The 144,179-nt window shown below is 33.3% G+C and overlaps 2 protein-coding genes across 2 annotated transcripts; both read left to right on the top strand.

Moving 5' to 3' along the window:
- Positions 1 to 15,462: 15,462 nt before the first annotated feature.
- On the top strand, positions 15,463 to 17,887 carry LOC145333393 (uncharacterized). The gene is made up of 3 exons (XM_080178513.1): positions 15,463 to 15,851; positions 16,346 to 17,390; positions 17,779 to 17,887. Exon 2 carries the CDS (start codon positions 16,365 to 16,367, stop codon positions 17,358 to 17,360), a length of 996 nt encoding a protein of 331 aa, XP_080034639.1. The 5' UTR covers positions 15,463 to 15,851; positions 16,346 to 16,364; the 3' UTR covers positions 17,361 to 17,390; positions 17,779 to 17,887.
- Positions 17,888 to 25,348: 7,461 nt separating this feature from the next.
- On the top strand, positions 25,349 to 86,860 carry LOC145333551 (zwei Ig domain protein zig-8-like). Its single transcript, XM_080178718.1, has 10 exons — positions 25,349 to 25,431; positions 39,729 to 39,769; positions 50,570 to 50,613; positions 52,896 to 52,968; positions 65,587 to 65,724; positions 68,686 to 68,766; positions 69,509 to 69,619; positions 81,942 to 82,030; positions 82,451 to 82,539; positions 85,576 to 86,860. The coding sequence occupies exons 1-10, from the start codon at positions 25,356 to 25,358 to the stop codon at positions 85,677 to 85,679; spliced, it is 846 nt and encodes a 281-aa protein (XP_080034844.1). The 5' UTR covers positions 25,349 to 25,355; the 3' UTR covers positions 85,680 to 86,860.
- The last annotated feature ends 57,319 nt before the right edge of the window (positions 86,861 to 144,179 follow it).

Below are 144,179 nucleotides of genomic sequence, written 5' to 3'. Positions count from 1 at the left end.
TTTACAGTTAAGTGTCACAGAGGGAGGGGACATTGGGCTGTTTATTACACCCCAGTCCCCAAAGTTTTATCAAAACGTGTCCTTATTAGTTGGATTAACAACTTTGGGGTATTTGGGGTTGAGTGTCAAAACGTTTCAAACACTAATTGTAATCTATACAGAAGGTGTAATTTTGTGTATCAGAATTGGAAATGTACATCAATTTATCGGCCATTGTCTTATCCCTTTAGATCCCTGCAATTGTGTATTTTCATGGAATTAACAAATTTAAAGAAAATTTGCTAAAGCTATTAACTTTTTACTATATTGCAAAAGTTTTAGATGTTTAGATTTCATGAATAGGATAATTATATCATACCATTTTTTCTTCAAAATAATTAATAAATGGACGTACGGACTTTCAGGTTAAGATTAACTTTTTAAATTGTACCTAACTGTTACAGGAATCATCATGCAAAGTTTCGAAAATTAATGTTCTGCTTATTGAGTTATGACACTCTACAAGAGATAGTGTTTGTTTGTTCCTTCTTCTGATTTTAAAGCTTCGCTTCTATGGATGTTGTCATTCTTGTATTTTCTTTTACTGCTGCTCATTTGCAATTACAGCTCAGACAATTAAATATGGCTGCTATTGATATTCCCTGCCAATTTCCCCAGGGATTTAAAGAGATAAGACAATGGCTAATAAATCAATGAACATCCCCAATGATGAAACATAAAACTAGCATTTCTGTAGATAACAATTAGTGGTTAAAATGTTTGGACACTTAATTTAAAAAAAAAATAATCAAAATTCATTACAAGCCCCTAAAGTTGTTAATCCAACAAATAAGAAAACATTATTATAAAGCTTTGGGGACTTGTGTAATAAACAGCCCAATGTCCTATTCCCTGCAATTTGCCTATCCCTAAATTATATAAAATTTGCATTCATTACTGTAATGTATATTTAACATTTACAGTGTGTGTGTGTATGTGTGTGCGTGTGTGTGTATATTTAACGTTACAGTAAAAAGGAAGTATAATTTTTATAGTTTACTATGTGCAAAAATCCAGGCTAATATCAAAAGTAGAAAAATAAATCAAAATATCATAAGAAAATTAAAAATGTTACTTATACGGGGCTTAACTTTATATAATTTTAAAAATCAGCTTGAAGTCTAAGCCTGACCTAAATATGGCAATCCCTCTTTTGTAAAATGTTTTTTAAGCTTTCGAAAATTAAATATCCTAAAAGATGTACCGACTATTTCACTGTGAAAACTTTACTATTATTTTTCATAATAGTTATTTATCACATTTTTTAAAGACAGCTTTCTGCGAATATTTAAATGGAAATTATATTTTATTAATTTAATGATTTGTATTTTGATAATGTCTTTTGTACAATGCTATGCTTGATTTTTTAGTATGGTTGAGAACTGGTTCTAATCCTGCGGATAGAAAACGGTTTCAAAGCAAACTGGAAAAAAATACTAAGTATTTATTGTTACCCTATTTATGAATATAATTAATTGTACTTAAATGTTAAATGAAAGCATAGTTTCTGAAAATACAAATTTTGCAAACCATTTAACATTGAACAAAAATGAAAACAAATCCACCCCAAAGACATAGTTTATCAGGAATCTAAAGGGATAAGACAATGACTGATAAATTGATGTACATCCCTAAAGATAATACACAAAAATACCCCTTCTGAAGATTGCAATTTGGACACTCAACTTAAAAGTTCAAAGAATCAAAATTAAAAAAAACGTTCCCAAAGTTGTTAAGCATACACATAAGAAATATATGTTTGGGGACTAGTGTAATAAACATCCCAATGTCCCCTCCCTCCGTGCACAGTTTCTCTTTTATTTAGAATTCTCAATTTAAACACAAAATGTAAATCGGGGTTTCGGCCACTGATTTTTTGCATTGCAAATGTATTCAATTTTGAAAATATATTTTTCCAAAAATTGCATATTGAAATAATATCTGATTATGTTATGCAAAATTTTTGCACAATTTCTAATTATGTATTTTGCAGAGATGACAAATTAATGATCGTACTAATGTACCTGGCCAATGGATTTATCATTACCTGGATCTTACATCAGATTATCATGCACTCTTATAAAGTGAAACTTGTAGCTGGCTAAAATAACGATCCACCCACTTTACCACATACCCTCCACTTATACTGGAAGAACGAACTGACCAATAAATGATGTCAATGTTAACTATTTAAATTGGCGTCATTTTTCCCTTGTCATAATATTCACGTATATTCTACATCCATTACCTAGGCTTCACACACAAAAATATTCTTAAATAAATCTAAATAGATTTTATACTAAAACAATGTTTGCTAAAATTGGTGTAAATTAATATTTTAACTGAAATAAACTATCCTTTAAGGAATTTTTAATAATAAGAACAATTAACTCTCTCTCTCTTCCTTTCTCCCCAAATTATGATAAACATAATTATACCTTGATTAGGATTTTTAAAAAAAATTTAGCTTTTAGCTTGGACAAACCAAGAATTAATTTTAACTACTGAAATATTTTGGACACTTAATAGCAAAAAAAGTTTATAAACTTTGAAGAAGTTTTTTTTAGACAACCAATCCTTTGATTGCATTCTTTTGTCTGAAAGTCCTAACTGTGCATGGTAATAAGTTGCATCTATTCCTGCAAAAGCCTTGATATTTTGTCATTACATAATTAACAAGGATTACCCTAAAAAGCCTAGTCTATAATTAATGATATCTAGTAAATATCCAAAACAAGGGCATTGCTAAAATTTTGATTAATGAAGAGATAAAGCTAATAATAGGGTGGGGAGGCAGGGATCTAAAGGGATAAGACAATGGCCGATGAAATGGTGTACATCCCCAATGATGATATATGAGATTACCCCTTCTTTAGATTACTATATGTGGTTAGAACATAATAAACAAACCAATAAAAATTTTTAAATCCCCAAACTTGTTAAGCCAACGAATAAGAAACCGTTATAATGAACCTTTGGGGACCACTGTAATCAACAGCACATTGTCCCCTCCCTTCCTGGATGGTAAAGGTGGGATAGTTGGGGGGAGGAGGAGGTGGGTTGCTGCATATCCCAATTCTTTTCTGACCCAAATCTGCTAAAATTCCTTTCAAGTATTTTCTCATTCAGTGTATTTGTGTGTGTGTGTGTTTGCGAGTGTGTGAGTGTGTGTTTGTATGTGAGTGTGAGTGTGTGTGTGTGTGTGTTTGTGTGTGTGTGTGTTTAATCAAAAGAATTTTATACAACAGAGTGGGACAAAAGTGTGGACAATGGTTTAATAGTGTACTCAACTCTTTACTTCAATCAAAAAATTAGCAAACCTAAACGGTGTGCCAAAAAATGTGAATCATGCGGCTTTTGTAAATGGTAGAAAAATACCACATATACTATAAGAACAGTGCTCTAGTTTTTGGAAGTATCAATACCATTTTCATGCTGTTAGTACATGAATAGCTTTTTATCATATACTTGCAAGTTGCTTTTTCCAAACATCCTCACATTTTTCAGTATAGCTATGAAAATAATAAGAGCACAAATATGATATTTATATTTAAAAAACCTAGAGCTAAAAACGGTTTTAAAGGTATGCATAATAGTTGTCAACCATTAACACAAGCCTTACAATTTGGTTTTAAACATGGATGACAACATTCATAAAAGCAAAGCTCTGAAATGGTAGAACAAGTTAACATTAACTCTTGATACTGATTATTTTAAGTTGCTACGCTTTCTAAGTCGTACATTACTGTTATGTAAATCATCATACAAAGTTTGAAATTAATAGGACAATTCTAACAAGTCTAAACTAAAGAAAAGAGCCAACCGTTATCGACGTACGGACCAACCCTTATTATAGAAAAGATTTAATATTTGCATTTTTCTTACACCCTTTACATATGTATATATCCTGGTTAATTGGATTCAACAATGTTTTGTTTTCAAACATTTGCTGATAGTTCACTCAAAAATAACAAAATTAAAGGAAAAAAGTTTAATTTTCTAATTCTACTAATTCTTATTTTCCTCAATTACATTATTTATATCTAGGACGAAGAATTTTTAATTTAAAAACAGTAACTTGACGTTTGTAATCTATAATACAGAGTAGAATGATGTCTATCCGTCCGTCTGTCTGTCCATCTGTCTGTCCGTCTGTCCATCTGTCTGTCCGTCTGTCTGTCCCTTAAGATCTCGGTAACCACTAAACCGATCGGATTCTACTATTCAGGGAATATACCTACTAGTCCTGTGGTAGTTTTAGACCATTTTCTGGGGGGGGGGGGGGACACCCCCAACCTACCCAAAAATGTAAATCCCCCCCCCCAAAAAAAAAAACATTCTTGGGAAACTACTTCACATAAATAAAGGGCGCAGCACCAATTATCTCATTGGGCAAAGCCCCTAGAGGCTAGCAGCGAAGCCGCTAGTGTTCATATAAATGAGTAGGGCCAGACTAAATGACAAGAAATTTTGGTAAATTTAGAAATCAATAGGGATAAGGGTTGGCGTTACAGAAAATTAATTATCCTAAAAAAGGTTTTTCTCAGTAATAAAGCAAATTATATGAATTATAATTAAACAAATAAAAAAAAACATCCATAGAATTATAGACATTAAACACCATCAATTAGTTGCTTTTGAATGTTTTAGATGAACGTAAAGGTGGATAGACTATCCTTACCTGAAGAAAAGATCTGCTTTGAACAATGCCAAATAATATTTATAAAATATACTTTTTTATTTGCCAGAATGTCTAGGATTTGTATACTAAAGCATAAATAAAATTAGATTTAAAAAAGAGTCATAAAGTATGCTTGTTTTTTAGTAGCGAAGCTACTATATAATTATTTTTGTCTGCCCGTCAGTCATGGCTATGGGGAAAATAGGATTTATTCAGCTTCTATATGAGTCTTAAAGATATAATTTTTAGTGAAGATTCCTAAGACATTTGAGCATCTAGTCTGATTTGTCTGTCATACTTCAAAAGACACAATCCTATTTTTTTTAAGGTTTTGTGATTTTCTTTGAGTTTTTTTAATTTTTTCTCTCTCTCTAACTTTTCTTTGTTATCACTTTGTCCTTTTAACCAGTGTTTCGGAGCCGTGTGTGATGATGGCGGCTCCGGCTCCGACCTAAAATCAAGAAAAAACTCGACATATTATTTTCCCACGTCTATTTTTGACTTTGAAGGTTTTAAAAGTTAAATTTTTGAAAAAAAGGACTTGAAAAACTTATTAGGGGCATTTGCACATAACAAAACAGAGTTACCAAATTATAATTTATAAAAAAAACTCTTTATTTATATAGTCCGGAGCCGGAGCCGTTTTTTTAACGAAAATTACGGCTCCGGCTCCACGGCTCCAGGCTCCAAAACACTGCTTTTAACTATTCCATGATTTTTTTGTGCTGTGCTACTTTTTTATCTCAATATCTATCTATTCCAAATGTTAAATTGTTTGTTAATAGAGACAGAGATGCATATATATCAGGGTTGGAGGATGACAATAGGCTAGTCCCCAATGTTTAAAAATAACGTTTTCTTATTCGTTGGCTTAACAACTTTGGGGACATTTGTTTGAATTTTGATTAGTTGGTTCGTTAAGTTGTCTTACCAAATGTTTCAACTACTAATTGTAATCTATTTTTTGTATTATCATAGTGGATGTACATCAATTTATCGGCCATTGTCTTATCTCTTTAGATCCCTGTAAATTTATACAATTTCAGAGTGAAATATAATACTATGTAATACTAGTAACACAGATAATGAGGGTTTAATTGCTCAACTTTGCAACGGTACATGGAGTAATGAAGTAAGAGTAGGAAATTTATACAAAATGTTTGTAAATCCTATAATATAAAGTAGTAGAGGTTTTTTGTAAGAAGCTTAAGATCTTAATAACTACTGAGCCAATTGGGTTCTCTTTTTTATACAAGCCTAGCATAGGAACTCATTGTCTCAAATATTTATTGACCAATATGTAGGACTTTGTGATTATTTTGAGGCTCATATATTTACATTGTGTTTAGTTCTGTCATCAAAACTGTATTTGATCCATATTAAGCGCTTTCCCTCAAAATACTTCTTGAAATCCCCTCCCCTTTTTTCAATAATTAAATATAAGGGTGGAGGTTTTTTTAAATAGTTGTTAAAAGCGAAGCTTTTCTATAATTAGGGTCGGTCCGTCCGTACGTCCGTCCGTAACTGATAGCTTTTTTCGTTAATTTTGGCATGTTAGAATTGTTCTATTGATTTCAAACTTTGCATGGTGATTCCTGAAGTAGTTAGGTACGATTTAGAAAGCGCAACTTTGTAATCATTACCAGAATGTCCGCATGTCCATTTTAAACATGTAGAATTTTTTTTACTTTTTAAAAAACAAATTTTCATGTGATCTAATCATCTGACTGATCTATTTTTTGGTATATTAATTCCTTGGACAACAAAGTATAATGTTATAAGCGAAGCAACTCTATAATCAAGTTCTAAAAATGTAAGTATGTCCATAAACATTATCCTGAATCAAGCAGTTTTTCACCAAATTTACTTTGACACATATACATTCATATTATGATTATTCAGTTCTGACACTATACAAGTGTTAATGTCCGTTTGTCCTACCGTTTCAGTGCTTCGCTTTTATGGATGTTGTCATCCTTGTTTTAAATAGTTGTTTATTACATTAGGTTATGTTAGGTAAGGTTATACACGGTTATTGTTAGCAATGCAGGGTTTGGGGTTTCAATTTGTTTCACAAAGGAAGATCAGAGGGGGGGGGGTTCAGAGGTCAACTGGTACTTTTATGGGAAATCACCAAATGATTATTATAATTGTTGCTCAAGGAAGCCACTTTACAAGTAAATGCAAACAACATGGACTAAAAATTAATGGGTTAACATTATAATTATTGGTTTAAAAAAACATACCATTAAATTTTTATTGATTTTAGCTAATGATTTAATGCTTGAACTTAGAAACTATAGAAAACAAGGATGACAACATCCATAAAGGCGATTCGGAAGGTGCTATATAAAAACAAGGATGATAACATCCATGAAAGCGAAGCCTAAATATTCAGACGGTCAGGCAAATGGACATGATTAAATATGGATTAACATGGTCTAAAAATTAATGTGGCAAAATTATAATTTTGGTTAAAAGAAACATACCATTCAATTTTATTGATTTTACCAAATGATTTAATGCTTGAACTTTAGAAATATAAAAAAACAAGGATGACAACATCCACGAAAGCGAAGCTTAAATATTCAGACAATCAGAAAAACGAACATTATTAAATATGGATTAACATGGTCTAAAAATTAATAGGTTAACATTATAATTATTGGTTACTAAAACATTCCATTAATTTTCTATTGATTTTAGCTAATGATTTAATGCTTGAACTTGGAAACTATAAAAAAAAACAAGGATGACAACATCCATAAAGGCGATTCAGAAGGTGCTACACATAGACTTTATTTTGAAGACTTGCGTTTAGAGATGCTTCGCTAATCACATAGAAATAGTTATTTCTCGCATCGTATTATAAACGGCTTTCCGCGGATATAGAATGTACAATTATAAGATTAAAACTAGTTTTTTAGCCCCGTGGGGCCGAAGGCACCGGCTAAAAAACTAGTTTTAATCTTATGATTGTACATTTTTATATTCGTAGAAAGCTGGATATAATACGATGCTAGACATGGTTTTTTCGTATGGATGAGAACCGGTTCCTATCCACCGGATTCGAATGAATACGAGAAAAATCATTATTACAAAACTTAAAAAAGCTTTACCTTTAAATGTTTTAGTAATCAATATAATTAAATTATACGATGACAGCAAAAAATATTTCTTATACCTTAAAATTACATAAGTAATGTGCATGATTATTTTGAACTTTTTGACACAAAAGCTTTTATTTTTAACAAACAATTCCTATTGTTGTGACATAAATAAACAAGAACTCTTATGTATTTTAATGCACTATAAAGCTTACAATGTTTTTAAAAAGAATTTTGTTTCTAGTATGACTTCGAAACCGATCAATATCCGCTGGATTAGAACCGGTTTTCACCCATACTAAAAATCATGCATGCCATCGCAGCTTATACCAATCAAAAATCACGAAACCTGTGTTTTTCAGCTGTCGTTGGGGTGGGGGCAAAACTTATAAAAGTTGACGACATTTCATCTGTCCCCAAAATGTTATTTTAGATTTATTTCGCTTGTTGGTTATACCTTATACCTGATGGCATAGTATTTTAGACAGCTTGTCACGGATATTAAAATTACGAGAATTTACCATGGTCGGACCGACAAATGGACAGCCACCATTTATGCAGAAATTGTGCTTCTTAAAGTGCAAAAGTTAAAACGTTAAAAATGTAAATGTACTGAAAATATTTAAAGCTATTTTCCACAGGGATTTAAAGGGATAAGACAATGGCCGATAAATATCCCTCATGTTGATATACAAAATTACCCCTTCTGTAGATTACAATTAGGGGTTGAAACGTTTAGACACTCAACTTGATCAATCAACAAATCAAAATTTATTAAAAGTTCCCAAAGTTATAAAGCAAACGAATAAGAAAAGTTATAATAAAACTTTGGGGACTAGTGTAATAAACAGATAAATGTTCCCTCCCTCCTGTACTTTTCCCCTTAAATAAATTGTATGCATAAAATTTGCTTGGAACACTTTATATATTTTATTTTTGTGATTATTTGATTTACGAAAATAGTATATAAAATAACCTAAATTCCCCTTTTCGACTTAAAGCACGAAACGTTTATGTATTTAAGGGGTGTGGGACCGTTTCTACTTCCATTATTTTTTTTAGGATTTTATTTTTATCATATCTCATGCTTTCCGCGGATATTAAAATGAAAAATAATATTATTAGCCCCGAGAGGGATCAAAAGCCCGGACTGACAAAATCACATTATTTTTAATTTTAGTATTCGCTGAAAATTTCCAGAATACAAAGTTATACATGGTTTTTCAGTATGCCTTTTAAAATTGACAGCAGTTGCGATTGTTTTAAAGCCACGGCTCATCATAGCTGATGTATTAAAAAATGAGTGTCTGTACATAAATTTTATTATATTTACTTTCAATAGCTATTAAATTCATTCATTTTTATGGTTTGGATTGTTAAACACTTTGCTTAAATCAAACCTACATTTCTGTAACGTATGTGTTCGTTTAAAAAATATTACAACATCCAAAAAAGCGAAGCTCTAAAATCAGAGAGTAGGAAAAACGAGAGACTCGACAAAGTGTTCGAAAAAACGAGCCGTGTGATGTCATAAAAGGGAGAGAGGAGAAAAAAAGTTGGAGAGGAAACACCTTAAAAAGAAATAGATCTATTGATGTCACACGGCTCAATTTTCCGGAAACTTTGTAGAGTAAAAGGACATAATTTCATATTTAGGATTCTATTCTACTGATACTTCGCTTATTGTTTATTGTTGTCCTAGGAATCATTATTTAAAAATCAGATGAATAGGAAAATTATAGCATAAAAAAGTCAAAAAGTTAGAAGTTATATGTTAAAATGTTCCTATGGACTTTCTGGTAACGATTATAGAGTTGCTACGTTTCCTAAAATGTACCCAACTTTGAAAGGTATCATCATATATCATTTAATATTTGTAAAACTGCAGTACATAACATTATAGGTTAAAAGCTTTGCAAAAAGTAAATATTTTTAAAAGATCTATATGAAACTTTTTACAATAATTTGAAGATTATGTTAGTAATATGGATCCTTCATGCTACATACACATACACATCATAACAAGGATGACAACATCCAAAAAAGCAAAGCTCTAAAACGGTATGACAAACTAACATTAATTCTTGTAAAGTGTCAGAATTGAATAATCAGAATATAAATGTATAAAAGTCAAAATTGAAAATAATTCGTTGAAAAACTGCTTAAATACAGGATAATGTTTAAGTTCAAACAAACACTTGTAGGACTTGATTATAGCATTGTGCTTTGTTGTCCTAGAAATCAGTATTCCATAAATCTGATTTTAAAAAGTTAACAATCAACTTGTTTAAAATGGACCTACGGACATTCTGGTAACGATTATAGAGTTTGGTTAGCTTTCTAAATCTTACCCAACTTTTACAGGAATTACAATGTAAAGTTTGAAATTGATAGGATAATTCTAATCTGTTTAAGTTAAAGAAAAGAGCTAACCGGTACGGACGTACAGATGGACGTACGGACCGACCCTAATTATAGAAAAGCTTCGCTTTTAAAAAGATTTCTTGTGAAAAATATTTGTTTACTTGGGATGGGAGGTTGGTAAACATTCTTTTTATGCTTTTCAATATTAACAATATAAGTGGATAGATTTATTTTATGGAATTTGACCACTACATAGCTATTTATCATAGTTATGAATTTATGTTTGTTATTTATAATGTTATTATAATAATATAATTTATCTGTCAATTTCACAAGTCCCCAAAATTTTATAATAGTTGTTGGCTTAACAACTTTGAGGACTTTAATCGAATTTTGATTGGTTGTTTCATTAAGTAAAGTGTCCAAACATTTCAACCACTGATAGTAATATATAGAAGGGTTTAATTTATGTATCATCATTGGTATGTACATCAAATTATCAGCCATTGTCTCATCCCTTTAGATCCCTGTTATTACATTTAGGTTAAGTAATGCAATAAATAAATTATTTCTTTATAAGACGCAGCAATAAAAAGTCAACAATAAATTTGATTTAATAATATATTTTATAGAAAGAACAGAACATATAATCTAGAAATAATACTTTATAATTAGAAAACCTTTTCACAATTAAGAAAAAAATTAGGCAATTTTGTTCAAGAATAGTATCAATTTTAAATAAAGATTTAAAAGTTTGATATATGCAGGCCTACCTATTATAACGATCAATTCTACAACAATCACGAAACCTTTGGAAGTAAGGTTGGGGTATATCTTGTTTTTTTTATGTAACTGAAGATGGTTGGGTAAGAAGGGGAAGGAAAAGGGGAAGGGGGTTGTGGGGAATTTTTCCTTTAGAAATGTTTGTCAGAATATCATTCCTTTTTCCCTGGATATGTGATTAAAATATGTTATGTCTACTCTTTAGCCGATTTAGCAATTTTTTGTCAAGAAATTTTCTTGACAGTAGTGGTTCCCTGCTTCATATTGGTGGCTTATATGCAACTGCCGAGCCCTGATAAATTGTATTTGAAAGCGTAGAAACAAAGTTAAATAATAATGCTAAAGTGTGTAAATTAGAATGTTAAATTACATGAGGATAAATTGCAGGGCGGGAGGGGACAATGGACTGCTTATTACACTAGTCCCCAAAGTTTTATATTGATGATTTCTGTGCGTAATAACTTTGGGGACTTTTGATTGGTTGGTTAATAAAGTTGAGTATTTAAACGTTTCAAACACTGTAATTTACATATGGGAAAAAATTGTATATTATCACTAGGGATGTAAATCAATTTATCAGCCATTGTCTTATCCCTTTAGATCCCTGTAAATTACATGAGGATACATTGTGACAGCACTGTGTTTAATTGTACACCCGAGTATGTTAACTAAACTACAATACACACTGCGACAAAATTCAAAATAAGTTGAACCTAATTATGTTGAACTAAACTGTTCACACTGACACAAAAATGAAAATAAGTTGAAGTTATGGTTCTCATAGAAAGGAGAGCCTTATGTTGATTAGAAGCATTGGTGGAAACGTTTGAACACTTTGTACAAACCTATAAAAACCATTACAAAGCCCAAAAGTACTTAAGTAACCCAATGACAAAACTTTTTTTGGGTCAGTTGTATTTGGGTTAGCTTTTCCATAAATATGGTCGGATAGCTCTTATCGTTAATTTAAGCATGTTAGAATAGCCCTATCGATCTAAAAATTGGTATTTTGATTCCTGTAGTAGTTAGGTATGATTTGGAACCCTTTATAGAACAATTCGGTATGTGATATAATTGTCTTATTCATCTAATTTGTAAAGTACTGATTCCTATTACAACAAGGTTTTATGTTATAAGTGAAGGACATATATAATCAAGTCCTAGAATGTAAGTATGTCCTTAAATAGTATTCGGTATTTAAGCAGTTAAGCAACAAATTTACTTACAATTATGTTTAAGCTAAGACTTTTTTTTTACTTCTAGCACAGTGTGAATGATGAAAAGTAACAAATGTTATTAACTAACTTTTAAACAAGGAAACAATGGTGCATAATTTAAATGTGACATATTTATGCATTTTCAAGTTATAACATGGAAATTAGTTTGGTGAACAAATAGTTCATTATGAAGTTATCATCCTTATAATAAAGTAACAGGATGTTTGTCTGTGTGTTTGTACCGAAGGATCTCGCTAACCGCTGAACCGATCAGGTTCTCCTTAACAGGGTAGATTCTCATATGTCCCGGGAAGGTTTATAACTATTTTGGGGGAGGGTACCACCACCCTCCCTAGAGAAATTAAATTTTTTAAAAATTTCTAAATTTTAGAAAGAGAGTTCAACGAAAAATAAGCGTCAAACGTAAATAAAATCTAAAATAAGAAATTGAATTATCAAATTCGACTCTCTTCTCCCCAAGTGCCCCTAGAGGCCTCTAGGGGCGTAGCCGCTAGTTTTACATAAAGTAGTAAAGATTTTGTATGATGCTTACAATTTCAATAACTACCGAACTGCTAATACTGAATTTTTCTTTTTTAGGAAAGCTACATATAGGTTCCAGGATGGTTTTAGGCTTTTTTTCTGCCCACCCTTACTTTTTTGAAATAGAACCCCTAGATGCTAGGGGCACCGTCGCATGTGTTTTATTATAAAGTAGTAGGTTTTTTTTGTGAGAAGCTTAAGATTTTGATAACTTCTGAAGTGATGGAGTTTACATTTTAGGGAAGTTTCACGTAGATTGGGTGATGGTTTTAGGCTATTTATTTTAAGATTTAAGTCTTTAGGTGTTTTTGGCTATTTTTCTGCCCTTCCCCACCCCAACCTATATAGAGCACTCAAATGCAGTTAACAATATAACCTACTCACACCAAAAAATAAATATTCTGCTACTACTTGTTGTAATATAAACTGTAACACATAAATTATTTAGGAAACAATACTAAATAAAATTGTCGCTGAATTTAAAATTTTTTCCTGGTTAGAAAAAGTAAACATTACATAAAAACCTTCTCAGGACATTAACAAAGATACATTGAAATAGAGAACCATATCGGTTTAGCGGTTATTTCACTGACACAAAAATAAAATATTCTCCTATATACTTGTTGTAATAGAAACAGAAATGGTAACACACAAAATATTTACAAAACAATACCAAATAAAATTGTCTCTGAATTTTAAATTTATCCTGGTTAGAAAAAGTAAACATTACATAAAAACCTTCTCAGGACATATACAAAGATACATTGTAATAGAGAACCATATCGATTAAGCGGTTTATTCACTGACACAGAAATGAAATATTCTGCTACTACTTGTTGTAATAGAAAATTAAAAGGTATAACACATAAAATATTTAGGAAACATTACCAAATAAAATTGTCTCTGAATTTTAAATTTATCCTGGTTAGAAAAAGTAAACATTACATAAAAACCTTCCCTGGACATATGAAAAGATACATTTTAATAGAGAACCATATTGGTTCAGTGGTTAATTCACTGACACAGAAATGAAATATTCTTATACTACTTGTTGTAATATAAACTGTAACACATAAAATATTTAGGAAACAATACCAAATCAAATTGTCGCTGAATTTTAGATTTATCCTGGTTAGAAAAAGTAAACATTACATATAAACCTTCTCAGGACATATGAAAAGATACATTGTAATAGAGAACCTTATTGGTTCAGCGGTTAATTCAATGACACAAAAATGAAATATTCTGCTACTACTTGTTGTAATAGAAACTGAAATGGTGTAACACATAAAATATTTACAAAACAATACCAAATAAAATTGTCTCTGAATTTTAAATTTTCCTGGTTAGAAAAAGTATACATTACATAAAATCTTCTCAGGACATATGAAAAGATACATTTTAATAGAGAACCATATCGGTTCAGTGGTTAATTCACTAACACAGAAATGAAATATTCTGCTACTACTTGTTGTAATAGAAAACGAAATGGTAACACATAAAACATTTACAAAACAATACCAAATAAAATTGTCTCTGAATTTTAAATTTTCCTGGTTTAGAAAAAGTAAACAATACGGAAAAAACCCTCTCAGTTCAAATGAAAAGATACATTGTAATTGAGAACCATATCGATTAAGCGGTTAATTCACTGACACAAAAATAAAATATTCTAATACAACTTGTTGTAATAGAAACTGAAATGGTATAACACATAAAATATTTATAAAACAATACCAAATAAAATTGTCTTTAAATCTTAAATTTTCCTGGTGTGAAAAAGTAAACAATAGTGAAAAAACCTTTCCTGGACATATGAAAAGATACATTGTAATTGAGAACCATATCAGTTCAGCAGTTAATTTACTGACACAGAAATGAAATATTCTAATACAACTTGTTGTAATAGAAAATGAAATGGTAACACATTAAATATTTACAAAACAATACCAAATAAAATTGTCTCTGAATTTTAAATTTATCCTGGTTAGAAAAAATAAACAATAGGGAAAACACACCTAGAATAGTTATTATTCGCATCGTATTATAGACTGCTTTCCGCAGATATTAAAATAAAAAAAATTGAAATTTAAACCAGTTTTGTAATCCCCGTTGGATCAAAGGACCGGTCTAACAAAACTGGTATTAATTATGAGATTTTTATTTTAATATTCGTAGATGGCTGTCTTTAATACGATGCTACACATGATTTTTCAGTATAGCTGAGAACCGGTTTTAATCCAAAATATTAATCGGTTTGGTGCGATACTGGAATATTTAATAGCAAATAACAATAAAATTTTAGTAAAAAATTTTCTCGTATTCATTCGAATCCGGTGGATAGGAACCGGGTCTCATCCATACGAAAAAACTATGTCTAGCATCGTATGATATCTAGCTTTCTACAAATATAAAAATGTACAATCATAAGATTAAAACCAGTTTTTTAGCCGGTGCCTTCGGCACCTCGGGGCTAAAAAAATGGTTTTAATCTTATAATTGTACAGTTCAGAGAGTCGGGCTGAGCACACGCATTTAGCAAGCTCTCCCCCGCCCTACCCCATGTGTTAAGCTCAGTTCTACCTTCCCCCTCTCTCTCAACTAGTTCCCCTCTCCCCACTGCCCGTGGTCACTCCGCAGTTGGAGGAAAGGGAAGACACTGTAGCCAGAGGGCACCTCGTATTTAGGCCTGGCAATGTGTATGTGTTAACGTATCGGTCAATTGTTAACACAAAAAAAGTGAAAATAAAACATTAATGAATTAAAAGTTTTTTTTTAACTTATGTGTAACCTAATCGCTTTAACTTAATGAACAATTTTTGGTGAAAACACTCTCAAATTTTTTTTTGATAATTTTATGATAATTTATCGGTCTGGCAACATTTTTACCGGCGCAAAGTACTCCCGACAAATAAGCTCTCCCATTGGCTAACATTTTTTCGCGTCCCACCATTGGTCAGCTGACCCACACTCACTCAGCACCCTCGGTTCCGCCATCTTCACTTCATCATGGCCTGTAGTACGTGTGACAACCCAGAATATTGGTCAAAGTTTAAAACAAATTTGGACGCTGCTTTGGATGTTAAGTTTAAAGAATACGATGCGAATATAGCTAAGGTAAGGGATGAGCTTATTCATAGTACTTTTGCCAGTCATAAAACCGAAATAAACGATATTAAATTGAGAGTCTCAGATTTAAATGTTAAAATTCAATCTATCGAAGGTATAGAAAATTTCGTAGATGCTAAATCTGTTGCAAGTGAACAAAAAGCGATTAGGACCACGATTACACAACAAAAAGACTATTTAAACTCTATTGAATCGTCGAGAGAAAATTTCGTCAAATTTCAACTTCTACAAAACTCGATAAGAGAGCAAAGGTGCCGCGATTGGAGTTGTAGAATAGTGAATTTTCAGCAGCCGTGGAGCCGTGAAAATATTACAGAGTTTATCATATTTAGAAACATTATAAGGCCCACCCTTGAAGCCGCTCTTAAACGTGGAGAATTAGAATATATTCCCTCACATTTTTGTGATATCGTCGAGCGTGCCCATATGCTCCCATATACAAAGGGCCAGATCCCCGTTTTTATTTTTCGTTTTATGTCTAGATCCTACCTCGACGCGTGGATGAACAATAAGAAGGCTGTGCTTGACCGTTACAACGCCGAGATCAAGAGGTTCAATCCCAGGAACAACGCGTCACCGGTCCCGTTCTTCCCCAATAGGTTAGTCCAGGCGAAGCAAGATATGTCCGACCTCAACAGGAAGACCATGACCTTTGTGTATGCCACAAACCAGATTTCGAGGGCCAAAGTCGCTGGCCAACATGTCCAATTTCAGCTCAAGAACGGCAGCCGCTGGATACGCTGCCTTAACCCGTTTGGCAAAGACCTGAAGGAAATGGCCCAACCCATACCTGGAAGCGAGGATTTTTTTCTGTCAGAGGCACCGCCTATCCTTTGTTTCAACAAGCTAGCGCCTGAGGAAAGGAAAACATTCTTCTCTAATCAGGCTGACTTAACAGAGGATGACTTCCCAAGACAGTTTAGTACGATCACAGCCCACCCTTCCAGCACGATTCAACATAATTTAACGTCTGCCCCTGCCCCAGCTCTTGGGGACCTAGCTGTGTTCCCTCCCATAGACTCTGCCGCAACCGTCGCAACCGCCGCACATACAGCCGTTGCACCAGCCGCACAGCCCACACAGTCAGTACCTGCCGCCGTCGCATCCGCAGCCGCCGCTACAGCTGATTTCACTGCCGCACCTGCCGCCGCGCTCACCGCCGCACCTGCCGCCGTGACCGCCGCCGCATCTGCCGCCACGTCTGCCGCACTTGCCGCCGTGTCTGTCGCCGTACCTGCGGCATCTATTGCCGTACCTACCGCCACACACACCGCCGCACTTGCCGCCACGTCTGCCGCATCTGCCGCATCTACACCTGTCGTTGACTCAGCACCTTCCGTACCTGTTGCCCCTGTCGTTGACTCAGCACCTTCTGTACCTGTTGCCCCTGTCGTTGACTCAGCACCTTCTGATCCTGTGGCCACGAGGGCCAAAGCTAGAGACACCGCCAACAAAGCTAAGCAAAGCAAAGCTACAAAGGCGGTAATCACATCATGAGGTTAAGTATCTTATACGTCGGAAAAAAAGGTACTTAACAAAATTATTATCATCATTTTTAAATTCATTTACAAAGTGATTTATTTCGAAAAACTTAATGTTTATATCCACGTAAACTCTATATTATTATAATATTAATATTAAATATTACCCAACTTGTTAGAACGCCAACATAGCATATTAATTTCAATCTATTTTTCTTATTTTTCTGCTGATTAGCATATAAAATACTTGGAACTTGTATGAAAATGAGTAGGGGGAACTAAACTAGCTTGAAATGTGTTGCCACCCCCAACACACACATAAACTAAACGCTATCGGAATAACCATAGTAAATATGGTAATTTTTTTCGCTTTAACGATAATATATTGTATATTACCTATTTTTATTTGTCCACTAATATCTACTGTGTTTCAGATGTCCATACTTGATGTTAAGACGATTCCTCCTGCGGTGCTCCTGGACCAGCTCTGCTATGACAAACCTCCCTAATGATCAGATTAACCAGGATTACGGTAACTTAAACGATAACATTGGTCTAAATCTTATGAATCCGATTTACGGCGACTACTTTAACGATTTTGAGAACGAATTCGGAATAAATTGCGTTTTTTCAAGTGAACAAGGTATCGTACAGAAACTGAAAACATTCAATGAAAACCTTCTCAATATTTTTAGTATTAATTGTCAGTCATTACATTCTAAATACAATGATATTGTCTCCACTGTAGACTTCTTTAGACAACATGATATCCACTTAAATGTTCTGTGTTTTCAAGAATTATGGCTGAATAAGGATGTAAATATGGATTGCTATGGAATTAATAATTACGATTGGCATGTTAAACTCCGCACAAAAAGTAGGGGGGGAGGGGTGGGTATTCTAGTAAGCAAATATTATAAAGTAGATAAACTATTTGATAAATTTTCATTTAAAGAAAATATTCTTGAATCTATTTGCTTAAAAATTTCCCACAATGGACTAAAGTTTTGCTTACTAAACTGTTATCGGCCACCCAATCAGAGTAGTGCTGAAATAGAAGAATTTTTTGAACTTTTTTTGGACCTGATTGATAGAATAGCAGCTTTAAGCATACCATACTTCATTGTAGGAGATTTCAATTTTGATCTTTTCAAAATAAATAATATAAATAGCAACTCCATGAGAATTATTGAGTCTTTTTCCTTTAACGGTATCATAAATACCGTTACCAGAGCTACTAGAGTAACTAGAACCACTGCAACCCTTCTTGATTTATTCGGGGTAGGTAACTTTATTCAAAACCTAATGTCTTCCTTTGTCTTAACTTCAAAAATCTCCGATCACTTGCCAATTATTAATTCATTCCGAATAGACAGAGTAAATAAACCCAAACCTCCAGATTTCTTTGAAAAAAGAGAATTGAATGATGAAAACTTTGATGCCTTAAACTATGCACTCTACCACACTAACTGGAATCACGTTTTAAACCAAGACAACACAAACATTGCTTATGATAACTTTATTTCAACCTTTTTGAGACTTTATAATGAAAAGTGTCCAGTTAGAAAAAAACGAAAAAACAAACGTACCCAGCCTCAGCAGCCTTTCATGTCAGACTTTTTATTGCGTTGTAGATTGCATAGAGATATTTTGTACAGCAACTTTTTAAAAGACAAAACAATTGAAAATGAAAGTATTTACAATGCCTATAGGAATAATTACAATAGGCAAGTGAGAAGAGCAAAGATTGAATATTACAGACAACAAATAAGAGATGCAAACGGGGATGGGAAAAAACTCTGGAAAACCCTAAAGGAAGTCATTGGGTTTAGTAAATCTTCCCCTGAGTGCACATACCTTCAAGTAGGCCCAAACAAAATTGAAAATGACCAAGAAATAGCTAATGAATTTAATCGTTATTTTAGTCAGATTGGGTCTTCCCTAAGGCCTGAAATTCCTTCCACCCCCAAAAATTTCTTTGAATATTTACCACCCCCATGTCAAGATTCCCTCTTCTTTGAGCCATTGTACCCCTTCAAGGTTATTAATATCATTCGTAGTATTAAACCTAAGCGTTCCACAGACATAAATGATGTCTCGATGTATGTTCTGTCTCGCTGTGCTGATACCATTGCCACTCCCTTAACACATGTTTATAATTTATCACTTCAAAATGGCACTTTTCCTGAAAAAATGAAAACTTCCAAAATAGTTGTCCTTCACAAATCAGGTTCACTCAGCGAGGCAGATAATCATCGAGGAATTTCACTCATTGACAACTTTTCCAAGCCCATTGAAAAATATGTCTGTGAAACGCTGGTTAAGTTCTTGGAAGATCGGTCTTTTTTTAGCAACCGCCAGTTTGGCTTCATGAAAGGAATCTCAACCTTTCACAATGTATTGAACTTAAGCACATTGATCACCCAAGCACTCAGTCGAGACACTTCCTGTATGGCCATATTTTTGGACATAAGGAAGTGTTTCGACATGATAAATAGGGACATCCTTTTTAGCAAACTGGAGAATTCAGGGATAAGGGGGGTTGCACTTGATTGGTTCCGTAGTTATTATGCAAATAGGAAACAGCGTGTATATTTTAAGGGCCTTTTCTCCTCCACAATTGAATTCATTATCATTGGCGTACTTCAGGGGTCAGTCCTGGGACCAATTCTTTTTTTGATTTTTATCAATGACCTTGTTTCATGCAGTGAAGAGATCCTAATCAATCTCTTTGCTGATGACGCAGTGGGCTTCATTGAAAAGCAGAATATTATACAATTGATCAACCTTGCAAAGGAGCTTGTCCCCAGACTGACCCAATGGTACAATGCCAATAAACTTCTTATTCACCCCCGCAAGACCAAATGTATGGTCTTTTCCTCCCCCCGTGAGATACTCACCCCCGCTGAGCTCGCCGCTAAGACCAACTTTGAAGTCTATGTAAACATGAATAATCATAACGAAAATGATGAGTCAAAAATCACTAAGTTGGATCTTGTGAGCGGTACCAATGAGGGTAGTATCAAACACTTGGGAATTCAATTGGACGAGAAAATGAAGTTTTCTTATCATCTTGAAAAAGTCTATAGCAAAGTCTCTAAAATAATTTATAGTATGAAAGTAATGCGTCATTTGTTGGACAAGAAACACTTAAAGCTACTCTATTCTTCTTATATTAAGTCGAATATCGAATATTGTTGTCTCCTGTTCACTGCCTGTCCTATGTATCTGTTAGCACCAATCATTAAGTTGCAGAAGCAAGCCATTAGAATAATCGAAAATTTACCTAGCAGAGCTCACACAGCTGAATTCTTTAAATCTAATGGCATACTTCCATTTAACCTGTTAATTGAATTCAATGTTTGTAAATTTATGCACGCCTATAAATTAGGCAATTTTCCCAAAATTTTCGAAAACACCTGGAATTTTGTTCAAGACAGACATACGTATGGCACTAGGAACAGGAACAACTTTGCTTACGAACCGGGCACCAATAGAAACTTTCTCCTGCACGCCCCTCTTAACTCTTTCCCAACTATATTCAACAACCTTCCACTTGAAATTAAACTAATTGATAATAAAAATATTTTTAAGAAAAAATGTTTTACTTATTACCTAAACAAGATTGAGTTTTAAAAAAGCAAATATTTTAAAAAAGCAAATATTTTATTTTTGAAATTAAACTGATTGATAATAAAATTATTCTCAAGAAAGATATTTTACTTACTTATTACTTACTTTCTTAAAAAAAAAGCAAATACTTTATTTTTTCTCTTCCTCTATTTAACAATTTTTTGTTCTAACTAAGTTTCTATTCGTATCTTTAGCCCTCGACTTTTTGTAAGCACTTAATTTCTATACCAAAAAATAATAAAACAGCATTTCTTTAACCTCAAATCTCAACGAGTAGGTTCCGTAGGAACCGACATACATACCTATGTATAGAGTAGCTTTAGCATAGTTTGTTTCTTATCCACTTTATTCATTTTACATTTTATATTTTGACTTTGACTTCTTCTATTATATTATATATTTTTTATCAAGCAACTAACGAATCGCGCAGATCAGGCACTGCCGCGAGGTTCAGCAGCTGCTGGACGCCGTGCACGGGTGCAGGATCATCGATTTCATCGCTTGAGTTCAACATGGCGATGAGCTCCTGCACCTGGTCTTGGAGGGGAACATCTTCTTCTCCTCCAGCCTCCTCCGGAACTTCCGGCGCCCCATCCGGTAAAGCACCTTGGCCTTGTCCAACTTCCTCTTCTTGATCTGACATTTCTGAGACAATTGAACTTTGACCCTACCCACCCCCATATTTATACCCCCCTTGTGTCTTAATACCATACATTATTCAATCTTAATTTAACTTATTAATTAATAAATAACTTTCCCTACTTCCGATTTCCCGCGTATTCCCCCTATGCTTTACAACCAATTGTCTCCCCCCCGCCCCCTCTTTTGCTTTATTCTTTTGCTTTATTCTGCCGTGCTTTACCGGAAAACCACTCTTCCCCCCTCCCCCTATTTTTCTCCCCCCCAGTATATACCAAACGATAGGCGCCGCTCCGTCTGTCTAGCTGGAAGTCACGGCCGCGCACAAACCACCCACCACTCCCCTTCTAGTTTTTTCCCCCCCTCCTCCCCCTAACCTGTTGAATTCCCTGACCCATCTCCCTTATTTTAACCAGTTTCTCACTTCACTTTTTTTTATGCTAATGAAAATTAATCCATAGCGAAATATTAACAGACATCCTATTACTCTATACATCCTTCATAAAAAATAAAAGTTCATAGCAAGATATCTAGGATTTATTAAACAAATCAATGAATTTATGATAATTTATGATATTTTAATACTTTTACTTTTTTGGATAAAACTAAACTGTATTATTCTTCAAAAACAATTTTATATTTCAATAGCCATATCAGTAACTTTTTGCAGTTTTTTTCTGTTGATTCATTGTTGATTTTTGTTGATTTTTGTGAACATCATGTGGACATTTCCGCGGGTGTTTTTGCGGATATTTTTGCGGATATCTTGTATATAAAGTCGTAGAGAACTTGACCGTAACTGGTTCAAACCGGAAATGGCCAACTTCTGGAACTATAGCTGGAGACAGGCCCCCTCTTGAGCAGTTATCCGCTCAGCAATTTCACCCAATTTAGCTTCATGAAACTCCATGTCCTTGTTTGGGTTGTATAGTGTGAGGGCCAACTCGGTTTCTAAATAACCCTGTTGGTATAGAAGACGGGCTACCTCACGACGTACTTCGTCACTGACATTGTCACCATTAACTATATTGAGAAGTCGTTCATATGTTATTGTCAATCTATTGCGTAGCGGCTGCCACATTTGTTGGTATTCTTCCTCTCCGAACATTTCGTGTCTAAACAATAGTAAGATTTAAACCTCACTAAAGCAAAGCTATAACCAAATTACGCGCGCAATAGCACGCCACAGTCTTTTTTAACATGACCCACTTTCACCCTTTTACCTTCAAAAAGGGGTGGAATCAATGGATTAATGATACGTTTTCGCCTTCCCTTAAAACCCCCTCCCCCCCCCCCTCTTCCTCTCCCATTTTGTTGCCCCATTCACAGCCATGCTGTGACCAGTTCTCAAAACACAAAAATCAGATTCCGGAGGAATCGAACCATACATATTTAGGGACACACTCCCATTATCAAAATACCAAAATCAGATTCCGTAGGAATCGCATATGACCTATTCTTAGGATTTTTTATATCCATTCTCAAAAATAAAAATCAGATTCCGTAGGAATCGAAACCAACCATTACACCTTGTTCACTTAAGTACACGATATGATTATTATTAGGGTATTCTTGTCCTTTTTTGGACTTTTCTTTGGTTTTTTTTTGGATTTTTTGGATTGGACCAAGTGTTATCGCGAAATTTGCCGTTATCCTGTAATTATTGGTGTGGAGATGTCCTTAAAACCCGGACAAAACTCCACTCTATAATGAAAATAATTTGATATAAAGGAAACTGTCTATTTGGAGCTGAAAAGGGATCTCAACGGGAATAGCGACTCCTTATGGAGGTTTTGGTTCCTTAATTGTTCCGAATTCACGCTTGGAGAAGTTGCAACTGATAGTAGGAGGATGTCTGAAATACACAGCAAGATATTGTTTCATTGTTAAGATTATTATTTATTTGCACATATAACATTGTATCGGCTTGGCAAGCGTCAAAGTACACCAGTGGCTCCACAACCCTTAAAGGGTTATGCCAACTATCTGGTACAATGTTGCATGGAATTTTTATTGTAAAATATTGTCTCCATTCAATTTAAACTGGCCTGGTAACTAGGTGGAGATGAAGTTCGGCCAATTCCATGCTAGGTACTTAATAATTGTTATTATGTATATTATTATCTAACCTGCACCAAACACAACAAACCAGATGAATCAAACAAATCAAGCATAGTAACATAATTTATAATATATATCTAATAAAATATGTTGTACCTTTGAGGAAAATAAATCTTATCTTATCTTATCTTATATCCGCGGAAAGCTGTTTATAATACGATGTGAGAAATAACTATTCTGTTGATTTTATGTTTATGAATAGATGGTATTTTCTGTGCTGTTATTTGAAATAGACGTGTCAATTTCCTTTTCAACGAATATCTACTCTTTTGTAAGGGTTGCCGGTATGTCCGTTCCTAATTCTTTAAAGGACTTGGGAATCGATTATTAATATAACCTTAACCTCACAACGTCTGCTTGACTGTTGGGCTGTTTTTCTAAATATTTATCCAATAAGAGTTCTTAATATCAGCTGGATTAAAACCGGTTGTGGGTTTATACTGAAAAATCATGTAATAACAAAATAAAAATGATAATATTAATACAGGTCAGAATCAGTAATTATATTTTAGAATCCTAATGACTTTCATTCATTAAAAGTATTTTAAAAAAACTGGTTGTAATCCTCTATTTTTTTATTTAAATATTTGCGGAAAGCTGTCTATAACACGTTTAATTACTATTACAATATTCAGTATTCATGGATTTTATCTTTTCTGTTATTTTTTACAAAAAAAGTTTCTATCATTCAAATTTAAAATCCTCAAAAATGTGTTTTATATATCTTTTATCTGATATTTGACTTATCAGTTTTTTTTTTCTTGGAATGTTTAAAGATATTCTGAAAACTTTTAAAGAATAAAAGTTATTAGGAGTTTTTAAAATAAACTTTTTTTTCAAAATATTTAAGAATTTTTTTTATATTGCCTAAAAAAATGATGTAATACTGGCCTACAATTGGTCAATTTAAATGTATATACATTTGCCTCCCATTGGTAATTTAGTCTGTTTATTGGCCTTTCTTTGGTCATGGTTTTCATGCTAAAGAAAACAAAAATAATTATTATCAAACCGTGTTATAGACAGTTTTCCGTGGTTTTTCAAAATGAAATCCAGTTTTGTTAGGTCAGAGAGGCCGAAGGCCCTGAGTTACAAAAGTGGCTTTAATTTGTGATCTTATTTTAATATGCTTGAAAAATTGTCTGTAATATAATGCTATACATGATTTTTCAGTATAGCTGAGAACCGTTTCTAATCCAGCGGATATTAATCGGTTTCAAAACCATAGTCCCTGTATATCTGTAATATCTATCTCTGTAAAGCTTTGCATAATCCTTGAAATATTACCATCCATAAATTCATATTTCAGTATGGCTGAGAACCGGTTCTGATCCAGCGGATATTAGGCGGTCTCGAAGCCTAACTGAAAGAATTATCAAAAGGAGCCACACTCCCTTTATATCTGTAATATCTATCTCTGTAAAACTTTGCATAATACTTGAAATATTACCATCCATAAATTCATATTTCAGTATGGCTGAGAACTGGTTCTGATCCAGAGGATATTAATCGGTTTCAAAGTCATAGTCTCTTGTATATCTGTAATATCTATCTGTAAAACTTTGCATAATCTTTGAAATATTACCATCCATAAATTCATATTTCAGACCATATAAGAATGAGAGAAATGACATGTATAAAATTGTTAATGTTTTGTCTAATTCTATTTGAAGCCTCCCTCTACCCGGGCCAAGGTGAGTCAATGTAAATTTTTGGTAGTAGTGAAGCTACTCTATAATTCACTTTGTCTGTCCGTCCTTTAGTCTGTAAAGCTATGGAGAAAATGTGATTTTCTCAACTGCTATTTATGATAGGTGGCTGATTTTTCGTATAGATTTCGTATACAAATGGTCAACTAGTAGTAAATTTACTTTGTCCGTAATGATTTAAAATATAAATATTAGAAATAAAAAAAACATGTGAGAAAGTTATTCACACCCATGATTTTTTTGTGCTTCGATATTTATGGATGTTGTCATCCTTGTTAGAATCTTAAATCGAATATTTGGTAGCTACCAACTTTTAGTACTTGTAGCTGTTTTATAAAGGCGACTATTCTATGGCTGTTGACAATTGGTAGCGACTGCAGCTGTTTTTAACATTAATGCGACTTTTTCTTATATTGAAAATGTCCCAAAAATTGGACAACTGCGGCTGCTGCTTTAGAATGTACGCGGTTGCGTATATCGAGCCCCGTTTTTATGTAGCTGTTTAACCCTTAACGGTCGGGGGGGGGGGGGGGGGGGGCGTTGAACGCGTGAAAGATAAAGAGCCCAAACTGCGTGACTTTTTAAGTATGGGTATGACAAATAACTGAGAGTTTGAATTTTTTGAATATCTCCATCCTGGCGGGCACAGGATGCCAGCAAACCTGGCAGGGTCATCCAGGTAAAGAACAAATATATTTATTTTGACTTAAACAAAGCATTTTATCTTACCAAAATACTAAAATATCCTCTAGTAGTACATCCTTATATAAAATACAGGTGTTCAAGTCAATTTCAGGTTCCAGGTATGATCCTGCAGGATCTGATCCTGCAGGTCTCCAGAAATCTTTAAAAGGCTCCTGTGGCCGCAATTTCTGACTTAGAGACTTCAAATTTTAAACTTAGGCTTTTTTTACATGTCTACATAATGTAATAGAATTTCATCCGCCGCCGTTTTCCCACCGACCGCCGACTGCGTTAAACGCCCCCCTCTGGACCGATTAAGGTGCGGCAAGGAGCCCGACTGTTAAGGGTTAAATATACTGAAAAAAATTAACTATATGAATATGCATTGGGCTTAGTCATATGAAGGGGAAAGTGCAGAATTATAATTAAGACGATGACATTTACCGCAGAACCTACAGACCAATCTAAATGCCGTAAGTGTGTAAAAAATTTATAACAGTTTGACTTTAGTATCGGGTTAGATTAATAAAATAACATTTCTTTGTGTTCTAAATATTTCAACGTTACGATTTTTGATAGTAACAACAACAAATTTTTATTTTATTTATTTTCTTAAAAATATAGAAGTTATAGTATCTTATAAATGTTTTCTTTAAAGGCAGTTACACTAGTGCCAACAGTTTTATAATCCTTTGGTTTGAAACTTTGGAGACTTCTATTTAAATTTGATATTAATTTTGTGTATCATCATTGGGGATGTACATCAACTTATCGGCCTTTGTCTTATCCCTTTAGATCCCTATTAGCTACAAATCTTTAGTAACGCATTTCAGGGATCTAAAGGTATAAGACAGTGACCAATAAATTGATGTACGTCCCAAAATTAACCTACTGTAGATTACAAATAAGTTTGGACACTCAACATAAAGTCACCAAAGCTGTTAAGGAATCGAATAAGAAAACTCAAAACATCATCATAAAACTTTGGGGACCAGTGTAATATGCAGCAAAATGTCCCCTCCCACCCTGAACGCATTTCATTTAAGTTTAATTTGCATTCACATTTATCATCATATTTGGCATTTGATGGTCTTTGCCAAGGCAATAACAGCTCTATCATCCAGAGATCCACAGGGATAAGACAATGACCGATAAATTGAGGTACATCCCCAATGATGATACACAAAATTACTTTAGTAGATTACAATTAGTGGTATATTCGTTTGGACACTCAACATAATGATCCAAACTATCAAAATTCTTTAAACTCCCCGAGGTTGTTAAGCCGAAGAATAAGAAACCGTTATCATAAAACATTTGGGACTAGTGTAATAAAAACCCATTGTCCCCTCCCTCTCTGTCTATATACTACTTCAAGGTTAAGGGCGTACGGTGCTATTATTATTTGATTGTCTTGCCAAGCAATAACTGAGAGGGAGGGGACATTGGAATGTTTTTTTTTTGATACAAAGTATATTTTGATAATGATTATTTGTTGGCTTTATAACGTTGGAGACTTTAGAATTTTGATGGGTTGGTTCATTGTAATATACAGAAGGAGTAATATTGTGTATCATAATTGGGGGTGTACATCAATTCATGGCAATTATCATATCCCTTTAGTTTCCTGCAAAAGACTCATATTAGGAAGATAACACTTCATTGTTTAGGTTCATATACAATATAGTTTGTTATAACAAGGATTGTCAAGTTTATAACTAGAGTAGCATTAACAAGATTGTTCGGAGAGAAAACAAACACGAAAAATGCAAGAAATTTTCAAGCTCTTTAATGAATAATTTAATATTGATGACTGAAAGGACATCATCCTCAAAATCAAGATTTGAAATGTTTTTTTTTAACACATTAAAAAGCATTTTTGTATACTTTTCAGGGTAATTTTTATCTTTAACATGTATTAAGCTACATCCATTAAACTGGAGGTCAGCAGCTGACCTCTAAAGTGATAGGTATTGAATTTCTTTTTTTCTAATATTTCTTATTTAAAAAAAACATTAATTTCTACCGTATACTACATTTCATAATAATTAATGCATAAATCCCTTAAAAAATTGTTAATTTATCAGAATCAATCTTTAAAACAAAAGAAAAGTGCAAAAAAATTTGTTTTTTCATTAATTTGTTTTGGATTTGCATATCTTTTTGGTTCACCAGTTTTTACCCAAAATGCTGTTTTTGAGATCTTGTGCTACATTGGTGCTGATTAATAAAAAATCAACGGTGGAAACTTGTAACAAAAAGATGCATCTACATATTAAATTTACGGTAAATTCGTCCCAAATGAATAATGAAGCTGCCATTCTGAAAATTTGGATTTGCCTATTTTTTTGGTTCGCAGTTTAGTTTCAAGTAATAAATAGAAAATAAAAATTACATTTTTTAAATCCAGGATGTTGTTTCTTAATATTTTATGTCTGATTCATAGAATAATTTTCCCAAATATTTATAACCTTCCAGGACCTATAAGAAGCTAATTTGTAAAGGAGAACCATATCGGTTCAGTGGTAAGCGAGAACCTACAGTACAGACAGATATAGTGTTACATTTATATAAGGACTTAGATTTTTTTCTATTTGGGGGTAATGCATGCTCTTAATGTAATTAGTCTAATTAATCCGGATGCAAATATAACTACATTATATTAGGTGGTAAGTACATTGGATACCTAAGAAATGAAGTGCTAATTTGGAAGTTATTTTTTCCAGGAGCGATTCACTCGGGAAGGATTGGTACCCTCCCCAAAATAATAATTAACAATCCCAGGACCTAGCCTATGAGAAGCTAAATTTTAATGGAGAACCATATTGGTTCAGCGGTTAGCAAGATCATATGGTACAGATAGACAAAGATCATGTTACTTTTATGTAAAGATTAATTATATCGAAAGCAGTAATATAAATTTAGACGAAGCCCAATCTGTCCCACTTTGAGCAAGACGATTCTTATATGACGTCATATAAAGGGAAAAGAAAAAGGGAAGGGAGGGGGGGGGAAATCTCTTCAAAAGAGATGGGAGAAAAGGGAATCGTCTTGCTCAAAAATGGGACAAATTGGGCTTCGTCTAAATTTACATTCAAATTTTTTAACTCATCCAAAGTGACTAGACGGACATCTATAATACAAAGTAGAACGATGTCTGTCTGTCTGTCTGTCCGTCTGTCCCTTAAGATCTCGGTAACCACTGAACCAATCGGATTCTACTCTTCAGGATATATACCTATTGGTCCTGTGGTGGTTTTAAGCTATTTTCTTTGGTGGTTAGACACCCCTAACCCCCCTAAAAATGACAAAATCCCCTTCAATTTTTTTTTATTATTTAAAATTAGTAGTGGAGTGGGGGCTTCTCACAAGATACTTAATTTTTTTCTTCTCATTAATTACCTCTTGCGGCAAAGTCCCTAGAGGCTAGGGGCGAGGCCGCTAGTACTCTAATAATATAGTAGTAGCTGCAAACCTACATACAAAAGAAAAAAAATGTAAAAGATTAGCCACAATTTCTTTAATATCTTCTAAGGGATCTTAAAGGATAAGACAATGGGCGAGAAGTTTATGAACATCCCTAATGATAATGAATAAAATTACATCTTCTGTGGATTAAAATTAGTTGTGAAAACATTCACACACTTAACGTAATGAACCAACCAATCAAAATTCAATAAAACTCCCCAAAGTTATTAAGCCAACGAATAAGAAAACGTTATTATAAAACTTTGGGGACAAGTGTTATAAACAGTCCAATGTCCCCTTCCTCCCTGATATCTTGTACATATTTTTTCCCATTGTATATTATATCCTCATACTTAGCTAATCAAGTGTAAGAAAGGCACTTCAAATATGACATGTAAAAGAGTTGGTTTTACAGAGAGCAAAAAAACAATACGTAGCGATGCACTAAAAAATCATGGATATGAACACGGACAAGGAGATTTAAAGAGCATTAGTTAAAATAAAAACTGTTGGTTATTGGAGCAAAAATCAAGAAACCTTTCCAATATATTTCTTATTGTAAAACAATTATTTAATGTGGGGGTGGAGGGGTAGACTTCTTCCTTTCCCCCACCTCAAGGGCCCCTAGAGGCCTCTAGGCGCTTAGCCACTGGTTGACAACATGTTGGTAATTGTTTTAAGTTTACTTCTATAAAATGCTTTGACTCACTCTATTCTACCTCTAATAAAACTGTATATTGTTTTATATACTCTTACATAAACATGTTTCTACTCACTCTATTCTACCTCTAATAAAACTGTATATTGTTTTATATACTCTTACATAAACATGTTTCTACTCACTCTATTCTACCTCTAATATAACTGTATATTGTTTTAAATACTCTTATATAAATGTATTTAGTCACTCTATTTTATCTCTAATATAATGTATATTGTTTTACATACTCTTACATAAATATGTTTATACTTACTCTACTCTACCTCTAATATAACTTTATATTGTTTTACATACTTTTACATCAATATGTTTGTTCTCACTATTTTACCTCTAATGTAACTGTATATTGTTTTACATACTCTTACATAAATGTATGTAGTCACTCTATTTTATCTCTAATATAAATGTATATTGTTTTACATACTCTTACATAAATGTATGTAGTCACTCTATTCTATCTCTAATATAACTGTATTTTGTTTTACATACTCTTACATAAATATGTCTGTACTCACTCTATTCTATCTCTAATATAACTGTATTTTGTTTTACATACTCTTACATAAATATGTTTCTACTCACTCTATTAAACCTCTAATATAACTGTATATTGTTTTACCTACTATTACATAAATATGTCTGTACTCACTCTATTCTAACTCTAATATAACTGTATTTTGTTTTACATACTCTTACATAAATATGTTTCTACTCACTCTATTCTACCTCTAATATAACTGTATATTGTTTTACCTAATATTACATAAATATGTTTACTCACTCTATTTACCTCTAATATAACTGTATATTGTTTTACCTACTATTACATAAATATGTTTCTACTCACTCTATTTTACTTCTAATACAACTGAATATTGTTTTACATACTTTTACATAAATGACATTCTCAGAAATACTTAATATATTAAATAAATGTTTTACATAGTACTATATTCACTTCTTTTCCTTATTCATTTTGTTTGGGGAGGGGGTTGGGGGTGGGTCAAACACTCCCCAATTTTGAATTAAAAAGTTTTTTGAGGGGGTTACTTTGTTCTAGTGGAGAAATTATATTAAAAGGGTTGTGGTAGCCCCCCCAAAATAGTTTAAAGCTTTCTATGACCTATGTATATTAAGCTACATTGCAAAGGAGAACCATTTCGGTTCAGCGGTTAGCGAGATCCTTCGCTTCAGACAGACACATTTTTTATAAGGACTGGCAAATACGCCCCTGAAATCATCTTTCGATTTTGATTTTAAAAAGTAAAACCACCTTAATTTTGATAACTAATTCTGTTGTCCAGGCATTTTTTACAGGGTATGACGTATAAGCTTTGGGTTACTATAGCTCAGCAACTTATTTTCCAAAAACTATAGACTCCAGCAAGACAACAAATAAAATATAATTACAACTTAAATATACATGATTAAACATTGGGTACTTTTTGAGCTCTAGCCTTGCAAACCTTTCTGAAAATGTTCACCACCCACTTTAGGTACATGATTAAATATTAAATGGGGTATTCCAGTCCAGTTTTTTGTTTAGGAATGAATATTTCTTACCCAAGGGAATAAATGATGGACCGATAGGTCATCATTTATTCACGAGGGTAAGAAATATTCATTCCTAAACAAAAAACTGAACAGGAATATCATTCTCATTTAAACAAAAAACTCATTTTTTTTATGCTAAAATGTGGTTTAATTTTGGTTTTTAATTTTCATTTATTTCCCGGCTATGATCATTTTTATCCCTGATATCAAGTTTCTTTTAATAATTAACCCTTTACAGTCGGGCCCCTTGCCGCACCTTAATCGGTCGGGGGGGGGGGGGGGGGCGTTCAACGCCCCCCCTAATATTCTCAGTTCCTATTAGAGCTAGAGGGCTAATTTTTTTTGTGCAAGTCCCCTGTTTGATAATGAATTTCCGACCTTTAATAAGTCTAAGTCAATTTTTGCTTCCTTCACCCTTTTATTTAACAACCTTTGTTTTTAGGTCTTTTTTTATTTAAAAATTTCAAACGGCTGTAATTTTCTTATTTTTGAAGCTAGAAGAAAAATTTTTTCCCAGAAAATGTTTATTTTTATGTAAATTTTACATTAGAAATATCAAAATATAAATTTCAGCGGACGCAGCTGTACTTGGCAGCTGCCAGCCGCCGCAGCCGGCGGTCGGCGGGTAAACGGCGGCGGATCTTCATGAAATTTTAATACGTTATGTAGACATGTAAGAAAAGCTTAAGTTTTAAATTTGAAGTCTCTAAGTCAAAAATTGCGGCCACAGGAGCCTTTTAAAGATTTCTGGAGACCTGGAGGATCAGGACCTGCAGGATCATACCTGGAACCTGAAAGTGACTTGAACACCTGTATTTCATATAAGGATGTACTACTAGAGGATTTTTTAGTATTTTGGTATGATAAAATGCTTTGTTTTAGTCAAAAAAATATTTTTGCTCTTTACCTGGATGACCCTGCCAGGTTTGCTGGCATCCTGTGCCCGCCAGGATGGAGATATTAAAAAAATTCTAACTCTCAGTTATGTGTCATACCCATACTTAAAAAGTCAAGCAGTCTGGGCTCTTTATCTTTCACACACAGAAAATGAGATAGAAAAAACCGGATGGGGGGGCGTTCAACGCCCCCCCCCCCCCCGACCGTTAAGGGTTAATAAAAATTCAAAAATCTTCCAAAAAAATTTGAAAATCTTCTAAAAATGACTACCTCGGGGAAATAAATGGTTACCTCCGGGAAATAAATGAATATTTACATCCACTATTTAAGGGGTTGTTTATATGGGAATGACTATTTTCCTATAAAATTAAATGTTCAAAACCTTAATATGCGATGCTGTAAAATGCATTAGTATCAAGAAAACTTATCTTGATGATTCTAAGATTACAATTTGTAAACTTTACCCTGGAATATTCTCACAGAAACATACATCGTAAAGGAAAGGGACATTAGGCTGTTTATTAGTATTAGTATTCCCCACAGTTTTAAAACGTTTTCTTATTAGTTGTGGAGACTTTTATTGAATGTTTTTGGTTAGTTTAATAAGTTTAGTATAAAAACGTTTCAACCATTAATTGTTTTCTACAGAAGGGGTAATTTTTATATATCATGTTGATTCATCGGCCATTGTCTTATCCCTTTACATCCATGAACAGACATTCAGACACACACATACACATGAATCCTACTCAAACCCTCACAGACAAAAACCTACACATAGGGATTAAAAGTTCATTACTTTGATCTTCTCTCTTACAAATATACACAGGGCGACATTTTCCACAACACAATGTTCGTCTTCAACTTTTTATACCCTTTTTTTTCAAACATTTAAGTTTGCACAAATTTAAAAAGAATAAAGATAAGGGGGCATTGGGCTGTTAATTACACTAGTCCCCAAAGTTTTATAATAGCGTTTGTTATTCGTTGAACTTTTACTATATTTGATTGGTTGGTTCTTATAGATGCATGTCCAAACGTTTCACCTAACAAATATAATCTACAGAAGGGTCAATTGTCTTTTCCATTTAGATCCCTGAAGAAATTTAAATTTAAAAATAAACATTATTTTAGATTTTTCGGGAAGGGGGTGGCGTTGGGTGTTACTTAACAAACAATAGGATATTACTCGCCGTTTGTTTATTTGTTGTTTTATTCTTGGTGGTGTATTTTGAACTGCTCTAGAAAAAGTATTTTCCTTATATTTTAAAAAAATTAATTTGTATTTTTGGGGTAGTCTTTAGTCGTTTTTTGGAATGGTTCATACTCATATAATTAGTAGCGAAACTATGTCTGCCCGTCCTTCATTTAGTATGTCAGTCAGTCCGTAACGCAGTAGAGGATAATTGATTTTCTCGTCTGCTGTTTGAGATAGAAGGCTAAAGATTTCCATCATTATGGAGCATTATTTAACTGCATTTTGACAGGATTTCGGATATTTTTTATATTGTTCACATTTTTTCCCAAACTTTATTTTAGAATATGATTTTTTTGAATTTTGAAAAACTAACCTACTGTGTTGCTAAAAAGGATTTACATCTGTAAATTAAAAAGTGTTGTCTGCAACATGTCTGTTGTTTATCTTTCATTAGAATAGAAAAAGCTGATGGGTTAAGAAGAAAAACTAAAATAAGTCACTAGAGTTGAGGAACAACATTGAGAGCAAAACTGCAAATAAAAATATGAAATGTAATATACGAGAAGTAGATTTTTTTCAGTTTTGACTACAAAAAAGGTGAAAATCATTGATATACGGAATGGAGGGGACATTGTGCTATCTATTACACTAGTTCCAAATGTTTAATAATAACGTTTACTTGTTCGTTGGCTTAACAACTTTTGTGACATTAAAATTTAATTTTGACTAGTTGGTTCACTAAGATGAATTTTCAAACGTTTCAACACCTAATTGTAACTTACAGAATGGGTGATTTTGTGCATCTTCATTGGGGATGTTTATCAATTTAATGGCTATTGTCTTATACTTGAGATCCCTGCCTTCCATATCAAGTCGTTCAAAGAGTTTCCTTTTATTTTTTTTACGTTTAAAGCCAATCATCCCACTTTAAAAAGTCTGAATCTTTGTTGATGAAATAAACAAGAAGGCCTAAAAATTATATTTGTTTTTATTACAGGGATTCATATCTTCTGAAAAAATAAACTGCAGTAAGAATGATTTATAAGAAAATCTTTGTTTACCTAATGGATGTAGAATAAACGTGGATAATATGCCAGAGGAAAAATTAGGTTGCTATTGGTTAGTTCGTTCATCCAATAGAAGAGAATGGGGTAAAGGGGTTGGATGTGGGGGATCGTTATTTTAGCCAGCTACAAGTTTCACTTTATCCAAGCATAAATATATCTGTTGTTTACTTTTTACAACAAAAAGTATTTTTAAATTCCATAATTCAAATCTCTATGCAACAGAAAAGTAAACATACTCAGACAGATTTACTGCTAAAATCCTAAAATATTTTCTGCACTTCAAGTTGGTATGTATTTCTGTAATGCTCATGTAGTTTTCTATATTGGTTTTTAGTTTGCTCCACCTCTCTCTTTCAGCAGATGCATATGTATCTTCGGCAAATGGAAATAACGGGTAAAAAATATTGGGAACGATGTCATTATTGATTTTACCGAATCACTCACGTCATCATCATCATAAGGCCAGGGATCTATTGGGATTAGGCATTGTTCTAGAACTTGACATGTATCCTCAATGATGATATATAAAGTTACCACTTCTGAAGGTTAAAATTTGTGGACATTAGTTTGTACACTCCCTGAGGTTGTTGAGCCAACGAATAAGAAAATGTTAATAAACAGCCCAATGTCCCCTTCCCTTTCTGCATCATTAGGCAGTTATAGATAACAACTGAATGATTCAAAGATAATTTAGTGGTCAAATTGAAGTAAAGGATTGCAATCAGTTGTTTTAGAGGAGTTTCGTTAGGTTAAATGTAACGAAAGTTTGATAAAAACAATTTACCCAATTTATAATCGTGGTTTACTTTTTTCTGTATGTTATACCTTACACCTAAACATAAGGTTCAACCAACACTATTAATTCTGCTTATGGGAAAAATTGAAAACTTTGGAGACTAGTGTAATAAACAGCCCAATGTCCCCTCCCTCCCTGACATATGGTACAACCAACACTATTAATTCTGCTTATGGGAGAAATTGAAAACTTTGGGGACTAGTGTAAAATGTTCAAATGTCCCCTCCCTCCCTGAACACAAGGTACAACCCACACTATTAATTCTGCTTATGGGAGAAATTGAAAAAGTTTTTACACATCATTTTTCAAATGTAATATCGAAAAAAAATATTCTTGTATAACCATATTTTTAAAACTTTTAAATTTAATAATACCTTGCAATGAATAGTACGATACATTCCCTTAGTATGGCTTAGATTCCGTTTTTTGCCATACAGAAAACTCATGTATAGCATCATATGACAAACAATTTTCCATGAATATGATAATAAAAATCATAATATTAAATTTTGTGAGCCGTGGCCTTCAGACTCTCGGGGCTAACAAAACTAGTTTTATTCTTTCCTGATTTCTTTTTATTAATTATATTCGCAGTAAAGCTTTATATATTATAATGTGATAAATAACTATATTTAAAGTACAGAATCTGCGCTAGTAATTAAACCCGGGATCAAAAGATTTTAGCCGATAATTGTACATCCCCATTGATGATATACAAAATTACCTCTACTGTAGAATACAGTTAGTGGTTAAAACGTTTAGACACTCAACTAAAGGGACCAACCAATTAAACAATCAATAAAAGTCACCAAGGTGTTAAGCCAACTAATATGAAAACATTATTGTAAATATTTGGGGACTAACATAAACAGGCAAATGTGACCTTCTTCACTGAATTTAACTTTATTTTGGTTCTAATTGGCCTAGTCATCAAATATTTTTTGTTTGTCATGTTTGTTGTTATGAATGAGTGTAATCTACATAAAGGGTAATTTTGTGTATCATCATTGGGGATGTACATCAATTTATTGACCATTGTCTTATCCCTATTGACTTTGTTACCCAATATATTTTGTGTTTTGTCATGTTAGTTGTTTTGAGAATGGGTTATTTTGTGTATCATCATTGGGGATGAACATAAATTTATCTGCCATTGTCTTATCCCTAATGACCTTGTCATCCAATATTATTTTGTGTTTTGTCATGTTAGTTGTTATGAGAATGAGTTTTGGTGTTTGCAAAAATATAATTAGCAACCTAACACTTCAAACTTTAAAAGCTAAAAAAACTGCCCATGAAGAGAGAACTATTTTAGGATATATTTACTAGTTTTCTTCATACCTTCATTTTTAGGAATTGATAAAAAGATGCCTCGCTTATAGTTTTATACCTTGTTGTTCTAGGAATCATTATTAAAAATCTAATTAACAACTTAACACTTCAAACTTTATAAGCTAAAGAAAGCTGACCCAACAAGAGGGATATATTTTACGATATCTTTACTATTTTTCTTACATACTTATAAAGCTCATTCTTTTATTTTAATAAGAGTAGAAATAATTGTAAGTTTTTTCTTTTTAAAACAACTTTTTTTATGATACGATTATCCTATTCATCTGTTTATTTTTTTAATGATTCCTAGGACAACAAGGTATAAAATTATAAGCGGGGCATCTCTATAATCGAATCATAAAAATGTAAGTATGTCGTTTTACTGTATCTTGAATTAAAGCAATTTTTCAACACATTTTGTACAGTTTTGTTTAAATTAATGTTTTGTTTATCAAGTTCTGACACTCCTTACTTTTAATTTTGAAGCTACACAGTATGGATGTTGTCATCCTTGTTATGTGTTGAAATAGTCATGCTTATGTATAAAACATATCCTTATCCTTGAGCGACTAAACCATTTTCTGTGAAGTATTTTGTTACAAAGATTGTCTCAACTAATGTGCATTCGTCTTCTAGAAATAGACGCAGGGATCTAAAGGGATAAGACAATGGCCGATAAATTGACATACATCTCCAATGATTACCACTTCTGAAGAATACAATTAGTGGTTGAAACGTTTGGAAACTCAACTTAATAAACCAACCAATGAAAAGTTGTTAAGAAAACGAATAAGAAAACGTTATTTTAAATCTTTGGGGACTTTGTAATAAACAAACCATTGTCCACTCCCTTCCTGAGAAGGACACCAGACATTAAGAATTAGACCCAAGAAAACTAACGCCAGACATTAAGAATTAGACTCAAGAGAACTAATTAAGTTAGAAATATAAAACTGATAGAAATTTAAATGAAAGGCCATAAGAATGGATATATTATTACTTGGATCCTACACCAGATTTTCATGTTCTCTAATAAAGTGAAACTTGTAGCGTGCTAAAATAACGATACTATATTTCAATCTCCTTTACCCCATTTCTTTACCTCCCCTTCTACTGGATGAATGAACTGAACAATAAACGAGTTCCAAGTTAAAAAGCTATTTTTGACGATAATTTTTACCATTTTAAGTTATGAACCGCAAGGCAAACCAACTCATAAGCCATTAATATATTGTAAATAAAAATATTTTTTTTTAAATGTCATCAATGGATGTAGAATATAGGTTGATATTATGACAGGATAAAAATTGTAGTCAATTTATGTTGTTAGATCCCTTGTCATTTATTCATCATTTGGTTCATCCAATAGTAGAGTTAGGGATGATGTAAATGGGGGGGGGGGGGGGGATGGGGAGGATCGTTATTCTAGCCCGCTACAACTTCATTAGGGTTCATGATAGTCTGGTGTAAGATCCAAGTAATAATAAATCTATTATGACAACACAAAATATTCGCGACATGCCTACTTCTTAACCCATTAGTAACTAAAGATGCAATAATCAGACAGTAAACTCCTTAATTTCAGAGATCTAAAGGGATAAGACAATGGTCGATAAATTTATGTACATCCTTAATGATGATACACAAAATTACCCCTTCTTTAGGGTACAATTACAATTAGTTGTTGAAACTTTTGTTCCAAAACTTAATGCACCAACCAATCAAAATTCAATAAAAGTCCCCAAAAGTTGTTAAGCAATTGAATAAGAAAACATTATCATAAAAGTTTTGGGACTAATGTAATAAATTTACCCTCCCTCCCTGACTTAATTTGCATTAAATTTGTCTCACAGACTACTTTGCAAAAATAAACCTTTTAAAATATAAAAACCTGCAATTTTTTTGCCAAGTTTGTTTTGATTTAGATTTTCTTTAAACAAGGATATCATCATCTTGAAGTAATGGATATAGGATATACGTGGATATATTGACAGTGTAAAATTTGTCCGAAATTTATGTTGCTATTATGGACCTCATTTATTGTTCAGTTTATCCATTCAGTAAGAAGGGAGGGGTTTTAGTAAATGGGATTTATGGGGGGTATTGCTATCTTAGCAAGTCACAAATGAATTATTTGGTAATAGTCAGAGGGCTTGACAGCAGCACATTTATCTTCGGCTCTGTTTTGGCTGAATATGGCTGCAGTTTAATTACAAACTGCGGCTGTAAGGGGTTTCGGCAGTGTTATTGACATTTTGGTAGCTGAGCTACGACCCTAGAGGCCTCTAAGTCGGAGTAGTCGACTCCAATATTCAACTTTATTTTTAAAAGAAAAGTATAAGGTATATGTTTTGGGATATTTTTTTCTATGAGCGATTATTCTTAGCAGGATGGTGTGTACCCTTCCCAAAAATAATTATAAACCAGGACCTATAAGAAGATACATTGTAACGAAGAAGCATGTTGTTCTGCGGTTAGCGAGATCCTTTAGTACAAACAGGCAGACAGACAATATGATACTTTTATATAAAGATAATTTGCAGCTAACTCTAGTATTTATTTTAGGTGACAACAAGGTTGCACTTCCAGCTGATCTTGATTATCAGGTAAATAATTGCATCGTATTATTAACAGCTTTCCGCGGTTATCAAAATGAAATATGAAAGATTTAAACTAGATTTGTTAGCCCTGTTGATCTTGATTATCGGGTAGAGTTCATTTCCAGTATGGCTTCCAAACCGATTAATGTCTTAATATGACAATTTTTGTGCATTCAGCTGATTTATTCTATGTTTAATTTCTGATTTTCGATTTAAACTTGTCATTATAGCATAACAAATTACCAGAGATAGATAAAAAGTTTGGCAAGTTCTTTAATTAAAAAGTATACAGATAGTGCAATGACAAACTTTTTTTTTCGACAATATAGCGAGCTCTGTAGAGGGTTAATTGTATGACAATATATAGGAAGTTATGCATGAAGGAAAGGGATATTGGGCTGTTTATTACACTGGCCCATAAAAAAATAAGATCACGCGTTTCAATATTTATTGACTTTTGGAACTTTTATTGAATTTTGATTGGTTGGTTCATTAAGTTGAAGCAATTTTTGTACATCAATTTATCTTATCCCTTTAGTTCTCTGAAGATTTGTAAATCATAGCCTAATAATAATCGCAAAGCCCTAGAATTTTCTCGAAAAAAGGAATAAAATTGGTCTATTATAAAACTAGACTATTCAAATATCTTATGGGAAAGTAGGGTTTACCCCCTTCAAACCTTTAAAAACTTTTAATCCCCCCCCCCCTTAAAGTCAAAAAGCTTGGACATCTTTGGTTTCTTATTAATTTGTATGTTCTTTAATTCTTCTACTACATGTGAGTACTAAAAGGACTGTACATTAAAAAATTATCTTTCATATGATATCCTAATTTTTCTCAACTCTCCTAGAAGCCTCTCGGGGCACTAAAGTTGGGAGGGAAAAGGCGAATTCCAACCCCCACCCATTTTAAAAAGAAACAGTAAAAAAAATAGGTAAAAACCTTCTCTGGACCTTTGAGAAGCTTCACTCTAAAGGAGAACCATATCTGTTCAGCAGTTAGCGAGATCCCTCGCTACATGCAGACAAAAAAAGTTTACTACTTTATATATTAGGATAAGTCTACACTACTATATGAGAGTGCAAGGACTATATATTGAAAAATGAGCTTTCATATGATATCCACCAATTTTTCACAACTCTTTTTATCACATTTATTCTTATGAAGATAAATTATGATACCTCAACCCAGCCCACTAGCTAACAGGGAAGGAGGGAACATTCGGCTGTTTATTGCACTAGTCCCCAAAGTTTTATAGTAGCATTTTCTTTTTTTAGGCTTAACAACTTTTGGACATTGCAGAATTTTGATTGGTTGGTTCATTAAATTAAGGTTCCAAACCTTTCAACCAATAATTTTAATCTATAAAAGGGTTAATTTTGTGTATCATTATTGGAGATGTACAACAATTTAGCGGCCATTGTCGTATCTCTTTAACCCTGATTAGCTATAATATTATATAAACAAACCTTAACAGGGTTTAAAGGGATAAGGCATTGATGTACATCACCAATGATGATACACTAATTTACTTCTACTAAAGATTATAATTAGTGGTATAAATGACACCCAACTTAATGAATCAAGTCCTAAAAATTGTTGAGCCAACGAATAAGAAAACGTTATTATAAAACTTTGGGAACTAGTGTAACAAATAGCCCATTGCCCTAAGAATCTTAAGGGATAAGACAATGGCTGATAAATTTATATAAATCCAAAAAACTACCCCAGCTGTAGATTACAATTATTGGTTGAAACGTTTTGTCACTCAACCTAATGAATCAATCAACCAATCAAATTTCAATAAAAATCCCCAAAGCTGTTAGGACAATGAATAAGAAGACATTATTATAAAACTTTGGGGACTAGTATAATAAACAGCCCAATGTCCCCTCCCTCCCTGAGCTTTATATGTACTTTTCCAGTACAAAACAGATATTCATAACACACACATACACACACACATACACATACACACACATACACACACACACACACACACACACACACACACATACACACATACACACAAACACACACATATAATGCAAAACTTTTAGTTTTATTCATTTTTATTTAATAAAATCTTATTACAACAAAAAAAAAACAAGTTTTCAACAAAGTTTTAAAAAAAATTGTTTAAAAGAAAGCTTTTCTTACTTACGTCCTTTCGTCCGTCCATAACGGTTAGCTCTTTTCGTTAGTTTATACATTATTATAGGTATTAATTTTAAACTTGGCATGGCCATGATGATTCCTTTAACAATTGGGTACGATTTAGGAAGTATAGAAACATAAAAATCATTACCAGAAAGTCCATTTAAAACTTGCTGATTTCTAACAAATAATTTTATGTATTATGAAATTATCCTATTTATCTGATTCCTAGGACAACAAGGTACACTAGTATAAGTCATGTTAGTACAATCTCATTGATATTAAAAGCACCTAACAGTATTTTAGGTGTATTATTGTCCTATTACAAAGAGTTTTGAAATGGTGATTCATAAGTGAAGTATCGAATGGAATTCAACTCATAAACTTCACATATCATACATTTTATTTATCGAAGTATCTTCATCAAATTTTCCCTAAGACTTTGAAATAATAATTTTTCTTTTATATATTTACTAAAAGTTAAGTTTCTCTATGTGTTTAATGATATGTTTGTCCTCGTTTTTAGTAGCGAAGCTACTCTATAAATCACAATGTCCGTCCGTCTGTCCGTCTGTCCGTCCGTCCGTAATTATTGAATTGGGGGAAACGTGATTTTCTCGGCTCCTATAAAAGATAGAGAGCTGAAATTTTTTGACAACATTCCCATCATTAGGGAGCACAATTAACTATAAAACATCAATGGCGGTCGGACTGCTTTTTAGCAGGTTTTAGGCAATTTTTTATATTTTCCAAATTTTCCCCATATCTTTGGTGTTTATGGTCCGATTTTCAAAATTTTTCAGTTAAAGATATCAAAATTAAATTTCCCGTCATTTGAAGAAAACAACAATGACGGTCAGACTGCCTTTTTGCAAGTTTTTGGCTATTTTTATATTTTTCACATTTTCCCCCATATCTTTGGTGTTTATGGTCCGATTTTCGAAATTTTTTCAGTTAAAGATATCAAAATTAAATTTCCTGTCGTTTGAAGAAAACAACAATGACTGTCAGACTGCCTTTTTGCAGGTTTTTGGCTATTTTTGTATTTATCACATTTTTACCCATATCTTTTGTGTTTATAGTCCAATTTTCAAACATTTTTCAGTTAAAGATATTAACATTAAATTTCTGGTGTTTTAAGAAAAGAAACAATGGCGGCCAAACTGCCTTTTAGCAGGTTTTTGGCTATTTTTATATGTTTGACATACTTCCCCATATCTTTGGTATTTTTGGTCCAATTTTAAAACTTTTTTGCATTGACAGTTTCAAATTTTTTTCCCCCATTGTTATGTGCATCTAGTATGTAATTTACTTTAACCGTCTTCATCATACAAAATAAAACAAGGTTTCGTGTTTATTTTCTCTAATAAATCTATTCTTGATTTTAATAAATACACTTTAAATCAACTTCTACGTATTCCCATCCACAATTTTTTGTGCTTCGCTACTTATGGATGTTGTCATCCTTGTTGTTCTTGTATTTCATAATTTTTCTTACTTTTATTCAATTTATCCTATGAATTTATTTGGTAGTACGTGCTATACAGGAATAAGGTATAACCAACAAGCGAGATAAATATTTGGGGGGCAAATGAAGAGGTCGTCAATTTTACGATGTGTTGCCCCCCAACGACAACTGAAAAACACGTATAGGTTTCGTGATTTATTTCCGATTTAATTTTGTTATTGGTAGAAGCTGCGTGCTATAGCAGTGTTTAATATTTTTTTAAGTGAAGCTTTTCTATAATAAGGGTCCGTGCGTCCGGGACAGATAGCTTATTTTCGTTAACCCTTACAGATCGGGCCCCAATTCCCACCTTAATAGATCGGGGGGGGGGGGGGGGCTCCTGGTACAGATAAAGACTTAAAATTTTTTTTCTGGTGGTTCATGGGTATTTTTAGAGAAAATTACTTTTTCTAGTCATAGCAGTCAGACCGCTCCTTAGCCGCTTTTTAGCGGCCAGCCGCTAAATTTTAAAACAGCTGTAGAGCGGCCAATTTTGCAGCTAGGATGACAAAATTTTAGGACGAACTTTTATTTTTCATAACAAAAAAATTACTATTTCTGATCATCGCCGAAAAACGGCAAATAACGGAAACCGCCATTTTCGGCGGTTACGGCGGTAAAACGGCGGTTGGCGGCGCAAATTAATAGTTTTATCTGTTTATTATTGCTCAAGGATTTACCAAAAAAAATTATAGGTCTCTAGCTGTGATAGAATCCACGATATTCATGATTTATATCTGTAGTAAAAGCCGGACAAAAATCGGTCATAAAGTCGGTCAGGGAGCGGTCAAACGGTCATAACACCACTTTTCTCAGAAGGTCATTGATATCTAAGTATTCACTAAAAAAATTTTAGGTTTCTACCTTATACACAAAAGTCATAATGTAGAAATTAAGATTTATTTAGAATTTTTTCTAATTTTTTTTGCTACCAAACCGACTTTGACCGGACACCACGACCGACACAGACCAGATATCCTAATAAAATCAACTCTTGCCGACGTATAATTACTAAACTTAAAAAGTCATGAAGTTACAGCTCTCCATCTTACCTACACAAAAAATGAGATTAAAAAAACTAGAGGGGGGGGGGCTCTTTGAGCCCCCCCCCCCTCCGATCTGTAAGGGTTAATTTAGGCATGTTAGAATTGTCCTAACGATTTTAAACTTTGTATTGTGATTCATGTATTAGTAAATAGGAATTTATAATCAATACCAGAATGTCCGTCCGTCTATTTTAAACATGTTGATTTTTTACAATATATTTTTATGTGATCTAATTATCCGATTGTACTGATTTTTGGTATACTGATTCCTGGGACAACAAAGAACAATACTACAAGCAAAGCAACTCTATAACCAAGTCCTAAAAATGTAAGTATGTTCATAAACATTATCCTGTATCAAGAAGTTTTTCAACTAATTTAGTCACAATTTTGCTTAGACTCTTATTCATTTATATTCTGATTTTTCAGTTCAGACACTATACAAGTGTTAATGTCCGTTTATCCTACCAATTCAGAGCTTCGCTTTTATGGATGTTGTCATCCTTGTTTCTCCAATAATCTTCATCTAATGAAGGGAAAACTTTGTTTGTCATACTTAAAGGTTTTCATTGATTTATACATCTATCTTCCATTGTATTTTACCTAAAAGGATCTAAAGGGATAAAACAATGGCAGATAAATTGTGTACATCCCCAATGATGAATGATGATCCACAAAATTACCCCTTTTTGTAGAGTACAATTAGTAGTGGAAACGTTTGGACACTTAAATTTATGAACTAACCGATCCAAATTTAAGACAAGTCGCAAAAGATTTATAATAAACAGCCCAATGTCCCCTCCCTCATTTGATTAATAGCTATGGAGGGGTGGAGGGGGGGGGAGGTGTGTATCAATTACCTTATGTGGGATTTTGTTGGCATCTTTGATAAACATGTATTTCTATTTTGAATATTCTTAAAAATCTCAAGGTTGGATAGGTATTACACTAGTCCCCAAAGTTTTATAATAATGTTTTCTTATTCGATAGCTTAACAACTTTGGGAACTTCAGTGAATTTTAATTGGTTGGTTTATTAAGTTGAATGTTTTAACGTTTCAACTACTATGCTTAATCTACAGAAGGGGTAATTTTTGGTGCTGTACCTCAGTTTTTTGGCCATTGTCTTATCCCTTTAGATCCCTGATTTTGAATCCTCTTAAGATCTCAAGGTTTCAAGTTTGGTCTGGTAACATGTTTTAAATAATATGCATTCTGGTCGCGGCAATATCTCTCTCATATATAAAATGCCATTAACTAAAGGAAAGAGGGGGGGGGGGCACCCCTCATAAAATGCCATCAACTAAAGGTTACTTTGATCCATTTTATCCTTTGAACATTATTCATCAGCTTACAGATACTCTAAAAAATATTTTTTTTTTATTTAGGTAATATTTAGATTCTGACATAAGGAAAAAGGATAAGAGGATGAATACTCACCCCTTTTTCATGGTAAAATACTACTTCCCCATCCCTAAATTTAGAAGCAGACGAAAATCAAAAGCCGCCCAGGGCTTTTTGTAAGTCAATCATAAATAATAATGTGAATAAAAAGAAAAGCGATATTTAGCAAACAGCCGTGGGCGGTCAGAATCAGCTGAATGTTCATTATGAAAAAAATTTCCCCCTTTTTAGAAATAGAAGGATTCATCTTTCATGAACAAATTTTTTTAAATAAAAATAAAATTCTATGTAATTTTTAATTAAAACATTAAAACGAAAATATCAAATCTAATATTCTTGCCCTAAATATGGAAATAGTAAAAAGTAAAAAAATATTTTTTAAAATAATTTTTAATCCTCCCATTTGAAAAGTAGTGGAATAGCAATAAATTTTAGCGCAGCAACAGCGCTGAGTAGGCCTCTAGGCCCACTGCCTATTTTCGTCTTCTAGTTGCTTCAATTCCTCTCTTTTATTTTTTTCTCTATGGATTCTGAGGAGTTGAAACGTTTAGACATTGCTAATTGTTGAAAAGTTTAGGCACTACTAATGGTAAATCCACAAATTTATATTTAATGAAAGTACCCAAAAGTTGTTGATCCACAAATTTATAAAACTTTGGGTACCCCTAACTTTAGATTTATTATAGAGTTAGTAAAATAGTTTTTTTCCGTATTGCTTCGAAACCGATTAACATCCGGTGGTAAAGAACCGGTTCTCAGCCATACTGAAAAATTATGTCTAGCATCATATGATATCCAATTTTTCACGAATATATACCAGAGTAAAAATCATAAAATTAGCGCTGGGGCTAATAAAATAGGGTTTAATTTTTTTTTTCTAAATTCAATATCTGAGGATAGCTGTCTATAATATGATGCGAAAAATAATTATTATTCTTTATTTGTGTAAAAAAATGAATACTTGAAAGAAATTGATTTATTTTTTTACAGTGTGTATAAAGTTTTAAGGATATATGTTCTTCCGTTGTGGAAAGTTAAGTAATTGTAGACAGAGGCATCTAAAGGGATAAGACAATGGCCGATAAATTGATGTACATCCCCAATGATGATACATAAAATTACTCCTCATGTAGATTACAATTAGTTGTTAACAAGTTTAAACACTCAACTTAATGAACCAACAAATAAAATATTTTTAATAGTCCCCAAAGTTGTTGTGCCAACGAACAAGAAATTGTTATAAAAATCACCATACAAAGTCAGAAATCTATAGGACAATTCTAAAACGTATAAATTAATTTTAAAAACAGCTAACCATTTCAAATGGTAGGACGGATCGACCGACCCTAATTATAGTAAAGCTTTGTTTTTGATGATATATAATCAACCAGTAAACAAATTAAAGAGAAAAATAACCAAGACATTTCTGTACTTGTCTGTCAATTATATCGATATATCACTTGGATGTTGCGCCAGATTTTCATGTACTCTTATAAAGTGATACTAGCCGCTGGCTAAACTAATGATACCCCAAATCCACTCTATCCCTACCCCTCCTATTTGATGAAAGGACATACCAATAAATGATGTCCATGTTAGCAACCTAAATAGACGACAAATTTTTGCCTGTCATAATATCCACGTATGTCCTATATCCATTGTTAATTAAAGGTACTCTCAGACAGAGGGAGGCAATTAATTGTATTATTTTTAATACATTACCGTTTCTGCAAAATTAGTTTTATAACAGTAATTACGTCTTTCGTTTTTCTGATCAAGTCTTTCTCGTTAATGGATATATTGACAGGGGAAAATTTGTCGGCATTTAGGTTGCTAACATGGACCTCATTTATTAGTCAGTTCATTTATCCAGTAGTCGGGAAGTGGATGATGTAAAGGGGGTGGATGGGAGGTACCATTATTTTGGCCAGATTTGAGTATCTTTTTATTATAGTACATGAAAATCTGGTGCAACATCCAAGTTAAAATATATCGATTATATGGTGTATATGAGCATTAATTGATAAAATAATTAACTAGGAGAATTTCTTCAGAAAACCTTCCAGTTAGTCGATCTATTTGCCATTTTCAAGTTTTTAATTTACCAGTTGATGTGCGCTTAGCACCCAGTCGATCTGTATTCAAAAAGATGGGTAAGGAAAGAAAAGTAGCCATAATCCATAATCAAGTTAAATAAAATGGTTAAACACCATTCTGTGGCCTATATAAAGCTTTCCTAAAATCAAGAACTCATTTAATTAAAAAAGTTATTAAGCTAGAGACAAAAAAACCTTACTACTTTATATAATATGAGGATGAGGATAACAGAACATTGATTGGAACATCTAAATGCATGGTACAGAAATCAGTGTTGCGGAGCCGGAGCTGGGAGCCGTGGAGCCGCCATATTTTGCTGGAGCCGGAGCCGTAATTTTTGTTAAAAAACGGCTCCGGCTCCGGACTAGATAAACAAAGAGATTTTTTATAAATTATAATTTGGTAACTCTGTTTTGTCATGTGCAAATGCCCCTTTTAAGTTTTCAAGTCCATTTTTATTAAAAATTGAACTTTTAAAACCTTCAAAAGTAAAAAATAGACGTGGGGAAAAAAATATGTCGAGTTTTTCTTGATTTTAGGTCGGAGCCGGAGCTGGAGACGGAGCCACCATCATCACAGACAGCTCCGGGGAGCCGGAGCCGGAACCGGAGCCGCACCAAAATCAAACGGCTCCGCAACGCTGATGTCAGAAATATAGAATGACTTTGTCTTTTTTTTTAATGCACAGCCACAATAGAAATAAACTTCTGCCCAGTAGGGTGCACAAGGTTTTGACACTCCCCTGCAATGCAAAATCTCTACCCCCTGATTCTACCGTTATGAAGCTGTATAACTCGAATGTTAAACTTCAATAGATTTGTTAAATATGAACTTCATAAAAATTTGCATTAAAATGTATTTAAGAATAACATTAACCCTGAATATATTTAGAAGAGAGAGAAAGAGAGAGAGAGTGAAAGAGATAGTGTGAATTGATAAATCCATCCTTTGACATCATTTAATATTTCATGTGGGTGTCAAAACTAATCATTTTCTCGTCTCACGTGTGAAAATGGATATACTATTATTTGGATGTTGCACCAGATTTTCATGCACTCTGATCAAGTAATATTCCCAATTGGCTATAATAACTATAACCACCCTATCACCTACCCTTCTGCTGGATTTACGATCTGACGAATAATTGAGATTTATGTAAGCAACCTAAATTGAAGACAATGTTCCCCCTGTCAGTATATCCACGTATATTCTATATCCATTCGTGTGAATAATAAAAGAATTAATTTTCAAGTTCACAATGTACTTAAATCTGCATTAGTATAAGATAGTATATTAGGAGCAGACAGCAGAACCATTGATCTAAAGGGATAAAACAATGGCCGATAAAATGATGTACATACCCAATGCTGATACACAAACTTACATCTTCTGTAGATTGAAATTATTGGTTCAAACGTTTGGACACTCAACATAATGAATCAACAAATATAAATTTATAAAGTCCCCAATGTTGTTCAGCGAAATTATAAAACTTTTGGGTATGCGTGTTAATAATAAAAGAAGAAATAAAAAAAAATAAAAAAATGTTCAAAATGTGCTTAAATTTCCATTAGTATATCAATATACAATAATCTTTCATTATATAACGAGCAGAAAAATTAAGGTATCATATTTCCATTATGGCTTCGAAACCGATTAATATCTGCTGGATTAGAACCGAATCTCAGCCATACAGACAAATAATGTTTTGTATTACAGGCAATTTTTCACTAATAATAAAATAGAATCTCCTCAAGGCTAACAAAATTGGTTTCAAATCTTATAATTTTTCATTTTGATATCCGCGGAAAGCTGTGTATTTACTTTTTCCTTTTATATATGATTATGATACAACAAAACTGTACTATGTAGGGCTTTTATCTGAATAAAGTTCTCTTTATACTCTGGAACTAAAGAACCTTTTATATTTATAACAATAGTCTTTTATTATTTAGGTTATTTAGATACAGAATATTTTCTTTACTTTGACTTATCCCTTTAGGTCCCTGACTATGTAGGGCTTTTATCTAAATAAAGTTCTCTTTATACTCTAACTAAAGAACCTTTTATTTGTTATAACAATGGACTTTTATTATATAGGTTATTTAGATACAGAATCTTTTCTATACTTTGTTTATTATTTGAATGCACATTGTATAACTGATAGTCCAACTGACTCCATTTTCGTCAAGGATAAAAAAAGGAAATTTTTACAGACAGAAACTTTTGTTTACATTTTGTTATTCACTAGATACGGGCTACAAAATTTGAGACGAATTTATTCGACGATATAATTTGAAGAAAGCTAACTGTATTAAAAGAATTTCGTAACTAACTTAATAATGTTTGTCTTATGCTTTACATTACACAAGGGTAGACTTTTTTACACGATTTAGTTTACCCTGGAAAATTTTTATCCTAAAAAATGCGACAATTCATAGCTGACTCATAATACAAACAAAATTTAAAAATTCTGCCCTTACGTAACAAATGTGTACGCATTTTCAACCAATGAGATCTTTTGTATGTTCCTTTAGTAATCTCCTATTGGCGGAATGAGACAATATGTCTCTTGAGTAACTCTATTATTATTCAGGTTATTGATACAGAATCTCCTCCATACTTTGTGAATACAAGCAGGTAAACCATGGAGTTTTTTGCCAGGGCACGGCAGCCAAGCGTTGGCCGCGACTAAGCCTCAAATTCAAACCACTTTGATTGCTTTGAAATTTTTATTGAATAGATAGATTGTCATATTTGGGTCAGGTTTAGACTTACAGCTGATTTTCAAAATTGTAAAAGATTGATTTCCCTGAGTCTTACAGGTGGCAGACGTGCCTCTGCTGAGTCCTGGTTTTTGTGTTCAAAGCTACTCTAGAAGTATATTTGTTTGTGTGCATTTAATTTAGAAACTATCTTTGCGGTAATTATTTTTTACATTGGAATAGAAACATTAACATTAAAATTACTCAGTAAAATTGAATTGTTAAAAGTTTTAGAAAAAAATGTTAAACAAAATAAAATCTTAAAAAACTTTTAAAAGAATTGCTCAAAATCCAGGAAGTTTAAAAATATTATTTGCTCTGAAAGATCAGATTGTCATGTTACACTTTTTATTTCTCCATGTAAGAATGATTAAGAAGAATAATCGATAAATTGTTAAGTAATTTTCTTTTGTTGCGATGGGGAGATACAGTTATTTAACCCTTTCTCCCTCTAGTATTTTACTCTAATGTTATTGAGATCTTAAGCTTCAGACAAATAAACCTTACTCCTTTATATAATAGGATTGACATTGCTGCTTTCATTTTAGTATATTGTTGTATGAATTTATTTATAAGTTTGAAACCTTTGGCATCAAATTGAATTGTTGATGTTCTGGTATTTGACTTTAAATATAATAAACTTTTCTCACCTTAGTAAGAATGGATACAGATTTATTTTTTTAGCAACGAAAGGCTTTTATTTTTAAGATCCGACTACATGCTATTAACACTAAACGCTGCACCCCTATCATATCAATTAGGGACTCTGTATTAGAAGAGGTTAGAAAAATAGCCTAAATCTTTCCCTGGGTCTATGTAAAGCTTTCTTAAAATAAAGACCTCAATCGGTTCAGTGGTTATTGAAATCTTAAGCTTAAGAAAAAAAAAACCTTACTACTTTATATAATATGTTACTAGTAGTTGGAAGTTTCTTCATCTGGTTAAAAAAGTCGATAACAACATGGTTTTTCTTTGAGTATTCTAGCCCTTTATTTTTTTTTTATTAGCGGTTACGTCCCTAGATTCTAAAGGAAGTAGGGTCGTAAAAAGCCTTGAACAATCCAAAGACCTATTAATTGAGAACCTAATGATAGGATTTTGATGTAGCAAAGTTTATGTTATGCCATTTCCAAATGTTTTGTCCATAGATCTTTTATCCAATATGTAGTTTAAAATTGTTGTCACTGCAAAATGTCAACACAAAATTCTTCAAATTTTCACAAACTTTGTTTTTCCAACTATTATCAAAAAGATTCAATGGAAAATATTTGTTTATATTTTGGTAAATAAAATAAATTTATCTTATATTTCTGTTTGATAAAAATGTTCCTATTTAATTTACTATATATTATCCTATTATTGCTTTAAAGGATTCAAAATGCAAAGACATACATTTTTCAACTCTTATTTTATACATCTTAAATGGAACTGATGATCTATTTAGTAGTGAATTAATTGTGTTCCATCAATTAAATATTAAAAAAATAACTTGTGTATATATGTATATAATCCTAAAATCGCTAACCGCTGAACCGATATGATTCTCCTTTAGAATGAACCTTCTTATAGATCCCGGGATGGTTTTAAGCTGTTTTTATATATAAAAATAGTCGTATGGTTTTAAGCTATTTTTCTGCCTAAAAATTTTCCATCGAATAACTCTAGATACTAGGGACGCAGTCGCTAGTTAATATGTAAAGTAGTAAGGTAAAAAAGTATTATAATAGTTACTGAACCGATTGTCTACTCCATTTTAGGGAAGCTTAACGTAGGATAGTTTTAGGCTATCATTTTTTAAGATTTAAGTATTGTTAGGGCTTTAGGCTATTTGTCCCGATTTTGTATTGGTACTTTGAAATCAACTCTAGCTTTGGATAAACACAGCCAAGTCCCTACAAAAGAACAGAAAGTAATTTCATTGTAGACGAAAAGGGTCTCCGCCACTTGGGCCAGGTAGTTGTCTGGATTACACATCTACACTGAACTACGTAAGTGTATCAAGAGTCGGTCATGTGACGTCATGAAAATGAGAGATTATCCATCTCTTTTTTAGGGGTTTTATTTCCCCCTTCTTCTCTCAGCTCTCTCATTTTTATGACGTCACCTGGCTGATTATTGAGACGCTTGTCCAATTACCTGAACTATATTTATTTTTAGAACGATTGTTTATACCACTGTGGGCTCAACAGTAACGCTAATATGCAGAGTTAGAAATCTTGGCGATAGATCAGTAAGTTTTTTTTTTCAAAAGTGATGTTTTCTATAATTAGGGTATTTCCGTTCGTCCATTACTGTTCACGGTTGGACCCTCAGATGTAAAAACTTTATTTTTAGTGTTTGGCCAAAATGAATTAGCAATTGTATCTGTAAGTACGTCTAATAACACCCTTTGCTATTTTTAAAATCCTAGAAATTTTTTTTTGCAAGAAAATTGCATAAATTCCCAACCTTTTTTAGAACCACTACATAACTCGAGTTTTAAAACTTTTTATATAAAATCCTTTTTACAAAAAATATCAATAATTACTGAAAATTAAACCTGAAAGAAAAAAAATCTCATTACACGTGTTAATTTGCATGTTTTAGGTCTTTTTTTTGAGAAAAGTATAACTTCCACATTTTTGACAATATTTTTTTTTTTACATTTCAAAGTAAAATATAATAAAACTTAAACGATTTTTCTTGAATTATCAGTTGAAAATTTCATTAAACATGCAATTTAAGTGATGAAAATTTAATAAAACCATTTTTTGAATGTTTAGAATTACCAATTTTCTATATTTAAAACAAAATGTTAACAAAATTTAAAAGCATTTTAACATATAACTTCAAAAATCAATAACATTTTATAAAAAAATGTTTCAAAAAATAAATCATTAAAAGGTATTAAAATGCATTTGAAATTACTTAAAATTAAAAAGAGAACATCTTTTTACACTGTATTCTGTGTAATAGAGTTTAAATGACATGATTAGTGAATGAAATATTTCCTAAACTCATTAAGCCTTTTTTTGACTGTATTAAAAATAATTTATTTTGTTTTATATTGTTTTTTTATTCAAATATTTGACAAAATTTTCCCTACGTCAATAAAATAAAGTCAGTTTTTTACTGTTTCCAGGTTTTTCTTTATAATTATAACAATTAAATATAATATAAATCTTTATTATCTTTTATTTGAATTATCATACACATTAAAATGTAAAGTATAAGCTAGAATAGTGTGGTATCCGCCGAGGATAAATGGCAGACACCGGAGTTCAATTAGATTACGGCAGTGTGACAGACGTGGACACCTTACTATAGAGAAGCTACGCTTCTCTAGCATTCACTAAATAATAATCAACATCTATTTCAGTTGTCACTTTATTGAAGGTCTAAGAGTTACTAAAGTTGTACAACATAATATAAATACATATGGATTAGGAATAAAGATAGTTAAAGATAAATCATACAAGTAAAACATAGATAATTGCAATGGTTAGGTAGATAGCTAGATAGCCCATGGAACAGCACAATAGGTAGATAAGCATAGAGGGGTTGAGTGGTAGGTCTGGGTACTAAAGAGGGAAGGTTTGATGATTACTGTGACAACAACAGTCTGTGTGGGGGGTGATTCTATCAGGTGAGGGAAGGCTTAGATCCTTTATCCTCAGGGTTGAGGTGGTGCTGATAACTTGGTGGTTGAAGGGGAAGGTTCCGGTGCTTAAGATGGGAGAGGGAGGGGTAACACCCCTCCCTCCATTTGCAGGACAACTGAGAGATGAAATCAATACCGTTATCTGACATATTTTCAGGTGGCTTTACAATTGTAGAATAACAGGATTTAGCTGGGTGCGTAGCATCACTATAATGTCTTGGTTTCTGCATGGTCCAGAGTTGCCGCATACCACAACTCTCCCCTCGGAAGGCTGGGAGGGGTTGTCTGCACCGCCAGACTTCCGACAGTGGTTGCGGCCTTCAGTTTGTTGTCCTTGTGGAATGGGTCCGCCAGGATACCAGCTGCTGAACGGTGGTGGACTCCAGCCCTCCCCAGGTCGAACGGAATCTGCTATATCTGCTGGAGTAGCTGGTCCTGTTGGATGTTCTGGCCGTTGGATGTGTACCTCTGAGGCCACCCTGGCAACCTCCAGGGGTGGCACAGCACATGAGGGGGCTTGGACCAACAGCCGCCTGGTATACACCTCTTCAGGTTTCTCTACTGGGCTGGTGGTCTCCATCGTGTTGGTCACCTTGCTGCTGGCAGGCTGGCTACTGGATGCAGGCGCAGCTTCTTCGCCCTCGGGGCTGGTCAGGTTCATTCGGCTTCCAGGGTCTCTGTCAACGCGGGCAGGTGGTGGTTGCCATACTGTAGGAGCGTTGCCTCCCTCAGGCTCATCCTGGACATTGGCAGGGTGGTGCATGGCAGTCAGACCTGCGGGGTAGGGGAAGGTAACAGTCCATCCCTTATGCCGGAGGCTGTCTTGGATCTGCAAGGGTGGCTCCGCTCTAGTTGGCTGGGAGACAGGCCCATCCACGGCCACTGCTACTGGTGGACTGGAGGCACAAGGCTCCGGATTTCCTCCCCTAGCCTGAAGGGGTCCAGGCACATCGTCTCCATCTTGGGCAGACATAATTGTTGGGGATCCTCTACTTCTATGGTTAGGCTCGGCACTTGGCGCATCTAGCTGAGTTACTCCCCAGGCAGCGGTCAAAGCTTCTTCAGTTTGGCTGGTAATGGCTGATATCCTGGTTCCTGGGGCAGATGCAGGGGGCGTAGGCAAGTTTGACCCAGCCCAAACTTCCTGGTACACCGGTGCAATACAATTACCCTGGCTTGGTTGAGGGAGGTAGACAGCTGGATGCAGTTGAGGGTGAGGGACAGCTGGACTCTCCCTGCTGGCTGGGGGCTCTGGCTGGCTGGGGGTGACGGGTGTCACCCCTTCCTCTAGGGCTGCGGGCTCAATCCGGGGTCCAGGTATCTCGGTGGCGGCGACGGTTGTCGCCCCAGGCACCAGCGTGGGGGCGCTGGATAGCACCCCCCAGTCTTCACAGGGGTCCAGGTCTCTCGGTGGCGGCGACGGTTGTCGCCCCAGGCACCAGCGTGGGGCGCTGGATAGCACCCCCCAGTCTTCACAGGTGGCGGCGACGGTTGTCGCCCCAGACATCAGCTTGGTGGTGCAGGGAAGCACCTCTCGTTCCTTCCAGGTGGCGACGCCGGTTGGCGTCCCATACATCGACTCAGACTCGCTGGCTAGCGCCTCTTGCCTCTCCCACTCGGCGGCCGCCAGGGCCTCCCCGTGCACCGTCCCGGTGGCGCTGGGTAGCGCCCCTCGGCTCTTGCTGGGGGTGACAGGGGTTACGGACACCGGTCCCCCGTGGTTGAGGCTGAGGTCCAGGCCAACCCGGTTGGGTTCAGCCGCTCCTCCCAGCACGTTGATCCTGGCCACTATGGTCCCAATCTGAGACACAGACTCCTGGGTAGCCGCGGCCCCAGCGGCGGCAGCTGGTTGGAGTGACGGCTGGGCATCTCCCTCCAGGTGGACCTGGGTGTCAGACTGGTTGCAGGCAGGTTGTTGGGCGGCCTGGTGTTTCTTCATTGCCTGGTCCCAACCGGTTCTACACTTGGCGGCTGTGTGGCCGTTGAAGCGGCAGCGCCCCTTCGTCCAGCTGGGTCCCTTTAGGCCGGCTTCCCCAGGGTGTATCAACCTGCCAGGTCTCTCCTCCTCCAGTTGGGGCACCAGCTGACCAACAGGGTCTCCCCTACTAGGGGTCAGGCGGTGCTGGGCTGCTTGTGGTGGCTCCTTGGTTACATTCAGCCTCCTCCCCATACACACAGGTCCCTTCCATCCAACAGCGGCTCTCCTCTCCTGGGTGGCGAGGCCAGCCTTGGCCTTAGCTTCTGCAGGTGCTTCTCCACATGAGGGATCCTGCCTCTGGGTACGCCAGGTAGTTGGTAGCAAAGGCCGTTGATGGTGCCAGTCGGAAGGGGGGCTATGATCTCTGGGGGGTTCCTGTGGCCAGTGTGTGGACAGGTACCCACAGTTGAACCAGCAAGGCCCAGAAGATGCCATACTGATGGTAGCCTGAACTGTATTCTGGACTGCCAGCAGGCTGTTGGTAGCCACCTGAGTTGGGCCAGAGTTGCCAGCTGGTATTGCGTCCCTGCCAGGCTCCGTCAGCTGCTGGTGGGGAGCCCCTGCGGTGGTTCTGGTTTTGGCAGGGGGTGGCCTTCTTATTGACTTCCCTAGTTGGAGCTCTGCATCCTGGTGGGCCTCCATCTTCAGCAGCATGGGGGGACTTGGCTGGGACATGTGCGGTGGTTCAACAGAGTAGAGGCATCTGGTCTTGGAGTGTGGGGGAACAGCCTCACTGCTGCTGGTCAACCCTGCTCCCTTCGTGCTGGGTAAAGCCTTCCACTGCAGCAGGTCACCATTCCCCATCCTTAGGCCGGTCCCCAGTCGTTCCATGCCTGGGGGCTCCCAGGGAGGCTTGGGTGGCGGCTCCCCCACCCCCAGGTACGCGTCGGGCATCTGGGTGAAGAGCCTATTCCCCTGGGACAGCTCCCCATCCTCCAGCTTGGTGAGGCCAGCGCCAGGGAGGACCTTTCCACCCCAGAAACAGGTGGTACTGGCCCTAGGGCTGGGCCCCTTTGGAGTCTCGGTTCTGGTGGTAGTGTCCATCTTGGGGCTGGCCACTAAGTCTCTGAAGCTTGTCACCTTCTCATTAGGCTCAGTTGCATCGTTCAACACCCCCAGGAGGACACCTACAGGTTCAACAATCCCCAGTCCAGTATCGCCATTTCTCGTGCGTTGAGCACCAACTGAACAGGAGCTGTGCAGCGGACATTCAGTCACCCTTCCAGACAAGGGCATCTCAGGGACCAGGGGTCTGTGACCTGGCATGTGTTTGATGTTCACTGTACTCAACACAGTAGGCCAAAGTAATAACAGAAGCAGTATCTTGTATGAAGAAGCAGAGAGTGGTGGGGTACAGATGTTGGTGGTTCTGGTCCAAATGAAGACTTCTGTCCACCACAGTGCCAGCAGCAGGCCTAGGCACACAGTTAATGCCCAATCAGGAATGTCTTCTATTGCCGCACGTCGGGCTAGGGGCTGACAATTTCTTATCTTGTAGATATAGGGGCAGAGTAGAGTAGCCGCGCCGCAAGGAGGTTCGAGCCGGCTCACCCCTAGTATAAATACTATAGCTGTGTAATTAGGGTGGTAGTCCACGTAGCCGTAGGCTCGGTCCTCCTGGCTCAAGAGTTTCTGTGGCTGGCGCGTCCCCATGATAAGTAGCAGGGGGTTGGTCTGTTGGTGCCAGCGTCTTGTTTAACTGTTGAGCCTGAGTTGTTCTCCTTTCCAGTATAGCTCTTGATTTCTGTGATAACCAGCGGATCTTAGCTTAAAGATAAAAGGGAATATGTTAGGTATCCCTAGATGTCTCTAGGAGCGTATCCGCTAGTAGATATATGGATAGGTAGGCTATCTATATATATATATGGCTACACTCCCATATATATATATATACGTGTATAGGAATATCCCCAGAGCTAGCTAGCTTTCCTCCTTGCTCCAAAAAAATCACGCTTCTCTGTGTATAGTTCACAACTATGAGGGTCGATGGTCCAGGTACACACCACCACTGCCCAGTGTGGGGCATCAAGTCAGGCTATGTCCACAGGGTGGGCGTACTTTCGTTCAGTTACCATATCAGTTTCCAGTGTTGTATGGTGAGGTTAGTATTCACTTACTTGCATGATACAAAAAAACAACACTATTTATCACTTGGGTATTTATATATACATATATTTGTTTCACTAACCACTCAGCTTTGAAGTAGGGTTGGCAGGGCTAGGAAGATGTTGAGGGTCTGAGCGGGTTTAAGGAACTGGTTTAGTTTTCCTTATCACACTGTGGATAGGGAGGGAGGAGCTTGCAAGTTTTTCTCCTAAAAAATATCTCTGTTGTACGCTATAGAGTGGCCCCTCTCCTGTGTGTGTGTGTGTGTGTGTGTGTGTGTGAAATCTCCTTTCCTTGCAGCGCGCTTACGCACCGTCAATCCGCGCACACAGGTAAAACGCGCACTTATCCCTCAACTCGCTCTCTCGTTGGTCCGCTTTGTCCGTTGAATTTTATGATATTTCCGCACTCCGTTGCGTTACCCGTAGATGGCGCTCTGTGTTCCCGGTCACTAGCTCCACACCATGGGCGGACTTAGTCAAGTGTGGGTAGGAGGGGGGAAGCGCGTGAGGGGACGGGGTAAATCCGTCCGTTCCCCCTGTGAGGAAGGGGGGAGTGCTGTGGGTTTGAGGTAACTGTGTGATGAAGTAATGGTGCCTTTTCTCCTTAATCCTAGGCTTATCTGTGATGTCACCTTGATTGTATTTCCTTCAGTGGAGAGTGGGCCCCTCCCTTTCCTCTGAGATAAGGGGTGTATTGTTGTTGTGCTGTAGGCTTGAGGTGATTAGATTGTGTATCAGGGCATTTGTTATATTACATCTAGCTTCTATTTTTGTCCTTATCACAATTACATAACAGATTTGTTTACCAACCCTGTTCTATTTTTAGTTGTTATCACAATACACAATAAATCCAAGCCTGTTCTATTTTTAGTTTTATCACAACACAACAAATTGTTTGCCAATCTTTGCTCATAAATCTATTGTTTAGCCATCACACCAGGGTGGTAATCCCTGCAATGTGATATAATATCTGTTTTTCTAGATGGGTGGCTGCGTTGTAGCCTCTCAGGATACTTGGAGTTGACGTAGTTTTCTCTGCTTTGGTGCACTACACTCGTATGTTGGCTCGCAGCTCGCAGCTATGTGGTGTGTTTCAGCCTATCGGCGGCAGGGAATGTCCCGTCCTGCAGCGCCGTATATCCGAATCCGACTGTTGGCGGCAGGGAATGTCCCGTCCTGCTAGCGCCGCTGGTTCGAATCCTTGGCTTGTTTCAGTCTATCGGCGGCAGGGAATGTCCCGTCCTGCTAGCGCCGCTGATCCAAATCCGGCTGATGGCGGCAGGGAATGTCCCGTCCTGCTAGCGCCGCTGGTTCGGATCCTGCTATCTCTTGCAGTAAGGTTGGCCTATTTTCAGCCGTTTGCACTTATTTGGCTTGTTTCAGCCAGTCCCCAGGCCTGTTTCAGCCCTTTGAGCGCTCAATTCTCCGTTAGATGTCGGCGCTTCTCGCGGTTCTCCGTCAAGTTTCGCTGTTTCACTTCCACAACTGCCGGATGCAGAGTTAGACCTTGCTATCCAGGGTGGGTAATTCAGGTTGCTTGTGTCAGTTTTTCCAGTTTTGCTTCCACAACTGCCGGATACAGAGTTAGACCTTGCTATCCAGGGTGGGTAATTCAGGTTGCTTGTGTCAGTTTTGCCAGTTTCACTGCTGGGAGTACCTTAGCCTCAGCTGCGCGTCTGCTCTACACTTGTGGTTTGCCGTAATCTCACACAGCTGTCACCAAAAGTTGTGGTATCCGCCGAGGATAAATGGCAGACACCGGAGTTCAATTAGATTACGGCAGTGTGACAGACGTGGACACCTTACTATAGAGAAGCTACGCTTCTCTAGCATTCACTAAATAATAATCAACATCTATTTCAGTTGTCACTTTATTGAAGGTCTAAGAGTTACTAAAGTTGTACAACATAATATAAATACATATGGATTAGGAATAAAGATAGTTAAAGATAAATCATACAAGTAAAACATAGATAATTGCAATGGTTAGGTAGATAGCTAGATAGCCCATGGAACAGCACAATAGGTAGATAAGCATAGAGGGGTTGAGTGGTAGGTCTGGGTACTAAAGAGGGAAGGTTTGATGATTACTGTGACAACAACAGTCTGTGTGGGGGGTGATTCTATCAGGTGAGGGAAGGCTTAGATCCTTTATCCTCAGGGTTGAGGTGGTGCTGATAACTTGGTGGTTGAAGGGGAAGGTTCCGGTGCTTAAGATGGGAGAGGGAGGGGTAACACCCCTCCCTCCATTTGCAGGACAACTGAGAGATGAAATCAATACCGTTATCTGACATATTTTCAGGTGGCTTTACAATTGTAGAATAACAGGATTTAGCTGGGTGCGTAGCATCACTATAATGTCTTGGTTTCTGCATGGTCCAGAGTTGCCGCATACCACAATAGCACTTTTTTCAACGAATATTTTAATGACATTATATCAAAATAATTCCTCTTAAATATCACACAACATATGATTGGGAAGTATAGCCATTTCTTGGAGGTATAATATTTACAAAAATACCATTTATTCTGTTTTTATCAGAAGTTAAAAAAATTGAACAATTCTAAAACAATGGTTGGCTGTCTAGATATTGAGTACACTAAGACTTCGGCTCTGTTCTATTAAAATAACGTTGCAAAAAGAGGGGTTCTGAAAGTAACTTACCTAATTTTTTTTAAAGAACCAACAAGTACTGTCAGTATCTTTTTTCTTGTAATCTAGCAGACAATCAAATCATAACACAATTTTCATGATAAAATATTCAGGTTTCTACTTCACATTTTAAAAAATATACTGATCAATAAAATGTTCAAAATTTTACTTTGTACTAATTGAAAAAATATGTTGTAATTCTTATTTTAAAGTTACATTTTTATCCCTGACAAAATCATAGACGACTTTTAAAGGCATCTTATCTAAACTTTTTGAAGAAAAACTTAAAAACGTTAATTAAGTATAAAAACTATTTTCTTCGATTTTTCTGAAGTTATTATCGCATTCTATGGGTTTTTTATTATCATTTACTTATATCGAAAGTGCCAAACATTGTACCCTAACTTATTCATTTAATAAAAAACCAACCGTGTGTTAGCTCTTTTCGTTCATTTAGACATGTTATAATTGCCCTATTGATTTCAAACTTTGCATGTTGATTCCTATAACAGTAAGGTACGATTTTGAAAGCGTAGCAATTCTATAATGATTATCACGGAAATACCGTATGTCCATTAAAAGCATGTACAGTTTAACATTTATGACATTTTTATGTGATTTTATTACAATTTTGTTTCGGCCTATACATCTATATTTTGCTTATTCAGTTATGACACTTTACAAGTGTTATTTGTTGTTTGTTTTGCCGTTTCAAAGCTTTGCTTTTATGGATGGTGTCATCCTTGTTTTATTTAAAAATCTGTATTTAATAAATTTACCAATCTAACTACATTTCTGTATCAATATACATAACAAATATATTTTCAAACATTTATTCAACATTTCAATATTAGAAAATTTGTATAATATTTGATTTGAATAATATATATTACATGCTGGGAGGGAGGGGACATTGGGCTATTTATTACACTAGTCCCCAAAGATTTATAATAACCGTTTCCTATTGGTTGGCTTAAGAACTTAGGGGACTTTTATTCAATTTTGATTCGTTGGTTCATCAAGTTGTAATCTACAGAAAGGGTTATTTGTATATCGTCATTGGGGATGTACAACAGTTTAACGGCCATTGTCTTATTCCGTTAGGTCCCTGCAATACATATCATACATATAAATATAAGATAGGCGACAGAAATAATCGATCTATATTTAATTGGATGTTGAACCATATTTTCGCCTACTCTAATTAAATGGTCTTTCCAGCTTGCTAATAAATCAATACCCTCCTTACCCATACCCTTTACCTCTCCTACTGGAGAAAAGAATAAATTAGGACTTAATTAGCAACCTAAATTGACTACATAATTTTCCCTGTTCTAATATCCACGTATATATTATATCCATTACAAAAATACAAAAGATTTTCCCGTCATAAATTATATATTTCTTTCCGTGTGTATGAATGATTTCTGTATTGTTTCCTTGTGAATATATCATTGGAATTTTATCAGAGGATCTCTAGCCGATATTTGCTTTGCATGATCTGATTCCTATATCAGTTAGGTATGATTTAGGAAGCTAAGCACTTCTATAACCATTATTAGAAAATATCGTTCAAACCTGCTGATTTATGACTTTTTGATAACAACTTTTTGTATGATAAAATCATCCTATTCATCTGAATTTTGGAGTAATGATTCCTAGGACAACAAGGTCAAATATTATAAGCGAAGAAACTCTAAAATTAAATTCGTGTATAGTTCTTTCGTAACATCGCACCTTATGGGGCGATTCTTCGTATTTTTCTCAGTAGCTTTTCTCCTATTTCTAGCCCCTGCGGGGGTGGGCTCTAACCCTGCGGGGCCAATTACCTAACCCTGTAGGGCAATCATCTAACCCAATATAACCTAACTTAACCTAAAAAAGCCATTTTAAAAATACAACGAATCGCCCCCCCATGGGGGTTTGTTACAAAAGGGACAATTTCCTTTTATTTAAATTTACAAATTAGTGTCCTGCTTGCTAGGTTCTGACATTTTGTTTAAGATATTGTTTGTTGGCTTTCTTCTGATTTTTTGAGGTTCTCTTTTATGGACGTTGTCATCCTTTTTTTATTATGAAAATTATGCGGATTAATTTTGTAAGATTTTAAGAGCTTTTGATTTTTAAAAGATCCAATATTGAATAAGATCTAACCTTAAGCCTCCAATTTAATTCCAGTTGAATATTTCTCATTTCAAAAAGAGAACATATCCCAACATAAAAAAAGTAAATAGAAGAAAATAGTTAAACTATTAGTCAGTTATTAAATTTAAATTGAATTCCCCGAGTTGAAAAATTGTGAAATAAAATTTGCTCGAAACTTGATTCAATACTGCTCCGTTCGTTTGAAATTTTTATTGAAAATTTTTCCTGTAAATGCATTTTTAAAAGCGAAGCTTTTCTATTGATTGATTGATTGATTAGCCATAGTTTATTAGGGTTTGGGCCTAAGTAGTCATGGAGTAGGCTGAGACACTTTTGTCTAGCCACTAGGGCTATCAAGCTCCACGTTCAAGCACATTATGACTTGACCCGCTATCTCATGAGAGCTACTCATTATTACCTCACCCTCGCCGAGTATGGCAGGTGTCCCAATTTAAGTCACCGTAATGAATGACGCTCTCCTCAGAGGAGCTTGGGATAAGGGTAGTACTGATATTATGTACGTGACTATTGAGTATCCAAACTTACCCAATAATCCCCTTCTAACACAACCAGGGGAAGTTGCGTGATTATTATTGCGAATGAGAAATTCGAGTCAACACACGGAGAATTGAACTCGAACTCTCACCACCGTAGTTCAGTGTGTTACCACTGAGCCACGGCGCCCCTTAAGCTTTTCTATAATTAGGGTCGGTCCGTCCGTACGTCCGTCCGTCCGTACGTCCGTCCGTCCGTCCGAGATAGATAGCTTTTATTCGTTAATTTAGGCATGTTAGAAATTTTAGGGTTGGGCCGGATACTTTTTTGGCCGGATACCGGATACCGGATATCCGGCTGATTTCAAACGCCGGATATCCGGTAACCGACCGGATATCCGGCGTAAGCAAATATCCGGTTATCCGGCCAAATTACCGGATATCCGGCCGGATAACCGGCCAAATTACCAGATACTAAAGTAGCAAAAAAAAATTTCTTCAGAAATCTAATATAAATTTACATAAAGTTAAACTTGTTCAGAAAAAATGTTCTTCTAGCTTCAATAATAAGAAAATTATAGCCATTTAAAATTTAAAAAAACAGAGATTTTTGGTGTAAAGTATAAAAAATTATAGAGCCGGATATCCGGCCGGATAGTTTCAATATCCGGTATCCGGCCGGATATTGAAAATGGCCGGATATCCGGCCGGATATCCGGCCACACCGGATATCCGGCCACACCGGATATCCGGCCCAACCATAGACTTAGAATTGTCCTATCGATTTCAAACTTTGCATGATGATTCCTGTAGTAGTTAGGTACGATTTAGAAAGCGTAGCAACTCTTTAATCATTACCAGAATGTCCGTACGTCCATTTTAAACATGTTGATTTTTCTACTTTTTTAAAAGCAAATTTTTATATGAACTAATTATCCGTTTGATCTGATTTTTGGTATATTGATTCCTGTGACAACAAAGAACAATATTATAAGCGAAGCAACTCTATAATCAAGTCCTAAAAATGTAAGTATGTCCATAAACATTATCCTGTATCAAGCAGTTTTTCAACAAATTTACATACAATTTTGCGTTGACTCTTATACTTTTATATTCTGATTATTCAGTTCAGACACTATACAAGTGTTAATGTCCGTTTGTCCTACCGTTTCAGTGCTTCGCTTTTATGGATGTTGTCATCCTTGTTAATACAAAAAGATGATGTAACGTTCAATTTTTATTTTTTAGAAGCGCAAATAATCCTGACACTTAGGTTTTTTCGTATGTCTGTCAATCATTGTAAATTTCTATATCTGCTATTGATGAGTTATTTGTGGCAATATTCAATAAAAACTTTTCAAAACTAATAATAAATTGATAAACTTAAATTGAATTAAATGTACTGTACGTTTCAAAAGAAAAAAATAGTTTTATATGAGAATGCAATTTTTATTACTTGTATCTTAGATCAGATTAGCATGTACTAAAGTGAATTCAACACATGTATAAATCTTCCCTTAAAATCACAACAATTATCCCTACTTTTAGGATAAATAAACCTGGGCTAAGTTTGTATGAGCAAAATTCAAGATCTGATGATCATTTTAGGTGTCTTGGATACGTAAAACTGACCTGCACATCCTAACAGTGGGGCTGGCATCCAACACGAATGGGCACAAGTCCCTGCCCCTCCATCCTGATGGATGTAACATCCTTGTAATAATATATCCACTATTTTAGATATCCTGGATACGTAATACAGACCAGCACATCCTGTTTCTACCCCTCCACCCTGACAATATATCCACATATTCTATATCCATTATTTAGGTGTCTTGGATACGTAAAACAGACCTGCACATCCTAACAGTGGGGCTGGCATCCTACACGAATGAGCACAAGTTCCTGCCCCTTCATCCGGACGGGTCTGATGAATGGAACCTTAGAATATCAAATCCTGTCATACAGGTAAGCCGAGGGATCTATAGGGGGGATAAGACAATGGCCGATAAGTTTCTCCCCCACCACCAAGAGTTGATAAGTTCCTGCCCCTTCATCCTGATGGATCAGATGAATGGAACCTCAGAATATCAAATCCGGTCATCCAGGTAAGGCCAGTGATCTATAGGGGTAAGACAATGGCCGATAAGTTCCTCCCCCTCCATACGGACGGTTCTGATTAATGGATATCAAACTGGTCATACAGGTTAGCCGATAGTTTAATACAATGGACAATGGATATATTTTTACTTGGATTGTGCACCATATTTGCGTATACCTTCATAAAATTACACTAGGAGCTGGCTAAAATAAAGATACCCCCTATCCAAAACCATTTACCCCATGTCTTCCTCTTTTGCTGCATGAACGAACTGGCCAATAATTCAGGACCATTTTAGCAACCTATATTGATGATAAATTTTCCCCTGTCAATATGTCAACGATTTTTATATCCATTAAACCGATCATATCCATCTTCAGGGGCGTCCAAGCTTTTTATTTTGGGGGGGGGGGGAAATGGCGCGCGAAGCTCGCCGAAAATTTTTTTTACCCCCCCAAAATTTTTACCCCGGGGGTAAAATTTGCTTGGGGGGGGGGGTAATTACCCCCCCTGAAATCTGTTGGCAGGGGTAAATTTAGTTTACCCCCCCAAAAATTTAACCCTTGGGTAAAATTTTGGGGGGGGTAATTTAAATTTTATTAATTATATTGTATTAAAAATGCGCGCGAAGCGCCCATAAATTTTTTTTATTAGAGATTTTTTATTTTGGGGGGGGGTATTTACCCCCCAAAAATTGTTTGGGGGGGTAAATACCCCCTCCTAAATGGTTGGGGGTGCCTACGGCACCCCCAGGGTAGGGGTAAATTTTAAATGGGGGGGGGGGGCATCGCCCCATTACCCCCCCTTGGACGTCTATGTCCATCTTTATTTAAAAGTTGTTTGATGTTAGTCTGTACCGAAAGATCTCGCTGATCGAAATGGTACTCCGAACGAGGCTTATCTCCAATGTAGTTTTTCTTGCATCAATTACAACATTTTCATTTAAATTTCACCGTCAATAAAATGAAATTTGAAAGATCAGAATACAATATTATGAAACCTCTCAACTTGAGATATGTAAAATATGGGGAAAATTTGACAAAAACAATTTCCTATTCTTTTTCTTATAGTCGCTTGTATTATTTTTATTTTTTGTATATTTTGTTTAGTGTATTTTTAACTAATGACCTATAGAGCAAAAAAAATATAATTCATTTTTTTATCCTCTTAAAGTAGTTTTATTTTGTCGAATTCTTAATATCTCATTAACTACTGAAATAGTGTTGGTTTTAGGATATTTCATCTTTATATTTAAATCTTGTGATGGGTTTAAGCTATGTTTATAGCCTCTTTGAAAAGAGAGCCCCTAACGTGTTAAAATAGCTAACAAAAATGTAATGATTTCTTTGTCGTCATATAAAATCATTACTAGGGTTTAAAATGAAAAGGGTAATTTTAACATGCATATAAATATAGGCTAAAATCTATCCGAACATGTTGTACATATCACGGAATTGTGGTTATATCCGCTATCACTTATCTATAAAGTTTGAATATTTGCTAAACCAATTTTAAAATAAAAGAAATTTTGAAAGGCTGTTAGAATTTTCAATACTGTATTAACAAGGTTGACAGCAGTCATAAAAAAATATTTTCTTTTTATTTGCGAAGATACTTTATAATAATTAATTAGCCTATTGTGTTAGTCACTCTGCTTCGCTTCGGGGATATGTGGTTTTCTCGGCTGCTATTCAAGACCGTTCTATAACAAATATTTCAAACAATGAGAATCCTGTTTATAATTTGTTTTTTTTCCGTTAGACTGTCAGTAATGCCTCAAACCTTTGTTTGTATTTCAATAAATGATTTTTGTGCTTTTTTTACTGATGGATGTTGTCATCCTTGTTTTTTTTAACTACTATTACATTGGGGCATTATATTCAAATTATTTGACGAATATAGCAGGTATAAGGTACTAGAGTTGGCTCGATATAACTATCTCCCTATTGGCTAGTTTTCTATATATATATATTTCTCAATAAATCTATTTTCCTCACCCGGCATTACTATTTAAACGGAAGTAAATATTTAATAATTTAAATGATCCTAAAAAGATCTTTTAAATTATATTTTTTTCTTTACATTACCATCACCAAAGGGTTTATTATATGATTACAATTTTAGTTCAATATTTGAACACACAAAGTGTCGCCACAATCGAATTCTTTTAAAACAGAGTTTTCTTAAATCTATTATATCATAAATTTAAATTTTCTTTTTTATGATTAGAAATTAAATACTTCATTATAATGTAAATAGCAACATGAAATGAAAAAAATGAATTTGTTTTTAATAAAGTAAAATAATGGGTCTTATCGTTCTGGGCAATGAGAGTTTATTATGGATTATTGGAGCACTATGAGTTTTCAACGAATAGTCCTTGGAAAACTTGAGCTCGTTTATAGACTTTTATTTCCTATATAGATCTGACATGGATCTTGAAGCAATTAAGCAGGCCGTTTTGTACAGGTTAAAAATTGGAAGATTTCATTAAATGAAAGTTATCGCAAATATACTTAGTAAATAACCAATAAGTGAAATAAATCTAAATAATATTTGGGGGGCAAATGGAGAGGTCGTCAATTTTACGATGTGTTGCCCCCCAACGACAGCTGAAAAACACGTTTAGGTTCCGTGATTCTTTCCCGAATTAATTTCGTTATTGGTATAAGCTGCGAAAATAGCCCAAGGCTTAAATTTGAAAAGTCCAAAACCATACTGGGACCTTTGTGAATCTTCCCTAAAAAGGAAAACTCAATAGTTCTGTACTTATCAAAATCTTACGCTTCAGAAAAAAACCTTACTACTTTATATTTTTTTGTGTCTAGGACTCTGGAACATATGAGTGCCAGTTGAATACAGAACCAAAGCGAAGCCGGGCTTTTCATTTATCCGTGGTTATTTCACAGGTAATACTTATTTATAGCATCGTATTATAGACAGCTTTCCGCGGATATTAATATGAATGACAGCTGAATACAGAACCAAAGCGAAGCCGGGCTTTTCATTTATCAGTGGTTATTTCACAGGTAATAGCTATTTTTAGCATCGTATTATAGACACTTATCCACAGATATTAATATGAGTGTCAGCTGAACACAGAACCAAAGTTAAGCCGGGCTTTTCATTTATCAGTGGTTATTTCACAGGTAAAAGCTAGTTATAGCATTGTATTATAGACAGCTTTCTGCGGATATTAATATGAATACAGAACCAAAGAGATGCCGGGCTTTTCATTTATCAGTGGTTATTTCACAGGTAATGGCTATTTTTAGCATCGTATTATAGACAGCTTTCCGCGGGTATTAAAATGAACACATAACCGAAGCGAAGCCGGGCTTTTCATTTATCCGTTGTTATTTCAATGGTAAAAGCTAGTTATAGCATTGTATTATAGACAGCTTTCCGCGAGTATTAATATGAGTGTCAGTTGAACACAGAACCAAAGTTGTACTTTCCTAATGATGATACACAAAATTACCCCTTCTGTACTACTACTACTAATATTAATATTTCAGGCTATAATACAGGGAGACAGGGAGGTGTATGTCCAGGCTGGCAGTGATCTCAACCTCATCTGTACTTTCCCAATGATGATACACAAAATTACCCCTTCTGTACTTACTACTTATAATAATAATTGTATTTCAGGCTATAATCCAGGGGGACAGAGAGGTGTATGTCCAGGCTGGCAGTGATCTCAACCTGACCTGTACGTTCCTTACAACCCCAGAACCTCCGTTAGCTGTCATTTGGAGACATGTAAGATTTTTTTATTTTCTATTGCGTAAAAAATAACGTCATAAAATACAAATGACTAATGATAGGCCAATACATAGAATAAATTATTAATGGCAGGCCAATATGATGTCATTTTTTGTAGGCACTATTATTTAAAGCTATATTATTCTACTAGATGCTTTGCTAGAAAAAAGCGAAGGATGTCAGTAAAATAGCCTAAAACCCTTCAAAGAGATTTATAAAGCGTCCCTTAAAAGTAAGTCATTGGTACACGTAGTTTCCGATATCTTATGTTTCAGACAAAAACACTGATTAATATACCAAATAGAATGTAAAGCTACATGTGTCTATCTACAACTGATTTAAAATTGTATTTTATTGTATTTAGTTTATTATCATTGCATTGTATTAACTATTTTACCTGTAAAACTTTAAGAGACTACTACTCTCTTACGAAACAGTAGGACCCATTTTTTTTAAATCTTTATTTATGAAAACAGTGTAGGGCAAGATCAATACAAATTCCAAAGTAGGTGTTGAAATTGTGTAAATATGCCAGTGATTTGAATGACGAATTATTGGCTTTTAGACCGGGTGGGGGATCATATTCCCACCCCCTCCCCTCCAATTTGCAATTGTTACAAAGGTCCGGCCCAGCAATGGTAATGCCCATTTTTTATTCGATCTAGCGTGTTAATATGGACCTCCTTTGATGGTCAGTTCGTTCATTCAGTAGTGGGGGTAAATAGAGTAGATGGTTGTACCGTTTTTTTAGCCAGCTGTGAGAATTATTTTATCAGAGTACTGAAAATGCTATGCAACATCCAAGTATTAATATATAGATTAAAGAAGGTGTTACAATTGTGTAAATATGCTGATTTGAATGACGAATTCTTGGCTTTTAGGCCGGGGGGTGCTGGTCCATATCCCCCTCCCCTTCAATGTGCAATTGTTACAAAGGCCAGCAGAAATGGTAATGCCCATGAGAATGGTAGGAAGCTGTGAGAAAAGTTTGTGTGGCTTTGAAAGTTTGTGCAACTCTGTACTCAATCAAGTTACACACACAATCACTTTTCAAAAGAGTTTCACAACAACAGAAACACAGAGTGAGAGAGAATTGAAAGTGTCCAAGCAAGGGGTAAATGGATATATTGTTACTTGTGGATGTTGCACCAGATTTTAGTGTACTCTGCAAACCAATAAATGAGGTCCATATAAGTAGGCAACTGTACTCAATCAAATTACACACACAAACACTTTTTAAAAGAGTTTCACAACAGAAATGGAAGAGAATGGAAAGTGTCCAAGGATTGAAGGGATATATTTATATGTGGATGTTGCACCAAATTTTAGTGTACTCTAATAAAGTGATGTTCGCAGCTGGCTAAAATAATTTAAGTTACACAAAGAATCACTTTTCAAAAGAGTTTCACAACAACAGAAACACTGAGAGAGAGAGAATGGAAAGTGTCCAAGCAAGGGGTGAATGGATATATTATTACTTGGATATTGCATCGGATTTTAGTGTACTATGATAAAGTGATGTTCGCAGCTGGCTAAAATAATCAAGTTGCACACACAATCACTTTTCAAAAGAGTTTCACAACAACAGAAACACTGAGAGAGAGAGAATGGAAAGTGTCCAAGCAAAGGGTTGGAATAGATATATTATTACTTGTGGATGTTGCACCAGATTTTAGTGTACTCTGATAAAGTAATGTTCGCAGCTGGCTAAAATAATCAAGTTACACAAAGAATCACTTTTCAAAAGAGTTTCACAACAACAGAAACACTGAGAGAGAGAGAGAGAATGGAAAGTGTCCAAGCAAGGGGTGGTGAATGGATATATTACTTGGATGTTGCACCAGATTTTTGTTTACCATGATAAAGTTATGCTCGCAGCTGGCTAAATAATGATAACCCCCATCAACCCCATTTTCCATACTGGATGACAAACTGACAAATAAATGAGGTCTATATTAGCAAGCTAAATTGACGACAAATTTATTTCCTGTCAATACATCCACTTCTATATTATATCCATTAAGGGGCGGGAGGTGTGGTGAAAAAAAAAGGGTTAAATTGTGTGGTCAAAAAGGCAATATTTAAAGTTGGAGGGAGGGGTAGAGGGAAAAGTGTTTTTAAACATTCTGGATGTGCATATGTGCAGAAAATGGATATATAATATATATGGATATATTGACAGGGAAAAATATTTCGTCAATTTGGGGTCCTGATTTATTGGTCAGTCCTTTCATTCATGAGGGAAGGATATGGGGTAAAGGGGGTGGATGGTGTTAATTTAGCCACCTGCAAGCATTACTTTATTAGAGTACATGAAAATCTGGTGTAACATCCAAGTAATAATATATTCTTTATTTTGAAAGGGAAGTAGGGGTCGGAGGAATAGTTTTTAAACCTTATGGATGTGCATATGGGCAAAGAATAGAGATAATCTAGGGATACACTCTCTAGATTAGCCAAGAGGATAACAGTGGAAGAACAACTTGGCTATGGTATTGGTTTAAATTGTGTATAGATTTTAGTAGAAAAGGGCATATTTTTTCATTTCCTTTGATATTGAGTCAGCTATCAATTTCTTAATACAAAGCAAATCTTAGGTAATTTATATAAGCGTAAAAATTTCTTCTTTTTTAAATATAATGTGAAAACATGTATGATAATTCAGCTATGAATGGTTTATAGTTTAGCTTTTGGGTAATTATACCATAGAAATATTATAGGAAAGAAAGGACAAAAAATAAAAAAAGGTGCATGTCTGCAAGAATTTTCTATTTGGGACTTTAATTCAAAAATAGCATCTTTTTCAACCTTTTTAAAAAAAATACTCTATTCTAAGACATGAAGATATATTTATATTTCAGCAATCATTTGGTCTCTTATAGTAGTTAATCAAGCAATATTAACTTGGTCGTTTCAAGAATGTCGGATTATGGGGTCAGTTTGACCATCTAGATATATTATATCTATTGTGCAGATAGGTGTTTGACCATCTAGATATATTACATCTATTGTGAGAGATGTGTGCAACAAGAAAGAAAGATTAGGAAGATGCTTTGCACTTACTCTCCTGGACACTAAATATCAGGGAGCTAAAGGGATAAGACAATGACTGATAAATTAATGTACATCCCCTGTGATGATATATTTAATACTACCCCTTATGTAGATAACAATTAGTGGTTGAATCAAAAATTCAATAAAAGTCCCCAAGGTTGTTAAGTCAACAATTAAGAAAACATCAATATAAAACTTGGGAACAGCCCTATGTTCCCTTCCTCCCTGACTGAATGTTCATGTACAAATTCTTTACAATTAACAAAGTAACTTCAATCTGTGTTCTGAATAGTTTATGAGAAAAAATGCAGCTCAATACCTCCTCAAAAAAAGGATAATTAACCTTGGATTAGAGGAGTACTTTTTAGTGCCAAAACTCCTCTATAATTTACTTTGTCAGTCAGTCCCTAAAGCTATAGGTGAAACGTGATTTTCTCAGCTCCTATTCAAGATAGACAGCTGAAATTTGAAGGGAATAAATCAGTTCATGTTCTACATATTTCAAACAGGTTTCATCTAGATTTGCCAATTAGTTAGGGTGCTAGTTCGATTCCTAGATTTATACGTTTAAGTTACTTCAATATCTGTTCTGAATAGTTTATAAGTAAAAATGCAGCAGGTACCTCTCAAAAAAAGGATAATTAACCTTGGATTGGAAGTACTTTTTTTCTTACATTCACATCCTACATAAAAGGTTTATTTGAATATTGGAAGGTGATTAAAAAAAGGATCTAGTGCATTTCGAGGTAAAATTTTCCTTGTAAAGGATGCTACCGGTCTAACGGTGGAACGCATAGATCATGCTCGCACAAAATTACCTTGTAGTGCAATGTATTTAAATGCGCAAAAAGACGTTTTTTCTTTAGTGAAGATTTCCCTGTGCACCATTGGATCTTGGCTATTCTGGATTATTTATTGGCCTTCTTATGCCGCTTAACACGGTGTGCGGGCATGCTATATAAGTTCGTCCGTTTGACAGCTTGCAGCCTTAGAAGTCCATAGATTTTTAAAAATCGTTAGCATGAACATTTTACCACTAGATCCAAAAAAAGAAAGAAAATATTTCTTATAAATACAAACTTTTCTTTTTGTTCTATTTGGCTGGTGAAGGTTTAACTTAATGTAAAAATAGGCGGTATAGTAGCGAACCGACAGTTTAAACCATAAAATTAAATTTTCAATTTTATGATTGATAAGTATGGTGTATATTTAAAGGAAAAGCCTGATAAAGTCAATTCCTAGATTAAACATAGGTAACAAATATACCAGGGATCTAAAGGGATAAGACAATTGTCGATAAATTGATGTAAATTCCCAATAATGATACACAAAATTACCCCTTCAAATTTGAGATAAATAAATATGTTGTATATTTAAAGGAAAAGCCTAATAACGCCAATTACTAGATTAAACAAATATCAGGGAGAGAGGGGACATTGGGTTGTTTATTATTCTAGTCCCCAAAGTTTTATGATTGGTTTAGTATGTTGTATATTTAAAGGAAAAGCCTGATAAAGTCAATAACTAGATTAAACATAGCTAACAAATATACCAGGGAGGGAGTGGACATTGGGCTGTTTATTACACTAGTCCTTAAAGTTTTATGATTGATTTAGTATGTTGTATATATAAAGGAAAAGCCTGATAAAGTCAATTACTAGATTATACATAGCTAACAAATATACCAGGGATCTAAAGGGATAAGATAATTGTCGATAAATTGATATAAATTCCCAATAATGATACACAAAATAACCCCTTCAAATTTGTGATAGATAGGTATGTTATATATTAAAAGGAAAAGCCTAATAACGTCAATTACTAGATTAAACAAATATATCAGGGAGGTATAGGACATTGGGTTGTTTATTACACTAGTCCCCAAAGTTTTATGATTGATTTAGTATGTTGTATATTTAAAGGAAAAGCCTAATAAAGTCAATAACTAGATTAAACATAGCTAACAAATATACCAGGGATGGATATGACATCGGGATGTTCATTACACTAGTCCCCAAAGTTTTATGATTGATTTAGTATGTTGTATATTTAATGAAAAAGCCTGATAAAGTCAATTGCTAGATTAAACATAGCTAACAAATATACCAGGGATCTAAAGGGATAAGATAATAGTCCATAAATTGATGTACATCCCCAATAATGATACACAAAATAACCCCTTCAAATTTATGATTAATAAGTATGTTTTATATTTAAAGGTAAAGCCTGATAAAGACAACTTCTAGATTAAACATAGCTAACAAATATACCAGGGATTTAAAGGGATAAGACAATTGTCGATAAATTAATGTAAATTCCCAATAATGATACACAAAATAACCCCTTCAAATTTGTGATAGATAGGTATGTTATATATTTAAAGGAAAAGCCTGGTAAAGTAAATAACTAGATTAAATATAGCTAACAAATATACCAGGGAGGGAAAGGACATTGGGATGTTCATTACACTAGTCCCCAAAGTTTTATGATTGATTTAGTATGTTATATATTTAAAGGAAAAGCCTGGTAAAGTAAATAACTAGATTAAATATAGCTAACAAATATACCAGGGAGGTATAGAACATTGGTCTGCTGTTCATTACACTAGTCCCCAAAGTTTTATGATTGATATAGTATGGTGTATATTTAAAGGAAAAGCCTGATAAAGTCAATTACTAGATTAAACATAGCTAACAAATATACCAGGGATCTAAAGGGATATGACAAATCAATGTAAATTCCCAATGATGATACACAAAATAACCCCTTCAAATTTATGATTAATAAATATGTTGTATATTTAAAGGAAAAGCCTGGTAAAGTAAATTACTAGATTAAACATAGCTAACAAATATACCAGGAAGGGAGGGGACATTGGGATGTTCATTACACTAGTTCTCAGAAGTTTTATGATTGATTTAGTATGTTGTATATTTAAAGGAAAAGCCTGATAAAGACAACTTCTAGATTAAACATAGCTAACAAATATACCAGGGATCTAAAGGGATATGACAAATCAATGTAAATTCCCAATGATGATACACAAAATAACCCCTTAAATTTTATGATTGATAAATATGTTGTATATTTAAAGGAAAAGCCTGATAACGTCAATTACTAGATTAAACAAATATCAGGGAGAGAGGGGACATTGGGTTGTTTATTATTCTAGTCCCCAAAGTTCTATGATGATTTAGTATGTTGTATATTTAAAGGAAAAGCCCGATAAAGTCTATTCCTAGATTAAACATAGCTAACAAATATACCAGGGATCTAAAGGGATAAGACAATTGTCGATAAATTGATGTAAATTCCCAATAATGATACACAAAATAACCCCTTCAAATTTGTGATAGATAAGTATGTTATATATTTAAAGGAAAAGCCTGGTAAAGTCAATTCCTAGATTAAACATAGCTAACAAATATACCAGGGATCTAAAGGGATAAGACAATTGTTGATAAATTGATGTAAATTCCCAATAATGATACACAAAATAACCCCTTCAAATTTGTGATAGATAGGTATGTTATATATTTAAAGGAAAAGCCTGGTAAAGTCAATTCCTAGATTAAACATAGCTAACAAATATACCAGGGATCTAAAGGGATAAGACAATTGTCGATAAATTGATATAAATTCCCAATAATGATACACAAAATAACCCCTTCAAATTTGAGATAGATAGGTATGTTATATATTTAAAGGAAAAGCCTGGTAAAGTCAATTACTAGATTAAACATAGCTAACAAATAGACCAGGGAGGGATATGACATTGGGATGTTCATTACACTAGTCCCCAAAGTTTTGTGATTGATTTAGTATGTGGTATATTTAAAGGAAAAGCCTGATAAAGTCAATTTCTAGATTAAACATAGCTAACAAATATACCAGGGATGGATATGACATCGGGATGTTTATTACACTAGTCCCCAAAGTTTTATGATTGATAAATATGTTGTGTCCCACGTAAACTGTTTTTTTTAAAACGCTTATTACTCCCTTAATATTTGAGCTATCTTAGTAAAATAAAAAGTATTTGGCAGCCTACTACTGACCATTTTGTAGAATAATAATGAAAAATCCACAAAATAAACAGGAAAAAATCTACGAGGTATTACATAAGAGGTTCATTTTATTGAATTTAGACTAGCCCACAAGAAAATATTCGCTTTGTGAACTTTAAGATTAGTTTGGGTCCAAACTGCTGGTCGCTCAGACTTTCTAAGCACAAAAATAGAACAATCTTGACATGACATACTAGAAATTCTCAATATTCAAGAATCTGAAGTGTAATATAAGTGAACAATAGGTAAAAATAGGCATAATATTGATCTTCTTTGTTAGCTCGCTATAAATGCACACAAGAACCTGAAATGTACCAGATTTTTAAATTAGACTACAATGCCAGTTCTTATTATGTCAGAGTAAGTCTTTGTGATCCACCGTTTGACCACCAGCTGCTTTAAAAGTTAACTAAGGCATATTTTTCTTTTGGATTAGTCTTATATTCACTAAAATCAGCCTGTTATGTATTACCTTGTAGATTTTTTTCTGTTAACTTTGCGAATTTTTCATCACTATATCATTAAATGGTCAGTAGTTTGCTGCCAAATACTTTTTATTTTACTAAGATAGCTCAAATATTAAGGGAGTAATAAGCGTTTTAAAAAAACAGTTTACGTGGGACACCCTGTATTTTAAAGGAAAAGCCTTATAACGTCAATTACTAGATTAAACAAATATACCAGGGAGGAATAGAACATTGGGATGTTTATTACACTAGTCCCCAAAGTTTTATAATATCAATACTTTTTTCGTTTGTTCAACAACTTTGGGGAATTTATTGAATTTTGATTGGTTAGTTCATTAAGTTGAGTGTCAATCGTTTCAACCACTAATTGTAATATACATAAGAGGTATTTTGTTTATCATCATTGGAGATGTGCATTTCTTTAAAGGACGTTGTCTTATCCCCATAGATCCCTGCAAATATTCATAGTATACAAACATAAGGATAAACTTAAACACACACACATAAACTCAAACACACACACACACACTCACACACACACAGAAACTCAAACACAAACATGGAAACACTAAAACAGAAATTAATAACTTGTGTAGTTATTTACCGCATCGTATTATAGACAGTTCTCCACGGATATTAAACTAAAAAAATAATAAGAAAACCAGTTTTGTTAACACAGAGATAATTTTACAATTGAAAATATTCTTTTTTTTATTTATTGCATTGCGAAACCTTTTTAATATTCGATGGAAATATAACACTTTTCTTACATCATATATTATAGCCTATCAAGTATCAACCTATTATAATCGATGTAGAATATATGTGGATATCATGACAGTGATTAAATTTCGTCAATTTAGCTTGTAAAAATGTAACTCGTATTTGGATAGTTCGTTTATACAGTAGGAGGTGATGAGGATACAGTAAATAATGGATGGAGAAGATCGTTATTTTAGCCACCTACTAGTTTCACTTTATCAGAGTACATGAAAATCTGGTGTAAGATCCAAGTAATAATAAAGTATAACCTGAATTTTGTGTATGCTATATGTTAACATCCGATTTTTTAAATCATATATTATAGCTTATGAACATTTTACAATTCATGTAGAATATACTTAGATATTATGACAATGGAAAAATCGTCAATATCCAGGTACAATTTTTAATTTATTAGAGTAGGTGATAATCTGGTGTAACATCCAAGTATTAATAAATCTATTGTTGAAAGTATAACCTGAATTTTGTGTATGCTAGATGTCAACATCCGATTTTCTTACATTATAAAGTGTAGCTTGTGAACCTAATACCTGGGATCTAAAGGGATAAGTCAATGGTAGATAAATTGATGTACATTACCAATGATTATACACAAAATTACATTTTTAATATGTTGTTGAAACGTTTAGACACTCATCTAAATGAACCAACCAACCAGAATTCACTAAAAGTCCCCAACGAATAAGAAAACGTACTTAAATAAGTTTGGGGACTAGCATCATCCGAACCTAGACCGTTTTGATTGTACTTTTATAAATCCTTGGACGGTTTAGAATACTGGTTGATTACCCTCAAACATAATAGAATAACATAATTACTAAGAAAGTATTTTTTATATTTAAATCTTTATTATATTCACTGAGCTACGGTGGTGAGAGTTCGAGTTCAATTCTCCATGTGTTGACTTGAATTTCTCATTCACAATAATGATCACGCAACTTCCCCTGGTTGTGTTAGAAGGGGATTATTAAGTAAGTTTGGATACTCAATAGTCAAGTACATAATATCAGTACTACCCTTATCCCAAGCTCCTCTGCGGAAAGCGTCATTCATTACGGTGACTTAATTTGGGACACCTGCCATACTCGGCGAGGGTGAGGTAATAATGAGTAGCTCTCATGAGACAGCGGGTCAAGTCATAATGTGCTTGAACGTGGAGCTTGATAGCCCTAGTGGCTAGTCAAAAGTGTCTCAGCCTACTCCATGACTACTTAGGCCCAAACCCTAAAAAACTATGGCTAATCAATCAATCAAAATTTTATTCGCAATTAAAATAAAATAAAACTTTCATACAAATTATCAGTTTAAAAGGCAAGATTCTTATTTTGAATGGTAGTAATTTGAAGTAATCATATCATAAATTGATGCCTAAAGGAGAATTATTTTCTATATTTCAATATGAAGAATTTAATAGCTATACTGTCACATACAAGCTTAATATGTAGACCTGGGCGGGCTGCGAATATATAAAACTCTGATTTCAGTAATGCATTTATAATGGATCTATTATTACTTGGATCTTACATAAAATTATTATATACTCTAAAAAAGTGAAACTTGTAGCGGGTTATAATAACGATCTTCCACCCATCACCTCCCCTCCTGCTGGATATATGAACTAACCAACAAATGAAACAGCCACTCTGTCATAATATCCACATATACCGTACATCCATTGCATTTATTTATTTTATTTGCATGTTGCAAGATGTGTTAAGGCTTGCATAACTTTCACTGTAGCAGACAATAAATGTCGAGCAAATTAAATACATGTTACCTGCATTTTTCAAGGATACCTTCAAATGATTTTTCTATCACATTATTCTTCTAAATTTTGTCTTTAAAAGACTAAAATCCAAGTATAGTATTTTTAGAAGTCAAAAACTAGACAAAATGAAAACAGTACAATAAATGTAATAGGTATAGATATATAACAAAGACAACTAACTTGCCCCTGTCTTGGGGACCTTTTTCGTCTGCTAGCCAATTGCGTTCTGCTCTTTTGTAGCAACTTTGCTGTGTTAATATTTACGATGATATTGGTTAATTTTCAAAGACCCAATTGAAAGTTGGCATAGTGTCCTTGAGATGGGGGGCATACATTTATTTAACTCCTTCTCTTTCTTTTGTTTTACTTTAATGGCAAAATGATGACAGTACAAGCTTGTTAATGCATAACCAATTATTAGAAGCAGCTTGACTAAAACAAAACAGTTGATTACTCAATTAAATGTCTAAAGAAAATAATTGATATGCATTACAAAAAGATTTATTACATTTCGGTCAAACCGATTATTCGTACTGGATAGTTATAATCGTCAGTTTAGTAATAATAAAAAAGCCCTATCATTTTTTACACTTTGCTAACTGATTACTGTGACATTTAGGTACAATTTAGAAAGATATCCATTGTAAAAAGTCTTTACGTTCAATTGAAACATGTTCTTTGATAATTTTTTTTTTTTGACACCAAATTAGCCTGATTTTTTAAATGGAGATTCCAAGTGGGACAAGGTCCGTTCATCCAACTTGCTTGATGTGTTGCTGCTATTGTCTATTGATGTTGTCATTATGTATTTAATCTTGTCCCAATATCACCCACTGTGAACCCATTGACTAAACATAACATCACCACCTAGCTTGTAATCTATTTTGTACATTTCCTGCATTTTCCGACCTAAATTTCGAGCTATGTCAATTTATGTGCATACCAATTTGTGTATACATACATAATGGATACAGGATGTACGTGGATGTATTGACAGGAAAAAATATGTCGTCAATTTAGCTTTCTAATATAGACCTCATTTATTGGTCAGTTCGTTATTTCAGAATATGAGGAAGGGGATCGGGCAGGAGGTGTGGATGGGTGTTATAATATTTTTAGCCAGTTGCGAGCATTTTTTTTTTTATCAGAGTACATGAAAATCTTGTGCAACATCCAAATAATAATATACAGATTATACATACCTACAGTATGGATTATACAGGGTGTTTCCCTTATATTCCATATGTTGCTTATTTTAGGCTAGGTTAGGTTAAGTTAGGTAAGGTGAGACCCACCCACATGGATAGAAAGCTGTAGGGAAAGAGACCACTATTGATAGTGCCACCCTTGAAGGAGGCAGAATCATGTATGTTTTAATTGAATATGTTTACAAACATTATCTAATATAAAGAACATTTTTAAAAAGATGCTTATTAGTCATAGGATTATTTACCAGAAACCTTTAAAGCATATCTCATGCAATGTAATAGAATATCCCATTTATCCGATCAGTTCAACAATAAAATATTAACCAACCCCTCTAAAGACTTTTAAGTAAATTACATGTAGGACTGATGTATATTAAGACGAGCAGACTGTGTGACATAAGGAGTAGCTTTGCTTATGAACTTATTTTGATATTAATTTTTTTTTTTTTTTATTTAGAATAATGATGGTCTACATGTGTCTGGTAGAGGGGGTGTGGCAATAGTTACAGAATATTTATATTTAGAATAATGATGGTCTATATGTGTCTGGTAGAGGGGGTGTGGCAATAGTTACATAATATTTATATTTAGAATAATGATGGTCTACATGTGTCTGATAGAGGGGGTGTGGCAATAGTTACAGAATATTTATATTTAGAATAATGATGGTATACATGTGTCTGGTAGAGGGGGTGTGGCAATAGTTACAGAATATTTATATTTAGAATAATGATGGTCTACATGTGTCTTGTAGAGGGGGTGTGGCAATAGTTACAGAATATTTATATTTAGAATAATGATGGTCTACATGTGTCTGGTAGAGAGGGTGTAGCAATAGTTATAGAATATTTATGTTTTGAATAATGATGGACTACATATTGCAAGATTTTGCTATGTGAAAGACAGAAAAGCTTTATTTTGCAAGATTTTGCTAGGGGAAGGACAGAAAAGCTATATTTTATTTTTATTTAGAATAATGATGGCCTACATGTGTCTGGTAGAGGGGGTGTGGCAATAGTTACAGAAAAGAGGAGGCGGAGCTCACATCTTCTAATAGCAAGGTCAGTTTTATGCGTTTACTTTTTTTTGTCCAACTTTCTATTTGTCTCAGGAAACATTTTCGCGGCTGTTCAATATTTTTAACTAATGGGCAACTACCTTGTTATGAATATTGCTAAAGTAGTAAATCCTTATGTAAAAGTAACAGGATGTCTAGATGTCTGTACCAAAGGATCTTACTAACCACTGAACCTATATGGTTCTCAATCATATTGTAGATTCTCATAGGTTCTGAGAAGTTTTATAACTACTTTGGGGGAGAGTACCACAACTTTCCCAAGAGAAATCACCCCTAGCAAAAAACGCTATCTCCCATTTTTTTACTTTTTCTTTTTAAAGCAAAATTTTTAAAAGGGGGATTGTCGATTTCATCCCTCCTCAAGTGCCCCTAGATGCCTTATTTGAAAATACATTACATTTAGACTGAAAGAAACTGATAGTGGTAACTATACATGTGACCCAAGTAACGCTCAAGCAGATTCAGTTCTTGTTCATGTACTTCAAGGCTTAGGTAAGGAGAAACTTATAGTATTCTCAAGTTGATGTACAAACAAAATTCAGTTCTAAAGTATATGTTCTGTTGGATCTATAGGGATAAGACAATGGCCGATACATTGATTTACATTCCCAATGTTGATACACAAAATAAACCCTTCTATAGATTAAAATTACTGATTGAAACGTTTGGGCACTCAACTAAAAGAACCAACCAATTAAATTTCAATAAATGTACCCAAGGTTGTTAAGTCAAGATAAGAATGGTTGATATAATAAAACACCATCTTTCATCAAATAAAGATGAAAGTTGCAAAAAGAAAATAACTTTGGGTAAACTATATATAACAAGAAGGCATATCAAATGAAGGGCTAGGGCAATCAGGAAGGGAGGAGACATTGGACTGTTTATATTACTAGTCCCCAAAGTTATATCATAACGTTTTCCTAATCATTGGCTTAACAACTTTGGAGACTTCTTTTAAATTTTGATTGGTTGGTTTCATTCAGGTGAGTATCCAAAAGTTTCAACCACTAATCGTGATCTATAGATAGGATAATATTTTGTGTATCATCATTGAGTATATACTTATACACTTATAATTCATTGTCTTATCACTTTTAATCCCTAAGCAACTATATGTTACATTTAAAATTTACCTGGTATGATTTTCTTTCTTTTAACAAATAGGTCATAATAAAAGTTATTTATTTAAAATTGCTTAAATTCATCAATTTATGACAACTGTCAATATTTTACTAGGGATATAAATGGATAAGACAATGGCCAATAAATTAATACACATTCCCAATAATGATAAACAAAATTACCCCTTTTGTAGATTACAATTAGTGGTAAACGTTTAGACACTCAAATTAATTAACCAACCAATCAAAATTATATAAAGGCCTTCAAAGTTGTAAGCCAACAAATAAGAAAACATTAACAAAACTTTGGGGACTACTTTAATAAAAACCTAATGTCCCCTAAGTCCCTGATATTTTTTTCTGTTGTTAACCTTTATACATAAACTTGTACTAAGTAGGTCGACAAAACATCACTAGATACTACAGATGGGGTACTTTTTTGTGTATCATCAAAGGGGATGTACATCAATTTGTCGGCCATTGTCTTGTCCCTTTAGATCCCTGAACAACTATAGGTTACATTTAAAGATTTACCAGAATGGATTTTGTTTCTTTTAACAAATAGATTATAAAAAGTTCAAAATATTAAAGGGTTCAAAATCGTTTCAAATGCTTAAGATTAACATTTAATTAGATCTGTTCAATTTTACTAGGCATAAGACAATGCCGATAAATTGACATACATCATCAATGATTATACACAAAATTACCCTGTAGATCATAATTAGTGGTCAACACATGTTGACACTCAACTTAATGAACCAACCAATAAAAATTCTATGTATGTCCACAAAAATGTTTTAAGAAAACGTTATCAATTTTTGGGACTAGTGCTATAGGCATATTTTACTCATGTTAACCTTTTTACATAAACTTGTACTAAGTAGGTCGACTAAAACTAAACCATCACAGTAGATACCATCATCAAACTTTACCCAAGTCAATTTTAGACAATTTACAATTTTATATTACATGCAAACTACTCTTCATGGTAGATGCAACCATTATAAGTTTTTACAAAGCAACTTTCAAGTAAAAAATTGCACTTTTGATTTATGTTCAATAAATACAGGATACTGTAAAAGGACATACTTCTTTTTAAGAATTTGATTATAGGGATGCTTCGCTTGTAAATAGGAATTATCCTAGGAATTATAATTCGAATCAAGGGATGAAATGGATAATTTTAGCATACAAAAAGTTGTTTTAAATAGACGTACGGACTTTCTGGGAACGATCAGGATATTGTTACGTTTCCTAAATCGTACCTAACTGTTATAGAAATCATCATGCAAAGTTTGAAATCTATAAAACAATTCTAACGTATTAAATGAATGAAACTAAGCTGTCAGTTACGGACGGACAGACTGACCTTAATTAAAAAAAAATTTAAATTTTTTAAATACCCTAAAGAACTAGATCTACAAAAACCATCTTTTACGTGCCTATTCTTATTTAAAAATGCCTTTAAGTTCTTTTAAAACTTATTAGAAATAAATTTTACTCCTATTGTAAAAACTCTCAACTATACATAGATCCTAGATGCAACGACGGCTGTTTAGTTTTACCAATAATAGTTTAGCAGCCAAAAGACATTATTTACATAGACAACCTTTTTCTAGTAACCATTTATGTAAAAAGAATAGAACACATAAAAAAGTAAAATTTAAGCATATTTTTTATAAAAAAAAAGTATGGCCTATTAATGATACCTCAAATTATGAAAATTTAAACCAATAATTAATATTCATTGACCCTGGTAAAATAATTTATGGGCAGACTCTCAATGATTAAATATCTCTAATATAAAATTCTTTGATGACATAAATGACTTTAGATACAAGAATGGAGGGGACAATGGCCTGTTTATTACACTGGTCCCCAAATAACAATATCTTAGTCGTTGGCTAAACAACTTTTGGGATTGTATTGATTTTTGAATGGTTGGTTTATTAAGTTGTGTATCCAGACGTTTCAACCACTAATTACAATCAACAGTAGGGGTAATTTTGTGTATCATCATTGGGGATTTACATAAATTTATCCCCTATTCTCTTATTTCTTTAGATCTCTGGTAATTTGCATTTTGATAAACGGGTCAAAATTTAGGAATAGTTATTTCTCGCATCGTATTATAAACCACGGGGCTAAAAAACTGGTTTTTATCTTATGATTGTACATTTTTATATTCGTAGAAAGCTGGATATAATACGATGCTCGACATAGTTTTTTCGTATGGATGAGAACCGGTTCCTATCCACCGGATTCGAATGAATACGAGAAAAATTTATATCTACTAATAAAAAATGATTTAGAATCTATTTTACTGCAATAAATAGTTTTATTAGCTCAACTACTATATAATCAAATTATATACTATATAATCATTTTAATAATATTTCAGGTGGGCAGCCGCGAGCAAATATTATGTCAAGTGATACTCCCTCAATAAATCAACATCCATATATAATTATTTCCATTATAGCATTATTTAAATGTGTAGGTTAGAAAATTATTTTTAGTGATTCTTTTTTTAAATAACTTGTTATCATCAACGGCTCGGGACCATTTAAAGAATTAATTTTAAAATAATCACAAAAGTAAAAATATTATTCTAGTAAAAATAGGTTTTAATAGTTATTTATCGCATCGTCTTGTAGACAGCTTCCCATGGATATTAAAATGAAAAAAAAAATATATAAGATTTAAACCATGTTAAACCCGAGGAGCCGAAGGCCAGGGTTTTGAATTTAAAATTTTGAATTTAATGTTTTCAGAAAATTGTCTATGATACGATGCAATACATGATATTTCAGTATGGCTGAGAAACAGTTCTAATTCAGCGGATATTAATTACTTTTAAAGCCATACTGGAAAATTCTAATTTGCTGCGAATTAATTTGAAGTATTAATTTTAAAGTTATATCAAAACACAAAAAATCGCTATATTAGTGAAAAATAAAAAGTTTAATTTATGCACAATCTAAAATGAAAATTATGTCAAAAATTTTTTATATTAGTCCCCGTTTCATAAAATAAAAAAAAAGTTTTGTAAACAATGATATAAAATTATTTTATACAATTTATATGTACTTAAAACGCCATAGCACTTTATACACAAATTTAGTAAAGTCATTTAGAAAAACAATAAGTAATAATAAGTAAAAATATTAAAAATAAAATAGTTATCCTTTTATAAAAGTAACAGGATTTCTGTATGTCTGTATGTGCCGAAGGATCTCGTTAACCGCTGATCCGATATGGTTCTCCTTTACATTGTAGGTTCTCATAGGTCCTGGGAAGGTTTATAGCTATTTTTGCGAAAATTCCCACCTTCCCCCCCCCCCTTCAGTATTTTTCTTTTCTTTTTGAAACTAAAATATAAAAAAGGGGGTGGAAGAAAATCCCCCAAATAAAACTTGACTTTACTTATTTGTGTTTAAAACAAATAATTTGACATTAGGGTGAACTGTGGTAGTTTCAATGAGATTTTCAGTTGATAAATTCTTTGTTAATAATTGTTTTATAAAAAAATTATTTTTATTCTCAAGAATCTATCCCCGTCTGCCCTAAACAATGTTCAGTAATCACAATTGTAATTGCTTTCTTTCAACCAAAAATGTATTTCAATATTTCTCTGCCAAAAATTGTTAAAGAAATATAGACTTTTATTATAAATGAACCAAAAACTGTTGTTCTTTCTTTCTATTTAATGGTAATGGTTTCTTAATGATAGGCTACATTTCAGCCCATTTAAATAAAAACAAGAAATATAATGTTCAAAGCAGCGCATTATTTAAAGTAATTAAAAATTTGGATTATCCAGGGATCTAAAGGGATAAGACAATGGCCGATAAGTTGATGTACATCCCCGATTACTCCTTCTGTTGATTTCAATTGGCAAAACTTTTGGACACGTAAATTAACCAATTGAAATTCAATAAAAGTTCCCAAAGTTGTTAAGCCATTAAATAAGAAAACTTTGGGTACTAGTGTGATAAACATCCCAATTTTCCCAACCTCCTCCCTGTCTAACTAGCATAAGCCGAAGAAAAACCGCAGCCAAGCCGAACTATTTTTTGTCAATCTAAAGCCAAATTTAAAAATATGGCCGCATAATGCCAAAAATTCGATCTCAGACGCTTAAAATTTGTATAGAAGCATCTGAACCGACATTAAACAAAATCAGCGGTCGTTAAAAATAAGTAGTTAAAGGCACACCCCCCCCCTCCTCTTCCCCGAAATAGGATGAAATAAAACTAATTCATTATTGTAATGCATAAAACAGCGCAAAATTTCACCGTCAACATACTTTAAATCCATTAATCTACCATAAATATATATATATTTATATATCCAGAAATACCACTAAATTATACCCCAATGAAATACCACCAAATTATACCCCCAGCTAAATTATTTGAAGAGAAAACTAAATTATGATGAGGACAAATGGTCAAAAGAATGATTAATGTCAACTCGATCAAAAAACTGTGCAACTATTAAATGGATGTATAATATACGTGGATATTATGACAGGAGAAAAAATTGTCACAAATTTAGGTTGCTAACATGGACATCAATTAAGGGATGTGAGGGGAGGGAATGAGGTATAGGGTTTTGATTGGGGGAATCATTGTTTTAAAAAGCTACAAGTTTCACTGTATTAGAGTACATGATAATCTGGTGTAAGATCCAGGTAATAATAAATCCATTGCAACTAAAAAGATAATTACAGAAGGACAAAGTTTTGAGCTACATACAAATTAACGGAATTTTCGATCATTAGAAGGAGTTCATTAAATGCCAAAAAGTTTTCATGCAGGGCTCGGCAGCCGTGCCTCATCAGCACATAGGATTCAAATTTAAACTCGTTTGTGTGCAAAAAAAATTGAAAAGATTGATTGTCTGTTTAGAAACAGTTTTAGACATACAGCTGAATTTCCAAGGTATATTATGACGCTTTACTAAGGCTTACACGCGGATGCCGAGCCTTGATTTCAGGGAATGCTTGCTTGTGCTTTTATAGATTAAACTTTTCTCTCATTACACAACAGACATTTATGTAAGTAAATGAAATTAAATTCTACTACAATCTTGATTATTCTCTTTTTACTCGAAATTATTTCAAAAAGTGAAGCTATTTAATAATTATGATCGGTCAGTCCGTCTATACGTCCGTAACGATTAGCTATTTTCATAAATTTAGACATGTTAGAAAGTCCTTTCGATTTAAATTATTATGATAATAACTTTATGTATTTCATGGTATTTATTTTCAGCGGCTTGCAAAACTATTCGGCGGATGAAATCAAAACGACAACTGATTTTCATTAAATAATAAGTCATTAATTTGTAAAGCTAAAGTTAAAAAATAAAAAGTATCTAATTGAAAATTGTGACAAAAGAAGAAGTTAAAATGCATGTAGGATTATTGATTGCTGGATCACAAATAAAATTGGCTCTTTTAAATTAACTTTTACTATTATGAGAAACTTTAGCATTAATGACATCAAAATAATAAAAAAAAATACAACTTTCAGTTGTGTGAAATTAATTAAGTCAGTTAATTTTATAAAATCTATGTTTTACATGTAAAATTAGGTAGAAAAACTGAAAGAAGGGTGGAGGCGTTTTTGAAATTCTATTCAGAATGTAAACTTAGTCAAACTTAATCATTGACACAACCCCATATTAACAGTCATTGAAGAGAAATGAATTGTATTTTTAATGTTAGATATCCAATACTGTTCTCGAACAGAACTGAAGACGAACACGATAATTTGAGATTTGATAATTAGGAAACAAACTAGCTAAAGGTAGTTTTCAATGTGAATAAAAATAAAGTTATATAATAGTACTAGCTATAAAAGCAGCTATATTGTCTTGATACATTTTTTTATCCCACCTGGGGGAATTAAAGCTGCACCTTGTTAATTTTCCTAATTTTCAAAGTCATTTCAAAGAAACGTGTTCCGCATGTTAAAGTGAATTAAAATTTTCACCACCTCATAATGTTCTCTTGCTAAAGTCCTGAGTTGGGTTCTTAAAAAAAAGCATCCAAAAATAATGGGCTATTGGTAGCCGCTCCAAAAGTTTTTTTAAGTTTTAATTCGAAATGTCCGTAAGGAAGATCTAAATTTTCTCGGCTCCTATTCAAGATAGACATTTGAAACTTCTTGTCAATATTCTCATCACAATGGAACATATTTAAGTATAAAACATCCATGGCGATCTGACTGTTTTATAAACAGCTTTTTACCTGCCTTTATTTACAAATAAACCTCACTTCTTTCGTGCACATTTTTTTTCAATTTCAGCTACTTTCTAGAGGGGGATATAGGAAATATGTGGAAATATTGACAGAGGAAAATTGATCATCAATCTAGCTTGATCGATAAATGGACCTCATTTATTGGTCAGTTCGTTCATCTAGAAGGAGAAAAGGGTAGGGGTAAAGTGGTTGGATTAAGGTTATATATATTTTAGCCAGCTGCAAGCATTACTTTATCAGAGTACATGCAAATTTTATGCAACATCCAAGTTATAATATATCTTTAGCTTATTTTCTGAAATTAAAATTTTAAAAAACCCAACCCTGTTCACTGCTTGACAAATGCATTTAATTTTTTTTATCCAACGTAGACCTTGACAGTGAGAGCGCATTTTAATGCACAGAAAAAAAGAGTTCATGAACACAAAATTTAAAAAATGTTTGAAAATCACCTTTTTTGCTGTATATGAGATCCTTTTTGATTCAACTACAAGTGCTTAACTAATGGACTTGAAAAGTAAATACACAAACAAAATTTATAAAAAACATTTTAATGTTCGCAATTCCCTAATTTATTGACAGTTTGACTTTACCATAGTGTTTGAATTATATTTTTTGTATAGTTATTAAAAGGGATCTATCAATAGCCGATATATTGATGTATATCATTAATAACAATACACAAAACTACCCCTTAACCCTTAACAGTCGGGCCCTTGCCGCACCTTAATCAGTCGGGGGGGGGGGGCGTTCAACGCCCCCCCCCCTCATTATCTCAGTTCCTATTAGAGCTAGAGGGCTAAATTTTTTTGTGCAAGTCCCCTGTGTTATGGTGAATTTCCGACCTTAAGTAAGTCAAGGTCAATTTCCGCTTCCTTCACCCTTTTATTTAACAACCTTTGTTTTTACGTCCTTTTTACTTAAAAATTTCAAACGGCTGTAATTTTTTTATTTTTAAAGCAAAAGAAAATTTTTTTTGCCGAAAATGTTTATTTTTATTTAAATTTTATAATTGAAATATCAAAACATAAGTTTCAGCGGCCGCAGCTGTACTTGGCAGCTGCCAGCCGCCGCAGTCGGCGGTCGGCGGGAAAACGGCGGCGGATCTTTATGAAATTTTAATACATTATGTAGACATGTAAGAAAAGCTTAAGTTTAAAATTTGAAGTCTCTAAGTCAAAATTTGCGGCCACAGGAGCATTTTAAAGATTTCTGGAGACCTGGAGGATCAGGACCTGCAGGATCATACCTGGAACCTGAAATTGACTTGAACACCTGTATTTAATATGAGGATGTACTACTAGAGGATATTTTAGTATTTTGGTAAGATAAAATGCTTTGTTTAAGTCAAAAACAAATTTTTGTTCTTTACCTGGATGACCCTGCCATGTTTGCTGGCATTCTGTGCCCGCCAGGATGGAGATATTCAAAAAATTCCAACTCTCAGTTATGTGTCATACCCATACTTAAAAAGTCAAGCAGTTTGGGCTCTTTATCTTACCGTTAAGTGTTAAATAGATTACAATTAGTATTTGAAATGTTTGGCAACGCAACTTAATGAACCATCCAATCAAAATTCAATAAAATATTCCAATTGTTAAACAAACGAGTAAAACAAAGTTATTATACTAAATATACAAATTTTTGGACAAGAGTAATAAACGGCCATATGTCCCCTTCCTCATTGCATATTACCCCTTTCAAGACGGATAAAAAGCGAGAGAGAGAGAGTTTGTTAAGATTATATGAATTACTCTCGTGAGGGTTCCCAAGGGATTATTATCCACTTACACTTCTTATGTGATACCATTATACAAATACAATCACCAGGGCTATAAAGGGATAAAACAATGGCCGTTAAATTGATGTATTTCCCTAATGATTATATATAAAATTACCCCTTTAGTAGATTACTATTAGTTGTTGAAACGTTTGGACACTAAAATTAATGAACCAATTAATTAAGATTAATTTAAAGTCCACAAAGTTGATGAACAAAAAGACTTTGGGGATGTACAATCAGTAAAGTACATTAAAATATATCTATAATACAAAGTAGCTTGACGTATGTTTGTTTGTCCGTCTGATTACTATCCACTTCTAATACAATACAATTATACAAATACAATCACCAGGAAGGGGACATTGGGACTGTTTATTATACTAGTCTCCAAAGTTTTATAGTAACGTTTGTTAAGCTGAACAACTTTGAGGACTTTTAGTGGATTTTGATTGGTAATTTCAAGTTGAGTTTTCAAACGTTTCATCCACTAATTGTTATATACAGAAGGGGTAATTTTGCATATCATCATTGGGGATGTACATAAATTTAACGGCCATTGTCTTATCCCTGACACAGGCTCAAACAGGATATACCAATTATTGAAGTATATTAATACATATCTGATCATATAAAGTAGTAAGGTTTTTTAATCTGTTGCTTAAGAACTACAAAACCAATTAAGTTCTCCATTTTGAGGAAGCCTTCCTTAGGTTCTTGGATGGTTTTAGGATATTGAATTTTACTTTCAGAAAGATTTAAATCTATTTTATAAGATTCAATAATAATTCAATTATATAACTTTTTAACCCTTTACAGTCGGGCCCCTTGCCGCACCTTAATCAGTCGGGGGGGGGGGGGGGGCGTTCAACGCCCCCCCTTATTATCTCAGTTCCTATTAGAGCTAGAGGACTAAATTTTTTTGTGCAAGTCCCCTGTTTGATAATGAATTTCCGACCTTTTACAAGTCTAAGTAAATTTTCGCTTCCTTCACCCTTTTATTTAACAACCTTTGTTTTCAGGTCTTTTTTTACTTAAAAATTTCAAACGGCTGTAATTTTCTTATTTTTGAAGCTAGAAGAAAATTTTTTTTCCAGAAAATGTTTATTTTTATGTAAATTTTACATTAGAAATATCAAAATATAAATTTCAGCGGCCGCAGCTGTACTTGGCAGCTGCCAGTCGCCGCAGTCGGTTGGAAAACGGCGGCGGATCTTCATGAAATTTTAATACGTTATGTAGACATGTAAGAAAAGCTTAAGTTTTAAATTTGAAGTCTCTAAGTCAAGAATTGCGGCCACAGGAGCCTTTTAAAGATTTCTGGAGACCTGGAGGATCAGGACCTGCAGGATCATACCTGGAACCTGAAATTGACTTGCACACCTGTATTTCATATAAGGATGTACTACCAGAGGATTTTTTAGTATTTTGGTATGATAAAATGCTTTGTTTTAGTCAAAAAAATATTTTTGCTCTTTACCTGGAGGTTTGCTGGCATCCTGTGCCCGCCAGGATGGAGATATTCAAAAAATTTTGACTCTCAGTTTAAAGTTATGTGTCATACCCATAATTAAAAAGTCAAGCAGTTTGGACTCTTTATCTTTCACACAGAAAATGAGATAGAAAAAACCGGATGAACGTTGAACGCCCCCCCCCCCCGACCGTTAAGGGTTAATGCTTATTGCTTAATATTTTTGCAATGGATATTAAATTTAAGCATATTTTATGAATATTTGACTATTCTATAGTATTTTTCATTTTTTCGGAGAATTTTAATATAAATTTTAGTATTCTCAGCTGAATAGCTGTAAAAAGTATTTTAGTGAATTTACGTACGTCAATATAAATAGCTGAGTTAAATGGAATAGTAATATTTTATGCAGTAAGGCGTCGAATCCGATTAATATCCACTGGGTTAGAACCGATTCTCAGGCACCCTGAAAAATAATGTTAAAAACAATTTTCTACAAACTTTAAAATAAAAAAACATCCCTGTCCCGATATTGTTTTGTGTCTAATCATCTAATAACATCAGAAATATAAACACAGCCGAGTCTCTACAAAAGAACAGAAAGCAATTTGCTACATTTATTAGTTCCATTACAACTATTTTTGTTAAATAAAACCTATCATTTATTGCTTAGGATAAATATTGTATATTACATATTCTTCTGTTGAAAACTGTTAACCCTTACAGATTGGGGGGAGGGGCTCCAAGAGCCCCCCCCCTCTAGTTTTTTCAATCTCATTTTTTTTGTAGGTAAGATGGAGTGCTGTGACTTCATGACTTTTTAAGTTTAGTAATTATACGTCGGCAAGAGTTGATTTTATTAGGATATCTGGTCTGTGTCGGTCGTGGTGTCCGGTCAAAGTCGGTTGGGTAGCACAAAAATTAGAAAAAAATTCTAAAAAAATCTTAATTTCTACATTATGACTTTTGTGTATAAGGAGAAACCTAAAAGTTTTTTGGTGAATACTTAGATATCAATGACCTTCTGAGAAAAAATGTGTTATGACCGTTTGACCGCTCCCTGACCGACTTTATGACCGATTTTTGTCCGGCTTTTACTACAGACATATATCATAAATATCGTGGCTTCTATTACAGCTAGAGTCCTATAATTTTTTTGGTAAATCCTTGAGCAACATCAAACAGATAAAAATATTAATCGGCGCCGCCAACCGCCGTTTTACCGCCGTAACCGCCGAAAATGGCAGTTTCCGTTATTTGCCGTTTTTCGGCGATGATCAGAAAAAGTATTTTTTTTGGTATGAAAAATAAAAGTTCGTCCTAAAATTTGGTCATCCTAGCTGCAAAATTGGCCGCTCTACAGCTGTTTTAAAATTTAGCGGCTGGCCGCTAAAAAGCGGCTAAGGAGCGGCCTGGCTGCTATGACTAGAAAAAGTAATTTTCTCTAAAAATACACATGAACCACCAGAAAAAAAATTTACGTCTTTATCTGTAACAGGAGCCGAGATAGAGGGGGGGGGCTCTTAGAGCCCCCCCCCCCCCCCTGATCTATTAAGGGGGGAATTGGGGCCCGAGCTGTAAGGGTTAAGCCAATAATGGATATATTATTACTGGATAAATGAAGTGACCAATAATTGAAGTCCATATTAGCAAACTAAATTGACGATCAATTTTTCCCTGTCATAATATCCACGTACAGCCTATATACATTAAGCTAAAATAGAGAATCTTTTTCCCTGTTGTATATATATATTGAGTCAGTTTGTAAAGTCATTGTTCATATTGTGTCTTTTTAGTATGAGTACAGCTCCTCTTTTTGTAGGCAAGACCTGAGACTGTGACAAAACAATGGATATAGGATACACATGGACATTATGACAGGGAAAAACTGTCGTCAATTTAGGTTGTTCACTTATTGGTCTGTACGTTCATATTTTCAGTAGGAGGGTAGAGAATGGGGTAAAGAGGATGGATGGGGGGTATCGTTATTTTAGCCAGCTACATGCATTACAGAGTACGTGAAAATATGGTGCAACATCCAAGTATTAATATATCCATTGTCAGAATCTTAGTTCTGTTTCCTGTTTATACCCTTATAGAGTTAGATAATAGAGTTAAAGTAGAGAAAACTGCACCAGATAATACGTGGTAAAATCAAGAGTTTTGAATTAATACTATGAAACTATAATAGTTTGAAACGGTTGCATTTACATATTTTGTGTAAAAAAATACTTTAGGATAGAAATAATGGCGAAGGGCTTCATATTTTTTTTTATAAAAACTACTGCCGCAGCCAATGGTAAAATGTAGAAAAATTTTCAGTCGAAGTAGAGAAGAAAACCTTATTTATCCAGCTGCAAGTTTCTTTTTAGTAAAAAATATGAATTCTAGTGTCAGATCCAAGTAATAATATATCCATTGTTAACTCTAATATTTAAGGCTAAGCATCCAGACTCATAAATCATTTTATAAATTGCGCCAAAAAAAAAATTAACCAACCCAAGTCTAAGGGGTAATTTGTGTATCATCTTTGGGGATATACATCGATTATCAGCCATTATCTTATCTTTTTAGATCCTTGGGTATAACCTGAATTTGAACCTAAGCAACCTCTAATATTTAAGGCTAAGCATCCAGACTCATAAATTATTTTATAAATTGTGCCAGAAAAATACTAATTAAGTCAAAGTGTTTACCACAATTCTGTTTTAACTTTTATATTTTTCATTACAAGTAAGTAATATTAAAGTTTTATTCTGCATCTTACTGTTTTAAAAATTGGACAAAACATATACCAAAGACCTGGGCTAACAAAATTGATTTAAATTTTATGATTTGTATTTTAATGTTCGTGGAAAATTCACTGGAATACGATGCTATACCTAATTTTTCAGATTGTTTAAGAACCGGTTCTAATTCAGAGGATATCAATAGGTTTATAAGGATATACTGGAAAATGTTTCCTTTAGAGAATACATGATACAGGGAAAATTAACTAAAATTAAGGTCTTCATGACATCAGAACATACAATATGGACTAAAGATGCATATACAGAGAGAAAGAGAGAGAGAGAGTGAGAGAGAGAGAGAGAGAGAGAGAGAGAGAGAAAGAGAGAGAGAGGGAGAAAAGCTAGGCAAAGTCGAGTAAATGTATTGCAAGCTATTAATTAATTTCACTTAATACAACTAACACATTGTTGCAATTCTCCTCAGTTTATAATATGCCAGGGATTAAAAGGGATAAGACATTGGCACATTGATGCACATCCCCAATGATGATATACAAAATTACCCATTCTGTAAATTATAATTAGTGATTAAAATGTTTGGACATTCAACTTAATGAACAAACCAATTAAAATTGAATAAAAGTTCCCAAAGTTGGTAAAGAAAGCGCTAATATAAAACTTTGGGAACTATTGTTATAAATATTCTAATATCCCCTCCCTCCCTGATAATATACATATTTATGTATTTACAGTGTGAACATTAATTAACCCTTAACGGTCGGGGGGGGGGGGGCGTTGAACGCCCCCCCATCCGGTTTTTTCTATCTCATTTTCTGTGTGTGAAAGATAAAGAGCCCAAACTGCGTGACTTTTTAAGTTTGGGTATGACACATAACCGAGAGTTGGAATTTTTTGAATATCTCCATCCTGGCGGGCACAGGATGCCAGCAAACCTGGCAGGGTCATCCAGGTAAAGAGCAAAAATATTTTTATGACTTTAAAAAAGCATTTTATCTTACCAAAATACTAAAATATCCTCTAGTAGTACATCCTCATATTAAATACAGGTGTTCAAGTCAATTTCAGGTTCCAGGTATGATCCTGCAGGTCCTGATCCTCCAGGTCTCCAGAAATCTTTAAATGGCTCCTGTGGCCTCATTTTTTGACTTAGAGACTTCAAATTTAAAACTTAAGCTTTTTTTACATGTCTACATAACGTATTAAAATTTCATAAAGATCCGCCGCCGTTTTCCCGCCGACCGCCGACTGCGGCGGCTGGCAGCTGCCAAGTACAGCTGCAGCCGCTGAAATTTATATTTTGATATTTGAAATATAAAATTTACATAAAGAGAAACATTTTCTGCAAAAAATTTTTATTCTAGCTTAAAAAATAAAAAAATTACAGCCGTTTGAAATTTTTAAGTAAAAAAGGACCTAAAAACAAAGGTTGTTAAATAAAAGGGTGAAGGAAGCGAAAATTGACCTTGACTTACTTAAGGTCGGAAATTCATCATAACACAGGGGACTTACACAAAAATTATAGCCCTCTAGCTCTAATAGGAACTGAGATAACAGGGGGGGGGGCGTTGAACGCCCCCCCCCCCCCCCCGACTGATTAAGGTGCGGCAAGGGGCCCGACTGTAAAGGGTTAAACATTCAAACATTGTAATGTAAAGAATTTAAAATGTATTTTGGATTAAATTATTGATTTTTTCCTTTCTAATATTAATACTTTTTAGAATCAATCTTTCAAAGGGTGCCACTTTTTACATTGACTTCCCCCTTGTCTGTTATATTAGGGTTTAATAAAGGGGGGGAGGGGAGACCCTTGTCAAGAGGGAAGCTGGGGGACTGGGTGACGAACGCCTAAGGGGGTGTATCCACCCCCATTAATTTTGTCAGAAGGGATAGCACACCACACTTCTAAACACCTCTGATCTACATAATTATTTTTTAAATAATCCAATTGATATTATAGCCATACTGTAGTTGTTAGTGTATATATGTGTAACTTAATTTCTATATTCTGTTGCAGGGAGGGAGGGGACATTGGGCTGTTTATTACTCTATTCCCCAAAGTTTTGTAATTTTGTTTTCTTATATGTTGGCTTAGGGACTATTAATGATTATGATTCTATGGTTCATGGTTAGAAGTCCAAACTTTTCAACCACTAATTGTATAAAGGAATATATCATCATTGGGGATGTACATCAATTTATCAGCGATTGTCTTATCCCTTTAGATCTCTGATTCTGTTGCATTTATTTGTTTTGCTGGTTGTATTTGCTAGTGTGTACTTTAAAAATTATCTCACATACAATTCTATTTAATTTTCTTCCTTCCTATTTTGCTAAAATGATAAAATTCTGAAAAACTGCCGGTTTTGGTAAGTCCTAATTGAACATGGCATTTTCTTGTGCCTGTTGAAGGACATAAGCATTCCCCTACTTTAAATTAGTGTTACCTAAAGGCATATAAGCAGAAGGTTACACTTTTGCAAGTCTTCAGTGTGCTTAAGACTCGACCTAACACTTCCCGACAAATTATTTAAATGTTAGTTCTAAAAAATCTTGATTTGTCTTATTTTTAAAATTAATTTGCTAAAATTTGCTGTTATGGACGTTGTCATTTTTATGTCCAGGGACGGAGAGGACATTGGACTGTTTATTACACTAGTTCACAAAGTTTTATAATAACGTTTTCTTATCTTATCTTTCTTAGCTAAACAACTTTTGAGACTTTTATTGAATTTTGATAAGTTGGTTTGTTAAGTTGAGAGTCCTAACGTCTCTACAACTAATTGTAATTTACAAAAGGATTACTCATGTGTATCATCATTGGGGAAGTATATAACTTTATCGGCCATTGTCTTATCCCTTTAGATCCCTGGTTATGTCTGAGTCTCATATATAGATAAAACAGGGTCAGATGAAGTATATTAGAGGTAAGAAATATGATTTATTTCAAAATATATTTTCTGGGCAAAAAGAGAATATATCTCAGTGGGTAATGGATATAGGATATACGTGGATAGATTGACAAGGAAAAAAGTTGTCTTTAATTTAGGTTGCTAACATGAACCTCATTTATTGTTCAGTTCGTTCTTCCAGTAGGAGCGGAGGGGACGGGGTGAAGACGGTGGATGGGGGTACTTTTATTTTCAGGGAGTAAGGGAGGGGACAATGGGCAATTAATTCAATATAAGAGTTTTCGCTGATAAGCAATAAAAACCAGATTTATCCAGAAAATTTGACCAAAATTGTAAAGGGATCATGGTAATATAATTTAGAACAAAATTATTTACTTGAAAGTTAAATTACCAATGCATCAAATGTAGTAATATTCTGTAATAAATCACTAGAAAAATCGTGCTTAGAACTTTGTCAACCATTCTCATATATCTTTTAATGCCACCTAAATTCAAGGGGTTCTTGAATTGTTTAATACATAAATATCACAGTAGAGTTTCTATACATGAAACGACATTTTTAAAAAAATATTTGTTAAAACCAGCCGTTTAATAACAAATTTTTCTGTCTGCTATATTCAAAACTAACTCAGCTAGTTAGCAGGGCATTGATGCGCTAGTACCCAAAGTCATGCAGAACCTGCTGAATTCTTGCACATTCCCTTTAAGCCATTACCCAAAGTCTGAGACTCTAAAAAATTGAATATTCGATCCATTGTCCCCTCTCTTACTCCCTGGTTATTTTAAACAGCTGCGAGTATCACTCTATCAGATTACATGAAAATCTGGTGCAACATCCAAGTAATAATATATCGATTATCTGCATGGAGCGGAAAGAATATGATTTGATATTGTAAGAAATGTGTGCAACATATTTATGTCCACAATATTTAACCTTTACCTAACCCCGCAGGCCAAACCACTGCTGAGTACATTGCATCTTTTAAATTTACTAGCAGCTACGCCTTTAGAATCCTCTAATGGCACGTAATATGTTAAGCTCAGCTGATTACCTAAAACATTATCTAAACATTAGGTAGCGCGATAATTATATTTTTTTAATATTTGGTAATTTCTCTTTGGAGGGTGGAGGGCTGTGAGAAGCTACACTGTAAAAGAGAACCATATCGGTTGAGTGGTAAGTGAAATCCTTCAGTATAGACAAACACAGACAATGACAGATATCCTTTTACTTTATTATAAGGATTAGAATGGTTAGATAATAAGATATCGCTTCGTTTTATCATCAAAAATTTTGAGATTAACTCGAGTTTTGTTGATCCCAAGGATCCAAAGGCCAGGAAAATGTATTTATTTTATGAATTTGGGAACCAACCATTTGTTTGATTGGTTTTGTCCAGGGTAAACTTAGTTTCTATAGAATATTGCCATACATGTTTAAGTTATATAAAAGAACTTTATTTTATTCATGTAAGAATAAAAGAAAGAAGATAAAAAAGTTTTAATTTATTAAAATTAATATTTCCCAATGGTAAAGTTCATGGCTGATATATATAGAAAAGTTTTATTCAAAAACTACCTTTTTATCTTCTTTGTTAAAGCAGTTAAAATTAAACATCATGAATATTAAATAGTTTCAACAGCAAAGTTTAGTGAAGTAGAGGACATTGGACTTTTAATTACACTAGTCACCAAAGTTTTGTAATAAAGTTTCTTATTCGTTGGTTTAACAATTTTGGGGACTTATATATAATTTAAATAGGATGGTTCAATAAGTTGAGTGTCCAAACATTTTAACCACTGATTGTAATCTTCACAAGAGGTAATTTTGTGTATAATCACTGGGGATGTACATTAAATTTTCGGCTATTATCTTATCCCTTTAGATCCCTGTTAGTGTCTGACTGTTCCCTTGTTCTCGTATGGTGAAGAACCTATTAGATCACTGTAGGTTGTCCGTATAGGGACGTCCAAGCTTTTCATTTTAAAGGGGATAAGATAAGGGGTGAGAGAGGGTTAATCTTATGTGTTTTATAAAATTTTGAAGGGGGGTAAAATTAGGGGTTTCAAATTTAAATGTCTATGCCTATTTTTTTTCTTTTTCTTTCTTTTTTTCTCTTTATTATTTCAATGTGTGTTCTATAAATGTTTAACTTATAATTTCAAAAGCTTTACTGCAACTGGATGCTATTTTCCTTGCTCAAAAAAGCAAATGAGAACCATAATAATATCATATACTCGACCGTGGCTCAACAAGTAGCGCATCCGCTCGCCGTCGGGAAGGTGATAATTTCGAATCTCGGTCTGACACCGCATCATAACTAAAGACGGTACAAATGGTTCCTGCTGCTGCTATGTCAGGTGGGCGAATGCCTTGGCCCAAAAACAGGCGCAACTCACTACCATGCACAGTTAGGACTTCTTAGACAAATGTCGTGCAATCAAAGGGTTTGTTGTCTGATGGGCAAATGGACGCTTTACACCGCAATCATAGGGCTGACAACCCTAACCCATATCCTAGAAAAAAACACATTGTTACAGAAACACTGACAATTCATAAAACGACAAACCTCACTAAATAATAGCATGAACTAGAAATTATTTAGTTTTTTTCCAAAGTAAAAAATTTGCTATAAAAAAAGAATTTATTATCTGTGTAGAGAAGCTTTGTTCCAAATATTAAGACCAAATAAAGTCTTTGAAAATTCTTCTTTTGCAATTTGTTCTAATTGAATCATTAGTTCATGTTGGAAATTGCAACAGTGTACTCTGTAAAAAAGTAATAATATCTGTGTGTGTTTGTACCGAAGGATCTCGGTAATCGATGAACCGATATGGTTGTCCTTTACAATGTAGTTTAGCATAGGTCCTTGGAAGGTTTATAACTATTTTGGTGGAGGGTACACCACTCCCTCTCCCAATATCCGCTGCCCCCATCTCCACTTCATATTCACCTAGAAGCATCAAAAGGGGCGTAGCCGCTAGTTTTGTTATTCATTGTTATTCTAGACCCTTATTGTAAAGAAAGCTACGCTTTCAAAAATGACATACATTCTTCTGAGCTAATTCTTTTCACAAATTTTCTCAGGTAAAATTTTTCTTCAAACTTTGTAAAACTTTGAAAATAAAATCCAAATTTGTATGATTTGCAAGTGAGGCATAATCGATACATTATTACTTGAATGTTGCACCAGATTTTCATATACTAATGCTCGCAGCTGGCTAAAATATGAATCTCCCATATACTCCCTTCTATCTTATTCCATCCCCTCCTACTAGATGAAAGAACTGGCCAATAAATGAAATCCATATTAGCAAGCTAAATTGATGGCAAATTTTCCCCTGTCAATATATGCACGTATATCCTATATCCATTGGTGGCATGGAGATAGAAGAATTATTTAACAAGAATGATTATATCCATATGAACAAAGTTTACCATACTTTAACAAAAATAAAATTGCAGAATTGGTAAGATGACACGTAAAGATTGTCTTAAAAACGCTTTTTAAGAAACAATTTGATTTATATTTAAAATAAAATACTATTTATAATATGTTTGTAAATTAAAGCAGCTATGCACCTAGAAGCCTCCGGGAGCACTTAAAGTGGGATTGTCCAAACCCGCCTAATTTAAATTTAAGGTTTTTTTTTCAAGGGTTGGGTGGGGAAGGTTGTGGTACCCTCCTTAACTTGAAAACCTTTCATGAGAAGCTTCACTGTAAAGGAAAATTATATGGGTTCAGCAGATAGCGATATTATTCGCTATAGACAACAAAAAATTACTAAATTGTAAAATAGGAACTAAAATTACTATAAATTAAGACCCAACCTTCAAGAAAGGTTTAAAATAAATTAACAAACGGATGGACATATCCTTAGTAATAGGGTAGCTGCGTTACTTAAACTTGAAGTATCTACCTATGAAACAAATTGAGGAAAAAACGTGAGTATGTATGTACAAGAAAAATATATGTTTTTGCATTCAACTTTTTTATTGGCAAGAAAAATCAGGAATCTAAAGGGATAAAACAATTGCCGATAAATTAATGCACATCTCCAATGATGATATATAAATCTATTCACTCTGTAAATTAATTTTAATAGATGAAACGTTTGGACACTTAACTTAGTAAACAAACAAATAAAAATTTAAGAAGCCAACGAATAACAAAAAAGTTATTGATAAACTTCGGGGACTTGTGTAATAAATACAGCCCAATGTTCCCTCCCTACCTGTAAGAAAATGCACAAGAAATGAAGAAAAAATACAGTTACCAATATCAATGAATATTGTACTAACAAAAAACTATTTTAAAAATCAATTTTCTGTTTGGATAGAAAAATAAAAAAAATGTTTTTGTTTCGCATCGTATTATAGACAGCTTTTCGTGATAAAAAAATATAATATGAAAACAAATTAAATATTAGTTCCGAGGGTCTGAAGGCTCGGGCTTACAAAAATGGTACTAATTCTATGATTTTTATTTTATTATTCGTTTAAAATTGTCTTTACAACGGTGTATGCATGATTTTTCAGTATGACTGAGAATCGGTTCTAATTCAACGGAAAAAAATTATTCCAAAGCTATTCTGGAAAATATATTTTCATGTTTTGATGATTAATCAGTTAAATTCTGATTTTTTTTATTTATTTTGCTGTTTAAGTTCTTTTAATAAAAACCGTATAGTTTTTACTTTTTAATAAAACAAGGATGACAAGATCCATAAAAGCGAAGCCCTAAAACGGTAGGACACAAAGACATTAACACTTGTATAGTGTCAGAACTGTATAATCATAATATAAATGTATGAACACAGTAATAGTGTCTGACTGATTATGACGTTACAAAAAAAAATAGCCAATGAGAGGCCACTATAAATTTTACCATTGGTCAATAGCGGCCTCTCATTGGCTAATTTTTTTTTGTTACGTCATAATCAGTCAGACACTATTACTGTGTTCTAAATGTATAAGAGTCAAAGCAAAATTGTAAGTAAATTTGTTGACAAACTGCTTAATTCAGGATAATGTTTATGGACATACTTACATTTTTAGGACTTGATTATAGAGTTGCATCGCTTATTACATTATACTTTGTTGTCCCAGTAATCAATATACCAAAAATCAGATCAATCGGATGATTAAATCAAATAAAAAATTTTTGCTAAAAAAAGTAAAAAAATCAACATGTTTAAAATGGACGTACGGACATTTTGGTGATGATTATAGAGTTGCTACGCTTTCTAAATCGTACCCAACTATTAAAGGAATCACCATGCAAAATTTGAAATCGATAGGACAATTTTAACATGCCTAAATTAACGATAAAAGCTACGGACGGATGGACCGACCCTAATTATAGAAAAGCTTCGCTTTTAAAAACAGTTTTCTTGCGTTGCTATATATGATTTTTTAGTATAGCTGAGAATCGGTTCTAATCCAGTGGATATCAATCGTTTTCGGATCCATACTGCAAATTTAATTAAAACATAAAAATTGTAATTTCCGCCGATAAAAAGTGAAATTGTCAAAAAGAAATAACCTTGAAATTTTATCTTATATGAAAAAGACTCTTTATTAAATGTATACGTGTAGACAAAGGTTATTTAGGTTAAGAATTCCCATCGGCTTAATATGTTGGCTTTTAAAGTGTGAATACATTTCTGTAAACTTTTTATCATCCTATAAAGTAGTAAGAATTTTGTCTGAAACTTAAGATCTCAATAACTACTGAACTTATAGGGTTCTTTATAATATGAAAAGCTTAAAACTGTAAGTATGTCCTCAAACAGTATTCTGTATTTTTAAAAAAGTTTGCAATCGATTGATATACAGTATGACCCACGAAAAAGTATTTTTTAGGGTGTACAGCCCTTATTTCTTAATGTATCATTAAAAGTAGCATATGTCCTTGTTCTCTGTACATTTCCGCACAAGCATATATAAAACTTTTAATTTTACCTCCATTTACACCAGAGATTTTTAGTGCTAAAGTTTAAAAAAGTGACTGAGAAATTTTTTTTTGACTCACCCTGTATATGCTTGTGTGGAAATGTATAGAGAACACGGACTTTTAATGATACATTAAGAAATAAGGGCTGTACACCCTAAAAAATACTTTTTCGTGGGTCATACTGTACATCTTAATCTTCGTTTTTCATACTGTCTTATTTAGAGCTTTGCTTTAATAGATGTTTTCATTCTTGTTTATTTGTAATTTTCCTATGGACTTTTAAATTTATCTGATACCTTTTTCAAAGTAGGCTCTCGGGGTATTGTGTGATAGATTAGATTTCATTTAAAGCTGTTGAAAATTTATACCATAATGTAAGAAGACTGAGTTCCTCAATCCTCATCAGGGAGGGAGGGGGCAATGGACTGTAAATAATACTGGTACCCAAAGTTTTATAAACACTTACACAATCTCTGTTGCGTTAACTTAAAAACGTACTGTACTTTAATCAAATCTTATTATTGGTCTGTTTAAACTTACAGTATACTATTTGTATCTACAGCATGGGGTAATTTTGTAAATCATCAATGGGGGTGTATACCAATTGATTGTCCTTTGTCTTATACCCTGAGATGCCTGCAGATTGTTGGTGAAAAGTTTACAAGATAAATTAAAGGGCTTTGGGGATTGTGAAACATTTAAATTGAAGAATATTCCCATAGGGAACAGGGTTATAGTTCTAATCAGACTAATTAAAACCAGTTTTGTTAACCCCGAAGGGCTAAAGTCCCAGTCTAATAAAACTGGTACTATTTACGATTTTACTTTTAATATTCGTTGAAAATTGTCTGTAATGCTATACATGATTTTTCAGTATTGCTGAGAACTGGTTCTAATCCAGCGGATTGGGGATTGTGAAACATTTTAATTGAAGAATATTCCCATTGGGAGCATGGGTTATAGTTCTAATCAGACTAATAAAAGTTATTTATAGACAGCTTTCAGCAGATATTAAAATAAAAAAAATATAGGATTAAAACCAGTTTTGTTAGTCCCGAAGGGCTAAAGTCCCGGGCTAACAAAACTGGTATTATTTAAGATTTTACTTTTAATATTTGTTGAAAATTGTCTGTAATGGTATACATGGTTTTTCAGAATAGCTAATAACCGGTTTGGAGATTGTGAAACATTAAAATTACAGAATATTCCCAAAGGGAGCAGGGCTTATAGTTCTAATCAGACTCATAACCAATACTATTTATCACATCGTATTTTAGACAGCTTTCCGCGGATACTAACTAGTATTATTTTTACTTTAATATTCATGGAAAATTGTCTGTAATGTTATACATTGTTTTTTTAGTATTGGTGAGAACTGGTTCTAATCCATCGGATTGGGGATTGTGAAACAATTAAATTGAAGAATATTCCCACTGGGAGCATGGGTTATAGTTCTAATCAGACTGATATATACTATATTTATACAGGTTTATGGCAACCTTTATTATTGTGTTTTCTTTTTATTCTAGTTGATCATTTACACTCCTCCCCCCCACTCTTTTATTTTAAAAACAATATTGAAAATAGGGGAGGTGGTGTCGAAATTTCTCATGATCAGGCCTTCCACTTTAAAGACACTTCCAAGCTGGACCTGTCTGCCTTAGCCTTCAGAGCCATTCCTTCTCCCTTCGCTTGTTTGTTTTTTTAAATTTTGGTCAGGTTATGGCAGGTATGTTATATTGGGTACTAAGTAGCACCGCAAATATAGGCCCTCCGTATCTATAATACAAAGTAGCTTGATGTCTGTCTGTCTGTCCGTCCGTCTGTCTGAAGCTTAAGATCTAGGTAACCACTGAACCGATCTACTCTGCAGGGAATATACCTTCTGGTCCTGTGGTGGTTTTAGGCTATTTTCTTGGGGGGTGGTACACCACCAATCCTCCCCCCCCCAAAAAAAAAACAATTTTTTGGTTTTTTTTTGCAGAACATTTCCTTGGTCTTTTTGTTAGTTTTTTTTTGCAGAGCATTCTCTTGGTCCTGTTTTTTTTTTTTGCAGAAGATTTCCCTGGTCCTTTTATGAATTTCGCCTAAATTTTTTTTTATCATCTCTTGGGGCAAAGCCCCTAGAGGCTAGGGCGAAGCCGCTAGTAGGTATAATACAACTTCTTTCCAGTAGGATTCAGTGCTCGAAAGGCACTTTGTGGGAAAGCACACATTTTATCGTTTTTGGTCTGCGCTACAAGTTTTCTTTAAGTCTTTACAAAATTTAAAAAATCAAATTTCGAATATATCCGAAGAAAATACAAGCAATGATGAAAACATCCATAAATGATCAAACAAACGAGACACAATAAAGTAGGGTAAAACGTTGGCCGGCAAATTGATACAAACATCAACAATTATAAGCTTTAAATACTGTCAAACTTTTAATAATAAGAATAATATTTAGCAAACTGTGTTTCATAATTATATTTGTATGGCGATCTATCCGGCCGTCCTATTAGAAGGATTGGCTGACAGTTTTACAAAGTTTGTATTATAGCATGTTATGAGTATGAACGAACAGACGGACAAACACTTTAATCGTAGAAAAGCTAAACTTTTGTTAAAAATTCTGTAACGTTTATCTGACCTCTAAAAATAGAAGAAATCACATAACCATTGCACCAAGTGAATGCAAGAGAACTTGCTGACTCAAAAACAATCTCAAATAAAATAATCGTGGCCATTCACCCCACCATATCGTTTTTCAAGGAACGACTACTGCATATTTTTTAGCTCTGATGCGGCATTATCTGCTCGCGGTTGAGGGTTTTCTTTGGATTTGGACGCTTCAGGGAGGTTGGGGACATTGGGCTGTTTATTACTATATATTAAATTTCACTTGATTGGTTGATAAAGTTGAGTGTCACCACTATTTGTAATCTACAGAAGGGGTAATTTTGTGTATCATCATTGGTAATGTGCATTAGTTTAATGGTCATTGTCTTATCACTACAGATCTATGGGAAGCTTATATGTACCTAAACAGAACTAATACGGCGGATAGGAATCAGACAACGACTGCTTGGATTCTAGACAAAAACCGGAAAAAATGTTTGACTGCATATTCCTAAATTTATACATTACAATACATCACATAAGTGTTACACAATAGTGTAATAGGCATGACTATTCAGGACTTATTGTACCACATACATGGTCGTCCAAGGGCGGATGTAAAGGGGTGTTACCAAAACAACCTTTAACCCCTAATTCAATTTTTTAAAGAAAAAAATGATTTAATCCCCCTAAATCCTTTCAAACCCCACATTTTACCCCCTCAAAATATAAAGCTTGAACGTACCTGACCGCATAGGTATAATATTATACTGGATTGTTAAAAAAGCAGCGGCCTGCTGCGGCACATTCTTACAATTGCAGTTTAAGTTAAGCGGCTGCCGAGCCCTGGTAAATCTGATAATGCAGATGACATAAAATTATCCATAATTCCATTGCTTCCACTTGAAATGATGCAACATACACACGAGAGCTCTCCATGTAAAAAAAACAAGGGTGACAAGATCCATTAAAGCAAAGCTCTAAATCAGCATGTTTTAAAAGGACATACGCACTTAAATAAACAAACTAAATTAACTGTTACGGACAGACCGATGGGCGAACGGACAGACCCTAATTCTAGAAAAGCTTCCCTTTTAAAAATATGAAATTAATGCATTTTATACTGTGCAACCTATTACATAGATAGATAGATATTGGGCAAGAGGAACCAAATCTCTCCTTTTCTGCCCAAGCACCCAGGTTATTAGGTGGAGTAACACACAACAGACAACCAACGCTTTGATTGTATGCCATTTGTTCGGAAGTCCTAACAATGCATGATAACTTGTCTGTTTTGGTCCAAAGCATTCCCCCCTATTTTGACTATAAATGTCGCGCATCTGTCAAAGCAGCAGCCCTAGTCTTTTGAAATCACAAAGTTAGTATATTAATGTTAGAGTAATGTTTAAAGTTGATGATAGTCCTAAAGTTTCAGACAATTACTGTGCATAAATTGTCACAGGAATTATTTGTAATGTAAGACGCTTTTTTAAGAGAGTTAGAGAAAATATTAAAGGGGAATATGAATCTATTAATTGGAATATAATTTTTTTTTCAGATAAACAACTACATATTTAATGACATAATTCTGACCCCTGACCCAGAGATCAATCCCTTTTTAAAATCCCCTCTACCCTTTCTTTACATTGTTTTTCCCTTATGTAAATTTATCCTTTCTTTATAATAACCCCTTTACCCTACTTACCCACTCCTATTTCTGGGTATTGCTCTTGATGACGGGTAAATAAAATCTGAAATATAAATGACGCCCGTGAGTACAAAATATATACGCATATTTTGGTCAATTTTGGTGTTTTTTTAAAAATGCAAAATATAATGATAACTATTAAAACAATTTTTAAGTATAACTTTTATCTTATTAGGATAACAATTAAAAAAGAAAAATATTTTTACTATATGCAATTCGTGTTCAAACACCTAATTGAAAAAAATAATGCAAGATATAGCTTTTATTTTAAGATAGACTAGGGGCAACGCCCCCTAGAAGCCTTTAGGTATTATTAAAGTGGGAGGGGGATAAGTCAACCGCCTTTCTACTTTTTAATTTGAGTTTTAATAAAAAATATTATAAAAAAATTTTAGGTAGGGGATTTGAAATTGGCGCATTTGTATAAACACCAGTTAATGCACAAAAATAAGGGGGGGAACAAAACAGGTTTTAAAAAATCCGAGATCTCGAACTACTGTCATCATTGCTCTTCTTCCCTTTAATTTGAACCTCCCCCCTCCACTATATCCACCCTTCCCCACCCCCTTCATTAACCTATCCCCTCCTTTTTCACCTCTCCTACTTAATCCACCCCCCCCCCCTTTTAATGACCCTTTTTCCCCATCCCTCTATATGGTTCAACCACCTACCCTCTTTTCCACAGTTTCCCTTTTCTCTAATCTCTCCCCTTTCACTAAAAATTCTCTAATCCTACCCACCCTAACTACCTATCCCCCAAAGTGAAAAACACCCCTTCCCATTCTCCTGTAAATTGGGTGGAATTTGTTCCACTGGCAAGAAATTTGGGTTTTTTGATAACTTGTTTACCCCATCCCTTATATTCCTTCCCCACTTTTGCTTTCATTACAAAATTCTTCCATCCAATCTTAACAACGCTACTTAATAATATAGCTCACCAAATTTAAACATGAGCTGACGTTAAAATCGGAAATACATATCATTCATTATGAAAATAATATATCCAAGTGCGTCTGTCGATAAAAAGAGAAAGACGCAGTCACTCATTTAGCTCTATATTTTAAATTTTAAGTATAAAAATATCGTTTTCGGCTATTCCTTGTCCGATTTAGGCTTTTAATTATATCCTGTCCGAGACAAATTTAGATCCGTTGACTAATCAAAAATCGTTTCAGTTAGAGGTGTACCCAACGTCTCATTTTATTGCTACCCAAAGTCTTATAACTACGTTGCAATTATATAAGAAACCCTAAATTAAGTTTAACAAAAGGAGTATACTACACATTTAAATCACGCCCCCACCGCGTGGTTTAGTTTGGCACTAGTTTGTTAGCAACCGTAAATTGCCTCCTTTTATTTTCTTTTATCTATGCACAGGCCTGTATGACCTTCCCTTTTCTCCACGTATGTATGTATATTGTTCCCCTTTTATTATCCTACTTTCCATCTTTACCACTCATAAGTCAAATTAACTACAATCTATTTAAAGATAAAGATATATAAACTTAATTTTGAAAAATACTGTATTCATAAATAAAATCTTCAATATTATAATTTTTTATACTAAACATTATCATGAACACAAAAAAACTATAAGTATTCATAAATAATAGAACAAAACAAACAAAAATATTTTTTTTTCAAAGGTTTAATTTCATATAGAAGCTTGGCATATCATCAAGTAGTTTTGTTTCTTTCATTTTTAATAATTAGTTTACCAATTATGAAGATACGATACAGATACTTATTATAAAACTTCAATTTAGTTGAATAATAAGGAAATGATCATTATTTTAATTGGATTTATTAACTATTCATAACTATCCTCATCAATTGTATATCACATACACGCCAAAAATAGTAGCAATTTAGAAGTATAAAACAAAAATAACTTTCATCTTAATTAGTATATTATTATTAAGAAGAAACCTATTTTGAGTTTCATACCCCTGGATAAATTTAATGATTAACTTTAATGCTGTTTGTTGTTGCTTTCTTTGTTTGTTTCTAGTTCATTTTGTCAATGTGCACATGTCTTGTTGCCTTGAATATCTATAACTAACTGAACGGTCAACTAACTGACATTTATTCAGTGCAAAGCGTTTTTACAAGGCAACAAATGTTTGAATAGCAAAAACAAGTCTGAACTTAATATTATATGAATGAAGGGTTCTATCTTTGAAAGCTGATGAGAAAATCTATTTTTTCTCACTCTATAATACAGACTGACAAACAATCAAACCGACCATAGCTATAGAGTGGCTGTGCTACATTTTTAAAAAAAATTTATCATCATATATGTTAGACTTAGCTTTTTTTCTATTAACAGCTGAGGCGAATGAGCTTTCCATATTAGAGAAGCATAATTTAGTGGTTTTTGGCCTTTTTTATCATCAAATTTAACTTTTTGCGTGGAATTGGGTTTAGGACTTATTAGTATTAGGCTTCCCCTAGATGCTTTGGCGAATCCACAGGTCCATAATTTGAATTAGTAATTATTAATTGTTTTAAAGAAATACCCTTCATTAGTAATAAATGAGGAGGGGTAAAAAGAGGGGTTTGGGGAGTTATAATAATGTTATTTCCCCTTTCTGTATGAAACTTTAAACATATTAGAAGATAGTTTTCAAGACTATAAATAGAATATGTAAACACATTTCAATCCATAAAGCGAAGCATTTCTTTAATTAGGGTAGGGCTGTCCGTAATGTATAGTTTTGTTCGATTGTTAATCTTAATATGTTGGAATTGTCCTCTTGATTTAAACATGCGATTCCTGAAACATTACATATTTTTTAAATGTAGGTACAAATTTTAAAAATGTACCTAACAATTTATAAACTTTATTAATAATTCAATTTGTACATATTAAACTTAGATGCTTTAGATATTAGGAATATAAATGTTTAGATTATGTACATAGATGATTTAATAACAGGAATTTGCAATGTTTATTCCTATGGCTGTTAGGCACCCTATAATAATAATTTTCTCTTTAACTCATTCAAAAAAACATTGGTGCATAAAACATATTTTGTATTTAATTTTCATGGTAAATTTTTATAAATAATGTTTGTCAAGATTCGATTACCCGCCTGTTTTGTTAAGCTTTACTTTTAAGGAACATGTTATCCTTGTTTTTAGTTTATGCCTCCCATCCCATTTTCGATTTGAGACAGTATGGTTGTTTGTACAATGTCTTTAAATAAAAGACTCAGAAAATAGTCAAATATATTTAAAAATATTTTTTTTTAATTTTGGGAAAACTCTAGAGCTAAATTGCATTTACAATTTCTTTTTTAGTTAACATATAAAGCATTTCATTTCAATAAAAATTCTATTACAGTTTTGAGGAAACACTTAAACAAATTTGATTAATGAATCTATGGTGACATTTCTTGACCCTACGTAAAAATTAAGAGACTTGATAAGACATTTTCCTATTTTCTCTATTAAGAAGTTCAGACAAAAATAAGGTAATTATAACATCCAAAGTTCACTATTTTTATATCAAAAACCAAAAGTATTTTTCACTTTTTATTTTACACATTTTATTCGAGCAAGAAAACTAAAGAATTTTCTATTAAACATTTTTTTTTTAATGTCAGCCACTTTTAAGATTTTCCGTTTTTAATACTCTTAACCTGATTACTATGGGCAAATTCTAATAGCGATTTTCCATGTATTATGCAATTATAAACCTATGATTTCAGATTAAACAACTAGGGAGTAGGAACCCCTCTTGACGTCTTTAATTATGAAACAGTGTTAGCCGAGATTCTTTATCGTCTCCTCCCCGACGACGAGCGAATACATGTTAAGCCACGGCCACAGGTTATAATTATTTACTTTAAAAAACAAGTTTAACTTTTTTATTTCATAATTTTTTATTTTTTTAAATCTCTCTTTTTTTCACACACAAACAAAAATTCACTCCCAATTTCTTGTGCTATATCTCTCTTTTACTCAGGGAGGAAGGGTACATTGGGCTGTTGCACTGGTACCCAAAGTTTTTAATTGCGTTTTCTTATTCGTTAGCTTGACAACCTTAGGCACTCTTATTGAATGATTCATTTAGTTGAGTCTCCAAAAATTGTAATCCACAGAGGGGGTAATTTTGTCATCAATTTTTCGGCCATTGTCTTATCCCTTGAGATCCCTGAATATCTCTCCTTTTCTCATCTTCTAAAATATCGTTTTCATATTCGTTGTCTTAACAACCTTGGGGACTTTTATTAAATTTTGATTGGTTGATTCATTAAGCTCAGTGTTAAGTTTCAACCAAAAAATGTAACCCAAAGTAGCGGTAATTTTGTGTATCATCATTGGGGGGCGTACAAAAATTTATTGGCCATTGTCTTATCCCTTCAGATCTCTGTACATCTCTCCTTTTCTCATCTTCTAATAGTGCATTCACACCCAGATAGAATTCAAATTAGTCCCCAAAGTTTTAAAATATCGTTTTCATATTCGTTGGCTTAACAACCTTGGGGACTTTTATTAAATTTTGATTGGTTGATTCATTAAGCTCAGTGTTAAGTTTCAACCAAAAAATGTAACCCAAAGTAGCGGTAATTTTGTGTATCATCATTAAGGGGCGTACATAAATTTATCGGCCATCGTCTTATCCCTTCAGATCCCTGTACATCTCCCCTTTTCTCATCTTCTAATAGTGCATTCACACCCAGATAGAATTCAAATGTGTTTTTTTTTCTCTTGATTCTTTTATAGAATATGTTTGAATGTGCATGTTTGCATGCCCAGGCCCACAGAAATCACAGGGAAAAGGAAATAGTTATTGACACTTTCCCGTGGATATTATAATGAAAAATTTAAATGTGCATGTTTGCATGCCCTGGCCGAAGGAGAAAATATCAGGGAAAAGGGAATAGACAGCTTTCCGCGGATATTAATATGAAAAATTTGAATGTGCATGTTTGCATGCCAAGGATCAGAGAAATCCCAGGGAAAAGGAAATAGACAGCTATCCGCGGATATTAAAATGGAAATCATAAGATTAGAATATGGTTGAATGTGCATGTTTGCATGCCCAGGCCCACAGAATACACAGATATATGGGAAAAGATATAATCAACTATTTTTGGAAAGTGGGCTGTGTGATTTATTATTAGTGTTATTTATAATAAAAAAAACATAAAAGTAAGATTTTTTTGTCTGTAACGAAGGATCTCACTAACTGCTGAACCTATATGGTTCTCCTTAACAGTGACGCTTCTTAAAGGTCAAGGGAAGGTTTATACCTATTTTGGGGGTTGATATCTTCACCCTCCCAACAGAAATCCTTTTCCTTTTTAAAACTAAAATTGAAAGTGAATCGTTGACTTCCACCATTCCTCATTCCCTCAAGTACACCTAGAGGCCATTTGAAGCGTAGCCACTAGTATACTTATAAGTCTGCAGTATTTACATAAATCATTATGAACTTTAGCTCCCCTTCGATATAAAAAAGGTGCATATTTGTGCCATTGAAAAAGACAGGATATATTTCACTCGAATTCTAGAATCTAAACACTTGGGGTGGAAGGGGGTTAATGAAGAAAGAAGTAGGGTTTTAAAAGCGTGTCTTATCTATAATACAAATTTGAATGATGTCTGTCTGTCCCTTAAGATCTCTGTAACCACGAAACAGATCGGATTTTACTCTTCAGGGAATATACCTACTGGTCCTATGGTGGTTTTAGGTTAGTTTCTTGGGGACACCCCCCTCCCTTAAAAAAACATAAAAAATCCCCCTCAATTTTTTTATTTTTTTATGAACTTTTACAAATTTTTAAGAATTTTTATGAATTTTGCGAATTTGCCATTTATTTGCGATCCATTTGCATTTTTTTCGGCTAAGTAGGTAATAAAGGCTAGGGGCGAATCAGTGAGTGTATGAATAAATTATGTTCGGGAAGATCCATTATCTTTTTTCGTCAAACTCCCTTTTTTCAAGGTGGATTTTGTAAATTTACAAATCCCATTTTTCCTAGTGGTAAAAGAAGGTAGCATTCCAAATCTATGCAGCCTTTAGAACTAAATTGATATTAGCCTTGAGGCTTCACAGGGTAGGTACTTCATGTACTTTCATGCAGAGAAAGAGGGACAATGGACTGTTTATTACACTAGTCCTCAAAAGTTTTATAATAATGTTTTCTTATTCGTTGACTTGACAATTCAGGTGACTTTATTGAATTTTGATTGGTTGGCTCATTAAGTGTTTAAATGTATCTACCACTAATTTTAATCTACAGAAGGGTAATTATGTTTATCAACTTTAGAAATAAATTGATATTAGCCTTGAGGCTTCACAAGGTAGGTACTTCATGTACTTTCATGCATAGAGGTAGGGGACAATAGACTGTTTATTATACTAGTCCCCAAATCTTGCAACCTTTAGAACTAAATTGATATTAGCCTTGAGGCTTCACAAGGTAGGTACTTCATGTACTTTCATGCACAGAGAGAGAGAGGACAATGGACTGTTTATTACACTAGTCCCCATAGTTTTATAATAATGTTTTCCTATTTGTTGACTAAAAACTTTTGGGACTTGATTGGTTCAATAAGTTAAATGTTCAAACGTTTCAACCTCTAATAGTAAAGTATAGAAGGATAATTTTGTGTATCATAATTTGGGAGTACAATTATTAATCGTCCATTGTCTTATCCCTTTAGTTTCCTGACTTTCATGGAAAAATAGCAATTCTTCTAATTCATTCTTCTTAATATAGTTTCTCGTATTCATTCGAATCCGGTGGATAGGAACCGGTTCTAATCCATACGAAAAAACTATGTCTAGCATCGTATTATATCCAGTTTTCTACGAATATAGAAATGTACAATCATAAGATTAAAACCAGTTTTTTTAGCCGGTGCCTTCAGCACAACGGGGCTAAAAAAACTAGTTTTAATCTTAAAATTGTACATTCTATACCGCGGAAAGCCGTTTATAATACGATACGAGAAATAACTATTCTATAGTGACTAAACATACTGAAGGACAAACTTACTTTAAAACATAAATCTAAATAAAATTATTTGTACATTTATTGCAAAATTGATTAAATACTGAGCTGGATCTTTAAATCATTTTAGTGGTGAGCCAGAGCCAACTTTCCACCAATGAGTGCACAGCATTTTATTAAATGCCGAGCTGTGATTGGCTGAAATTCGGCGCAACCCGATCTGGCTCACCACTAAAATGATTTAAAGATCCAGCTCTGGATATTGTTTATGGACATTGGACATACTTATATTTTTAGGATTTGATTATAATGATACTACCCTTATAATATTACATTACTTATAATTACTTTGTTGTCATAACAATCATATTGTGTCAAAAAACAGATGAATATGATAATAACATCATGTAAAAGAAAGTATCCAAACGTCTCAACTAATAATTACAATTCACAGAAAGGGCAATTTGTGTATCTTCATTTTATCAGCTATTGTCTTATCCCTTTAGATCCATGATAATTGATATATTTGATATATAGAGTGTAAATTATTTTGGCACAAGTTTATATCATTCCATGATAAACAGGAATCTAAAGGGATAAGACAATGATTGCCGATAATTTAAAATACATCCCCATTTGTGATACACAAAATTATCCCTTCTGGAGATTATAATAATTGGTTACAACCTTCAAACTGAAATTAGAAAACGTTATTATAAAACTTTAAGGACTAGTGTAATAAACATCCCAATATCCCCTCCCTCCCTTCATCATACCCCCTGGCACAAATACAATTACACTTTAAAGGGAAAGTCTTTTATATGGATTTCTTTGATTAAATACTCGCGATTTTTTTGTTGAGTTAAGACAATTCCTTTTTTTGAATTAGCCTAAAACCTGCCAAGGTTCAGAAGAAAAGAAAAAAGTTGTAATGCAAAATTTGTGGACAACAGTTAATAAGATCTTACGGGACAATCAGTAAGTTATCTTGTTATTTATATATGTTCTGTTTAACGGTTGTAATTTTCTTACTTTTAAAAGTAGAATAACAATTTTTTGTTAAATTATTATTTTTATATTAATTTTCAAAACATAAATTTCGGCCGTTAAGGGTTAAAAGCAATTTTCCTATAGCATTGTATAAATAAACCAAGATGCAAACATTAGGTAAGAAAAGTATTACTAGGTGTCTCCTATTATTAAAGTATTATTATAATTTAGCTCCACTAATTAACATTAATTTCAAAATATCAATAAAATATAAATTTAAATTACACTACAAATATATTTTGTTTTATATTTTAAAGATAAAATATATAAATTAGAATGAACAGCTATTTAAAAAAAACCAATATTTTAATATAACTAATTTAGGTAACATTTGTCAGGTTGGGTTGCTCTTATTCTCAACATTACAGAATATTTTAATTTTTGGAGATCTTTATGATCGCTTGAATTTACGCAAATTTGTGGCTTCATGCGGAGTTCTCTTTTAAAAGATAAGATATAATTAATAAAAAGCAGTACTGGATCTAGTGCAATTGACATTAAAATGTTCCTTGTAACGATTATCTAAAAAAAGAATTCGATAACTGTGCATTATTTTTTAATGACTACTATAGATTAGGTTAGCCTTCTTGTAATGACTTAAATTTTAATAAGGCATAATCTATACGATCCATAGTTTTGCCGTTAGCAGTTTTCAAAGTTCATAGACTTTGAAAAATAATTGTTACCAGGAATATTTGACTATGAACTGCACTAGATCCGAAGTATAAAGTTAGCCAAAATAATTTAGATCACAATTGTTTAAGGTGAAAGACACATTTAAATATTTAAGCGTGTTTTCCCACAAATAACACCCTCCACCCTTATTTTGATATAAATATAAATATAAATAACTATTTCAAGATAGTTCTTGGTTTCTTTGTTTATTACTTAATGGTATGTTAGGTTAAGTTATAATGGGTACTGGATATGCCTAAAGGGCAAGGGCACCAAGCAGAATCTAACCTACCTTAATTTTAAACTAGCGGTTACGCCCCTAGAGGCCTCTAGGAGCACTTGAGAGAAAAGTGGAATTGTATAACCCAATTTATTATTTTAGATTTTAAAAGAAAAATTAAAAAAAAAAAATTGGAGGGGGGTTACTCCCCCTATTTTTAATTTTAGTTGGAAGAAATGAAAAACAAATTTTGGAGGGGGGGATTTTTTTCTAGGGGCGATTTCTCTTGGGAGGTGGTGGTACCCTCCCCCAAAATAGTTACAAACCTTCCCATGACCTATGAAAAGCTACCCTGTTAAGGAGAACCCGATCGGTTTAGCGGTTAACAAGATCCTTCGGTACAAACACACAGACAGACACACAAACAGACATCCTGTTACTTTAGTTAAAGGATTAATAAAAATAATATCTGGAAGGGGGGAGGGCGTAGTGCTCCACCAGCACTTTGTTTGATACCCCCAAATTACATACATATATCAGATCCTGGGGCAAATATTCAGAAAGTCGGAACATTATGTAGGGGAAGAGTCCCCATGGGCTGGGGCAAGTGGTTAAGTGCAGATTGAGGGTAACTATGTCAAAAGAATAAATTGAAAGTGTAAAGTGGTGTTTGAATGGATAAGTATACAAATATCTGAAGGGATAAGTCAATGGCCGATTTATTGATGTACATCTCATATAATAATCAAAATAATCCCTTATATAGATTACAATTAATATTGAAACGTTTGGACACTCAACTAAATGAACCAACCAATCAAAATTTAATAAAAGTCCCAAAAGTTGTTAAGTTAACGATTACGAAAACGTCATCATAAGATTTTACTGACTAGTGAAATAAACAGCATAGTGTCTCCTCCCTTTCTGGAATGATTTGAAAGTGTAAAAAGGTGTTTTTATGGATAAGTATACCATTGTGCATTTCCTCCTTGATATAATACTTCAACAATTTAAATACTTTGGGGACTAGTGTAATAACCAGCCCAATATCCCCCTTATCCCTGGTAAAGTGTTGTTTGAAAGGATAAGTATACCATTGTGCATTTTCTCCTTGATATGATACTTCAACAATTTAAATACTTTGGGGACTAGTGTAATAAACAGCCCATTGTCCCCTCCCTCCTTGGTAAAGTTGTGTTTGTATAGATAAGTATACCATTGTGCATTTCCTCCTTGATATGATACATACTTCAACAATTTAAGACAGCTTGACTTTAGACAAGCATTTCACACCAAAATTTTCACTCTCAGATACCTCTCTTGTACTCAAATCAGGAAGAAAGGGGACATTGGGTTGTTTATTACACTAGTCCCCAAAGTTTTATAATAACATTTCCTTATTTTTTGGTTTAACAACATTGGGGACTTTTAGTGAATTATAATTGATTGGTTCATTTAGTTGTGTGTCCAAACGTTTCAACCACTGATTGTAATCTAGAGAAGAAGTAAATTTGTTTATCATTATTGGAGATGTACCTTAATTTAATTGCAATTGGCATATCCCTTTAGATCCCTGACTTAAATAGTTTTATCAAATTGTTTAACTTCACTCAAAATAAAAGTTTTAAAAGTTTAAAGAGATCAAACGTGTAGTAATTCTATTTGATTTTGATAATAATGATTTAGTTTGCAAAACTAAAAAGTCTAAACAAATCTAAAGTTCCATGGATATAGTCGAAACTGATTGATATCCGCTAAATTTAGACCAATTCTAAACAATACTTATAAAATAATTTTTAGAATCGTATTAGAGACAATTTTCTGCGAACATTGAAATATAAATCATTAGCCCGTGCTTCGGCCCCTTGGAGCTGAGAAAACTGGTATTAATAATATATTTTTTTATTTTAATATCCACGGATAGCTGTCTATAATAAGATGAGAAAAATAACTATTAATTTTGTAAAAAATAAATAATTTGAATTGCAAACACTTCTTGGAAAAAAAGTGTATGAAATAATTTTTCAAATGTTTTGCACATATAATTTATTGGCACCTACTTTCATACGCGCGAAATCAAATAGAAAATGCAACTTTTTGCATGGATCTAAACGGATAAGACAATAGCAGATAAATTGATGTATATCCCCAATGATGAACACAAATTACATCTTTTGTAGATTACAATTAGTGGTTAAAAAGTTTGAACACTCAATTTAAGGAAGAAACTAATCAAAATTCAATAAAAGTTCCCAAAGTTATTAAGCCAACAACTAAGCAAAAATGCTATTGTAAAACCATGGGGACTAGTTTAATAAACAACCCAATGTCCCCTCCCTCCCTGAACATTTTGATATTCCGTGTAAACTATATGAATTAATTATGTTGGCTTAAAATTGGTCAAGTAATTTTTAAAAATTAAATCATGATTGATTGGTTCAAACTAGCTGTGACTAACCTTTAAACCAATAATTCTGATATATAGAAGAAAGTATGTATTTTGTATTTATGAAGTTTTTCTACAAATTTACTTACACTTTTGTTAAGACTCACACATTTAAATATATTCTGTTAATTCAACTCTGACACTCTAAAAGAATTTATGTTTGTTTTCTTGCAGCCTTATATTGATAGAATAACAGCACAAAAGCTTTACAGGGATGTATAATAATGAATACATTAACACCTATGAATCTAAATAGGGATGTAAAGGGATGAGACAATGGTCGATAAATGAATGGTGGTTTCAACGTTTGAACACTCATTTTTATGAACTAACCAATCAAAATTCATAAGGTCCTCAAAGTTGTTAGGCAATTACATATGAAAACGTTATTATCCAACTTTGGGGATTTGTGAAATAAACAGCCCAATGTCCCCTTCCTCCCAGAATACATTCACACCTATGAATATAAATGGTAACTATTATTGTTATTTTGCAGATTCAAATAAATGAGGTGTAATCAGAGATCTGAAAGGATAAGTCAATGGCAAAAATCAGGATACACAAATTTACCCCATTTTCAGATTGAAATTAGTGGTTAAAACGTTTGGACACTCAACTTATGAACCAACCAATCAAATTATAAAAAATCTCTAAAGTTGTTAACCTTGGAATTAGAAAAATTTATTAAAAACTTTGGGGACTATTGTAATAAACAGCCCAATGTCGCTCCCTCTCTGGGTGTAATAGAAATGGCAGAATAAGGATAAATCAAAAGGTCTAGTGACTTTCATTTTCCAAATAAATTATAATTAAAAATATAAATGTATGTGTGTATAAATATTCAATCTAATGTTACTTTAAAAAAAAACAAATGTTTTCTGCATTTTGTTGCACCCTAGTATTGGATATAAGATATAGTTGGATATCATAACAAGGGAAAAATTGTTGTCAATTTATCTTGCTAACATGGATCTCATTTATTGGTCAGTTCGTTTATCCAGTTGTGAGGATGGGATGGAATAGAGGGTTTGGAGTATGATTGTTTTAGCCAGCTGCCAGCATCACTTTATCAGAGTGGATGAAAATCTAGTGTAACATCCATATAATAATATATCCATTATCCCAGTGCATGTGCAAGTAAAGGCCAAATAAATTTAGCATTACAATTGTATATTCACACACCACGTATCTAAAGGGATAATACAATGGCCTATAATTTGAGATACATCCCCAATGATGATATACAAAATTATCCCTTCTCTAGATTACAATTAGTGTTTAAAACGTTCTCAATTAAATGAACCAACTAATCAAAATTGAATAATTTAAGGTTGTTCAGCCAAAGAATATGAAAACGTTATGATAAAACTTTGGGGACTAGTGTAATAAACATCCTAATGTCCCCTCCCTCCCTGCTTACACACACACATACTCACACACACACACTCACACACAAGCAAACACACATCTATTAGCTATTTCATTATCATAAACTATTGTAAAGTTTGCCACAATTCAATAAACAGATAAATTGGGTAAACTCATGTGTGGCTTTGCTTCATATGTGTAAATGAAGGCCGTACTTAGCATTTGAATACGTAGTTTGGTTGCCAATAATATATACAGGGAGGGAGAGGACACGGGCTGTTTATTATGCTAGTCCCCATGCTTCATATATGTAAATGAAGGCCTTACTTACCATTACTTAAATAAGTAGTTTGAGTGCCAATATATGTATATTATGTACAGAATATAGCTTGGGTCTTTCTAACGCAGAATAGCCACCAACCCCTCACAAAACGAAAAAAACGGTCTCTATTAGTTATAGATAGAAGGTGCTACTAAAAAATACTTGTTTATGCCTTCAAAATTGGTAAGTAAACTAAAAAACTAAGAGAAAATACAAAAAAGTGTACAAAATTAAATTGGTAATTCTTTAAAAGAAGCCTAGTAGATATAATGTAACACTAATTCTTTACAAAATCTATATGCAAATAAAGCGTTTTATCTTTTTTTTATCAATAGTCACGTAAATCACTTTTCCTCTTTAGAGCAAAGGGATAAGGAGAGATACAAAGTGAGTAATATAGTAGCTTTGCTACTAAAAACTTGAAATACCTGGATCTTACATCAGATTATCAAGTATTCTAATAAAGTAAATTTCGTAGCTGGCACCAACCACCCCCTTTAACTCATCCTCTTCACACATATTGGTTTAACAAACTGTCCAAAAAATTAAAAATTTTCCCCTGTCATTATATCCACGTATATATTACATCTATTATAAATCTAAATTCAAGGTTAGTAAAGTGAACTTGGAAACAAAACAAAATAAATTTTTAAAATGCCATTCCGCCCAATTTTTCAAATTTAAATTCAAAGTTTTGACAGGGAAAAGATTAATGGGTGAGAGTCTTGCCATAATTAATGTGTTTAAGTTTTGTTTTACAGGACCTGGAGGGATCTAAAAGGATAAGACAATGGACGATGAATTGATGTACATTCCAAATGATGATACACAAAAGTACTCCTCCTGTAGATTAAAATTAGTGGTTGAAACTTTTGGTGACTCAACCTAATGAACAAGCCAGGCAGAATTCAATAAAAGTCCCAAAGTTGTTGAGCCAACGAAAGATTTTGGGGACTAATGTAATAAACAGCCAAATGTCTCTACCCTCACTGGAGGGATATATAGCTGGGGTTGGGGATATTGGGCTTTTTATTACACTAGTCCCCAAAGTTTTATAATAACGTTTTCTTATTTGTTGACTTAACAGGCACTTTTATTGCATTTTGATTGTTTCAATTATTAAGTTCAGTGTCCAAATGTTTCAACCACTAATTGTAATATACAGAAAGGGTAGTTATGTGTATTCTCATTGGGGATATACAGCAATTGTCTAGTCATTGTCTTATCCCTGAATATTTAGAGAAAGGAATTAAAGCATGGAAAAGATAAACAGGAAGAGAAAAAAGAAGTAAAAATAGGCAATTTGTAAGGAATAAATTTAAAAGTGGGAATAGTTATTTCTCGCATCGTATTATAAACAACTTTCCGCGGATATAGACTGTACAATTATAAAATTAAAACCAGTTTTTTTTGGCCCCGAGGTGCCGATCACACAAATCCCCTTCTTGCTTAAAATCATTGATATGCCTGAAGGACGCACTAAACCTGTGTTGTCCTATTTCTGCGCAGGGTACTATCCCTGCAAGATTCTTCTAACCCTTACTTAATATAAATTATGCATTAAATTATATAAATCAATAATTAACCCCATCTAACATCTGATGTCATTCCCTTAGATTTACAGGGAATATAAAAGGATAAGACAATGGCCAATAAATTGATGTACATTCCCAATGATGGTACACAAAATTACAAAATCTGTAAATTAAAATTAGTTGTCGAAATGTTTGAACTCTTAACTTAATTAACCAAAATTCAAAGTTGTTAAACCAACGAATAAGATAACAGTATTGTAAAACTTTGGGGACCAGTGTAATAAACCGCCAATTGTCCCCTTTCTCTCTCTCTCTCTCCGTAAAATTAGCTTGCAAGAACTAGTGGTAATCAATCATAAAAACTTTTAACTTTTTCCTCAACAATCTTTAACAAATGCGTGTTCAATGAAACTATAATTTTGAATGTGCTTCAACCAACCAGGGATCTAAAGGGATAAGACAATGGCCGATAAATTGCTCTACATCCTCAATGATGATACACAAAATTATTCTTTCTGTTGAATACAATTAGTTGTTGAAAGGTGTGGACACTCAACAAAATCCAATAAAAATTCCCAAGGTTTTTTTTAAGCAAAAGAAAAAGAAAAGATAATATAAAACTTTGGGGACTAGTGTAATAAACAGCCCATTGCCCCCTCCCTCCCTGAATCCCTGTTTGCAAACCTTGCAATCCATTTATTCAAAAGATTCTACAGATCTTTTTGTGGAAAAAAAGTTTTGAGAAAAAATGATGATTTGAAACTTTATTTTGTGTGTTATTTTAGTGGATATAAGATATGCGTGGATATATTGCCAGGGGAAAATTTGTCGTCAATTTAGCTTGCTAAAATGGTCGGTTTGTTCATCCAGTTGAAGGGGAGGGTTCGGGGTAAAGGGGGTGGATTGGAGTTATCGTTATTTTAGCCAGCTATGCATCACTTTATCATCAGAGTTCATGAAAATCTAATGCAACATCCAAGTAATAACGAATCGATTGTAATTTTGTTTATACGTTTTTTTTTAAATTTGTATTTAATCCTTTTTTTTAAAATCAGTTAACAATCATTATGTTAAAATCAGCTTTAGTTTCCAGGCTTAAGACAATGGCTAACAAATTGATGCACATCCTTAATAATGATACACAAAATTACCTTTTCTATAATTACAATTAGTTGTAGAAACGTTGGACACTGAACTAATTGAACCAACCAATAGAAATACAATAAAAGTCCCCAAAGTTGTTAAGCCAACGGACATTTTGGGGACTAGTGTCTGGTTAAAGACAGTTTCATTTACGCATTTTTCAAAAAAAAATCTAAATTAATTTAAAAGTTTTACGTAACATGAATAAATTTAATAGTTTAATGTAATTTCATTAAACCAGATAAAATTATAAATATTTTTTATATATTCACATTTTTCATAAATGAATAAATTACATATTTAGGGTAATTTTATCATACAATTTTCGCATGACATTAAAATGTGTAGTATGAATTTTAAATGAGAGTAAAATTTGATTTCTATGAATATAATGAATATAGAATATACTTGGATATCATAACAGGGGAAACATTGTAGTTAATTTAGGTTGATAACATTAAACTTATTTATTAGTCAGTTCGTTCATCCAGTAAGAGTGGGTGATATTGTTATTTTAGCCCGCTGCGAGTTTCACTTTATTAGAGAACATTAAAATCTGATCAAAGATCCAAGTAATAATATATCCATTATAAACATGCACTTTAAACTAATAGTAATTAAATAATGAAAATATCAAACAAATTAGTGGGTGGTTTCCCTCAAAGTTCCTAGTTGAATACATAAACCCCCATGCCCCCTTAGGATTAAAAACCATGAAGATTTGACCATAATCTAAAAATAAAAATGTCAACTCTACATAACATTCCTTTAAAGATTTTTTAAAAATTTAAGTTAGAACCCTTCATTGTCAATATTTCTAGGTAATCTCTATCATTTTTTAAGTAATGGATTTGTTAATACTTAGATCCTACACCATATTTTTATGTTTTTCTAATACAGTGAAACTCGCAGAGGGCTAAAATAACAATCCCCTTCCTCCACCTCCTTTATTCCATTCTAATGAATAAACGAACTGATTAATAAATAACAGGGGAAATAAAAACCTAAATTAACGACAATTTTCCCCCTGTCAAAATATCCATGTATAATCTAAATCCATTTTTAGACACTAAAACAGCAATAAGAAAAAAAACTGTCTGTTAATTATACATTGCAGATGTATACATTTAAGATTGCAAGACTGTAAGTTAGAATCCTTAGAATAACAGGAACTCTGTGAAATAACTCTCATGGATCAAAAGGGATAAGAGAATAAACGAAAAATTGATGTACATCCCAAATGATGATACACATAACTACACCTTGCAAAACTTTAAGTTAGAATCCTTTAATGTCCATATTTCTAGGTAATTTCTGTCCATTTCTTCAGTTATAACAGGAACTCTGTTAGGTAGCTCTCAGGGATCTAAAGAGATAGGACAATGGATGATAAATTTATGTATATCCCCAATGATGATACACATAACTACACCTTGCAAAACTTTAAGTTAGAATACTTCTTTGTCCATATTTCTAGGTAATTTCTGTCCATTTCTTTAGTTATAACAGGAACTCTGTGAAATAACTCTCAGGGATAAGACAATAGACGAAAAATTGATGTACATCCCAAATGATGATACACATAACTACACCTTGCAAAACTTTAAGTTAGAATCCTTTAATGTCCATATTTCTAGATAATTTCTGTCCATTTCTTCAGTTATAACAGGAACTCTGTTAGATAACTCTCAGGGATCTAAAGGGATAAGACAATGGACGATAAAATAATGCACATCTCCAATGATGATACACATAACTAACTTAAAGTTAGAATCCTTTATTCTTTGTAATATTTCTAGGTAATCTTTATCTATTTCTTTGTAACAGAAACTATGTTAGATAACTCTCATGGATCTAAAGGGATAAGACAATGGCCAATAAACTCTAAGTTATAATACTTTATTGTGAATGTTTCAAGGTAATCCTTATCCTTTTCTACAGTTTTTACAGGAACTCTGTTAGATAACTCTTCTTTTAATGTCAACAAGGATGACAGCATCCATTAAAGGGAAACCCCAAAAGGGTAGGACAAACGAACATTTACATTGTCAATGTTTCTAGGTAATTTCTGTCCATTTCTTCAGTTGTAACAGTAACTCTGTTATATAACTCTCAGGGATCTAAAGGGATAAGACAATGGCCAATAAATTGATGTATATCCCCAATGATGATACACATAACTAACTCTAAGTAAGAAGGCTTCATTGTCAATGTTTCTAGATAATTTATATCCTTTTTTGCAGTTGTAACAGTAACTATGTTAGATAACTCTCAGGGATCTAAAGGGATAAGACAATGGCCAATAAATTGATGAATATCCCCAATGATGATTCACATGAAATTACACCCTATTTAGATTACAATTAGTGTTTGAAACGTTAGAAAACTTAACTTAAAAACAAACCAATTTAAATTCGAAAAAAGGCGCCAAAATTGTTAAGACAACGAATATAAGAAGACCTTATTTTAAAACTTTGGGGACTAGTGCAATAAACAGCCAAATGTCCCCTCCATGAATAACTTTATTTTTAATGTTAAAAACGTGTGTTTAAATAGAACAAGGATGACAACATCCATAAAAGCGAAGCACTGAAACGGTAGGACAAACGGACATTAACACTTGTATAGTATCTGAACTGAAAAATCGGAACATAAATGTATAAATGTCGAATCAAAATTGTAGGTAAATTTGTTGAAAAACTGCTTAAAAACAGGATAATGTTTATGGACATACTTACATTTTTGGACTTGATTATACAGTTGCTTCGCTTATAATATTGTTCTTTGTTGTCCCAGGAATCAATATACCAAAAATCAGATCAAACGGATAATTAAAACACTTGAAAATTTGTTGTTAAAAAGTAGAAAAATCGACATGTTTAAAATGGACGTACGGACATTCTGGTAATGATTATAGAGTTGCTACGCTTTCTAAATCGTACCCAACTACTACAGGAATCATCATGCAAAGTTTGAAATCGATAGGACAATTCTGACATGTCTAAATTAACGAATAAAAGCTATCTATCTCGGACGGACGGACGTACGGACGGACGTACGGACGGACGGACGGACCGACCCTAATTATAGAAAAGCTTCGCTTTTAAAAATGATTGTGTGTGTGTGCACTTAGCCAATTTGTCATTAAACTGCATTACTCTCTTCCTTAAATTTGATTTATACCACTCTATTCTCACATTGTAGAGTACCTGAATTTTATTTATTTCCAAGGCAAAAATGCATATGAATGAATATATCATTAATTGGATCATACACCAGATAAGCTTGCACTCTAATAAAGGGAAACTTGTAGCTGGCTAAAATAAAAATACTGGTTTTCATGTACTCTAAAAAAGTAATACAAACAGCGGCATAAAATAACGGTTTCCTTATCCACCTCACTTACCCATACCCTCCCCTCCTTCTGGATAAACAAACTGACCAATAAATGATGTCCTGTTGGCAACCTAAATTGACTACAATATTTCCCCTGTCATAAAATCCACAAATATCTTATATCCATCAAAGTAAGAGACAGTAACATTTATAACTAACCGATGAAATTTTGACAGAATAATTTTTTTTAAATTTTTGAAAAGTTACTTTATATCAAAAACCAAATCGGTTAGCGGTTAGAGGGATCCTACGGCACAAAAAAACAAACAGACATAATGTTATGAGGAATTTTTAAAAAAATTTGGTAAGTGTATTAACAGAAAAAAGCAACATTTTACATAGAGTTATAAAATAAAGAAAATAAGAAAGAGAAAGTTGCAGGGATCTAAAGGGATAAGACAATGGTCGTTAGATTGATGTAATGCCACAATAAGGATACACAAAATTACCCCTTTAGTAGATTACAATTTCAAATATAAAAGTTTGGGGACTTGTGTATTCAACAGCCTAATGTCACCTCCCTCCCTGTAAAGTTGTATGGGAGATAATAAATCTCACAGGAAATATTTCCCATAAATATATCATCTTAGGCCAGGCTAAAGGATGTATTATTACTTGGATCTTACACCAAATTATCATATACTCTAATGAAGTTAAACTTGTAGGTGGCTAAAAAAATATACTCTACCCTCCTTTTACCACACCACTCCCCTTCTAAGGGAAACAAAAACTGACCAATAAAGTCCATAAATAAATAGCAACATAAATTGACAACAATTTTTCCCCTGTCATAATATCCATGTACATTCTACATCCATTGCCAGGCTAATACTAACGGACACGGAACAGTGAATAAATAAACAAAAATTTTGACACATACAGGTTTATAAAAATCAAATATTTGGTTAGTTTATTCTAACTTACTGCTTTGATTAGTGCATAAATAAATGTATCAAAGCTAAGTAGCTGACAAAATTTTAAATGCCACAAAACACTTCCGTATTTAACCACTATTTTTAAAAAGTGCAACCGATTCAAATTTGTTTTGAATTTGTTTTCTATACATTCTTAATTTTAAAGATATTAAAAATTATAGATATTTTATTTCATAACCCATCCTTATCCGTGAGAGTTATCTGTATAGTAATCTGATTTATGTTACCTTCCACCCCTGTTACATCATTATAAGTAGTATACAAGAGTTAGGGATCTAAAGGGATAAGCTAATATCCGTGTGAGAGTTATCTGTATAGTAATCTTATTTATGTTACCTTCCACCCCTGTTACATCATTATAAGTAGTATACAAGAGTTAGGGATCTAAAGGGATAAGACAATATCTGTGAGAATTATCTGTACAGTAATCTGATTTATGTTACCTTCCACCCCTGTTACATCATTATAAGTAGTATACAAGAGTCAGGGATCTAAAGGGATAAGACAATGGCCGTGAGAGTTATCTGTATATTAATCTGATTTATGTTACCTTCCACCCCTATTACATCATTACAAGTAGTTTACAAGATGCAGGGATCTAAAAGGATAAGACAATAGCCGTGAGAGTTATCTGTGTAGTAATCTGATTTATGTTACCTTCCACCCCTGTTACATCATTGTAAGTAGTATACAAGAGTTAGGGATCTAAAGAGATAAGACAATGACCAATGCATTGATATACATCCCCAATACACAAACTTACTCATTCTGTAGTTAACTAAATGAACCAACTTATCAATATTCACTGAAGTCTCCAAAGTTGTTAAGCCATCGAATAATGAAAAGTTACTATTAAACTTTGGGGACTAGTGTAATAAACAGCCCAGTGTCCCCTCCCTTCCTGTTACAAAGTTTATATCCTCATGTTACATTATTTAAATCAATATGCCCTAGTCATGAATAGAAGAAAGTGTATATTAGTTTGAATACCATTCAGAATAAAAAATTAAATTTCATTTTTTCTTCTTATATTGCTGCAAAAAAAAGTAGTTCATTTTTTTATTATTGGTAATTTGAACCATATTGCAAATGAAATCCTCCCACCTCAAAAAAGGATTTGAAATGGAAGTTGAGACGGTTGAATTTCTGAAAGGTTTATTTTGCATCCTTTATGTATATTATCTTGAGTCTACTACATACTAGTGTATTTTTAATAGCAATGCTACTCTATAATTCACTATGTCCGCCCGGCATTCTGTGACGCTATGGGGGAAATGAATTTTATTAACATTTAAAAATAAAGCACTTTGGATAAACCGGTTTTTGTTTAATTATTTTTTTTACATCATGAAATATTTTTTTTTTCAATGTAAATGTTTATAAAGAAAATAAGATATTTATGATTAAATTCTATTTTCATTTATAAAAAAAAAAAAACTGTATAAGAAAAACTTTTGTTTAGGGGTAAAAGGAAAAATAAGTAAAAATACTAATTTTTGTTTTCAACATGTAAAAGGGTTATTGATTACCAGTTTTTAAAAGTTTTTATTATGAAAAAAAAAACTTTGTAAGAAAATACCCATTTCCTTATACAGTATGATCATATATCATTGAAAAAAGTAAATGCTAAAAAATCCGTCAAAATTTTGTTTAAAATCCGCAAACTTAGCTTTATTCTGGCCATTACTCTATAACATTTTGATATTTGTTTCAAACTAAATCCCACCGAAATTATGGATATAGCCGGAGACACGAGTTCCAGACCCTCACATTTAGTATAATAGTATGGTAATTAGATATAATTTGATTTTTTTTTATAAATTTTACTTTGATATTATTTAGAAAATTATATTGTGCTATGGCCCTACTTTAAATTTCTTGATCTGTGTTGCTCAACCTATTCTATTCAGGAATAATAAAATGGCGAATAAATTTATGTTCATCCTCAATGATGATATACAAAACTATCCCTGCTGTGGATTAAAGTTAGTAGTTGAACACTTAGATTAATGAACCAACATAACCAAATATAATAAAAGTCCACAAAGTTGTTTTGCCAACAAATAAGAAAACGTTATGATAAAACTTTGGGGACTATTTTACACATTTCAAGTTTTTTAAAAATACATATTTTAAACTATATTTCTGTGTATTTTAGAACAGCTACGCATCCCCGAATTTAAGATTTCTGCTCTCCCGGCCTAATTTAGCATAAAACTGGTTTGACAAAATGTTTTGTACAAGTTTGGTAGCAATTAATCTTGAGTAGTGTCATCAACTAAATCCATTACAAACTTAGTTTAATATAGTAGGGCCACACACACATCTGCAGGAATCTAAAGGGATAAGACAATGGCCGATAAATTGATGTACATTCCTAATCAGGATAATACACAAAGTTACCCTTTCGATAGATTACAATTTGTGGTTCAAACATTTGGACACTCAATTTATGAACCAACCAATCAAATTTAATAAAACTAAATACATTACAAACTTAGTTTAATAATATAGTAGGGCCCAGGGGGGAAGGGAGGGGACAATTAGCCTCCTAAGTTTTATAATAATGTTTTCTTATTCATTGGCTTAACATCTTTAGGGAATTATGATTTCGTGGTTTATTATGTTAAATGTCCAAATGTTTCAACCACTAATTTTAGTCTACAGGTAATTTTGTGCATCATCATTTGGGATTTATATTAATTTATTAGCCATTGTCTTATCCCTTTTTATTCCTGAGTAGGGAAAGGGCTATAAAGGGATAGGACAATGGTCGATAAGTTGATGTACATCCCAAAAGGTGATACACAAAAATACCCCTTCTGTAGATTTTAATTAGTGGTTGTATCGAATAGAGACTAAACTTATCAAAATTTAATATAGTCTCCAAACTTTTAAGGCCAACTATAAAGATAAAGATATTGTAAATCTTTGGTAACTTGTGTATTAAAATTTAAATGTCCCCTCCCTCCATGCATTTTGGAACACCAAACAACAAAGGAGAGCAAAGAAGACAAAATAGAAAAAGTAAATAGAGGAATAAGTTTCAGAAGAAAATACAAATGTATAAACAGTTTCAAAAATACGTCGCATAAAAATAAAAGGATTTAGATAGTGTTTTTGGAATGGATATAATATTACTTGGATGTTTGAACAGATTTTCATGAGCTCTGATATAGTGTTGCTCGCAGCTGGATAAAATAAAGATACCCCATCCATTCCCTCCGACTGGAGAACGAACTGACTAATAAATAAGGTCCATATTAGCAGCAAAGTTGACGACAAACATCCCCTGTCAATATATCCACGTATAACCTGTATCCATGGTTGTAGGTTATGACCTGGAAAATCTGCTAAGATTTAGAGAAAAATTAAATCTAAGCTTTTATTTCATATTCAATTTTGTCTCTTGACTTTGCATTGACAGAAATACTAATTCTCAAAAAAATTTTAATAATTTATAATATTTGAGTCAGGTTTAGAATTCAAGCAGTGCAGTGTAATTTAGACATTTAAAAATTATAAGATTTACTTAAACCAGTTTTGTTTGCCCCAAAGGGCCGACGACCCGGCCTAAGGAAACTAGTATTGATTTTTATTTTGATATTCATGAAAAATTTTCTCTCATACGATGCTATACATGATTTTTTTAGTATTGCTGAGAACCGCGAATGTTAATCGGTTTCGAAGCCATACTGGAAAATGTTTACAAACATAATAATAAAACTAAAGGAAAACTCAAATTCCATCCCTACCCTAGACCTGTGTCTAATAGCTATAAAGTTTTTATTACATAATAAAGTTATTATTTGAATAAATCCGTCTTATACACCTTAGCTAGAAAATAGATACTCAAATAAAGCAGGGATCTAAATGGATAAGACAATGGTTAATAAATGGATGTAAAACCCCAATAGCTATACAGTTTTTATTATATAATAAAGTTATCATTTGAATAAATCCGTCTTATACACCTTAGCTAGAAAAGAGATACTCATAATAAAGCTGGGATCTAAAGGGATAAGACAATGGTTGATAGATGGATGTACAACCCCAATAGCTATAAAGTTTTTATTATATAATAAACTTATCATTTAAATAAATATGTCTTATACACCTTAGCTGGAAAATAGATAATCAAATATAGTCGGGAGGGATGGGATATTTGGATGTTTATTACACTAGTCTTCAAAGTTTTATAATAACTTTTGCTGATACGTTGGCTCAACAACATTGAAGACTATTATATAATTTTATCGAATTTTGATTGGTTAGTTCATGCAGTATCCAAACTTGTCAACCACTGCTTTACATCTACAGATGGTTTGTTTCTGTGTATCATCATTGGGAATGTTCACCAATTTATTGTCTTATCCTGTAAACCCCTGGAAATAAAGACAATTTTGTTCAGTAGTCCTGAAATATTAAACCTAAAGCATGTCCTTTTCCTGTATTACTATTTTTTTTGGCTTACATAATTACTGTTCTACTTATTAGGTTCTGAATCTTAGTACAGTAATTGTTAGATTGTCCTTAATTCTGATTATAGAGCTCGCTTTTATGGATGTTGTCATCCTTCTTTTTAAAACACATTTAATATTCTTTAAAAGTCAAATGTTAAAGACCATTGATATTTAGATTAGAGTATTGGCAAAAATATCCATTTTTAAAAGCAAAGATTTTCTATAATAAGGGTCGGTCCGTCCGTAACGGTTAGCTCTTTTCGTTAAATAAGACATATTAGAATTGTCCTATTTATTTCAAACTTTGCATGATGATTCCTATAGCAGTTAGGTACAATTTGGAAAGCGTAGTCCTTATTTATGTAAAATTCGTTTAGACTTTGAAATTACCGTTCTACTTAAATTATTGTTCGTTTGTCCTTCTGAGTTTAATGCTTCACTTGTATGGACGTTGTCATCCTTGTTATGCATAATTCTTACATTCTGTATAAAAAAGTAGATAGATAGATAGATACCAGGTCAAAAACCTGCAAAGAAATTAATTTAAACATAGTTTTCTTCTTCTATTACCCGGATAGAAATATACAAGAACATTTATATTCTTCAGGGGTAGACCAATGGATGTAGAATGTACGTGGATAATATGACAGGTGAAAAATTGTCATCAATTTAGTTTGGTAACTTATTTATTGGTCAGTTCGTTTATCCAATAGGCTGGGAGGGGATGATATAAAGGGGGGTAAAAGAAGGGAATCGTTATTTTAGCCCGCTGCAAGTTTCATTTTATCAGGGAACATGGTGTAAGATCCAAGTAATAATACCTCCATTGATTGTCCAAACCAGAAAAAAAAAACTGTGCATGCCCGTTTTTAATATAAGTTTTTATTTTAATATCCGTCGAAAGATGTCAATGAAAATACTGTAAAAGCCCTACAGAGGTAAAATATGATTTGTGTGTGTTTGTATTCCTGAAAGCTTTTTATTCTAATATCCGTGGAAAGTTGTCTAACCAAATAAAAATCCTATGCAAGCCAATATGATTTGTGTGTGTTTGTATTCATAAAAGATTTATATTTTAATATCCGTGGAAAGATGTCTTACTAGATAAGAATTCTGTGCAAGCCCTTGCAAGGTAAGATATGATTTGTGTTTGTTTGTATTCCTAAAAGTTCTTTATCTTAATATCCGTGGAAAGCTGTCTAACCAAATAAAAATCCTGTACAAGCCCTTGCCAGGTAAAATATGATTTGTGTGTGTTTGTATTCATAAAGTTTTATTTTAATATCCGTGGAAAGCTGTCTAACTAAATAAGAATTCTGTGCAAGCCCTTGTGAGGTAAAATATGATTTGTGTGTGTTTTTATTCCTAAATCTTTTTATTTTAATATCCGTGGAAAGATGTCTAACTAAAAAAAAATCCTGTACAAGCCCTTCCAGGTAAAATATGATTTGTGTGTGTTTGTATTCCTAAAAGTTTTTATTTTATTTTAATATCCGTGGAAAGATGTCTAACCAAATAAAAATCCTGTACAAGCCCTTGTGAGGTAAAATATGATTTGTGTGTGTTTGTATTCCTAAAAGTTTTGCTGCATCAAGGCAAATAGATTATCATCATACTTTTAAACTAGTTTCATATACCATGGATGGGGACATTGGGCTGTTTTTACAATAGTCCCCAAAGTTTTAATAGCGGTTTCTTATTCGTTGGGTTTACAACTGTGGGGACTTTTAATATTTGTTGATTGGTTGATTCATTAAGTTGAGTGTCCAATCACTAATTTAAATCTACAGAAAATTTATCATTGGGGATATACATTAATTTATCGGCCATTGTCTTATCCCTTTAGATCCCTGAGTTTCACATCTCTGCATCTTTAGAATATTCTTTCAAGAAAATATTTAGGAAAGAATTATAAACTTTAAGGGTTAGGAAATGATTATTTTATAATGTTTTTATTATATAACAAGGATGACAACATCCATAAGTAGCGAAGCACAAAAAATCGTCGATGGGAATATGTACAGGTAGATTTAAAAGGTTTTTACTAAAATAAAGAATAGATTTATTGGATAAAATAAACATGAAACCTTGTTTTATTTTGCATGATGACGATGGTCAAAGTAAATTATATTAAAGATGCTCATAACAATGGGAAAAATTATTTTGATACTGATATCCCATAAAAGTTTGAAAATAGCATCAAAATAAACAAAGATATGGGAAAATATGTAAAACATATAAAAATAGCCAAAAACCTGATAAAAGGCAGTCTGGCCGTCATGGTTGTTTTATTAAAACGACAAAAAATTTAATTTTTAAATCCTTAACTTAAAAAATTTGGAAAATCGGACCATATACACTGAAGATGTGGAAAAAAGGGTTAAATATATAAAAATAGCCTAAAACCTGCCAAAAAGGCAGTCTGGCCGTCATGGTTACTTTGTTTAAAAGACGGGGAATTTAATTTTGATATCTATAACTGAAAAATTTTGAAAATCGGACTATAAACACTGAAGATATGGAGAAAAATGTTAAATATATAAAAAACAGCCTAAAACCTGCTAAAAAGGCAGTCTGGCCGTCATGATTGTTTTTTTTTAAAGACGGGAAATTTAATTTTGATATCTATAACTGAAAAAATTTTGAAAATCGGACCATAAACACTGAAGATATGGAGAAAAATGTGAAAAATATAAAAATAGCCTAAAACCTGCTAAAAAGGCAGTCTGGCCTTCATGGTTGTTCCTTTAAACGACGGGAAATTTAATTTTGATATCTGTAACTGAAAAAATTTTGAAAATCGGACCATAAACACTGAAGATATGGAGAAAAATAAGAAAAATATAAAAATAGCCTAAAACCTGCTAAAAATCGGTCCGAACGCCAATGATGTTTTATAGTCAATTGTGCTCCTTAATGATGGGAATGTTGTCAAAAAATTTCAGCATTCTATCTTTTATAGGAGCTGAGTAAATCCCATTTCCCCCATAGCGTTACGGACGGACTGACTGACTGACGGACGGACGGACAAAGTGAATTATAGAGTAGCTTCGCTACTAGAAATAGGCATTTAAGATTTAAGAATCGTTATTCATCGCATAATGTTATTGACATCTTTCGTAGATATTGAAATAAAAAAAAATATAATTAAAGCCAGTTCTTTTAGCTTCAAAGACTAACTAGACTAACAAAACTCGTATCAAATTTATGATTTTTATTTTAATATTCGTAGATAATTGTCTGATATATAATGTATGTAATTTACTTTGTCACGCGGCCTGTCACTCATGCAATTTAAAATATTAGCGGCTAAGGCCCTAGGGGACTCTAATAGCGCTATAAATGATTTCAAATATATTAATTTTAGAGAAAAAGATGTCTATGTTGCATTCATGTCTCACATAAAAGTGAGAATATTTTTTTTTAATTTCGATTTTTTTTATTTCTAATGGGAGGGTGGTGGTACCCTCCTCAAAATCGTTATAAATGTTTCAGGGACCTATGAGAAGCTAACCTGTTAAGGAGAATATGATCGGCTCAGCGGTTAGCGAGATCCTTCGGTACAGACAAACAACAAAATAGACATCCTGTTACTTTATTATAAGGATATACTAGATAAAAAAAGTATATACAGGGTGTTTTTTTTAATAAGACAAAAATATTACTGAATTTAACCAACTTGCCATTGACCAAAGTTAATGATCTATATCTTAATTTCTTCATTGGGTTGGGGAGTTTTGTATAAGAAAAAAATACTTAGCGATTTTCAACAAATTATGCCTTAAAAACCGGTTTTTCCAAAGCACCTATTTTTGGAAGATTTTTGGATCATGACAAATTTAAAGGGTGTGCAAAAATGCATACATTTTTAAAATTCAAATTGCTCAGCTTTTGTTAATAGTAGAAAAATGCTATGCATACCGTTAGAATCGTCATATACTCTAGCTTTTGGAAATATATGTTTCATACTTATGCTATTTGTAGTATAGAAGCTACATTGGAAAATGTGAGAAAGGTTGAAAAGTTTTAAGTCAGTTGGGAAATTTTACCACGTAGCTCCTAAACTATGCGTAGCACAGGAATAGTTCTTAAATATCTAAAAACCTGAGTTTATGACGATTCTAACGGTGTGCATAGCATTTTTCTACTATTAACAGAAGCTGCGCAATTTGAATTTAAAAAATAAATACATTTTTGCACACCCTTTAAATTTGTCATGATCTAAAATCTTCCAAAAATAGGTACTTTGGAAAAAACAGTTTTTAAGGCATAATTTGTTAAAAATCGCTAAGTATTTTTTTCTTATACAAAACTCCCCAACCCAATGAAGAAATTAAGATATAGATCATTAACTTCTGTCAATGGCAAGTTGGTTAAATTAAGTAATATTTTTGTCTTATTAAAAAAAAACACCCTGTATTATAATGCATGTCTGTACTCCCATCCATGATATTTTTAGTGATTCGCTACTTATATATGGTGTTAACATTGTTTTTCTTTAACAAAGTTAACACCCCCGTTCCTCCTCCAAGAATTAGATTATTTTAACACTAATTCCCAAGTTTTTTTCTTGATCAATTTAATTTTTTTCCAAGGCTTGATTCAACCTAAATCGTAATAAGGAAAAATGCAAAAATCACTGAAACAAATTGCCATTGCAAAAAATTTAATCCAATTTTACTCAATAAATGATTCATTGTTTTTGAATGTTTTTGTGTGTGTAATCAGATTTCTAATAATTTGGGGACAAAACCTACTAATAATGAGCTAATGGGACTATACCCATAAATTATAATTGATTTTTGATTTAAAAACATTCGTGTACACTTTCTCTTTTTAGTAGCGAAGCTACTCTATAATTCACTTTGTCCGTCCGTCAGTCCGTCAGTCCGTCAGTCCGTCAGTCCGTAACGCTATGGGGGAAATGAGATTTACTCAGCTCCTATAAAAGATAGGATGCTGAAATTTTTTGACAACATTCCCGTCATTAAGGAGCACAATTGACTATAAAACGTCATTGGCGGTTGGACCGCTTTTTAGCAGGTTTTAGGCTATTTTTATATTTTTCACATTTTTCTCCATATCTTCAGTATTTATGGTCCGAATTTCAAAATTTTTTCAGCTATAGATATCAAAATTAAATTTCCTGTCGTTTAAAGAAAACAGCAATGAAGGCCAGACTGCCTTTTAGCAGGTTTTAGGCTATTTTTATATTTTTATATTTTTTCTCCATATCTTCAGTGTTTATGGTCCGATTTACAAAATTTTTTCAATTATAGATATCAAAATTGAATTTCCCGTCTTTTAAAGAAAACAACCATGACGACCAGACTGCCTTTTAGCAGGTTTTAGGCTATTTTTACATCTTTCACATCTTTCTCCATATTTTCAGTGTATATGGTCCGATATTCCTAATTTTTTAAGTTAAGGATATAAAAATTAAATTTTCTTTCGTTTTAAGAAACCAACCATGGCGGCCAGGGTTTTGGCTATTTTTATATGTTTTACATATTTCCCCATATCTTTGTTTTTTTTTATCCAATTTTCAAACTTTTTTGGAATATCAGTATCAAAATAATTTTTCTCATTATTATGAGCATCTTTTATGTTATTTACTTTGACCATCATCATCAAACAAAATAAAACAAGGTTTTGTGTTTATTTTAACCAATAAATCTATTCTTGATTTTAATAAATACCCTTTTCCCATCTACAATTTTTTGTGCTTCGCTACTTATGGATGTTGTCATCCTTGTTGAGTAATTTTCCTTTAAATCCAACATTAAAATTCTTTTAGATAGAAAAAAAGACATTTATCTAAAACATTTTTCAGCTAATTTTTTTTGTTAGATGAACAATAACATATACATATCATATACATTAAAATCAGATATATTTTTTTAGTAGCGAAGCTACTCTATAATTCACTTTGTCCGTCCGTCCGTCAGTCAGTCAGTCAGTCCGTCAGTCAGTCCGTCAGTCCGTAACGCTATGGGGGAAATGGGATTTACTCAGCTCCTATAAAAGATAGAATGCTGAAATTTTTTGACAACATTCCCATTATTAAGGAGCACAATTGACTATAAAACATCATTTGCGGTTGGACCGATTTTTAGCAGGTTTTAGGCTATTTTTATATTTTTCACATTTTTCTCCATATCTTCAGTGTTTATGGTCCGATTTTCAAAATTTTTACAGTTACAGATATCAAAATTAAATTTCCTGTCGTTTAAAGAAACAATCATGAAGGCCAGACTGCCTTTTTAGCAGGTTATAGGCTATTTTTATATTTTTCACATTTTTCTCCATATCTTCAGTGTATGGTCCGATTTTCAAGATTTTTTCAGTTATAGATATCAAAATTAAATTTCCCGTCTTTTAAAGAAGACAACCATGACGGCCAGACTGCCTTTTCAGCAGGTTTTAGGCTGTTTTTTTTTATATTTTTAACATTTTTCTCCATATCTTCCGTGTTTATAGTCCGATTTTCAAAATTTTTTCAGTTGTAGATATCAAAATTAAATTTCCCGTCTTTAAAGGAAATAACCATGACGGCCAGACTGCCTTTTTGGCAGGTTTTAGGCTATTTATAAATATATTTAACACTTTTTTCCATATCTTCAGTGTATATGGTCCGATTTTCCAAATTTTTAAAGTTTTTAAGGATTTAAAAATTAAATTTTTTGTCGTTTCAAGAAAACAACCAGACTGCCTTTTATCAGGTTTTTGGCTATTTTATATGTTTTACATATTTCCCAAGATCTTTTTTTATTTTGATCCAATTTTTAAACTTTTATGGGATATCAGTATCAAAATAATTTTTCCCATTGTTATGAGCATCTTTAATATAATTTACTTTGACATACAAAATAAAACAAGGTTTCATATTTATCTTATCCAACAAATCTATTCTTGATTTTAGTAGAAACCTTTTAAATCTACCTGTACGTATTCCCATCTACGATTTTTTGTGCTTCGCTACTTATGGATGTTGTCATCCTTGTTTTATTTATTGCTCCCATAGAGACCTCTTGCCTTCACTCTTTTTCAATCTTAATTTTTTTTCTGAGGGGAGAGGATTAATTTTTTAGGGTTGATTTCTCCTAAAATGGTTGCGGTACCCTCATCTTAAATAGTTGCAAACCTTACCAGGACCTCTTAGAAGCTACACTTCAAAGGAGAATCATAATGGTTCTTTGATATCGAGATCCTTTGCTACATACAGGAAAACATGTTTTAGAATAAAATAGAATTTATTAACTTACTTTTACACGTGTTGGTAATAGTTCTATGCATCCACCAATCAGTTGTTTGTCACATATTTAAAACAAGTTGTACAAATACTGAAACTAGTTCTATACATCCACCAATCAGTTGTTTGTCACATATTTAAAACAAGTTGTACAAATCCTGAAACTAGTTCTCTGTATCCGACAATTAGTTGATTGTCACATATTTAAAACAAGTTGTACATATCCTGAAATTAGTTCTATACATCCACCAATCAGTTGTTTGTCACATATTTAAACAAGTTGTACAAATATTGAAAATTGTTCTATGCATCCACCAATCAGTTGTTTGTCACATATTTAAAACAAGTTGTACAAATACTGAAACTAGTTCTATACATCCACCAATCAGTTGTTTGTCACATATTTAAAACAAGTTGTACAAATCCTGAAACTAGTTCTCTGTATCTGACAATTAGTTGATTGTCACATATTTAAAACAAGTTGTACATATCCTGAAATTAGTTCTCTGCATCCAACAATTAATTGTTTGTCACATATTCAAACAAGTTGTATGAATCCTGAAACTAGTTCTATGCATTCACCTATCAGTTGTTTGTCACATATTTAAAACAAGTTGTACAAATCCTGAAACTAGTTCTATGCATCCACCAATCAGTTGTTTGTCATATTTGAAACAAGTTGTACAAATATTAAAACTAGTTTTATGCATCCACCAATCATTTGTTTGTTACATATTTAAAACAAGTGTACACATCCTGAAATTAGTTCTATGCATCCACCAATCAGTTGTTTGTCACATATTTAACCATGTTGTACAAATATTGAAACTAGTTCTATGCATCCACCAATCAGTTGTTTGTCACATAATTAAAACAAGTTGTACAAATATTGAAACTAGTTCTATGCATCCACCAATCAGTTGTTTGTCACATATTTAACCATGTTGTACAAATATTGAAACTAGTTCTATGCACCCACCAATCAGTTGTTTGTCACATATTTTAACATGTTGTACAAATATTGAAACTAGTTTTATGCATCCACCAATCAGTTGTTTGTCACATATTTAAAACAAGTTGTACAAATATTGAAACTAGTTCTATGCATCCACCAATAAGTTGTTTGTCACATATTTTAACATGTTGTACAAATATTGAAAGTTGTTCTATGCATCCACCAATCAGTTGTTTATCACATATTTAAAACAAGTTGTACGAATCCTGAAACTAGTTCTCTGCATCCACCAATCAGTTATTTGTCACATATTTAAAACAAGTTGTACAAAATCTGAAACTAGTTCTATGCATCCACCAATCAGTTGTTTGTCACAAATTTAAAACAAGTTGTACAAATATTGAAACTAGTTCTATGCATCCACCAATCAGTTGTTTGTCACATATTTTAACATGTTGTACAAATATTGAAAGTTGTTCTATGCATCCACCAATCAGTTGTTTGTCACATATTTTAAACATGTTGTACATAATCTGAAACTAGTTCTATACATCCACCAATCAGTTGTTTGTCACATATTGTCAGCTACAAACTCTCTTCTTTCAGGCAGGGAGGGGACATTGGGCTGTTTATTTCACTAGTCCCCAAAGTTTTTTAGTAACGTTTTCTTTTTCATTGGCTAAACAACTTTGTGGTTTTTTTCATTTTGATGGGTTGGATCATTAAGTTGAGTGTCCAAACAACAAATTGAAATTTTCAAAAGGGGTCATTTTTTATATCATCATTGGGGATGTACACTAATTTATCGGCCATCGTCTTATCCCTTTAGATCCCTGTTTTTTTTCTCTGTCTTCTCCTATTACATAATAATATTATAAAGCTTGCACTTCAACATAATGAACTTCTTATTTTCACCAAAACTTCTATATAATTCACTTTGGCTTTCCAAACAGCAAAAACATCTTTCAATTACTTTGTTGTCTTTTATAACTTATAGAACTTATAGACTTAATGTACTGAATATCCCCAATACCCTTTCTGTAGATTACAATTAGATGAAACGTTTAGACAATTAACAAACTTACCAAGTTCCCAAGGTTGTTAAGCCAAAGATTAAGAAAACATTATCATAGACTTTGGGGACTAGTGTAATAAACAGCCCAAGGTCTCCTCCCTCCCTGCTTTAAAATGCTGTGGATTGATTTTTATTATATTTGTACTTTATTTGTATCACCTTTGGAAATTGTCATCATGGTTATTTTGAAAGACAAGAATTGATGTGCACTTGTAGTGCACACTGGCTCAATAATGGATATATTATACATGGATATAATGACAGGAGACTATTTGGTTGCCTAAGGACCTCATTTATTAGTCAGTGTGTTCCTCCAGTAGGGTAGTAGCTTGGGATTAGAGTAAAACACTAGAGGGGGAAGGGGTTAAATAACTGTACTTAATTCGCAATGATCTTGTGCCGTCTCTTAATTGGGTCATTGAAAATCAACCGATGGTGTTTGTAATATAAAACACAGCCAAGTAGCAGACAAAAATTGGCTGGCAGACAAAAAATATCATTGGAAAAGGAGGAGGGGGGGGGGTAGTTATCTGTATTTACTTCTATACCATAGATCTGTTGGATGGGGTATAGGAAGTGAATGGGTGGTATCGTAATTTTAGCCAGCTGGGAAAATTGCTTTATTAGAGTACATGAAAAAATTGTGCAACATCCAAGTAATTATATATATCGACTGGCTAAATTCACTTTCTTAGTGCGTCCCCAAAACCTTCGCACAAAATTAGGTCAAATTGACAAGAAACAATAAAGCAAATTGGTCATGTTGACAATAAACAGTAAAAACAAATTTGAAAATTTTTTTTTAGATTTGTAGCAACTCCTAAGGAGGGAGGGGACATTGGGCTGTTTATTACAATAGTCCCCAAAGTATTATGATAATATTATCTTATTTGTTGCCTTAACAACTTTGGGGACTTGAAATTGAATGGTTGCATTGGTTCATATAGTTTAGTGTCCATACGTTTTCAACACTAATTGTACTAACTGAAGGGGAAATTTAATGTTTCATAATTGGGGATGTACATCAATTTATTATCCATTGTCTTATCACTCTATAAGTATCCGCTTACCTCGCTGAGTCACGAACTGATTATTTTACACGAGTTAATGCTATTAATGCTATCCTAGGTTTTTAGCAAAAAATATCTTAAGTTTCAAACCTATTCAAGTTTTTAAATTTTTAATATTCCCGTTTATAATAATGGCATAATTTTATAGCATCGAATTATATACGAATATTAAAATAAAAATAGTAAAATTAATGCCAGTTTTGTTAGCAAGGGCCTTCAGACCTTGCGGCTATCAAAACTAGTTTTAATCTTAAAATCTATAATTTTAATATCCGCGAAAAATTGTCTGTAACACGATACGGTAAATAACTATTCCTATACGGATTTTTAAAAGTTGCATAAAATTTAAACAGCTCATGTTGAGGTTACGATATAAAGTATTGCTAAGCATAAACATAGACTAAAAGTTAAGTAATTTATCCCATCTTATTTAATACAATACATTTATGACGTTATCAACATGAATAGGTAACCGAAAAATGAGAAGCAATAGAGTTTGGTAGACAGCTTTCCATGTATATTAAAATTAAAAAGGCAATGGCGAACAAAACAGGTGTTAATTTCATGATTTTTATGTTAATATTTGTGTATTTAATTCAATGTTATACATGATTTTTCTGTATGGCTGAGAGCCAGTTCTAATCCTTTGTGCAGTAATCGGTTTTCAATGCATATTGGAAAATAA

Source organism: Acartia tonsa, chromosome 2, assembly GCF_053477335.1.
Source record: "Acartia tonsa isolate MP-2025a chromosome 2, ASM5347733v1, whole genome shotgun sequence".
Classification (NCBI taxonomy): Eukaryota; Metazoa; Arthropoda; class Copepoda; order Calanoida; family Acartiidae; genus Acartia; species Acartia tonsa.
This window is presented reverse-complemented; position numbering and strand designations above follow the sequence as displayed.

Bases quoted from the DNA above. Each gene is read 5' to 3' on its own strand.
- LOC145333393 (XM_080178513.1), top strand. From the start codon at position 16,365: ATGAACAATAAGAAGGCTGTGCTTGACCGTTACAACGCCGAGATCAAG.
- LOC145333551 (XM_080178718.1), top strand. From the start codon at position 25,356: ATGAGAGAAATGACATGTATAAAATTGTTAATGTTTTGTCTAATTCTA. The intron at 39,770-50,569 runs GTAAATAATTGC...ATTATTATTCAG, and splicing joins CAGCTGATCTTGATTATCAG to GTTATTGATACAGAATCTCC. The intron at 50,614-52,895 runs GTAAACCATGGA...ATTTATTTTTAG, and splicing joins TACTTTGTGAATACAAGCAG to AACGATTGTTTATACCACTG.